Source organism: Hevea brasiliensis, chromosome 10, assembly GCF_030052815.1.
Source record: "Hevea brasiliensis isolate MT/VB/25A 57/8 chromosome 10, ASM3005281v1, whole genome shotgun sequence".
NCBI classification, from domain to species: Eukaryota; Viridiplantae; Streptophyta; class Magnoliopsida; order Malpighiales; family Euphorbiaceae; genus Hevea; species Hevea brasiliensis.
This window is the reverse complement of record NC_079502.1, coordinates 39817515-39961693: the sequence shown is the minus strand read 5'-3', so window position 1 is coordinate 39961693 and position 144179 is coordinate 39817515. Positions and strand designations below refer to the sequence as shown.

At 34.9% G+C, this 144179-nt stretch overlaps 1 protein-coding gene across 2 annotated transcripts; it reads left to right on the top strand.

Moving 5' to 3' along the window:
• The first annotated feature begins 60384 nt into the window (after positions 1-60384).
• LOC110665988 (uncharacterized protein At5g08430) lies at positions 60385-123802 on the top strand. 2 transcript variants are annotated; one of them, XR_009140797.1, is made up of 10 exons: positions 60385-60647; positions 68491-68570; positions 70821-71008; positions 72129-72981; positions 73240-73352; positions 95928-95987; positions 97203-97253; positions 119732-119821; positions 123066-123191; positions 123387-123802. XR_009140797.1 is itself a non-coding variant. In XM_058129259.1 (9 exons), the coding sequence occupies exons 1-9, from the start codon at positions 60538-60540 to the stop codon at positions 122104-122106; spliced, it is 1695 nt and encodes a 564-aa protein (XP_057985242.1). In that variant the 5' UTR covers positions 60385-60537; the 3' UTR covers positions 122107-122259. The 2 variants fall into 2 exon arrangements, 1 of the variants encoding a protein (XP_057985242.1); XM_058129259.1 differs by lacking the exons at positions 123066-123191; positions 123387-123802 and adding an exon at positions 121940-122259 and having other exon boundaries at positions 119732-119804.
• Positions 123803-144179: the final 20377 nt, after the last annotated feature.

Here is a 144179-nt window from a genome sequence, read left to right as displayed (position 1 = left end):
TGCAGTATGGATTATAGTTGACAGACTAACTAAGTCTGCTCACTTTTTGCCTATCCGGATGGACTATAGCCTGGAAATATTGGCCAAGTTGTACATAGATGAGATTGTGAGGCTGCATAGAGTGCCAGTATCAATTGTATCAGACAGAGACCCTAGGTTCACTTCTAGATTCTAGGGTAGCCTTCAGAGAGCTCTAGGAACTAGATTGAACTTCAGTATGACATTCCACCCACGCAGACGGATGGCGATCCGAGAGAGTATCTGAGATATTGGAGGACATGCTATTGGCTTGTGAGATTTAGTTTGATGGCAGATGTGACACACACTTGACTTTGATTTAGTTTGATTATAACAACAGCTACAATTCAAGCATTGGGATGCCTCCATATGAAGCTTTGTATGTCAGAAAGTGTAAAACTCCTCTATGTTGGGATGAAGTGGGTGAAAGAAAGATGATTGGGCCCGAAATTGTTCGTGATGAGGAGAAATTAGATTGATCGAGATCGACTCAAAGCTACATCGGTATCAGAAGTCCTATATTGTTACAAGAGAAGGGATATTGAATATCTGATAGGTGAGAAAGTATTCCTCAAGGTTTCCCCTTGAAAGAAAATTATGAGATTTGGCAGAAAGGGGAAACTGAGTCCTCGTTTTATCGGACCATATGAGGTTCTGGAAAGAGTGGGTCCTTTGGCATACCGTTTGGCACTACCTCCAGAGTTGGAAAAGATACATAATGTCTTCCATGTGTCTAAGTTGAGGAGGTACAGATCTGACCCATCTCATGTACTACCAGTAGAAGAGATTGAGGTGAATCGGACCTCACATATGAAGAAGAACCCATAGAGATTACGGCTTATGAGGTGACGCAGCTACAAAACAAGCAAATATTGTTGGTTAAAGTGCTGTGGAACCATCATTCAGGCTAGGAAACTACTTGGGAGAGTGAAGAGGACATGAGGAGATAGCACCCACAGCTGTTCAGAGACTAATACCAGGTAAAATTTCAAGACAAAATTTATTTTAAGGGGGGAAGAATTATAACACCCCTATATGCCTAGCCTGGTATATTTCACTGTTCCAGTGACCGATGTCGGTCTAGACAATTAAGGAGATTAGAACCACATCTAAGACACCTAGATAAGCCTTGAATGCAAATAATTAGTGGTTGTCAGCTAGTTAAGTATAAATAAGAAAAACAGAACATAAAAGGTTAAATGGTAGAGTCACGATGGGTGACAACTTCAGGAAGTGACTGAGTCGGTCTTAACCCAAATTTTGAACTGGAAAATGTGATGCCGCTGTCCGAACGACTATTACGAACACAGTGGAAAAGAGAAAATCACGAAAAAGAGTTGTTAAGCAGGTCATATAATTAGGTCAGGGATCGGGAAGAAATATCTAATAACTTGCAAACCAGATTGAACCAGCGAGGGGCAATTTGGTCAATTCACCCCTAGAGCTAACTCTTGACCTAACTGTCCAATAAAATCGAAGAAACAAAAATTTTAGAATCGGAAATTAAATTAAAGAAACAAGAAAAAATAAAGAAAAAGAAAAAGTAAGGAAAACTACTTTATTACATCACCTTACCTCATATATGTGACATCATAAATGAAATTTTAATTTCTCTACATTTTTTACCAAGTCAAAAACATTTAATAAGATATAAAATACAAACAAGTTAAAAGAAATTTCACTCTTTCTTCCCCACTCACTTCGGCCGGCCCATCTCCCATAGCTCCTCCATGTGCAAACCTCCATTAAAGCTTGTTTCAAGCTTGAAATCCCTCACTTAACCCTAATTTTTCCCCTAATTACTTCATAAAAGCTTGTTATCTCAACTTAAGAAGGAGATTGAAGAAGAAACCAAGAAGGAAAAGTGAAGAAAATTTGATGAGAATCAAGCTACATCCACGCCAAAGGAATTCATCCAAGGTCCAATTACTAGAGCTAGAGCTAAATCACTTCAGAATTTAATTTGTGAAATCTTAAGGAGTAAGGATTATAAGCTGGAATGGCATGAAGAAAATTATAAAGGATTAAATTTGATGAAAATTATAAAGGATTAAACCAGGTGTCATGTGGAGCATTAGGTTATATGGAATAACCTGTGGACATGCATGCACCAGATCCAACCCATGTACATGCAACTGCTGGCACCTTTTTGAAAGAATATTCCTTGCTGTTATAACCACCACTCTTTTGGACTTAAATGCCCTTATTTGCTACTGTATTAAATTTGCTTTTTGTTAGGAGTTTTAGTCTTTTGATAGATTAATTTTTTGTTTGGACTTAAAGCTCCTTGCAACTGTTACTAAAGTAGGGATATTTTTGTCTTTAGCTATGCAGCCAAGAGACTATAAATACAAGTGTAATGAGAGAGTGGAGGACACACTTTGAATATTAATGAAAGATTGTTTCTGCTCCTTTAGTAAGTAAATTAGCTGTTGCCTTTGTTCTTGTGAAGCTCATTAACTTGCTGAGATTTCTATCTTGCAAGGTTTAATGTGCATAATATTCTTGGTTTATTCATTCTCCATATGAATTAGGTCAAAAATCCCATTTATGATATTTTCTTTGAATTACAGAGCAATCTGATAGTGCTGGTTCAAAGAATCAAATTCATACATCTTGATTTGGTGCTTTCCATATTGTTCCTTTAATTCTTGAATGTGGGTTTTCAAGTTACCAATTACTTGAAGGTTCACATCAGTTTTGGTATCAGAGCAAAAGGACGTCCAAACAAGGTAGATTCACTGTTTTCTTCTTATTCTTTGTGCTTACTTTGTGTTTGTTACCTTTTTCATATTTACTGTTTGACTCTAGTTCCATATTTACTTCTACTTCTTCATCTTGCACCTAGTTCTTTCTTGCTAAACCTTGTTTTGCTTCTTATTGTGTTTCTGTTATTCACATTTTTGTTCACTGTATGCTTAACCGAAATTGGCTCTTGGGGTTTAGTATGATCTATTTGTTTAAAAATTTGTTTTGTTGAGTTTGTCTTAGGGTTTTGGGTTAATCAAGCCAAACCCATTATTCTAGCTATCTATTTTGCTTCCTTCATTTTGATATCAAGCATGAGAGCTTATTTGAGTCATTGAGTCCGGCTTACCTATTTGGCCTGAAACTGTACCAGCATTATTTGGGTGTGTTTAAGACATTGGGTATAAATTTTTGGGGTTGTTTGATATTGTTTGCCTGCTGAACCAAAATTTTGCGGCAAACCCGATCAAATTATATTCACATAGCAAATAGATTCAGAAATTTTTGAAAATTTACAGGGTGTTTATACCCCACTTCAATAGTTCCCAAATTAAATTTCAACGTAAAATTCAACCGTTTGTGTGGGGAACCAAAATTTTACGGCAGAATCGATCAAATTAAGTTCACATAGCAAATATACCTAAAAATTTCTGAAAATTTACCAGGTGTTTACATCCCATTTCAGTAGTTCCTGAATTAAATTTCAGCTTAAAATTCTACCGTTTGTGTGGGGAAGCAAAATTTTGCGGCAAACACGATCAAATTAAGTTCGCATTGCAAATTAGCCCAGAAATTCCTGAAAATTTATAGGTTGTTTGTGCCACATTTGAGCTATTCTCAAATTAAATCTCAGCTCAAAATTTAACCGTTTGCGTGGGGAACTAAAATTTTGCGGCAGACACAATTAAATTTAGTTTACATAGTAAACCTGTCAAGAAAAGCCTGAAATTCTAGCAGCAATTAGTCAGTATTGGATTGCACTTTCCTACTCAATTTCAGATCAAATTACACTCATTTGCTTAGTGATCCTAAATTTATGCAATTCTTGGTGTATTGTGTGAACTGCTGGTAATTGTGATAAGTTGGTGGCAAACTTGGATATTTAAGCTTGATATCACTTCTTAAGGTTGTCTCTTTTCTAGCTTACTACTCTTTTATTTTGGTGTCTTCTTTCTTGATTCCTTATTGCATTACATTTCCATGCTTGAGCTTTTCTTTTCTTGACCTCATGAGTCACATTTTTGCTTTCTTGATTACTCATTTTGATTCGTCACGTTCAAGAATTTTATTGTGTTAAATTTTTGTGAGTACAGTCTTGGTTTGAGTTACTTGAGTTTGATAAGAACTTATGGACATAGCCAAGAGAGGTAAAAGGCACAGAGTGGTGAGTTCATAAGAGGGGAAAAGCCTTGTTGAGTTAAACACGAGTGGAGTGTCCCCTGTTGAGTGTAAACATGTAAGGGAGTGAGTGAGTGAGGTGTTTTCTTTACACTAACCATTTTCTTGTAGGTCTTAAAACATATCTAGAAGGGGTGATGGTAGTGAGGGGGAAAGTGAAAATCCATTCTACATGCAGGCTATCAGACAACAATTTGAAAGTATGAATGTTGTGTGCAATGGAATCATAGATAGGTTGGAAAGATTGGAGCAAAGAGATTGGCAAAATGAGAGAAGGCCAAATAGTAGGGATCTTGTACCTCCAGTAGTTGAATCTGATGAAGATGAGGTTGATAACTATGATTTTGAGGTTGCAAGACCTAGGAGGGGTAGGTATGAGAGAAGAGCTGAAGATAGGAGGAATGGGGATAGGAGGATAAGAAGAGAGGAAAGAGAGAGGAACAGGGTATATGACAATATCAAAAGTATTAAAATGAGCATCCCTTCTTTCCAAGGGAAAAATGATCTGGATGTGTATCTAGAATGGGAAAGGAAGGTAGAATCTGTCTTTGATTGTCATTACTATTTAAAGGAGAAGAAAGTAAAGTTAGCAGCAGTAGAATTTACTGATTATGCTTTGGTATGGTGGGATCAAGTGTTGATTAGTAGAAGGAGAAATTATGAGCAATCAATTGCAACCTGGGATGAGATGAAAACTATAATGAGAAGGAGATTTGTTCCTAGTCATTACTATAGAGAGCTACATCAGAGGTTACAAATATTGACTCAAGGTTCTAAAAGTGTTGAAGATTATCATAAAGAAATGGAAATTGCTATGATTAAAGCAAATGTAGAGGAGGATAAAGAAGCTACCATGGCTAGATTCTTGAATGGGCTAAACAAGGAGATTGCTCATATTATTGAGTTACATCACTATGTTGAGTTGGAGGATATGGTCCACATGGCTATGAAGGTAGAAAGGCAACTTAAAAGCAAGTCAAAATTTGGAGAAAATGTAGGTACTTCATCTTGGAAGTCTAACTAGAAGAAGGAGGATAGGGAAAAGGCTGTTAGCAAATATAAGAAAAATGAGGAAAAGGAAAAGAAGGTGGAGAAGAAATTTATAAAAAGTAAAGGAAAGGAGGTTGTAACTACTACCCGAAATAGAGATGTGAAGTGTTTTAGGTGTTTGGGCAGTGGAAACATAGCTTCTCAATGCCCTAACAAGAGAGTCATGGTCATGAGAGAAAATGGTGAGATAGAAGCGGAGGAGGAAATTGTGAGTGATTCCACATCTTGGGGAGGAGGATGCAGAGGTAGAATATGCTTCAAGGAAGTGCTCTAGTGATTATGGGAGCATTAAATACTCAAGTAAAGGAGGATGTTGGTGATGAATTGCAAAGAGAAACAACTTTCCATGCAAGGTGTCTTATCCAAGACAAAGCTTGTAGTGTCATCATTGATAGGGGAAGTTGTGCCAATATTGCTAGTACTATTTTGGTGCAGAGATTAGGGTTGAGGACGTTGAAACACCCTAGACCATATAAATTGCAGTGGTTGAATGAAAGCGGTGAGGTGAAAGTAACAAAACAAGTGCTGATTTTCTTTGCAATAGGAAAGTATCAAGTTGAGGTTATGTGTGACGTGGTTCCACTGCAAGCTAGCCATTTATTACTTGGCCGACCATGGCAATTTGATAGAAAGGTGATCCACGATGGGTATAAAAATAGGTATTCTTTTGAAATGAATGGAAGGAAAATCATTTTGGCACCTATGACACTAAGATAGATTTATGACGACCAAACAAGGCTTAAGCAAGCAATGGGTGAGGTAAAATCAAGAGTGGCCGAAAAGAGAACAGAGAAGAAAAGAAGGAGTGAAAAGAAATTGAGTTAAAATGTTGTGAGTGAGTAAGACAAGGGTGGTTGTGAGGAAAGAAAAGAGAGTAAAGAAAACATTCCAAGAGTGCTTGAAAAAGGTGAATCTTCGGCGCAAAAGGAGAGTTGTGCAGAAAGAGGGGAGAGAAAATTAAACTTGTATGCTAAAGGAAGAGATGTGAGGAATGCCATGTTTGCCAACAAGCAAATGTTATTAATTGTGTTTAAGGACTCTTGTTTATCCACATCTGACCTTGACCCCAATTTGCCTATTGTTGTTGTCACCTTTTTGCAGGAATATAAGGATGTGCTACCCGAGGAGATGCCGGCTGGACTACCACCTATTCGAGAGATTGAGCACCAGATTGATTTTGTACCAGGCGGTTATTCCCAACCATCCAGCCTATAGAACTAACCCTGAAAAAACCAAAGAATTACAAAGGCAAGTTGAGGAATTGCTAGCTAAGGGTTATGTGAGAGAAAGTATGAGCCCTTGTGCTGTGCCCATCCTTTTGGTACCAAAGAAAGATGGCACATGGCGCATGTGTGTAGATTGTAGGGCAGTCAACAAAATCACTGTAAAATATCGCCACCTTATACCTTGATTGGATGATATGTTGGATGAACTTTGTAGTGCTTGTATTTTTACCAAAATTGACTTGAAAAGTGGATATCATCAAATTTGCATGAAGGTAGGTGATGAATGGAAGACTGCATTTAAAACAAAGCATGGATTATATGAGTGGTTAGTGATGCCTTTTGGGCTAACTAATACTCCTAGCACTTTTATGAGATTGATGAATCATGTGTTGCGTGCTTTTATTAGAAAATTTGTTGTTGTTTATTTTGATGATAAATTGGTTTATAGTAGAGACATGAATGAATATATGCATCATTTAAGAGTTGTATTCGATGTGTTAAAAAAGGAAAAATTATATGCCAACTTTAAGAAATGTTCATTTTGTATGGAAAAGGTTGTCTTTTTAGGATTTGTCATTAGTGCTAATGGTGTTGAAGTCGATGATGAAAAAATTAGAGCTATTAAAGAATGGCCCATTCCAAAGTCCACATCTGAAATACGTAGTTTCCATGGACTAACTAGTTTCTATAGAAGATTTATTAAGAATTTCAGTACCATTGTAGCCCCATTGAATGATCTTGTCAAAAAGAATATTAATTTTGTTTGGGAATAGAAACAAGATGATGCTTTTCACAAAATTAAAGACATGTTATGTTCTGCTTCTGTGTTGACTTTACCTGATTTTTCTAAGACTTTTGAGATTGAGTGTGACGCATCAGGTATAAGTATTGGAGTCGTTTTAATGCAGGATAAGAGACCAATAACATACTTTAGTGAAAAGCTTAATGGAGCAGTTTTGAACTATTCTACATATGACAAGGAGTTGTATGCATTGGTACGTGCCTTGGAAACATGGCAACATTACCTTTGGCCAAAGCAATTTGTCATCCACACAGATCATGAGTTATTGAAGCATATCAAGGGGCAAAATAAGTTGAGTAGGCGTAATGCAAAATGGGTTGAGTTCCTTGAAACCTTCATATATGTGATTCAATATAAACTCAACTCAACTCAACTAAGCCTTTATCCCAAAAATTTGGGATCGGCTATATGGATTCACTTTCTCCACTCTGAATGATTTTGGGTTAAATCTTCAGAAATGTGTAATGCTTTTAGGTCATATTGTACTACTCTCCTGCAAGTCAATTTAGGTCTACTCCTTTTTTTCTTTCTATCCTCTAACCTAATGTGCTCTACTTGTCTAACTTGAGCCTCCGTATGTCTACGCTTCACATGACCAAACCACCTCAATCTCCCTTCTCTCAACTTATCTTCAATTGGCACCACTCCTGCCTTTTCTCTAATACTCTCATTTCGGACTTTATCTAGTCTAGTATGGCCACTCATCCACCTTAACATTCTCATCTCTGCAACTCTTATCTTAGATGCATACGACTCTTTCAGTGCCCAACACTCACTACCATATAACATAGCTGGTCGTATGGCTGTACGGTAAAATTTTCCTTTCAATTTATTGGGAATCTTACGATCACATAAAACTCCCGTAGCACATCTCCACTTCAACCATCCGGCTTTAATCCTATGACTAACATCCTCCTCACATCCTCCATCTACTTGAAGGACTGAGCTTAGATATTTAAAATGATTACTTTAGGACAATACCACTCCATTCAAACTAACTCCTTCCCTATCACCAGTTTGGCTTTCACTGAACTTGCAATGCATGTATTATGTCTTCGTTCTACTTAACTTAAAACCCTTTGACTTTAGAGTACTTCTCCAAAGTTCTAGCTTTCTATTGACTCCTTCTCGTGTCTCATCTATCAGAGCAATATCATCAGCAAACATCATGCACCAAGGAATACTCTCTTGTATATGTTTCGTTAGTTCATCTAAAACTAATGTAAAAAGGTAAGGGCTTATGGCTGATCCTTGGTGTAATCCAATTAAGATCGGAAAATCTCTGTGTCCCCTCCCACTGTGCGCACAATAGTAGTTGCTCCTTCGTACATATCTTTTAATACTTGTATGTACCTAATAGATACCCTCTTTTGTTCTAACACATACCATAAGACCTCTCTTGGAACACATACCATGTATTAGGAACACATGGGAAAGAAAATGTGGTGGCTGATGCCTTATCTCGAAGGTATAACCTTCTTGCCCTTCTTGATGCAAAGTTATTGGGATTCGAATATGTTAAAGAATTATATGCTGAAGATGATGACTTTGCTAAAGTGTATGCAGCTTGTGAAAAGAATGCTTTTGAGAAGTTTTATAGGCATGATGGATATTTGTTTAGAGAAAATAGATTGTGTGTGCCTAAGAGTTCCATGCGTGAATTACTTGTGAATGAGTCTCATGCTGGTGGATTGATGGGTCATTTTGGTGTTACCAAAACTTTAGATGTGTTAAAGGAACATTTTTATTGGCCGAATATGAAAAGAGATGTTGAAAGAGTATGTGTTAGGTGCGTTGTGTGTGCTAAGGCTAAATCTAGAGTTTTGCCACAAGGTTTGTATACACCTTTACCTACCCCCAGTGATCCTTAGGTTCATTTGTCTATGGATTTTGTGTTAGGATTACCTAAGTCTAAACAAGGCCATGATTCAATTTTTGTTGTTGTTGATAGGTTTTCAAAAATGGCACATTTTATTCCATGCCATAAAACTGATGATGCTACAAATGTTGCAAATTTATTCTTTAGAGATATTGTAAGGTTGCATAGCATACCTAAGAGTTTAGTTAGTGATAGGGATATTAAATTCCTTAGTCACTTTTAGAAGGTTTTGTGGGGAAAATTGGGCACCAAGTTGTTATTTTCCACCACTTGTCACCCACAAATCGATGGTCAAACAAGTAGTAAATGGGACACTAACTACTCTTTTGCGTGCTGTGGTTAAGCAAAATTTGAAGTCATGGGAAGATTGCATTCCACTTGTTGAATTTGCATACAATAGAAATGTGCATTCTTCTACTGGCTATTCTCCATTTGAAATTGTGTATGGTTTCAATCCTTCAACTCCTTTGAATCTTTTACCTTTGCCTGTGAACGAGCTTGCTAGTTTAGATGGAAAAAAAAAAGCAGAATTGGTTAAGAAAATCCATGAACAAGCCAAGCTTCAAATTGAAAAGAAAATAAAAATATGCTAGTCAAGCTAACAAAGGAAGGAAGAAAGTTACATTTCAACCTGGAGATTGGGTATGGGTTCACTTGCGCAAAGAAAGGTTTCCCTCTCGAAGGAAATCAAAATTACAACCAAGATGTGATGGACTTTTCCAAGTGCTGATCAAAATAAATGATAATGCCTACAAAATAAACCTGCCCGGTGAGTATAATGTCAGTGCCACCTTTAATGTTGCTGATTTATCTCCTTGTGTTGATGCAGGAACAGATTCGAGGACGAATCCTTTTGAAGCGGAGGGGAATGATGAGAATCAAGCTACATCCACACCAAAGGAATTCATCCAATGTCCAATTACTAGAGCTAGAGCTAAATCACTTCATAATTTAATTTGTGAAATCTTAAGGAGCAAGGATTATAAGCTGGAATGGCATGAAAAAATTATAAAGGATTAAATTTGGTGAAAATTATAAAGGATTAAACCAGGTGTCATGTGGAGCGTTAGGTTACATGGAATAACCTATGGACATGCATACACCAAATCTAACCCATGTACATGCATCTGCTGGCACCTTTTTGAAAGAATATTCCTTGCTGTTATAACCACCACTCTTTTGGACTTAAATGCCCTTATTTGCTGTTGTATTAAATTTACTTTTTGTTAGGAGTTTTTAGTCTTTTGATAGATTAATTTTTTGTTTGGACTTAAAGCTCCTTACAGCTGTTACTAAAGTAGGGATATTTTTGTCTTTATCTTTGAAGCCAAGAGACTATAAATACAAGTGTAATGAGAGAGTGGAGGACACTTTGGATATTAATGAAAGATTGTTTCTACTCCTTTAGTGAGTAAATTAGCTATTGCCTTTGTTCTTGTGAAGCTCATTAACTTGTTGAGATTTCTATCTTGCAAGGTTTAATGTGCATAATATTCTTGGTTTATTCATTCTCCATATGAATTAGGTCAAGAATCCCATTTCTGATATTTTCTTTGAATTACACAGCAATCTGATTGTGCTGGTTCAAAGAATCAAATTCATATATCTTGATTTGGTGCTTTCCATATTGTTCCTTTAATTCTTGAATGTGGGTTTTCAAGTTACCAATTACTTGAAGGTTCACATCAAAATTGGTGATTGGAAAATCAAAGTTGAAGTTAGCAGTTTAATTTGAAATTCTAGTTTAATACTTGTGCTTTTAGTTCATTTAACCTAGAAATTAACTTAAAATTAAAAGAAAACAATTATGGGGGACTAGATGGAAAATTTGGCCAGCATTAAGGGGTATTGAAATTTCATGATTTTGATGGAATTGAAGTATTAGTTAAGTTCAATTGAGTGTATAGAGGTTAATTATAAACTTTAATTGCATTAGATTGCATAATTGTGTAATTAGGGTTTTTAAGCCTCTTAAAAATTGAGGGAAATAGTCAATTGGTGCAATTAACTCTAATTGAGTTGAGAAATGGTCATTTGGGACCATTTCTAGTATGTTTGAATTGATAGAACCAAGGTGCAATTCGGGTTAGTTAGGATTCTTATTCTGGCAGCTTGACCTAGGTCTCTCTTTCAGAGACTAAAACTGAAAATTTACCAACCCAATTAGTATGAAGCCAATTGGGAATGAGAATAGACACATAATGACACACTTTTCACTTAGGAATCATGCCCATAAAATGACATTAACATAGTAAACAATTAGGTCAAACCCGGGTGTAGTGCACTGCCACTGTACCAAAATGATATGTTCATTTGGCCATAACTTGGGCTAGACAAGTCCAAATGACCTGATTTTTATGGCATTGGAAAAGTATGACATAGCACTACAACTTTCTTGAAGAACACCGACCCAAATTCTACCCATAACCCAGTCATTTTGCCACCTACAGTTAGTGGTCCAAAACTGTCAGAACCAAATTAGGTGCCCAAAAATCTAGGTTAAACCAATCCGGCTAGCTATGTACAAATGGCTATATCTTGGGCTACAAAACTTCGAATGGAGTGATTCAAAAATGGAATTAAAGCTAAGACAATAAAGAACAACTTCTATGAAGAACACTTAGCCAAATTCCTACAGCAACATGACCAATGGAACAGTTCAAAACAGGACATCAAAACTGAAAATTTGAAATTGTGCCTAGGAGACCTAAAAATTGAAAGGGCAACCAAAATCAACAAATTGAGTAACCAAAATGTGGTATGTGGGTGAACTTAAAATTTTCACACCTAATAAGCATAAGAAAGTCAACAAATTGACTTGAATAGTATCGTGAATAGTAACCCCAAAATGCAAAATTCAAAGAACGTTAAATTAAGCATATTAGAGCTAGACATAAGTAATTGTGAATTTATGATTGAATTTATTATACGTTATGATACTGAAATACTGTAAAATTGTGTGTTTTAGTTAAAAATAATACTGAAAAAGAACTTGAGACATCGAGTCAAGACCTAGAGGCGACTCGCACAAGGTTTGTGCACAACATAAAATTTTTCTATAAATTCTCTTGACAATTTGTTTTGCTAAATAAATTGTGATTTATTTTTATTGCAAATTTGTGAATGAAATAAATATTATGCTTTTGACTTAAATTATTTGAAATTTAATTGTATGTGTTTGAATTATCAATAAATGTTTAGTAAAATGTTAAGATAGTTTTGAAATAACAGTGTCATGACCATATATCTGAATGCCTCACTAGCATGCCTAGAAGGAGGAATTAGTTTTGAATTTTGAATTCCCTCTCTGGCTGAAGTATTGAGGTGTGTGCCAGTAGAGGAAGAAATTGAATGGGTACCCATAGTTTGAGCTAGCTAGCTGATGTGAACCTTCAAGTAATTAGTAACTTGAAAACCCACATTCAAGAATTAAATGAACAATATGGAAAGCACCAAATCAAGATGTATGAATTTGAATCTTTGAACCAGCACAATCAGATTGTTGTGTAATTCAAAGAAAATATCAGAAATGGGATTCTTGACCTAATTCATATGGAGAATGAATAAACCAAGAATATTATGCACATTAAACCTTGTAAGATAGAATCTCAGCAAGTTAATGAGCTTCACAAGAACAAAGGCAACAGCCAATTTACTCACTAAAGGAGCAGAAACAATCTCTCATTAATATTCAAAGTGTGTCCTCCACTCTCTCATTACACTTGTATTTATAGCCTCTTGGCTTCAAAGCTAAAGACAAAAATATCCCTACTTTAGTAACAGCTGTAAGGAGCTTTAAGTCCAAACAAAAATTAATCTATCAAAAGACTAAAAACTCCTTACAAAAAGTAAATTTAATACAGCAGCAAGTAAGGGCATTTAAGTCCAAAAGAGAGGTGGTTATAACAGCAAGGAATATTCCATGAAAAAGGTGCCAGCAGATACATGTACATGGGTTGGAATGCATGCATGTCCACAGGTTATTCCATGTAACCTAATGCTCCACATGACACCTAGTCACTTTCAAGCTTAATTTTCACCAAATTTAATCCTTTATAATTTTCTTCATGCCATTCCAGCTTATAATCCTTGCCCCTTATGATTTCACAAATTAAATTCTGAAGTGATTTAGCTTTAGCTCTAGTAATTGGACCTTGGATGAAATCCTTTAGCGTGGATGTAGCTTGATTCTCATCATTCCCCTCCGCTTCAAAAGGATTCGTCCTCGAACCTGTTCCTGCATCAACACAAGGAGATAAATCAGCAACATTGAAGGTGGCACTGACATTATACTCACCGGGCAAGTTTATTTTGTAGGCATTATCATTAATTTTGGTCAGCACTTGGAAAGGTCCATCACATCTTGGTTGTAATTTTGATTTCCTTCGAGAGGGAAACCTTTCTTTACGCAAGTGAACCCATACCCAATCTCCAGGTTGAAATGTGACTTTCTTCCTTCCTTTGTTGGCTTGACTAGCATATTTTTCATTTTTCTTTTCAATTTGAAGCTTGGCTTGTTCATGGATTTTTTTCACCAATTCTGCTTTTCTTTTTCCATCTAAACTAGCAAGCTCGTTCACAGGCAAAGGTAAAAGATCCAAAGGAGTTGAAGGATTGAAACCATACACAATTTCAAAAGGAGAATAGCTAATAGAAGAATGCACATTTCTATTGTATGCAAATTCAACAAGTGGAATGCAATCTTCCCATGACTTCAAATTTTGCTTAACCACAGCACGCAAAAGAGTAGTTAGTGTCCTATTTACTACTTCAGTTTGACCATCGGTTTATGGGTGACAAGTGGTGGAAAATAACAACTTGGTGCCCAGTTTTCCCCACAAAACCTTCCAAAAGTGACTAAGGAATTTAACATCCCTATCACTAACTAAACTCTTAGGTATGCCATGCAACCTAACAATATCTCTAAAGAATAAATTTGCAACATTTGTAGCATCATCTGTTTTATGGCATGGAATAAAATGTGGCATTTTTGAAAACCTGTCAACAACAACAAAAATTGAATCATTGCCTTGTTTAGACCTAGGTAATCCCAACATAAAATCCATAGACAAATGAAGGATCACTGGGGGTAGGTAAAGGTGTATACAAACCTTGTGGCAAAACTCTAGATTTAGCCTTAGCACACACAACGCACCTAACACATACTCTTTCAACATCTCTTTTCATATTCGGCCAATAAAAATGTTCCTTCAACACATCTAAAGTTTTGGCAACACCAAAATGACCCATTAATCCACCAGCATGAGACTCATTCACAAGTAATTTACGCATGGAACTCTTAGGCACACACAATCTATTTTCTCTAAACAAATATCCATCATGCCTATAAAACTTCTCAAAAGCATTCTTTTCACAAGCTGCATACACTCTAGCAAAGTCATTATCTTCAGCATATAATTCTTTCACATATTCGAATCCCAATAACTTTGCATCAAGAAGGGCAAGAAGGTTGTACCTTCGAGATAAGGCATCAGCAACCACATTTTCTTTCCCATGTTTGTATTGAATCACATATGGGAAGGTCTCAAGGAACTCAACCCATTTTCCATGATGCCTACTCAACTTATTTTGCCCCTTGATATGCTTCAATGACTCATGATCTGTGTGGATGACAAATTGCTTTGGCCAAAGGTAATGTTGCCATGTTTCCAAGGCACGTACCAATGCATAAAACTCTTTGTCATATGTAGAATAGTTCAAAGCTGCTCCATTAAGCTTCTCACTAAAGTATGCTATTGGTCTCTTATCCTGCATTAAAACGGCTCCAATACCTATTCCTGATGCGTCACACTCAATCTCAAAAGTCTTAGAAAAATTAGGTAAAGCCAACACAGGAGCGGAACATAACATCTCTTTAATTTTGTGAAAAGCATCATCTTGTTTCTGTTCCCAAACAAAACTAACATTCTTTTTGACAAGATCATTCAATGGTGCTGCAATGGTACTAAAATTCTTAATAAATCTTCTATAGAAACTAGCTAGTCCATGAAAACTATGTACTTCAGATGTAGACTTTGGAATGGGCCAGTCTTTAATAGCTCTAATTTTTTCATCATCAACTTCAACACCATTAGCACTAATGACAAATCCTAAAAAGACAACCTTTTCCATGCAAAATGAACATTTCTTCAAGTTAGCATATAATTTTTCCTTTCTTAACACATCGAATACAGCTCTTAAATGATGCATATGTTCATTCATGTCTCTACTGTAAACCAATATATCATCAAAATAAACAATAACAAATTTTCCAATAAAAGCACGCAATACATGATTCATCAATCTCATAAAAGTGCTAGGAGCATTAGTTAGCCCAAAAGGCATCACTAACCACTCATATAGTCCATGCTTTGTTTTAAATGCAGTCTTCTATTCATCACCTACTTTCATGCGAATTTGATGATATCCGATTTTCAAGTCAATTTTGGTAAAAACACAAGCACCACAAAGTTCATCCAACATATCATCTAATCTAGGTATAGGATGGCGATACTTTACAGTGATTTTGTTGACCGTCCTACAATCCACACACATGCACTATGTGCCATCTTTCTTTGGTACCAAAAGGACAGGTACAGCACAAGGGCTCATACTTTCTCTCACATAACCCTTAGCTAGCAATTCCTCAACTTGCCTTTGTAATTCTTTGGTTTCTTCAGGGTTACTTCAATAGGCTGGACGGTTGGGAATAACTGCTCCAGGTACAAAATCAATCTGGTGCTCAATCCCTCGAATAGGTGGTAGTCCAGCTGGCATCTCCTCAGGTAGTACATGCTCATATTCCTGCAAAAGGGAGACAATAACACTAGGCAAATTGGGGTCAAGGTCAGATGTGGATAAACAAGAGTCCTTAAACACAATTAATAACATTTGCTTGTTGGAAAACATGGCATTTCTCACATCTCTTCCTTTAGCATACAAGCTTAATTTTCTCTCTCCTCTTTCTGCACAGCTCTCCTTTTGCGCCGAAGATTCACCTTTTTCAAGCACTCTTGGAATGTTTTCTTTACTCTCTTTTCTTTCCTCACAACCACCCTTGTCTTACTCATTCGCAGCATTTTCAGTCAATTTCTTTTCACTCCTTCTTTTCTTCTCTGCTCTCTTTTCGGCCACTCTTGATTTTACCTCACCCATTGCTTGCTTAAGCCTTGTTTGGTCTTCATAAATCTGTTTTGGTGTCATATGTGCCAAAATGATTTTCCTTCCATTCATTTCAAAAGAATACTTATTTTTATACCCATCGTGGATCACCTTTCTATCAAATTGCCATGGTCGGCCAAGTAATAAATGGCCAGCTTGCATTGGAACCATGTCACACATAACCTCATCTTGATACTTTCCTATTACAAAGGAAATCAGCACTCATTTTGTTACTTTCACCTCACCGCATTCATTCAACCACTGCAATTTACAGGGTCTAGGGTGTTTCAAAGTCCTCAACCCTAATCTCTGCACTAAAATAGTACTAGCAACATTGGTACAACTTCCCCCATCAATGATGACACTATAAGCTTTGTCTTGGATAAGACACCTTGTATGAAAAATTGTTTCTCTTTGCAATTCATCACCAACATCCTCCTTTACTTGAGTGTTTAATGCTCTCATAATCACTAGAGCACTTCCTTCAGCAGCATATTCTACCTCTGCATCCTCCTGTCCTGAAGATGTGAAATCACTCACAATTTTCTCCTCCGTTTCTATCTCACCATTTTCTCTCATGACCATGACTCTCTTGTTAGGGCATTGAGAAGCTATGTGTCCACTGCCCAAACACCTAAAACACTTCACATCTCTATTTCGGGTAGTAGTTGCAACCTCCTTTCCTTTACTTTCTACAAATTTCTTCTCCACCTTTTTTTTCTTTTCCTCATTTCTCTTATATTTGCTAATAGCATTTTCCCTATCCTCCTTCTTCCAGTTAGACTTCCACGATGTAGAAGTACCTTGTAACACCCTCCCGGTAACCACTCCGTACATCCTACTGTTCCGGTGACCAGTGTCGGTCCGGACAGCTAGAATGTCCGAAAAAATATTTAAACTAAAGTCAGGAACCATAATTAACTCAAATATTAATAAGAAAAATTTAGTAAAAATTTTTGAAATAAAATACAACTAAGATAAACGAGCCGGTGCCCTAGCGATGGGTAACCAGAGGGAAGTTGCGGTTCTCGCAACGAGGAGCCCTAGACCCTGGGAAAAAATTATAAAATAATTTTTGGTACTCCAGAGAAGGGTTATTGAGGTTCCCATGGAATTAGAATGCCAAGAAAATATTTAGAAAAAATTTTCAATCGGTACAGACAATTTTGGCCCGTTGAGCCAAACGGAGGGCATTTTGGTTATTTCGCCTTCAGAGGTGATTTTTGGCCGACTTGTCCAGCTAAGTAAATAATTAATATGACATAAAATATGAAGAAACATTACTAAAAATTTAATTGAAATTGAGTAGTGATGAAAAGAAAAGAAAAATCAAAATAAAGCAATTTGTGACATCATAATGATGTCATTTATAAATTACCAACCAATCACAAGCTAATAAGCTTTCTTAAATACTTAAAAGAGACAAAACAAAGACCAAAATAATTAAAAATCCAACAGCCATCATCCTCCCCAATTGCAGCCGAAATCAAGCCTTGCCCTAAACCTCCATTTTCTTCATTTTCAAGCTTGAAAAACCTCTCAAACCTCACCCCAAAACCCTAAGTCATCTTCACTAAAATTTATCTACACACCCTAATGAAGCTTTAGGCAGCCAAAAGAGGAAGAAAGAAAGGAGTTTGGGTGGCTGAAAATTCTGCCACTTAAAGGTTAGTGCTATACTTTCACTCTCACTCCTTTAATCCTTGTTAGAGCATCATTTTAAGATAAGAAATTGTAAGAATTTGAAGTAAATCATATATGTTAGGGTATCTTCAATTTTCGGCAGCCCTAAGGAAGGATGAGTTTGATTGTTTTAATGAATTTAGAGTGGCTAGAAATGATGTTTAAGGTATGAATATGCATGGATGTTGAACTAGTGTGCTAATTGAGGTTTATGGGTAAATTGAATTGGACATTAGGGTTTTGAGAAGTAAAAATTGACTTGGCTTATGAAACTGTTAAAGAACACTCTAATGGTCAATTAGTGACCATTTGAGGTATGTTGACCATAAATTGGACTGAAAAATGGCATGGCAAAGTGGAATGGTAGGCTGCCTAAAGACAGCAGAATGGTGACTGAGATTTCAGTCCAATTACACAGCCATAACTTTGGCTGTGTTGGTCCAATTGGTGTTTGGCCAATTGGATATGAAACTAGGCTTATAATGGCACATTTTTGCTGAAGAAACCATGCCCAAAAGACCAAAGCAAGAGGACCAAAAGTTGGCCCCAATCCGGATACCCTGCAACAGCACCTGCAGAAATGACCAAATGAACAGTAACTGTTCATTTGGCCATAACTCACTGTAGATTTGGTCAATTGACCTGAAATTTTTACAGCAATAAGTTAAGACATAGACAAACAACTTTCATGAAGAAACCTACCCCAAATTATGGCCAGAACCTATTCAAACATGCACTCACAGTCACTGTTCATGTTACTGTAGATGTGGTAATTTCTGCAGAATGGAAATCCGGCCAGCTGTGGTCTTTGGGCCATTTCTGGAGCTACAAAACTCCAAATAGAGTGATTCAAAAAAATAAATTCAACTAGACAAAATAAGGAACAACTTTCATGTTTGTCATTTCTTCAAATTCTCACTGCAACAGTGCTTAATGGAACAGTAAACATATGCTTCAAAAACTGAAATTTTCTGCCCTCTTGGTTTTAAGTTAGAAATGGTAATGGTGACCAATTCCAACAAGTTTTAAAAGCAAAATGTGGTATGTTGGGAGTGCCAAAACCAATGTACCTAATTTCTACCTAAAAGTCAACATTTTAGTTGACCATAGAGGTAAATAGTAACACCGAAACTTGAAATTCAAAGATTAAAGAATTTTAAAGTATCGAATGCCCTAGTATACCTAACAAGATTGGTTTGGATAGTTTGGCATGCCAATAGGGTTCAGTTAGCAGTACTGCACATGGCAATATGCCATTCCGTGATTTCATGGCTTTTAGCCATTCTGACTTTGTATTGAGACTTGGCCTTGTGCCTGATGTTATTACAGCTTATTAGCTGTTCTGTTGCACATCGAGAGATGCATATGTGACCGATGGTGTGACGGCCCGAGGTACTAGGTACCCAGCGCCAGTTTACCCGTTATCCAGTCCAGTCGTCTAGTGTAGGTTACTTGGGCAACCAAATGAATGAAAGTGAACAAAGTTAATGAATTAATGTATATACCCATACTAAACAAATGAATCATACACATTCACTACATATTTGTTTTCTTGCTATTTTCTTTTATTTTATTATTGCACCACTAAGCATTATTGCTTAGCGCGTTGCTTTTGCCACGCATAGGTACTGGAGATACAGATCGTGAGCCCAGTAGACCGCAGACTGGGTGAGTCTATCCTGCAGTTCTGCTCAGTGTCCGTGTCACCTCAACTTCTGCAGTGCATTGGTAGGACACTATGTGTCATTTTGACATTTTGTAACTAAATTTTGATTTTCTCATATGAAATTAAATTTGTGTAATGTATATTGATGTTTATATAAATTATGAAAATTGTATTTGTGAATGGAAAAGTAAATGTTTATTTATGATTTATATGTGATCATCACATGTGATGGATGAATGAGAATTGAAATTGAAATGTTGAGATCTTGATATTGAGTTTTGTGATGATATTGGAGTTGAGAATGAATGAATTTGTTTATTGGAATTGTTTTTCACAGGTTCCGAAGAACTGTTTTCTCCATTTTTAGCCGGTACTCTGCCGGATTTTCTTTAAAATTTTCGGAACCTCAAATAAATTATGATTTCAATAAATGACTTAAATGAGTTATATTTTACAAGTTATATTCAGAGTTATGATGAAAATTAATTAAGGTATATTAGAGTGTGCCGGTACACCGTGTGGCATTACTTACTCGGGTATACTGTACACGGGTTCGGGGTGTCACATACCTGCATTTCCTCTAAATTTTGACTTGCTTTTAAGTTGCCTTTCTACCTTCATAGCCATGTGGACCAAATCCTCCAACTCAACATAGTGATGTAACTCAACAATATGAGCAATCTCCTTGTTTAGCCCATTCAAGAATCTGGCCATGGTGGCTTCTCTATCCTCCTCTACATTTGCTCTAATCATAGCAATTTCCATTTCTTTATGATAATCTTCAACACTTTTAGAACCTTGAGTCAATCTTTGTAACCTCTGATGTAGCTCTCTATAGTAATGACTAGGAACAAATCTCCTTCTCATTATAGATTTCATCTCACCCCAGGTTGAAATTGATTGCTCATAATTTCTCCTTCTACTAATCAACACTTGATCCCACCATACCAAAGCATAATCAGTAAATTCTACTGCTGCTAACTTTACTTTCTTCTTCTCTGAATAGTGATGATAATCAAACACAGCTTCTACCTTCCTTTCCCATTCTAGATACACATTCATTTTTCCCTTGGAAAGAAGGGATGTTCATTTTAATACTTTTGATATTGTCATCTACCCTATTCCTCTCTCTTTCCTCTCTTCTTATCCTCCTATCCCCATTCCTATCTTCAGCTCTTCTCTCATACCTACCCCTCCTAGGTCTTTCAACCTCAAAATCATAGTTATCAACCTCATCTTCATCAGATTCAACTACGGGAGGTACAAGATCCCTCCTATTTGGCCTTCTCTCATTTTGCCTATCTCTTTGCTCCAATCTTTCCAACCTATCTATGATTCCATTGCACACAACATTCATTCTTTCAAATTGTTGTCTGACAGCCTGCATGTAGAATGGATTTTCACCTTCCCCCTCACTACCATCACCCCTTCTAGACATGTTTTCAGACCTGCAAGAAAATGGTTAGTGTAAAGAAAACACCTCACTCACTCCCTTACTTGTTTACACTCAACAGGGGACACTCCACTCGTGTTTAACTCAACAAGGCTTTTCCCCTTTTATGAACTCACCACTCTGTGCCTTTTACCTCTCTTGGCTATGTCCACAAGTTCTTATCAAACTCAAGTAACTCAAACCAAGACTTTACTCATAAAAATTTAACACACAATAAAATTCTTGAACGAGACAGATCAAAACGAGTAATCAAGAAAGCAATAATGTGACACAAGAAGTCAAGAAAAGAAAAGCTCAAGCATGGAAATGTAATGCAATAAGCAATCAAGAAAGAAGACACCAAAATAAAAGAGTAATAAGCTGGAAAAGTGACAACCTAAATAAGTGATATCAAGCTTAAATATCCAAGTTTGCCACCAACTTATCACAATTACCAGCAGTTCACACAATACACCAAGAATTGCATAAATTTAGGATCACCAAGCAAACGAGTGTATTTTGATCTGAAATTGAGTAGGCAAATGCAACCCAATACTGACTAAATGCAGCTAGAATTTCAGGCTTTTCTTGACAGACTTACTATGTAAATCAAATGTAATCGTGTCTGCCGCAAAATTTTGGTTCCCCACACAAACTATTAAATTTTGAGCTGAAATTTAATTTGAGAATAGCTCAAATGTGGCACAAACAACCCGTAAATTTTCAGGAATTTCTGGGCTGATTTGCTATGTGAACTTAATTTGATCGGGTCTGCCGCAAAATTTTAGTTCCCCACACAAACGGATGAAATTTAAGCTGAAATTTAATTTGGGAACTACTGATATGGGGTATAAACACCCGATAAATTTTTAGAAATTTCTGGGTCTATTTGCTATGTGAACTTAATTTGATCGGATCTGCCGCAAAATTTTAGTTCAGTAGGCAAACAATATCAAACCCCCAAAATTTACACCGAACGTCTTAAACACACCCAAATAATGCTGGTAAAGTTTCAGGCCTAATAGGTAAGTCGAATTCAATGACCCAAATAATCTCTCATGCTTGATATCGAAATGAAGGAAGCAAGATGGATAGCTGGAATAATGGCTTTGGCTTGATTAACCCAAAACCCTAAGACAAACTCAACAAAACAAATTTTTAAACAAACAAGTCATACTAAACCCCAAGAGCCAATTTCGGTCAAGCATACAGTGAACAAAAATGTGAATAACAGAAACACAATAAGAAGCAAAATAAGGTTTAGCAAGAAAGAACCAGATGCAAGATGAAGAAGAAGAAACAAATATGGAACTAGAGCCAAACAGCAAATATGAAAAAGGTAACAAACAAAAAGAATAAGAAGCAAATAGAGAATCTACCTTGTTTGGACGTCCCTTTGCTCTGATGCCAAAAACTGATGTGAAACTAATTGGTAACTTGAAAACCCACATTCAAGAATTAAATGAACAATATGGAAAGCACCAAATCAAGATGTATGAATTTGAATCTTTGAACCAACACAATCAGATTGTTGTGTAATTCAAAGAAAATATCAGAAATGGGATTCTTGACCTAATTCATATGGAGAATGAATAAACCAAGAATATTATGCACATTAAACCTTGCAAGATAGAATCTCAGCAAGTTAATGAGCTTCACAAGAACAAAGGCAATAGCTAATTTACTAACTAAAGGAGCAGAAACAATCTCTCATTAATATTCAAAGTGTGTCCTCCACTCTCTCATTACACTTGTATTTATAGCCTCTTGACTTCAAAGCTAAAGACAAAAATATCCCTACTTTAGTAACAGCTATAAGGAGCTTTAAGTCCAAACAAAAATTAATCTATCAAAAGACTAAAAACTCCTTACAAAAAGTAAATTTAATACAGGAGCAAGTAAGGGCATTTAAGTCCAAAAGAGAGGTGGTTATAACAGCAAGGAATATTCCATGAAAAAGGTGCCAGCAAATACATGTACATGGGTTGGAGTGCATGCATGTCCACAGGTTATTCCATGTAACCTAATGCTCCACATGACACCTGGTCACTTTCAAGCTTAATTTTCACCAAATTTAATCCTTTATAATTTTCTTCATACCATTCCAGCTTATAATCCTTGCTCCTTATGATTTCACAAATTAAATTCTGAAGTGATTTAGCTTTAGCTCTAGTAATTGGACCTTGGATGAAATCCTTTGGCATGGATGTAGCTTGATTCTCATCACTAGCCTTGAAATTCCTCATAAGCCTCCCGCTATTCAGATGAACATTGTACTGATGGCGTGATATAACTGTGTGTTTTTATGAAATCTGTTTTGGGACTTTCAAAATGAGACTGTTTTGACTAAAATTATAAATTGTGTTTTGTATTTGTTTTTCAATTTCAGTACCATATTTGAATAAATGTGATTTGATTTATGCATAAAATTTTATTTTAGTATATTGTGCACCACTGAGTCATAGTACTCAGCGATGACTGTTTATTGCTGTCGCAGATAGAGAGACTAGTAGAGCAGCGAAGTAAGCTGTTGAGGATTTCAGAGCTACTTCTGGACCTTTTGTCGGGTATAATTTTATGTCCTGATTGTCCATTTTTATTTTGATGTATGTAACTATATGTATATTTGTAAATTGGTCATGAGCAGTTGTACAGATTTTGTAATAATATTATTTTGGATTTTTTGATGTAAATTTTGGACTGATAAATGTAAATTAATTTTTCTTTAATGCAATGTATATGAAATTAATTATTACTATTTTTGGAAATAGTTGAATTGAAATTTTGAGTTGTGAAATATTGATTGAATTGCGGAGTTTAGAGGAAATTGTGCTGATTTGAGTTATAATGGTGGGTGTGAATTGATGAAGTGTTATACTGGAAGTGTTTTCTACAGGTAAAATTTTCAGTTTTCTCAAATACAGCTAGCACTTTGTCGAAATTTTTCCAAAATTTGTGAAAAAATCAAAATAGATAAAAATTTTATCAAATCTTTAAACTTCAAGTAAATGTTTTTAATACCTGCTAGAAAAGCTCACCACTTTCAAAAAGTAAGAAAATTGTTTTAAAACCCTTGTAGTGCATTTAATGGGTTATCGATAGACGAAGTCGGTAATTCATTAGGTATACTACAGGATCATGTTATGCCTTACAGAGGGGTAAGATGTGACAATTTTGGACAATTACCTATCCGAACAGTTTTACCAAAATTGTCATAACTTGGGCTACAAAAATGCAAATTAGGTAATTCCAAAGATAAAATTCTCATAAGACATAGAACTAAAAGTTTCATATTTTGGCCCGAACCCAGTTCTTAGGGCAAGATAGAGGAATTGTTAGGATAAATTAGGAATCCTGAATCTGGAATTCCTGCACCTTAGCTAATTGGCCTTTTGACCTCTGAATGGTTATCAGGCCATAACTTCCTCTACAAAGCTCCAATTGAAGTCATTAAAAATGATTTGGAAACTTAAGACAAAGGCCTAAAACATTATTTTAGGAACTAGGGCCAAATTATGAGCTTAAGGTGCTTGGATTTGGATTGCAAAGTTAAGGTACAAATCTGGAAACCTAGAATCTCAGGATATGATGCTTGAAAAAAAGTTTAGTAAATTGGCCATAACTTGAGATCTAGAACTCCAAATTGAGTGATTCAAATTGAAAAATAAGACTAAGACAAAGAGGAATAAGTTTCATGAAGAGCACTACACTAAATTAAGACCAGAAGTAAGTTAAAATAGAGTTGCAATGTCAAGGTTCAGAAGTACCCTGGATCCAGAATACATTAAAAATTTCAATGTCTACTTAGGGATGCATTAGGCATTAAGTTAATTAGCTATTGAAGATAATTGAAATAAGTATTGAAGCTTAGTAATTGTGTAATTTCAGAGGACAAAGAAACTTCCAAGAAAGGGAAGGATTAAGCCAAGAAAAGAAAAGTCAAAGAAGGTTTGTGCACAACTAACATTTTTATTTGTTTTTCACTTTGAAATTGATTTGAATAAGCCTATATGAATGAATTATGATTTTATTATATTGAGAACTTTAAATTGTTGAATGAAATTGTATGAATCAAATATGATTTTTTCTATGCATCTACAGAATTCTTTACATTATTTTGAAGATTGTGAATTTGTGAAATGAATTTATATTATGGAAAGGCTGATGTTGGCCCTTAATTTCAATGTAGCAAGGGGGTGGGCTGGTATTTGAATGTATTTTAAAGTGCTTTTGTGAACTTGATATGTTGCCAACCATGTGCATGAATTTACAATAATTAAATATGTTTGTTGATTTATAAATGTATTTTGTGAATGGAATTTCTTTAAATATGTTTTCAAACCTCAGTTAACATGACAATGTGATTGTATTCCTTATTAGCTTGTCTAGTGAGATGATATTGATTATAATCTCTTCCACTTGTTGGGGTTGAGTTCCTCCCTCTCTGGCTTGCCAGTTGAGGTAGAGTTCGAATGAGTACTCATATATACACTAGCTTGTCTTTGGTGCCTCCCTTTAGCCTCAGTTATTAGGGAGAGTTTGCTTTGTCATGGTGTGCAACACGGCAAATGTGACACCCCTTACCCGTCTACAGTGTAGCCGAGCAAGATATACCACACATTATACCGAAACACCATATTTTATTTCAATCATTTTTATTCTTCCTTAATTTATTTCTTAATGGATATGAAGTGCAATTTATGAAATTTAACTCATTTAATTCATTTATTGAAATTATAAATTCATTTGGGGTTCCAAAAATTTTATAGAAAATCCGGTAGAGTACCGGCTAAAAATAGAGAAAACAATTCTTTGGAACCTGTGAAAAACACTTCTAATATGTTTTCAATCATTCCCAAACTCCATTTCATCACATCAACTTACAACAATTTCTTAACAATTCCTTCATTTGTCATTCATTCATTTCACATCATCATCAGGCTCAAATCATAAACAAATTCTCATATATTATTTATAAACACAAAGTTATAAATATTAACATTTATACAAAATTATATTACATAGGTTTCAAATATACATGATAAAATAAGAGTTTAATTACAAAACTTACAAAAATCATAAAATACAAATGGGACCTAGTGTCCTACTAATGCACTATAGTCCAGGTGACACGGATACTATACAGAACTGTGAACGGCCTTGCCCAATCTGTGGTCTACTGGGCCTTCTGTCTAAATTTCCAGTACCTACGCATTGCAAAAGCGACACACTAAGCATAAAGCTTAGTGGTGCCAATAATACAAGAAAATATAATATGCAAATAAAAAAAATAATTTCCTAGTTATTATGTTCATAAAAAAAAAAAGAATAATTACTAACTTATTGTTTAGTCGAGGCTAACTGCATTTTATGATGTTAACTTCTTCATGCATTTTGTTAATTGTTTTGATGATTTTGAGCTTCTTTATTTTATTGTAATCATTCTTGATGTTTAATTTTCGTATTTTCTTTAATAATCAGTTCAATTACAATTATACTTTTCCATGCCCAAGTAACCTATACAAATTGACCTGACTGGATAAATGGGTAAACTAGCACTGGGTACCAGGTACCTCAGGCTATCACACCATCGGTCACAATGTGTCTCCCAGTGTGCAAACAGAATGGCTAATAAGCCATAAAAGTAATAAGGCATAAAGCCAAGTAAAACATCATAATCAGTATAGCCATAGGCTATCACATCACAGAATGGCAATAAAGCCATACATCATACGCAGTACTGCTATCAGAACCCTATTGGCATACCAACCTATCCAAACCAATCACATTAGGCCTACTAGGGCATATTACAAAGTCATTTCTTAAATATTTGTACTTTATTTGTAAGGTTATTATTCATTTCATTAGTCAACTAAAATGTGAACTTTTTCATAGATAATAGGTACATTGGTTCCAATATCATCAACATACTACATTTTGCATTCTAAAGTTGTTGGCATTCATTGCCAATTCCATTTCAAAGCTTAGTGTTGATTATTTACAATTTTCAAATTTCAAGCACTAATTTTACTGTTCCATTGGTCATTTGTACAGTAGGAATTTGGCAAAATTGTCTTCATGAAAGTTGTTTCTTATTGTGTCTAGTTACATTTCTTTTTTTAAATCACTCAATTTGGAGTTTTGTAACTCAAGTTATGGCCTAAATACCATAACTGGCCGGATTGCAATTTTCCAGATTTTTCTGGGCAGAACCAATTCTGTAAGTTTTGTACACTGATTTCAGGTCAGTTTTTGAACATTTTATGATCAAAATTTGGGTTTAGTTTCTTCATGAAAGTTGTAGGTTTATGTCTCAGCTATCTACTGATAAAATTTCAGGTCAATTAGACCTTTTTACACTGAGTTATGACCAAATGAATAAACACTATTTATTTGGTCATTTTGCCCAAGCAAAATGCAAGTCACCCGGATTAGACAATTTTTAGGTCAACTTAATTTAGTTTTTTGGGCAAGGTTTCTTCAGCAAAGTTGTGCCATTATGTGTCTAGTTTCATGTCCAATTGGCCTTGCACCAATTGAACCTCTACAACTCCATTTATAGCCACCCAAACCTGCTGGACTCACACCCAATCCTACAGGTCACCAAGGGCAGCATGCCTAAGTTCCACTCCAACATCATTACTCACTTCAATTTCTCCTCACACACATTCAAATGGTCATTAATTGACCATTACAAGGTTAACATATCATTACATGAGCAAACCCTAATGTTATTCAAATGTCTAAGTTCTCAAGTTCATTCATGCACTATACTTGCATTTCACTTACATAATCATGTTCAAGCACTCATCTCATGCTATGAGCAGCTCATAAACACTTTACTTCAAATAAATTCATCAAACCCTAACCACCCCTAGGCTGTTGAAATTTATAGGGATGGATACACATAATTTTTATTTTGTTTTTCTTACATTTTTCTACTTATCTCATGGCATTAAGCATGAATCAAGTAAAAGTGCTAAGAGATTGGACACTAACCTTGTTGGAGCTGAATTTCAAGCTAACCAAACTTGCTTTTTCCTTCCTCTTTTGGCTGCCTAGAGGATGTTCAAGTTGCAAGATAAATTTTTTGTGAAACTATGTAGTGGTTTTAAGGTGAGATGAGGTGAGGTTGGGAGCTTTGGTGAGCTTTCATAGTGGAATGGGTATGGAGGAGAGGGAAATGTCTGATTTGGGGTGAGGAAGAGCAGATTGTGTTTTGTGAATTTTTACCTCATTTTACCTCTTTTAAATTGGTTTTTAATAGCTTGTTCAAATGTGATTGGTGGGAGCATTTTTAATGACCTCATGTGATGTCATAATTCCCTATTTCTTTCATTTTTCTTTCCTTTTCTTTTCTACTCATTTTCAATTAAATTTTTAGCAATATTTAATCATATTTTAGAACATAATAATTATTTACTTAACCGAACAAGTCGGCCAAAAATCACCTCTGAAGGCGAAATGATCAAAATGCCCTCCGTTTGGCTTAACAAACTAAAACTGTCTGTACCGATTGAAAAATTTTTCTAAGCATTTTCTTGGCATTATAATGCCATAGAAACCTTAATGACTCTTCACTGGAGTCCCAAAAATTATTTTATGAATTTTTTTCTGGGTCTAGGGCTCCTAGTTTCGAGGACTACAACTTCCCACTGGGTTACCCATCGCTAGGGTACCGGCTCACTTAACTTGGTTGTATTTTATTTCTAAAATTTTTTTCTAAATTTTTCTTATTAATATTTGAGTTAATTATGGTTACTCACTTTAGTTTCGATATTTTCCAAGACGTTCTAGCTGTTCGGACCGACACCGATCATTGAAACAGTAGAATGTACGGAATGGATACAGTGAGGGTGTTACAGCAAACATCATCAAATTTTGTGTCATGGGTTTAACTGTGTGAATTGTTGGCAACACCCTTAAATTATGCATAATTTGATAAAAATAAGATTGAAACAAATATTTGTTAGTGGTTAAAAAATGTTATATTGTTTTTATGGTTCAAGAAAAATATGAATATTTCAAATGCTTTATTATGATTTAGTAAATTGTGATTACTTGATCAAATGTCATCCAAAGAAATAATTTGCATGATTGAAAATATTAATTTTAGTTTTATGAACTATGAAGAATTTAAATAGTCCAAGGTCTTTGCTATGAATTGTCAAAGCGTGTTTTGTATTAAGTTTTAAATTATTAGTTGTGCACCACTGAGTTCACTGCTCAGCGATAACTTTTATATGCTATTGCGGGTGAAAGAAAGGATAGAGCAGGTGAGTGAAACTACTTGAAGTCGTGACTTGAAGTCGGGTTAGGACTATCTTCGGGTATATCATAGGTATACCATTGTACATTAGGTTTTGATGTAATCATGTAACTATTTGTATGTAATTACATTCAAGCAGTTGTACAGAACTTTGTAATATTATTTTTGGGACTGTAATCAAATGTAGATTTTTGTAATATTATTTCTTCTGAGTTTGATCATTTGAAAAGTTTTGTAATACTAATTTTATTACTTCAATGAATGCAAATATTTAAAATTTCTTTTTGAACTATATAATTGATGGATAAATTTCGTTATGATGAAATTGTTGAGCATTAATTATAGAAATTGTTACAAATGATTTTTGACAGGTTTGAATAACTATTTTTACATAATTTTAGCCATAATCACATAGATTTTTTGCAAAATTTTAAAATAGCCTAATTATTTCTAAATAAGTTTTATGACACATACTTGAATTGAAAACACTTAGATTAAATTTTTATTACCATGCCAAACTTAAAAATGAATTTATTTTGTCAAAATCCCTTGTAGTATATTTAATAGATTATCAGTAGGTAAAGTACAGTAATTTATTAGGTATACTTCAAGATCATGTCATATCTTATAGAGGGATAAAGTGTGACACTATATATGATTTGTAATGATTTGAAATGTTGTGATTTGAATGGAAATTGCTTTAAATTGTTTTGAAACCATAGTTGGCATGGCAAACTTTGATTGTTCCCTCATTATTAACGGTTAATGGGGTTAAGATTGATTATGTTACCTTCCCTTATTGGCTTACTAATTGAGGTTGAGATTAGATGAATGCATTCATATTTGCTAGCTAGCCTTACTTCCCCCATTAGTAATAGCTATTAGGGTTGAGATAGCTTTGTCATGATGTAAAACACGGCATTGATCGTGAAATTTTGCGTCATGGCTTAAACTGTGTGTAGTTGACAACATAATGATTTTAATTATTTTAATAAATGTGTTGAGCAAATAAATGATTTGTAAATGATAAATTGTTGATGTTTGAGAACATTATTATTGTTTTCATATTCATGAAAGTTTGAGCATCTTAAATATTCATTTATGATTTGATAAACTATGTTTTATGATGGATTTAAAAATTTGATAGTTGTGCACCACTGAATTTATATACTCAATGATAGCTATTTTTATGCTGTCACAGTAGAGGAAAAGATAAGATAACTAAGTGACAGCAATAGAAGCTGTACTCCTTCAGCAGTAGGGTATACTTCTAGGATACCTTTTTGAAATTATTTTGATATAAATATGAAATATATGTACATGTAAGAATCATTTGAGCAGTTGTACAAAATTAATGTAATATTATTTTGTTCACTTCAAGTGAATATAAAATTGTAAAGACTTATTTCTTTTGATTGTGAATGAAGAAAAGCCTTGATGAAATGTGGACTTGATGAATTATTGGTTTGATAAGTATTTGTGATCAATGTATATGTTGCTACAGGTTTTATTAAATAGGTTTAAATTTTTGGTACTAGTATTTTTAGCTGTCACCATGCCAATTTTTTGCCAAATTCCTTAAAATTTTAAAAATATATCTTTCTTCTCTTAAATAAATTTCATGGTATTTTCTAAATCTTAAAACCATTGATAACTCTTTTATTGAAAATTTTAAATTAGAAAATGAATTCATATTGTTTAAAATTCCTTGTAGTATGTTTAATGGATTGTCGGTAGCCAGAGTTCGGTAATTCATTAGGCATATTATGGGATCATGTCATATATTATGAAAGGATAAGGTGTGACATAGCCATTTGCCTCATAACATTTTTGATGCATTTTGCAATGCATAAAAGCCTCTTTATAGGTTGGCCTTGAGAAGATCCATTAGCCCTCGACTGTTCTAGGTAGTTATTATTAAAAGGTCAAGATATAAATTATTTTCTTTTCTTTTAATTAACAAAAAAGCTTGCAACCCAGTGAAAGGTAGAATTTAGAAAAAAAAATAGTGCAGATATTCTAATTTCATAAGCCATTATCAACAAAGCCTACATATGGAGGTTTCATAATTTTAAGGCTAACTTCTCGCAACACTTCCACAAGGGAACCTTACATTTAAAATTTGATTATTCATTCTCTAACTGTGTATTTTATAAAGCCATACCCAATAAAGTACAAGAAATCTTCTATTACTACATTATAATAACCACAGGAACTTAAACATTAAACATACCAATTTATTTATTGTTTGTTGGTGAGATTCCACCAAAAGAAATAAAAATTATTTTAATGCTACATTATAATACTAAGCATCCGAAAGCGACGTGCCATGCCGGTGCCCGAGTGTGGTGTTAAATGACTAAGGGTTCCCACATCATGGACGGGTGTGGGTAAAGACGTCCATAGGACAGATAGTAAAATAGAACACCAGATAGGCATGGAGAAAAATATAAGATATCATAGAAGGAGATCAATTAGGAAGGAACATGATAAGAGGAGAATCAGGGTTGGTACTTGGAATATTGGATCACGTACAGGAAAATTAATGGAGCTTATGGATACCTTGAAAAAGAGAAGGGTGAATATTTATTGCATTTAGGAGACTAAATGGGTAGGAGAGAAAAGTAAGGAAGTGGGTAATTTAGGGTTCAAACTGTGGTTTACTGGAAAGGAGAAAAATAAGAACGGTATGGGCATAATCATAGACAGGACGTTGAAAGATGCTGTAATAGCCGTGAAAAGAGTAGAAGATAAAATTATACTAGTAAAGCTAGTATTAGAAGGAGAAACAATAATTATAGTTAGTGCTTATGCCCTACAAATAGGACTAGATAGTGAGAGTAAATAAAGGTTTTGGAAAGATATGGATGATCTAATGCAAAGCGTACCGAATGAAGAGAATGTTTTCATCAATGGAGATTTGAATGGACATGTAGAAAGTGATAGGCAAGGCTATGAGAATGTTCATAGAGGTTTTAGATTTGGCAACCGAAATGAGTGAAAAAGCATTCTAGATTTTGCTATGACATATGACCTAATACTAGCAAATACCTACTTTATAAAAAAAGAGTCACATTTAGTGACTTTCAAAAGTGGGCAACATAGAAGTCAAATTGACTTCCTCTTAATCAGGAAGACAAATAGAGCTCTATGCAAGGATTGTAAGGCCATTCCAGGAGAGACTTTGACAAGTCAACATCGGTTAGTGGTCTTGGATGTCAAGTTTAGGAACAATTCAAGTAAGGTTAGAAGAAACAGTGTAATTCGAACAAAGTGGTGGGAGTTCAAAGGAGTAAAGCAAGTGAAGCTCAAAAATGAGCTTCTTGAGTCCGAAGCATGGAAGCTGGATATGGAGTGTCACACCCTACCCCTCTGTAAGGCATAACATGATCCCGTAGTATATCTAATGAATTACCAACTTCGCTTACTGATAACCCATTAAATACACTACAAGGGATTTTCAAAAACTTTTCTTACTTCTTTTACAGTGGTGAGCACTATTTACAGGTGTTAAAAACCTTTTTGAACTAAGGTGAATTAACTAACACATTTAGACTATTAGTAATTTCTGTAAAAAAATTTTGGCAGAGTGCCCTCTGTAATTTGGATAAAACAGTTCTTCAAAAACCTGTAAAAAGCACTTCAATATTTTTCTCAATATCAAACTCTAGCATAATTCAACACAAATCCACAATAATTTTTCAAAGACTGAGATACAAGAAATATAATACAATTTTTACAAGTCCAAATAACTCATAATTTATTTTACAACTGCTCAAAACCAAGAACACTATATACATACAGTGAACATACATTACAATATAAAATGTAAAATATGGTATACTCAATATACCCGATGATTTCTCGCTGAATGTACTAGCAGCCTAGTTCATCGCCTGTCACTGTCTGTCACTGCGATAAAGAATGAAAAGCTATCGCTGAGTAAAATTTACTCAGTGGTGCACAATAACATTTTGAAATGCGATATATAAATCTTTTATTGACAATTCACAAATCAAATGATTCACAATTCCATTTCACAATTTACAAAATTCATCTAACACAAATTTAATCAAGTAATTGAATAATACCGTTTTGCAAATCAATAACACAATTCGATCAAATAACTGAATAATACCGTTTTGCAAATCAATAACACAATTCGATCAAATAACTGAATAATACAATGTTGCCAATCGATAACATAATTTAGGCCATGACACAAGTTTTACACACATGCCGTGTTGTACACCACGACAAGACACACTCACCCCAATAATCGAAATCAATGAGGGAGGAAGCTAGCTGAATAATGAGTACTCATCCACACTCACCTCAGATTGGGAAGTCAAAGAGGGAGGAACATAATCACACTCACCCCAGACTGATAAGTCAAAGAGGGAGGAATATATCAACAGTGTCATGCCAAATGTGAATCAAAACAATTTCAAATCACAATATTTCATACAAACCATAAATCACATTTTATCTCAAAATTTCCATTTGCAAAGTTGGCAATACAATAAGTTCCAAATAATATTCCCAAAACCAAAGCAATTAAAACTTATTTATAACTCATTTCTCTACATAAATTTACTAGTAAAAGCAGTGAATATAAAAATATTGTGCACGGACACAATTTAAAACTATAATGTTGAATTAAATTTTTAAGTAGAAAATGAGAAGTCAAACTTATTGTGCACAAACACAATTTAAAATAATAACATATAAATAATCATAATTTATTTCAATTGAAAAATTCAGAAGAAATACTTATTATTCACAAACCTCTGATAACTGTCTCTTGGCTCTGACTCAGTGTTTCCTTCCCCTCCCTGAGTCTTTGCTAACTGAGAAACACAATTTGAAGTGTTTCAGTACTCATTTAAACTGTCTCTAACGATAATGCTTGATAATTAATTCATTGAATTCATTTATTCGCTTAGTCAACCTACTATGTCGACCCTTGGTACATTCTAGGTAATTTAGGTTTTAATGTCATTAATATGTCACATTCGATAGTCTTTTAGGGTTGGTACATGTTACCAAATTCATTTCCGTGTATACTGTATTTTCTTGCGATTTGCTGGATTCCGGGATACTAGTTTGACCTAGCTGGACGACCTAGTTCCCTCGGTTTTCGGATTTCGATCAAAACTACAAACTTGTAGATCTATGTCTTATGGAACGCGGGGCAAAATTTCAGGTAATTCTGAGTTATGTAGGCCAAGTTATAGTCATTTTACTATTGCTGGTCAAATTGCACCAAAATTGGTCATTTTAGGTCACTTTAGGTCATTTTAGGTTCGGCCAGTTTTTGGACCCGAACTTGTGCAAGCTGTTTGACTTACTTATGGTCATTTCTGGGCTTTGGTGTCTTCAGAAGACTTGTAGATATGGGTCTTAAATATTCATGGTTAAAATTTCAGGTCAATTGGACCTGTTTGAGTGAGTTAAGGCCTAAACACTAACTGCTGCCCAAATGGTCAATTTTCAGGCCTCATTTGCACTTAATCCGGATTTGGTCATTTTTCAAGCTACCTTACAAGCAGAATTTTGGCAAGCTTCCTTCATGAAAGTTGGCACATTTTGTGCCTAGTTTCACCTCCAATTGGTCTCATACCAATTGGAGCCACACACTTAAAGTTATAGGCCTAAAATACAAACTGCCTTATTGCAATTCTTGCATACATATCAAAAATCACTTTTAACACTCACCAAACTTAACATTCAAACTAATTCTGGTTGTACCATGACCTAAACATAATTCACAACACATTATAGGTCATTTTGGCAGCTTACAATTACATTCAATGTGCACCAACAAGTGCAGAATTTGCCCAACTCAATTTACAATAATTTAACTCCATAACCAAGCTCATTCACATGTCCAACCTTCACACCACTATACCTACATTCAAACTGCCATAACTACTAATACATTTTAACATCATTATTCCATAAACCAAGCATGAATTCCAACATTCTTCAAGAGTTAACAAACTGCCACAATGGTACACTTACATTCCATTACTTTCCAAGCTTTAAATCTCATTTTACATTTACATATACTAAGTATACATTACCCAAACAATTTCCTACACAATATACATTTAATCAATCATTTAATTCACCATTTACAAGCACAATTAAACTGCCTTCAAGGTGTTTCCATGGCTGCCAAAAGTGCACATTCCCATTCAACATCAAAACTCAAAAATTTCTCCATAAATCAAACACCCATAACACCCTTACAAACTTTAACAAAGCAACAATCAAAAACTCAAACTTACCTATGGATGAGACTTCTTAAATCTTCACCAAAACTTGGTCTTCTTGCTGCCAATCTACTGCCCAAGTGGTGTAGACTAACTTTGATGAAGGAAGGTAGAAGGAAAGAAGCTTGAATCTCATATGCATGGAGCTTCAACCATGTGTCAATGGAGTTTTTTGGGAGCAAATTTTCTGCTGGTTCTAAGGTTGAAGATGAAGATGTATATTCTGCCCAAATGAAGCTTTAGTGGTCCACTTAAATGAGTTAGTGGACCACTATGTAAGAATTAAATCATTGTTTATTCTAAGGTTCTATTTTTCCACAATTTTTGCTATTTACATTAGGTACCACCAATTTAATTTTTCATGACATTTTCCAAGTGTAATATTATTTATTTTTAATGGACATTTAGGTCAAAAGACAACTCGGGGTGTCAAATGATCACAATGCCCCTGTTCGGGTTGCATTCCCGATTTTTCGGTAACACCGGGTTTTGTCCGTTTTTCGATTTCTCGCTTTTCTTTGTACTAATTATTTATTTTTTCTTTGATATTTCTAATGATATTTCTACTTCAATTGATGTCTCTTTAACTCCTAAAAATATTTTTTAGGGTTCCTCGCGGTCCAGGGCTAGTCAACGGTCCACGCCGTGACTTCCCGATGCGGTCACCCATCGCTAACTTAGTTGCATTTCTTTACTATTATTTTTCCTTTATTTTTATTGTATTTTCTTTTCTTGTATTTCATTATTTAATGTCTCCTCACTCATATCGAAGTGTAGTTCTAGGCATTCTAGTCAGGACAACATCGGTCACCTAACGAAGAGAATGCACTACCGAACTTAGGGGTGTTACAATTCTCCCCCCCTTAAAATAAATTTTGTCCACGAAATTTTTCCCAATAGCCATCTTACAATAGTCATATGTTTATTTTCTCCTTTCTATATGATCGTATAATCTTCTTTCTCTCGAATTTGTATAAGACTTTTAACAATCTAATACAACATTTAATTTGTTTGTATAACACCAATCTTCTCTTACTATTGTCCTGTCTAATATTTCGATTCATGTTCCTTCTTGAATGACCCTTGAGGTCATGTTAGAATCATTTATCTAGTCATTAGTCCTCTGACCATTCTAGTCCATAGTCTTCCTCACATTCGTAACATTTCTTTGTTATATTTGAACCAACTGTTCGAATTTTTACTTGCATAACTCTTTTTATCTGTCATTATTCTATAACTTACTTTCTTTTGTACTGAACTATAACCTTTCGATATTCTAACCTTTGAGTTTTAGATCCCTAAGTAGGATTTTCAAACTTATTTCTAACAATTAAATTCTGTCATGGCATAACTATACCAAAACAGATGTCGTTGGCAACTATTCTTATCTAGGTGTACTATCGGATAGTACGTAGCTCTACATAATAATCTCAAGTCAGTACTGTAATCTACAGCTTACAGTATAAACATCAAGAACATTGCATAGTTACTACGATACATCCCAATAGATCAAATTTTCCTATCTTTTATCCTTTTCGAATTCACTAATATCCCGAACTTATTATGATTACAATATCCATTAACAATTACTAACAGTGACATCCTTGCCCTCATCTAGAGCAATTCCATTACTGCATCTTACTTTTATGTCCTCTTGCCTTACATTAAATAGGCTCGCCAATTAGCTTTATAATTTATGGTGTGTTAGAAAATACTTTTCGCCAATAAACTCTTTCAAAACTAATTTCACTTATTATCACAATCCTTATTTTAAAGGGCTAATCACTAATGCATCAAAATTTATTCCCCTGTAAAGGAATAACAATAGAACATATAGTTCTAACACTAACATAAAAGTATGCAGACCCCAAGTCAAATAATACATATATATATCTTAGTTACTATTTGAGAAAGTACCAGCAATAATATCAAAAGTCTAAGTCTCTTCTCTCTGCCGTATAGTGTATACTCCAGCTGGAGCATCACCCTGTTCTGGCTGATTCACAGTACTCTTACTTCTAGGTGTACTACCCCTACCTCTACCTTTGCCTCTACTAACTGATGGTGAACTCTTTGGGGTAGAAACTTGGGTTGATCCCTTTGGTGTAGTAAATGATCCAGAACGACCTGGATTTACACAATCCTTAGCAAAATGGCCAGTCTCTCCACAGTTAAAACATGCTCCTACGGCTCTATAACATACCCCACTATGTGGTTTACCACAAGTTTCACAAAGTCGATCTGACAGTGCATTCCTGGGTTTCTGTTGAGTTTGCTGATCGGATCAAGGTGGTTTCTGTCCAGAAGATCTATCTTTACCGGACTTCTTACTATCTCTGTTGTATCCCCTAAAGTTTTTCCTCTTTCAAGTAAGACCACTAGAACTCTGTTCTACTGACTTTCCCTCTTTTTCTGCCTTTCTCCGATTTCTTTTTCTGTCGCTTTAGATTCAATTCTTTCTAATTCTAGTGCTTGAGAAATAAGTTCAGAGAAGTTGTTATGTTTGAATCCGACCACTTGTAACTGATACTAGGCTTCAAGCGGTTTCAAACCTCTTACATCTCTCCCTACCGGTAGAAAGTAGACTTACTACATAATGGCTCAAAGTGAAAAATTCCCTTTCATATTCAGCCACCGATCTACTCCTGTTTTGGACTTAGGAACTCTTGCGCTTCGATCTACATAAGCATCGGGGACATATTTTTGTCGAATTCTCGAGAAAGTCACTCCAAGTTAGCACCGCAGTTCTACCAAAGCGTGGGGAATGGTTTTCCACTACCATAAGCATCCCCTCAGTAGCAAAGATAATCGAGTATTCAAATCCGAGCTCCTGCAAAGGCGCTTTCTTGAATACCCTATCCATCCTTTCTAACCACTGCTCGCCTCCAGAGGATCTACATGTTCCCTTGAACTCAGAGCCCCATATTTCATCAATTTGTCATATTGTCTAGCGTAAGATCGTGGTTGTACCATCGGGTGTCAGATTGGGGCTTGAGTAGGCACATTACTACCATTTGTTGGAACATTGCGACCATCTGCTGAGTGAATCGAGCAGGAATCGCGCAGATGCTGGTCGGTGCCGCTTTGGACCATCGACATTATGTAGGGCTGGGGCATCCCCTTGCATCTCAGCCTCTATAGATTGATCAACTGAACGATCACCCTCTTCCATAGTCAATGCGAGGATCTTAGACCTCCTAAACAAATAACACAAGGAGATTTCCTCCCGTTAGTGCATATTTATAATGTAATGTACTGTATGTATCGATAAATGATATTGAGCAGTTGTACTATGAAGAAAGAATATTCAAGTAACATGTGAAAACAGAATTTAAAAAAAACTAGCTCTGATACCACTAAAACATATCACACCCTACCCCTCTGTAAGGCATAACATGATCCCGTAGTATACCTAATGAATTACCAACTTCGCCTACTGATAACCCATTAAATACACTACAAGGGATTTTCAAAAACTTTTCTTACTTCTTTTACAGTGGTGAGCACTATTTACAGGTGTTAAAAACCTTTTTGAACTGAGGTGAATTAACTAACACATTTAGACTATTAGTAATTTCTGTAAAAAAATTTTGGCAGAGTGCCCTCCGTAATTTGGATAAAACAGTTCTTCAAAAACCTGTAAAAAGCACTTCAATATTTTTCTCAATCTCAAACTCTAGCATAATTCAACACAAATCCACAATAATTTTTCAAAGACTGAGATACAAGAAATATAATACAATTTTTACAAGTCCAAATAACTCATAATTTATTTTACAACTTTAATGTACAATTTTAATTTACAACTGCTCAAAACCAAGAACACTATATACATACAGTGAACATACATTACAATATAAAATGCAGAATATGGTATACTCAATATACCCGATGATTTCTCGCTGAATGTACTAGCAGCCTAGTCTGCTGCCCTGTCAGTTTGTCTACCTGCGACAGCAATGAAAAGCTATCGCTGAGTAAAATTTACTCAGTGGTGCACAATAACAATTTGAAATGCGATATATAAATCTTTTATTGACAGTTCACAAATCAAATGATTCACAATTCCATTTCACAATTTACAAAATTCATCTAACACAAATTTGATCAAGTAATTGAATAATACCGTTTTGCAAATCAATAACACAATTCGATCAAATAACTGAATAATATAATGTTGCCAATCGATAACATAATTTAGGCCATGACACAATTTTTCCACACATGCCATGTTGTACACCACGACAAGACACACTCACCCCAATAATCGAAATCAATGAGGGAGGGAGCTAGCTGAATAATGAGTACTCGTCCACACTCACCTCAGATTGGGAAGTCAAAGAGGGAGGAACATAATCACACTCACCCCAGACTGATAAGTCAAAGAGGGAGGAATATATCAACAGTGTCATGCCAAATGTGAATCAAAACAATTTCAAATCACAATATTTCATACAAACCATAAATCACATTTTATCTCAAAATTTCCATTTGCAAAGTTGGCAATACAATAAGTTCCAAATAATATTCCCAAAACCAAAGCAATCAAAACTTATTCATAACTCATTTCTCTACATAAATTTGCTAGTAAAAGCAGTGAATATAGAAGTATTGTGCACGGACACAATTTAAAACTATAATATTGAATTAAATTTTTAAGTAGAAAATGAGAAGTCAAACTTATTGTGCACAAACACAATTTAAAATAATAACATAGAAATAATCATAATTTATTTCAATTGAAAAATTCAGAAGAAATACTTATTATGCACAAACCTCTGATAACTGTCTCTTGGCTCTAACTCAGTGTTTCCTTCCCCTCCCTGAGTCTTTGCTAACTGAGAAACATAATTTGATGTGTTTCAGTACTCATTTAAACTGTCTCTAACGATAATGCTTGATAATTAATTCATTGAATTCATTTATTCGCTTAGTCAACCCATCGTGGTAATTCCCTTGGTACATTCTAGGTAATTTAGGTTTTAATGTCATTAACATGTCACATTCGATAGTCTTTTAGGGTTGGTACATGTTACCAAATTTATTTCCGTGTATACTGCATTTTCTTGCGATTTGCTGGATTCCAGGATACTAGTTTGACCTAGCCGGACGACCTAGTTCCCTCGGTTTTTGGATTTCGGTCAAAACTACAAACTTGTAGATCTATGTCTTATGGAACGCGGGGCAAAATTTCATGTCATTCTGAGTTATGTAGGCCAAGTTATAATCATTTTACTATTGCTGGTCAAATTGCACCAAAATTGGTCATTTAGGTCACTTTAGGTCATTTTAGGTTCGGCCAGTTTTTAGACCCGAAATTGTGTAAGCTGTTTGACTTACTTATGGTCATTTCTGGGCTTTGGTGTCTTCATAAGACTTGTAGATATGGGTCTTAACTATTCATGGTTAAAATTTCAGGTCAATTGGACCTGTTTTGAGTGAGTTAAGGCCTAAACACTAACTGCTGCCCAAATGGTCAATTTTCAGGCCTCATTTGCACTTAATCCGGATTTGGTCATTTTTCAAGTTACCTTGCAAGCAGAATTTTGGCAAGCTTCCTTCATGAAAGTTGGCACATTTTGTGCCTAGTTTCACCTCCAATTGGTCTCATACCAATTGGAGCCACACACTTAAAGTTATAGGCCTAAAATACAAACTGCCTTATTGCAATTCTTGCATACATATCAAACATCACTTTTAACACTCACCAAAATTAACATTCAAACTAATTCTGGTTGTACCATGACCTAAACATAATTCACAACACATTATAGGTCATTTTGGTAGCTTACAATTACATTCAATGTGATACGGTTTTTACCCTTAGTAACTGATTCCACTAAGAAGAAAGACCAAAGGACCGTCTTCAAAACAAGCCAAGAAACTCCCTTGAACCTTCAACCCTTCACCTTGAAGATGGAGAACTGAAAATATAATTCCCAAGAAAGACAGCCAAGAACAAGACCAATTCACCTATGCTGATGAACAACCTTGAACATATAATAAAACTTAACAAATCAAGCCAAGAATTTGCTAAGAAAAATAGAGAGAGTTCTAAGAAGAACTTTGAAGCAAAGCTCCAACAATTTTGCTCAAAAAATTACCATATGAATTCTGATACCAAAATGAAACAAAAGAAGGCAGAAATATGGGTTGGTGTTGTCAAGACATTTCAACAACCATGGGACATGTGCAAGTCTTGGTTAATAGACCAATCACACCTAAAAAAAGATACAAAGATCAAACATTAATAGCAACGACAGATATGGAATCTTCAAATGAAAGACACTCATAAAAGAGATGTTTTGTCTTGAAGCTGAAAGTAGTAACTTTGCTTTTCCTATAAAAGGTTGAAGCATGGCTGGAGCTCTTGGACAAAGTTATGGCTTCCAATCTTTGCAAAATGGACAAAAGCATCCTCAAAAGGTAGGTGGAGATGGGCTGCCAATTGTGCTGCCACCCAGGCACTCCACTTGGACGCCACATTGGATGCCAACTAGGATGGACTTGCTGACGTGGCTGCCACATGTATGCCAACTTGGACGGATGCCACTTGGTCTCTTGGCTCCTCAAATATGCAAAGAAATGTACAGCAAGGTTGGCTTCTCTCTTCCATGTCCCAACCGAATACTTGCAAGAGGCAAAGAAATGTACAGCAAGGTTGGCTTCTCTCTTCCATGTCCCAACCGAATACTTGCAAGAGGTTGGACTTGGTGATGTGCTTATGCACCAAGCCTTGAAGCTTCTTAGCCATTGCTCTAGTTATTGGCCCTTGATGTGCAATTGGTGCAACCGGTTCCTCATCATCCTCTCCCTCTTCGAAAGAATTCGTCTTCGAATTGTCATCATCTGCATAGAAAGGAGCAAGATCAGTCACATTAAATGTAGCACTTACACCATACTCACCTGGAAGGTTTATCTTGTATGCATTGTCATTAATTCTCTCTAGCACTTCAAAAGGTCCATCACTCCTAGGCTGAAGTTTTGATTTCTTTTGTGTAGGAAACCTCTCCTTTCTCAAATGAACCCATACAAGATCACCAGGTTGGAACACCATCTTCTTTCTTCCCTTGTTAGCTTGGGCTGCCCTCCTCTCATTCACTTTCTCCATTTGTTGCTTTGCTTTTTGATGCATTTGTTTCACCATTTCAGCTTTCCTTTTGCCATCTAAACTAGCAAGCTCATTAGTAGGCAAAGGCAACAAATCTAAAGGAGTTAGTGGATTAAAACCATATACAAGTTCAAAGGGTGAATAACCAGTAGATGAATGCATAGACCTGTTGTATGCAAATTCTATGAATGGTATGCACTCCTCCCAAGCTTTCAAGTTTTGTTTAATCATTGCACGTAGAAGAGTGCCCACGGTCCTATTGACAACTTCTGTTTGCCCATCCGTTTGTGGATGGCAAGTGGTGGAGAAACAAAGTTTTGTTCCTAATTTTCCCCACAAGACTTTCCAAAAATGGCTTAGAAATTTCACATCCATTTCACTAACAATTGTTCTAGGAATGCCATGCAATCTAACTATCTCCCTAAAGAACAAAGAAGCAATGTAAGATGCATCGTCAGTCTTGTGACATGGTATGAAATGAGCCATCTTGGAAAAACGATCAACAACAACAAAAATACTATCATGGCCTTTCTTTGTCCTAGGTAAACCCAAAATGAAATCCATGGATAAATTTACCCAAGGTTCACTAGGAACACTCAATGGCATGTATAGACCATGCGGCTTTACTTTCGACTTTGCCTTCATGCAAGCCACACATCTAGCACACACTCTCTCTACATCCCTCTTCATGTGTGGCCAATAAAAATGTTCCTTTAAAATTTCTAAGGTCTTTGCAACCCCAAAATGTCCCATTAAACCACCAGCATATGATTCTTTAACAAGCAACTCTCTAATGGAGCATTTAGGCACACATAATTTATTTTCCCTAAACAAGAAACCATTATGCCTATAGAATTTATCATATGCAGCATGTTCACAAAAGGCAAACACTTTCCCAAAGTCATCATCATTAGCATACATTTCTTTCACATGTTCGAAGCCTAAAAGTCTAGCATCAAGCATGGAAAGTAAAGTGTACCTCCTTGAAAGTGCATCAGCCACCACATTCTCTTTGCCTTGCTTGTATTGAATCACATATGGGAAACCTTCAATGAATTCACTCCACTTGGCATGGCGCTTGTTGAGCTTGTTCGCCCTTTAAGTACTTGAGTGACTCATGGTCACTATGAATGACAAACTCCTTCGCCACAAGTAGTGTTGCCAAGTCTCAAGTGCACGCACCAGAGCATACAACTCTTTGTCATAAGTGGAGTAGTTCAATGTAGCCCCACTTAGCTTCTCACTGAAGTAGGCAATCGGTCTCCTTTCCTGCTTCAAAACAGCTCCAATACCCACTCCAGAGGCATCACATTCAATCTCAAAAGTTTTAGAAAAATCAGGTAAAGCAAGTAAAGGTGCAGAACACAATTTCTCCTTAAGTGAATTAAATGCATGCTCTTGTTCTTCCCCTCACTTGAATCCCACATTTTTTTTTACAACTTCATTCAAGGGTGAGGCTATGGTGCTGAAGTCCTTTACAAATCTCCTATAAAAACTAGCCAACCCATGGAAGCTTCTCACATCACTCACAGACTTAGGTGTAGGCCACTCTCTAATGGCTCTTACCTTGTCCTCATCAACCTCAATTCCCTTGCCACTCACCACAAATCCTAAGAAAATAACTTTGTCCATACAGAAAGTGCATTTCTTAAGATTGGCATACAAGTGCTCTTTTCTCAACACCTCAAAGACTTGTCTCAAGTGCAGCAAATGATCATGCATATTTTGGCTATATACTAGGATATCATCAAAATACACTACAACAAATTTTCCTAGGAAAGCACGCAACACATGGTTCATAAGCCTCATATATGTAGTAGGTGCATTGGTCAAGCCAAATGGCATGACTAACCATTCATATAGTCCATATTGAATCTTAAAGGCAGTTTTCCATTCATCTCCTAATTTCATGCGAATTTGGTGATAACCACTCTTTAAGTCAATTTTAGAAAATATGCATGCACCATGCAACTCATCAAGCATATCATCAAGTCTAGGTATGGGATGTCTATACTTTACAGTGATTTTGTTGATTGCTCTACAATCCACACACATGCGCATGCTCCCATCTTTCTTAGGCACCAAAAGAACAGGTACGACACATGGGCTCATGCTCTCCCTAACATGGCCTTTTGCTAGAAGCTTCTCCACTTGTCTTTGAAGTTCCTTAGCCTCTTCCGGATTGGTTCTATAGGCTGGCCTATTTGGGATTACAGCTCCAGGCACAAAATCTATTTGGTGCTCTATGCCTCTAATTGGTGGTAGCCCATTAGGTATTTCTTCAGGGAAGACATCCTCAAACTCCTGCAATAAGGGCAAAGCACAACTAGGAATGGATTGGTCAAGGTTAGAAACATTGGTGTAAGCTCCCTTACAAATTAGCAAAGCCATTGGCATACTAGAAAAATATGCAGTCCTCACATCCTTGGCTTTTGCTAGCAAACTGACTTTATTCTCTCCACTCTTCTCACAACTCTCCTTTTGCCCCGAGCCCTTTCCTTTTGGTTTCACTCTTTTGGAATTTTCTCTCTTCTCTTTCTCTTCCTCTTCCTCATTTTTCCCTCTTACTTTTTCCTCTCTTTCTTTTCTTTCTTTCTCTTTTTGCACTCTTAGCTCGGCCTCTCTTTGTTGTTGCTCATTAATGGTCTGTTTTATCCTTAATTGATCTTCAAAAGCTTGTGCGGGTGATAATGCTGCTAAAGTAACCCTTCGTCCATCATGATCAAAGGAGTACCTATTCCTAAATCCATCATGCACTACCTTCCTATCATATTGCCATGGTCTCCCTAGCAAAATATGTCCAGCATGCATTGGCACCACATCACACAACACCTCATCCTTATACTTTCCAATAGAAAAAGCCAACATCACTTGCTTGTTCACCTTAATTTCCCCACAGTCATTCAGCCATTGCAACTTGTATGGTCTAGGATGCTTGATGGTGCGCAAGCCAAGCTTCGCAACCATGAGTGTGCTGGCAACATTCACACAACTACCACTATCTACAATCATGCTACAAGTTTTACCATTCACCAAGCATCTAGTGTGGAAAATATTTTCCCTTTGCAGTGCATCTCCCTCTTCTTCCTTTGCTTGTGCACTTAGTGCACGCCTAACCACCAGAATATTTCCTCCCACGGCATGCTCTACATCACTAGCTTCCTCCAAAGGAGGCATACTCTCACTAGCATCATCATCATCAACATCATCATCTTCTGATTCGATCTCCCCATTCGGCCTCGTCACCATCACCCTCTTGTTAGGACATTGAGATGCATAATGTCCCTTCCCTAGGCACCTAAAACATTTGATATCCCTAGTTCTCCCACTAGAGGTATTCTGTCCCTTGCCTTTCTCAGTCACACTAGGCTTTTCTCCACCCCTAGTCTCCTCTTTCTTTTCCTTAGAAACAACCTTGGAATCACTAATTTCACCCTTCTTCCAATTCGGTTTCCATGGAGCATTGTTGCCCAAATTCATACCTACACCCATTTTGAATGCTTTCTTCTTCTTTAGTTGTTTTTCTATCTTGATTGCCATATTTAACATGTCATCAAGCTCTACATAGTGTTGTAGCTCCACTATGTTGGCAATATCAAGATTCAGCCCCTTTAGGAACCTAGCCATAGTGGCTTCCCTATCCTCCTCTACATTGGCTCTTATCATAGCCATCTCCATCTCCTTGAAATATTCTTCCACACTTTTGTTTCCTGCAAGACCCTTGCAACCTTTGGTGCAACTCCCTATAGTAATGTTGAGGTACAAATCTGTCCCTCATGATTTGCTTCATCTCATCCCAAGTTTCAACACCCCTCATCCCATTTCTCCTTCTTTTAGTGAGCAATTGATCCCACCAAACTATGGCATAATCTGTAAACTCAACTACTGCAAGCTTCACCTTCTTTTCCTCACTATAATTGTGACAATCAAATATGAGATCCACCTTCCTCTCCTACTCTAAATATGCATCCGGATTGGCTTTGCCTTGGAATGGCGGAATTTTCATTTTGATCCCACTAATGTTACCATCCACTCTCCCTCTCCCTCTTGCTTCCTCCATATTGCCTCTTCTCAAGTTTCTGCCTCCACCTCTTCCACCCCTATTACCTCTCATCCCTCTCGGTCTATGGTGGTCATCATGTGCAGCAGAGTCTTTGGTCATCCCCTTCATCGAATCATCATCATTTTCATCCCCAATCATCTGTAGGTGGTGCATTGTTCACTCTAGATCCCCTAGCCCTATTCTGCCCCTCATTTGTGTTTTGTCTACCATTCCCACTATTCTGCTCAATTCTTTCAATTCGGTAAGCTAGGTTGCTCAATTGTCTACCAATTCTTTCCAAATGTTGAACAAGTGCTTGTTGGTAAAAAGGATTATCCATATTAAGTCCACTAGTTTGTTCTTGTGACATTTTTAATACCTGCACAAAAAGTTAGTAAAACAGAAAACAACCTCACAAATTCACTCAATTTTTGGTCACTCAAGTGTTTGTACTCAGTTTATAGGCTTTTACCCTCTTGGAGTTCTTGCCACTCAATGCCTTTTTCCACTCAAGCTTGCTTACCAAGTTCTTGTCGAACTAATGCAATTCCAAAGAAGTTTAAATCAAGTTTTAATATATGTTCAAGCACAAACTCAAGCAAAACGTGTGGAATAAGGGTTTGTTATGACACTTGAAGCAAGAAATGAAGACACCAAGCTCTAGAGCAATGAAGTGAAATAGAGTCGAAATTACCTTGCTATTTTTGCCTCTCCCAAAAAAAAAAAAAGGCAAAGTTGGAATTTTGTAAAACTGCTTTTAAGGACAAAGAACAAGACATAATTTTTGTAGGGAAAATCAAGTCTAGAGGTTCCAGAAATCACCTTGAAGTTTTGGACTCCAAATTGGCCTAATAGGTGCTAAATTTGGTTCACCAAGTAAACGGTAGAATTTTTACACCAAATTTGATTTCTAGGCTTAATTTCGCCTACAAAGCACCCCTATGAAGTTTCAGAATTTTCTGGGTTGGTTTGGCTTTACCTCCCCAAAATGACCACCAAATAGAAATATTGAACTTAAATATTCCAGCACTCAAATATACACTTTAGCACCTTTTTTTTTTCTTCTTTCTTTTTGTTCTTTTTTTTTTTATATCATGTAACCACACAATAGATACATCCAACACTAAACACTTCAACAACACACTTCACAAGACACAAAGATGCAAATAACCAGGTTGTGAGGAAAAGGCTTAAGGTAGGAAACAACACCAATGTGACAAAATTAGGGAAACAAGGACAGATGCAAGAAAGCCTCTAATATACCCTAAGATTAGTAGTATTGAGTGTAAACTCACTACTAAGCCCTGAATATGTTCAGATTTTCTTACAAACACCAGAAAACACTTGAAGAACCTTCAAGGCTGAAACACAAGGAAGAAAAAAAGGAGAAAGGAAAAACAAGAACACAACAAAATGGATGACCAACCTGTTTTGAAGAGAGCCTAAGCTCTGATACCAAATGATACGGTTTTTACCCTTAGTAACTGATTCCACTAAGAAGAAAGACCAAAGGACCGTCTTCAAAACAAGCCAAGAAACTCCCTTGAACCTTCAACCCTTCACCTTGAAGATGGAGAACTGAAAATATAATTCCCAAGAAAGACAGCCAAGAACAAGACCAATTCACCTATGCTGATGAACAACCTTGAACATATAATAAAACTTAACAAATCAAGCCAAGAATTTGCTAAGAAAAATAGAGAGAGTTCTAAGAAGAACTTTGAAGCAAAGCTCCAACAATTTTGCTCAAAAATTTACCATATGAATTCTGATACCAAAATGAAACAAAAGAAGGCAGAAATATGGGTTGGTGTTGTCAAGACATTTCAACAACCATGGGACATGTGCAAGTCTTGGTTAATAGACCAATCTCTCCTAAAAATAGATACAAAGTTCAAACATTAATAGGAAGGTCAGATTTGGCAGCTTCAATTGAAAGACAATCTGAAAAGAGATGTTTTGTCTTGAAGCTGAAAGTAGTAACTTTGCTTTTCCTATAAAAGGTTGAAGCATGGCTGGAGCTCTTGGACAAAGTTATGGCTTCCAATCTTTGCAAAATGGACAAAAGCATCCTCAAAAGGTAGGTGGAGATGGGCTGCCAATTGTGCTGCCACCCAGGCACTCCACTTGGACGCCACATTGGATGCCAACTAGGATGGACTTGCTGACGTGGCTGCCACATGTATGCCAACTTGGACGGATGCCACTTGGTCTCTTGGCTCCTCAAATATGCAAAGAAATGTACAGCAAGGTTGGCTTCTCTCTTCCATGTCCCAACCGAATACTTGCAAGAGGTTGGACTTGGTGATGTGCTTATGCACCAAGCCTTGAAGCTTCTTAGCCATTGCTCTAGTTATTGGCCCTTGATGTGCAATTGGTGCAACCGGTTCCTCATTACAATGTGCACCAATAAGTGCAGAATTTGCCCAACTCAATTTACAACAATTTAACTCCATAACCAAGCTCATTCACATGTCCAACCTTCACACCACTATACCTCCATTCAAACTGCCATAACAACCAACACATTTTAACATCATTATTCCATAAACTAAGCATGAATTCCAGCATTCTTCAAGAGTTAACAAACTGCCACAATGGTACACTTACATTCCATTACTTTCCAAGCTTTAAATCTCATTTTACATTTATATATACTAAGTATACATTACCCAAACAATTTCCTACACAATATACATTTAATCAATCATTTAATTCACCATTTACAAGCACAATTAAACTGCCTTCAAGGTGTTTCCATGGCTGCCAAAAGTGCACATTCCCATTCAACATCAAAACTCAAAAATTTCTCCATAAATCAAACACCCATAACACCCTTACAAACTTTAATAAAGCAACAATCAAAAACTCAAACTTACCTATGGATGAGACTTCTTAAATCTTCACCAAAACTTGGTCTTCTTGCTGCCAATCTACTGCCCAAGTGGTGTAGACTAACTTTGATGAAGGAAGGTAGAAGGAAAGAAGCTTGAATCTCATATGCATGGAGCTTCAACCATGCGTCAATGGAGTTTTTTTGGAGCAAATTTTCTGCTGGTTCTAAGGTTGAAGATGAAGATGTATATTCTGCCCAAATGAAGCTTTAATGGTCCACTTAAATGAGTTAGTGGACCACTATGTAAGAATTAAATCATTGTTTATTCTAAGGTTCCATTTTTCCACATTTAACTCCCAATTTTTGCTATTTACATTAGGTACCACCAATTTAATTTTTCATGACATTTTTCAAGTGTAATATTATTTATTTTTAATGGACATTTAGGTCAAAAGACAACTCGGGGTGTCAAATGATCACAATGCCCCTGTTCGGGTTGCATTCCCGATTTTTCGGTAACACCAGGTTTTGTCCGTTTTTCGATTTCTCGCTTTTCTTTGTACTAATTATTTAATTTTTCTTTGATATTTCTACTTCAATTGGTGTCTCTTTAACTCCTAAAAATATTTTTCAGGGTTCCCCGGGTCCAGGGCTAGTCAACGGTCCACGCCGTGACTTCCCGGTGCGGTCACCCATCGCTAGGGTTCTCGGCTCGCTTAACTTAGTTGCATTTCTTTACTATTATTTTTCCTTTATTTTTCTTGTATTTTCTTTTCTTGTATTTCATTATTTAATGTCTCTTCACTCATATCGAAGTGTAGTTCTAGGCATTCTAGCTGTCCGGACAACACTGGTCACCGAAACAGTAGAACGCACTACCGAACTTAGGGGTGTTACATGGAGGCCAATGATATGTGGATACAGATGGCATCAAATATTAGAGAAGTAGCTAGAAAAGTACTTATAGAGTTTAGAGGACATGGACTACCCTCAAAAGAGAGATGGTGGTGGAATGAGGAAGTACAAAAGGCAGTGAAGAGAAAGAGAGAATGGTATAAGAAATTACCCAAGTGTGATAATAATGAGGCATATGAACAGTACAAGATAGTAAAGAAAGAAGTAAAAAAGGCAGTTAATCAAGCAAGAGCGCAGGCCTTTGAGGAGCTATATGAGAAACTTGGAACTAAAGAAGGGGAGAAAGATATTTATAGATTAGCAAGGAGGAGAGAAAAGAAATATCAAGATCTCAATTAAGTTAGGTGCATCAAGGATAAAGAAGAAAAAGTATTGCTGAAAGATAATGACATTAAAGAAAAATGGAGAAATTATTTTGATGATCTCTTTAATAATAGTCAAAATGGTAATAGCATGAATATAGACTATAGAGCAATAGAAAAGAATGTGAATTATACTAGAAGGATTAGATCTTTAGAAGTAAAGGAAGCACTTAAGAGAATGAAAGTGGGTAAAGCCTGTGGACTCGATGGAATACCAATTGAAGTGTGGAACTGTTTGGAAGATATGGGAGTAGCATGGTTAACTAAATTATTTAATAAGATTCTAAATTTAAAGAAAATGCCTTATGAATAGAAGAGGAGTATTTTACTACCTATTTTTAAAAATAAAGGAGACATACAGAGTTACTCAAACTATAGGGGAATTAAACTGATGAGCCATACTATAAAGTTGTGGGAGAGAGTTGTGGAACATTGACTACGTCATGATACTTTTATCTCTCCCAATCAATTTGGCTTCATGCCTAGTCATTCAACTATGGAAGCGATCTTTCTCATTAGAAGCTTGATGGAGAAATATAGAGATGCGAGAAAAGATTTACATATGGTTTTTATCAATTTGGAGAAGGCTTATGATAGTGTTCCAAGAGATATCTTATAAAGAGTGTTAGAACAAAAGGGAGTATCTATTAGGTACATACAAGTGTTGAAAGATATGTATGAAAGAGCAACTACTATTGTGCGCACAGTGGGAGGGACATAAGAGATTTTCCTATCTCAGTTGGATTACACCAAGGTTCAGCTATAAGCCCTTACCTTTTTACATTAGTTTTAGATGAATTAATAAAACATATACAAGAGAGTATCCCTTGGTGATGTGAACCTTCAAGTAATTGGTAACTTGAAAACCCACATTCAAGAATTAAATGAACAATATGGAAAGCACCAAATCAAGATGTATGAATTTGAATCTTTGAACCAGCACAATCAGATTGTTGTGTAATTCAAAGAAAATATCAAAAATGGGATTCTTGACCTAATTCATATGGAGAATGAATAAACCAAGAATATTATGCACATTAAACCTTGCAAGATAGAATCTCAGCAAGTTAATGAGCTTCACAAGAACAAAGGCAACAGCCAATTTACTCACTAAAGGAGCAGAAACTATCTCTCATTATATTTAAAGTGTGTCCTCCACCCTCTCATTACACTTGTATTTATAGCCTCTTGGCTTCAGAGCTAAAGACAAAAATATCCCTACTTTAGTAACAGCTGTAAGGGGCTTTAAGTCCAAACAAAAATTAATCTATCAAAAGACTAAAAACTCCTAACAAAAAGTGAATTTAATACAGCAGCAATTAAGGGCATTTAAGTCCAAAAGAGAGGTGGTTATAACAGCAAGGAATATTCCTTGAAAAAGGTGCCAGCAGATGCATGTACATGGGTTGGATCTGGTGCATGCATGTCCACAGGTTATTCCATGTAATCTAATGCTTCACATGACACCTGGTCACTTCCAAGCTCAATTTTCACCAAATTTAATCCTTTATAATTTTCTTCATGCCATTCCAGCTTATAATCCTTGCTTCTTATGATTTCATAAATTAAATTCTGAAGTGATTTAGCTCTAGCTCTAGTAATTGGACCTTGGATGAAATCCTTTAGCGTGGATGTAGCTTGATTCTCATCATTCCCCTCCGCTTCAAAAGGATTCATCCTCGAATCTGTTCCTTCGAGATAAGGCATCAGCAACCACATTTTCTTTCCCATGTTTGTATTGAATCACATATGGGAAGGTCTCAAGGAACTCAACCCATTTTGCATGATGCCTATTCAACTTATTTTCCCCTTGATATGCTTCAATGACTCATGATCTGTGTGGATGATAAATTGCTTTGGCCAAAGGTAATGTTGCCACGTTTCCAAGGCACGTACCAATGCATACAACTCTTTGTCATATGTAGAATAGTTCAAAGCTGCTCCATTAAGCTTCTCACTAAAGTATGCTATTGGTATCTTATCCTGCATTAAAACGGCTCCAATACCTATTCCTGATGCGTCACACTCAATCTCAAAAGTCTTAGAAAAATCAGGTAAAGTCAACACAGGAGCGGAACATAACATCTCTTTAATTTTGTGAAAAGCATCATCTTGTTTTTGTTTCCAAACAAAATTAACATTCTTTCTGACAAGATCATTCAATGGTGCTGCAATGGTACTGAAATTCTTAATAAATCTTCTATAGAAACTACCTAGTCCATGAAAACTACGTACTTTAGATGCAGTCTTTGGAATGGGCCAGTCTTTAATAGCTCTAATTTTTTCATCATCAACTTCAACACCATTAGCACTAATGACAAATCCTAAAAAGACAACCTTTTCCATGCAAAATGAACATTTCTTCAAGTTAGCATATAATTTTTCCTTTCTTAACACATCGAATACAGCTCTTAAATGATGCATATGTTCATTCATGTCTCTACTGTAAACCAATATATCATCAAAATAAACAACAACAAATTTTCCAATAAAAGAACGCAACACATGATTCATCAATCTCATAAAAGTGCTAGGAGCATTAGTTAGCCCAAAAGGCATCACTAACCACTCATATAGTCCATGCTTTATTTTAAATGCAGTCTTCCATTCATCACCTACTTTCATGCGAATTTGATGATATCCGCTTTTCAAGTCAATTTTGGTAAAAACACAAGCACCACAAAGTTCATCCAACATATCATCCAATTTAGGTATAGGATGGCGATACTTTATAGTGATTTTGTTGACCGCCCTACAATCCACACACATGCGCCATGTGCCATCTTTCTTTGGTACCAAAAGGACAGGTACAGCACAAGGGTCATACTTTCTCTCACATAACCCTTAGCTAGCAATTCCTCAACTTGCCTTTGTAATTCTTTGGTTTCTTCAGGGTTACTTCTATAGGCTGGACGGTTGGGAATAACGGCTCCAGGTACAAAATCAATCTGGTGCTCAATCCCTCGAATAGGTGGTAGTCCAACTGGCATCTCCTCAGATAGTACATCCTCATATTCCTGCAAAAGGGAGACAACAACACTAGGCAAATTCGGGTCAAGGTCAGATGTGGATAAACAAGAGTCCTTAAACACAATTAATAACATTTGCTTGTTAGCAAACATGGCATTGCCCACATCTCTTCCTTTAGCATACAAGCTTAATTTTCTCTCCCCTCTTTCCGCACAGCTCTCCTTTTGTGCCGAAGTTTCACCTTTTTCAAGCACTCTTCGAATGTTTTCTTTACTCTCTTTTCTTTTCTCACAACCACCCTTGTCTTGCTCACTCACAACATTTTCAGTCAATTTCTTTTCACTCCTTTTCTTCTCTGCTCTCTTTTGATATTGTCATCTACCCTATTCCTCTCTCTTTCCTCTCTTCTTATCCTCCTATCCCCATTCCTCCTATCTTCAGCTCTTCTCTCATATCTACCCCTCCTAGGTCTTTCAACCTCAAAATCATAGTTATCAACCTCAACTTCATCAGATTCAACTACTGGAGGTACAAGATCCCTCCTATTTGGCCTTCTCTCATTTTGCCTATCTCTTTGCTCCAATCTTTCCAACCTATCTATGATTCCATTGCACACAACATTCATTCTTTCAAATTGTTGTCCTGACTGCATGTAGAATGGATTTTCACCTTCCCTCACTACCATCACCCCTTCTAGACATGTTTTGGACTGCAAGAAAATGGTTAGTGTAAAGAAAACACCTCACTCACTCCCTTATGTGTTTACACTCAACAGGGGACACTCCACTCGTGTTTAACTCAACAAGGCTTTTTCCCTCTTATGAACTCACTACTCTGTGCCTTTTACCTCTCTTGGCTATGTCCATAAGTTCTTATCAAACTCAAGTAACTCAAACCAAGACTGTACCCACAAAAATTTAACACACAATAAAATTCTTGAACGTGACGGATCAAAACGAGTAATCAAGAAAACAATAATGTGATTCAAGAAGTCAAGAAAAGAAAAGCTCAATTATGGAAATGTAATGTAATAAGGAATCAAGAAAGAAGACACCAAAATAAAAGAGTAGTAAGCTGGAAAAGAGACAACCTAAAGTAGAGATATCAAGCTTAAATATCCAAGTTTGCTACCAACTTATCACAATTACCAGCAGTTCACACAATACACTAAGAATTGCATAAATTTAGGATCACCAAGCAAACGAGTGTATTTTGATCTGAAATTGAGTAGGAAAATGCAACCCAATACTGACTAATTGCTGCAAGAATTTCAGGCTTTTCTTGACAGACTTACTATGTAAATCAAATGTAATCGTGTCTGCCACAAAATTTTGGTTCCCCACACAAATGATTAAATTTTGAGCTGAAATTTAAATTGAGAATAGCTCAAATGTGGCACAAATAGCCTGTAAATATTTAGGAATTTCTGGGCTGATTTGCTATGTGAACTTAATTTGATTAGGTCTGCCGCAAATTTTGGTTCCCCACACAAACGGATGAATTTTAAGCTGAAATTTAATTTGAGAACTACTGATATGGGGTATAAACACTCGGTAAATTTTCAGAAATTTCTGGGTATATTTGCTATGTGAACTTATTTTAATCGATTCTGCCGCAAAATTTTGGTTCCCCACACAAATGGTTGAATTTTAAGCTAAAATTTAATTTGGAAACTACCGAAGTGGGGTATAAACACTCTGTAAATTTTCAGGCATTTCTGGGTATATTTGCTATGTGAACTTAATTTGATCGAATCTGCCGCAAAATTTTAGTTCAGTAGGCAAACAATATCAAACAACCCCCAAAATTTACACCCAACGTCTTAAACACACCCAAATAATGCTGGTAAAGTTTTAGGCCTAATAGGTAAGTCGAACTCAATGACCCAAATAATCTCTCATGCTTGATATCAAAATGAAGGAAGCAAGATGGATAGCTAGAATAATGGCTTTGGCTTGATTAACCCAAAACCCCAAGAAAAACTCAACAAAACAAATTTTTAAACAAACAAGTCATACTAAACCCCAAGAGCCAATTTCGGTCAAGCATACAATGAACAAAAATATGAATAACAGAAACACAATAAGAAGCAAAATAAGGTTTAGCAAGAAAGAACAAGATGCAAGATGAAGAAGAAGAAACAAATATGGAACTAGAGCCAAACAACAAATATGAAAAAGGTAAGAAACAAAAAGAATAATAAGCAAATAGAGAATCTACCTTGTTTGGACGTCCCTTTGCTCTGATACCAAAAACTGATGTGAACCTTCAAGTAATTGGTAACTTGAAAACCCACATTCAAGAATTAAATGAACAATATGAAAAGCACCAAATCAAGATGTATGAATTTGAATCTTTGAACCAGCACAATCAGATTGTTGTGTAATTCAAAGAAAATATCAGAAGTGGGATTCTTGACCTAATTCATATGGAGAATGAATAAACCAAGAATATTATGCACATTAAACCTTGCAAGATAGAATCTCAGCAAGTTAATGAGCTTCACAAGAACAAAGGTAACAGCCAATTTACTCACTAAAGGAGCAGAAACAATCTCTCATTAATATTCAAAGTGTGTCCTCCACCCTCTCATTACACTTGTATTTATAGCCTCTTGGCTTCAGAGCTAAAGACAAAAATATCCCTACTTTAGTAATAGCTGTAAGGGGCTTCAAGTCCAAACAAAAATTAATCTATCAAAAGACTAAAAACTCCTAACAAAAAGTGAATTTAATACAGCAGCAATTAAGGGCATTTAAGTCCAAAAGAGAGGTGGTTATAACAGCAAGGAATATTCCTTAAAAAAGGTGCCAGCAGATGCATGTACATGGGTTGGATCTGGTGCATGCATGTCCACAGGCTATTCCATGTAACCTAATGCTTCACATGACACCTAGTCCCTTCCAAGCTTAATTTTCACCAAATTTAATCCTTTATAATTTTCTTCATGCCATTCCAGCTTATAATCCTTGCTTCTTATGATTTCACAAATTAAATTCTGAAGTGATTTAGTTCTAGCTCTAGTAGTTGGACCTTGGATGAAATCCTTTGGCGTGGATGTAGCTTGATTCTCATCACTTGGTGCATGATATTTGTGGATGATATAATTCTGATAGATGAGATGCAAGAAGGAGTTAATAGAAAGTTAGAGCTTTGGAGAAATACTCTAGAGTCAAAGGGTTTTAAGTTAAGTAGAACAAAGACAGAATACATGCATTGCAAGTTCAATGAAGGCCGAACTAATGATAGGGAATGAGTTAGTTTGGATAAAGTGATACTGTCCCAAAGTGATCACTTTAAATATCTCGACTCAGTCCTTCAAGTAGATGGGGGATGTGAGGAGAATGTTATTCATAGGATTAAAGCCGAATGGTTGAAGTGGAGATGTGCCACGGGAGTTTTATGTGATCGCAAGATTCTCAATAAGTTAAAAGGAAAATTTTACCGCACAGATATATGACCGGCCATGTTATATGGTAGTGAGTGTTAGGCACTGAAGTAGTCGTATATGTCTAAGATAAGAGTTGCGGAGATGAGAATGTTAAGGTGGATGAGTGGACTAAATAAAGTTTGTAATGAGAGTATTAGAGAAAATGTATGAGTAGTACCAATTGAGGATAAGTTGAGAGAAGGGAGATTAAGGTGGTTTTGTCATGTAAAGCGTAGACATACGGAGGATCCAGCTAGACAAGTAGAGCGCATTAGGGTAAAGGATAGAAAGAAAAGAAGGGGTAGACCTAAACTGACTTGGAGAAGAGTAGTACAACATACCTAGAAGCATTACACATTTCTGAGGATTTAACCCAAAATCGTTTAGAGTGGAAAAAGAGAATCCATATAGCCGACCTCAAATTTTTGGGATAAAGGTTTAGTTGAGTCTGTATTATAATGCTAAGCATAGGAATGCACTTGTAGGTCCTATCGAAGAAGGAAAGTTAGATCTTTAAGTATAGAAACTTGAAGATACATTTTCACCTATTTAAGAAGGAATAGGACCTACAAGTGCATTCCTACTTGGATGAAGAGTCTACAAATGCAACTTTTTTAATGATGTAAGGATGCTTCCATGCAAATTGTGATTCTCAAAATGTAAAGACAAAAGTCACTCAAATTTTTAGATACCATTGCCTCATAACAATAAATTTCTTAATTACATTTTGGAATTTGTATAGGGAAGTTTAAGTGAGGACAAGAGCGTATAAAAATTTTAGTATATAGTTTGCCTTCTCATGTTCTCCCCTAGGTATTCCATATTAGTAACACAATGTTTTCGGTCCTAAAAATTCTTAGCATTTGAAAAATTTTCACAATAAAGTACTTAAAGAATCACAATTGAGGGACATGGGATTTATTGACCTGAATTATCAAGTTTGCATTTAGCTATGTTGGTGATTCTAGAATGACTGATTGAATTTATGTTCCATTTTTGAGTTTTTTTTTTGGTATATAATATGAACATCTGTGTATCTTAAGTGTGAAATGATTCAGGCAAAATATTCTAGAGTGGAAAGAAAATGAAGACACTGACACTAACATATCCAAATAATTTCAGTAGTTCTCTTTCTAATTCTATTTTAAGAGCATTGATCATCTAATAACAACAATGAAAATTTAACTGCAAAAGTTAATAGCAAAGAATTAAAATCCCATTAACAAGCATCAAGACACTAAGCTACCCAAAAAAATCCCATAAATGAATTCAAGATTAATAAAATGTAAATTTATAATGAGAATTTAAAAGCAAAATGAAATAAAGATAACAAATAAATCAAACATTTACCTGAGATAGTTTTCTTAGATTAGTAATAGAAGAAGTACAAATGAGGATTTTAAGCAGCAATATAATTTCTAGTGTCCCTGAAGTAGCCCCAATCATGACTTTATGCAAATTGGCACGAAGCAAGTTCTACCCATAGCGGAGACTCAGTCAGAGTTAGGAAGCTAGCTTCTTGTTATCTTCCTACTCTCTTGCTTTAGTCACTCCAAATGGAGAGACAAACAACTCTCTATGATGCTATATTAGGTGAAAGAAGTAAGATACTTCAAAGAGATGATAAAAAATTTATTGGCTCATTGGAATGAAAACCAAATTAAGCAAAAACATGAACTAACCCAGATCGTAATCACATAAATTACCTACTTTTGAAATACCCAACTTCTAAGCAGTAACTTGACACTCCAAAATCGTACAAAGAATAATGCCCCCAGAATAAAAGCAAATGAATTCAAATTGAAATTACAAATCCAAATCAATCGATTAATGAATAAAAAGTTCTCATTTCCTTTGATGCCAAGCAAAGTAAAACCCAAATCAAGATGGAAAGAGAGGGGAAGAAGAATAAGAAGTAATTGGAATGAAAAAAAATGAAGGGTATAATTTCACAAATGAAGCAATTGAACAAAATCAGTTATTTGACTAACCCATTTGCTGTGGGGAAAATGACTAAAGAATATTTGGATGACAATTTTTCCTCTTTTCCATGATTTTTTCTTAGCAAAAAATACACTAGCAAAGATGAAGACCCTTTTCGGTCTCGCATAAATTTACACTCTGTTTTACATTTAAATAGTGTTAAATGTAAACGGCCTATTGGATTTTAATTATTTTATTTAAACTAAAATATTTGACTCATTATGTATACTTATGTGTTGAGTTTCTATTAGTTAAGTGTATCAAGTCATATTGATGACATGGCATCCAGCACTATAAAATAATTTCTCATTATTATGTTATAGATAATTTTTACTATTTTAATTTTAATTAATTTTTATTATATAAAATATATGTGATAAATAAAAATTAAAGCCACATTCATAGATCGTGTAAATTATTAAAATTTAGGGTAATTGCATTTGTATATATTTTATAGTTTCTAGGATTAATAGTATATATATATATATATATATTATTTTTTATATAATATGCTAATACTTAAGAAAATGAAAAGCAAATTATCATAATATTTTAAGGTTATAATTAATTAATATGTAAATTTTTCTATAATTACATATAAAAAAATTATGAGTAAAATATAGTTAAAAAAATAAATTTAATTGATTATTTAAAATTAAAATACTCTCATAATAATGTATCATATAAAAGATTTAATATAAATTTATATATAAAAATAAAAATATGAGATCACAAAACAAAGAAAAACATCCCGCGTCCGCATAAAAACTTGTTGAGTAAAAATATTTAACGATTATAAAATTGAGGGTGGCGTTGTAGTGGACCCTTATATTATCATGTGCAAGTGAAATTTTAAAATTTAAATTATAAAATAAGTAAATATTACATCATAAATTATATATAATTAGGGTTAGTTATTTTTTTAATAATTGAAATTTCATTTTTTAGAAGTGACCCGTATGGGAGGGACCTTCCGAGTTCTGACGGTAGTAAAGGAAAAAAAAATTATAAAAATATTTTTTTATTGGAAAGTAAAGTTCTCGAAAAGTGTCTTTCTAAAAAAAAGTCACTAATTTACCCAATTCCCCCTATTGGGATCACTAAAGAGTAATTAACGGCTGTGCTGAACAGGGGTAGTATTGGAATCCGAAGTTCCCGAAACTGAAGCATTCATTGCTTCCGTGGAATGTTCAGAACGTTTCTCTCTCCCAAATTAGTCGCATCGTAATTTCATCTGACAAAGGAGAGGATTTTGTGGAAGTTGCGTTTTCCGACGAGATGAAGAGCCGAAGAAAGCTTAAAAAATGCCAGATTGTTAAAGAAAAAGATTGCGAAGATTGGTGTTTCGTCTGCAAAGATGGTGGAGACCTAATTCTCTGCGATTTCAAGTTAGTTTTCTCCCTCTTCCTCTTCTTCTTCTTCTTCAAAGCCATTGTTTTTCGTCTGCTACATTGTCTTTTTCTAGCCAATTTCTGGTTGATTTGCGGCGTTTGCTGATTCTTATTCTTACTTTACTCGACAGTGGACCTTCAAGGATTTTTTTTTTTCACTTTATTTTGTTGGCTTTGTGTAAGGGTGTTTTTGTCTTTTTAAATTGTGGCAATGTGGTAAACCGAGCTTATATATTGCATACAAATTAGTGAACTCTGTTCCCTTTTGCGCTAAAATCATGCTGATTAGAATTTTGCATAGACAATAGACATTTCCTATGATTGGATTCTGATAAAGACGATGTGTATCAAGTCTTTACCCTAGTGGTGCAATTGGTTCAATTGATTGGACAATAGAGGACATGACAATTCCATTTTTTTTTTAGACAAATGGGTTCTAGCTCTGTCTTTGTGTTGTTTCTTCCTGTTCTCTCATCTTTTATTCTACAATTTAATTTTATGGATACTCAGCAAAACTTCTTCATTAACGTAAAAGTAAAATTTACCACCATGATTTGTAGAGATATCCATGTAAAAGAGTGCAAGGAGCACTATATTCTTATATATTGAATATACTTAACAATCTCCTTAGTGAAAACCCCCCTTATTAAAAAAAATTACATTCTTTTTTATTGAATATACCTAATAATCTCCCACTGAAAATTCCTTGGTTAAAAAATAATTATTTTATTCTTTCATTAAATACTACAAATTAGAAGACACTATTATTATTATTATTATTATTATTATTATTTTTTTTTTTTATAAAAAGACTTTCTAGTATAGTTTCTATCAATATAATATCTATAAAAGCTTAAAATCTATTTATATAATATATCTAAATCTAAAGACTTAACATTAATCCAGATGATATGCTGATAGGAATATGGAGTATTCTAGAAGAGATAGTTAACATAATGGGTAAGGTTGTTGGAAAGAATTGTCGTGGAAGAATGTAAACGGACAGCTGGCAAAAACAGAACAGAAATTAGTATAAAGAGAGGACTAAGGGGTGAAGGGGAAGAGGTTTTTCTCTGCACGGGAATTCTTTCCAGTGGGCTCTTGGCGGCTTGTTCGTTTGTCTTCTTTAATTTTCTTTGTTATGCGAACTCTGTATTGGAAAGGTTTTAAGATAGAGATACGCTTGTAGTTGAGAGAACCTGATTGTAAGGGCTGTCTACCATTTTCATTTCGATAGAAATTTTCAATCCTTCATTCACAAAATCTGAATTTACATTTCAATATGCTCTTAACTCATCTGTTGGTCTGACCTTCTGGATTCGAACCAGCGTATGTCTAACTACAGCCATTTGTCTAAAATAATTATTTGAAAAATATAATGTTATAAATGTAACAACCTGATTTTTTAAAGAAATTATTATTATTATTATTATTATTCTTATTTCATTTTGTTGATGTTATTATAATTTAAGACCTCATTAAAAATATTATTTTTTAAATTAAATTAAATTAAATTTTAAATCTTGGTTTAATTATTGGATAGAACTAATTGTATTAAATAATTGTATTTTACTATTAGATTTTATACTGTCTTAATTGTTTATTTTATTATTATTATTATTACTTAAGAAAGAACAAAATTTTCTATATTTATTATTATTGTTTTAAAGTATTTTATTTTATTTTAATTTAATACCTTTACCTTTTTTGACAATAAAATTGTTGATGTGGCGTTAATAAATAAAAATTAAATAAAACCTCTGTTAGTTTTTTAACAAAATTAAGTGAATAATTATTATAAAGAATTTGTGAGGATATAAAACTTTATTTGATTCGTCATAAAAATAAATTGAAATAATTATTATAATAAATTGATAGACATAAAAAATTTACATCAAAAAATTTATTGCACTTTTGATAGCGAATGACATGAATCTTTATATATATTATGGGAATTTATAAAGCGGAGATTAATGCCCTGTTTGGATTCATCATGGAGGATAAAGGAAAATAATTAAAGGAAAAAAAAATATATATTTATTTATTTATTTTTCACCATTTATTTTTCCTCTCTTTGTTTGGATAGATAAGTAGAAAATATATGGAGGAAATGTATCAATTACTGTGCACTTCTCTTGCTTTCTTGTTTTCTCTCCAAAATTGAGAGAAAATATCCCGAAGAAAATAATGAATATTTTCCTCCCCACTCCTGTTTTCCCTCTTTTATCCAAAGAAGAAAAAGTGGGTATTTCACTTTATTTTTCCTCTGTTATTTTTTTTCTACACCTTTTTCCATCTATCCAAACAAGGCGTAAATATCAAGTTTTATTTTTGTTGAAATTGATGAGATTCCATTTTAAGAGGGAGTGTTATGGAAAGTTAATTTGGATTTTATATATTCCTATTTAGTTGGTACATTTTATATATTCTTAATTAGTAGATTTTATGTATTTCTAATTAGTGTAGAATTTATATTCCTAATTAAGTCGAGTAATTGTAGGAATCCCTTGATTTTAATAATATAGATTATTAGGTATTAATTGTATTTTCCTATTATAATTAGCTTCCTTTTTTTTATTTTCCTATGTAGGTTTGATTCTTTGTATATAAATAGGAGCCTTGTATATCATTTTTTACCATTACAAAAAATTTCCTCAAATTTCAATTTCTTTCATCATGGTATGAGAGGTTATATTGCTTCAATGTTGGGCCATTTGCAGATGTATTTGTCTGCAAACTTCACACTCCTAATGCTCATGTTTAGGCATGGGGAGCATGTATTGTCCCACATTAATTTGGGACAAGGATCTTGTGTAAATATAAGATTTAGACAAACCTCCTCTCTTTGAGCTAACTTTTAAGATGAAGTTAGCTTCGGTCCATTTTTTCTACTTGGTATTAGAACATTCGATTTATTAAGGTAGGCTTTAGTACTATTCATCAGTACTGTTCACTTGTTTATCAGTACTGTTCATGCACATTGTTTACGGGTACTATTCATAGTACATGGATCTTTTATTTTTTTTGATTTTTTCAACTACTCCTCGTGTGTCGCGCCTCTACCTAGCCCTTATCCTTGACCTGACCACAAGTGAATATGTCTAAAATAATGGATTATTCTAAAGGAATAAATGATATTAAAGAAGTTCAATCCCTAAGATATTTGCTGTCTTAGCTTGAATCTCAATTTTACACAGTTGTCTTTTCCAATTTTGTCAAATCAAATAATGTTTTTCTTGTCAATCTTGATAAATCTTGTTGGTTTATAGATTTTAAAGCAAACAAACATATGACAAGCTCTTTAAATAAATTTTCTACTTATTCCCCATGCTTAAGAAAAAAGAAAGTCTGTATGGTGGAGGCTCCTTTATCGCAATTTCTGGTACAGGTTCTGTTACATGCACTCCCAATATAATTCTTCATGTTTTTAGTTTTCTTTAATCTTTTGTCTATCAGTTCCATTACCCAAGCCCTTAATTGCAAAATTAAATTTTTTTTCTACTCTTGCTTTTTTTAGGATTTGAGAACAGAAAAGTGATTTGCAGCGGTAGGTTGTGAGATGGTCTATGTCTATTAGGTGACAGATGTGATCCCTCAAATCCTGGAGCAAACCAGGCTTTGTTAGGAAAGTCTATGAGTGCTAATGAAGAGATTATCCCATGGCATAGAAGATTAGGATATCCATATTTTTCTGCCCTAGAAAGGTTGTATCATAATTTATTTAAGAATTGCAACCATAGTAATTAAATGTGCACCTTAGGCTCAAGGCTTATCAGGCTCCAATCCTAGCGCCTTATGTGCCTAGGCGTGCGCTTTTATTTCAGGCACAAAGCTCTAGAAAGGCATGCCTTTTTTACTTTCATCTTTAGTGAGCGCTTTCATGGGCAAAAAGCACTACCATTTAAACTTAATATTTTTTTATATATAAGAATCCTATATTGATGCACTAGAAAGTTTTTGAAAATAGTTTCGCTGGTGATAACTAATCATCAAAATCTTATCAAACCAGTACACTCAAGATCGCAAACCTCCTATATTTCCATTTTAACATTATTACTCTATTATTATTATTTTTTTTAAAGAAAATGTTATATCTACACCTATTTCAAGATATATGCTAAAGAAAAAAGGAAAAGCATCATATTTATTTGACTTTTATGGATTTTTTTTTAACTTCCTTTTTTTTTTTAATACTTTTGCGCCTCACTTCACTCAGGCACACGTCTGCGCCTTGTGCTTAGGCTCCAGGACCCCTTATCGCTTTAGCTCCCCTTGAGCCTTTAATAACTATGATTGCAACTTACCTTTACTACTTTGTGATTCTTGTCAATTTGCTGAACACACAAGATAGTCTTACCCTTCCATAAATAATAAAAGTTTGGTTCTTTTTATGACAATTCATTCTGATGTGTGGGGACCTACTCAAATAGTTTCTTTGTTTAATTATAGATGGTTCGTCATTTTTGTTAATTGTGGCACTAGGTTGGCATGGAGAATTTGATAAAAGCAAAAAGTGAAATATTTTATTACTTTCAGCAGTTTCACAAAATGATTTGTACATAGTTTGATGTTAAAATTAAAATTTTAGGAACTGATAATGACACAAAATATGTTAATAGTATTTATCGTGCTTACTTTGATTCAAATGGTGTAGTGCATCAAATTATTTATGTCAATAGTAGTGAATAAAATGAAGTGTCTGAAAGAAAAAATAGACGTGTTATTGGAAGTGGCTCGATCTCTTATATTTACTATGAATCTTCTTGCACCTTATTAAGGGGATACAGTTCTTGCTGCAATATATCTTATTAATAGAGTGCCTTTGAGAACACTAAACTTTAAGAGCCCTTTGGTGTTTTTACAATGTCATAATTCTTATATTGTTCCTTCAAAGATTTTTGAATATGTTTGTTTTGTTCACAAAACAAATGTTGAGAAGTTAGAACCTAGAGCTCTTAAATGTGTGTTTATAGGATACTTTGATACTCAAAAGGGTTATAAGTATTATCATTCTCCTACCAGAAAATATTTTATAAGTATGGATGTTACCTTTAGAGAATATGAGTCTTATTTTCCTGTCAAGCCACCTCTTCTTGGGGGGAGCACAGGGAGAAAGAGGAAGAGGTCATTTTTCATAATTAGGCTATTAGGCTTTAGGGGTAGACTATTAGGCTTGGGTCACACCTTAGTAATGAGCCATCTAACCAGGACCAACTACTTCCTCAAACTGTAGGGAGATTGAATAAATTGTATTTGAGAACTTACATGTGTCAGAATAAGATAGATACAACCATTGAGCTTGATACACCTGATCAACTAGCATCCTTGGAATTAATTTCTGAAGAATATGGTGAGTCTTCTTTAATTCCTGACAATCCTAATTATGTTTTTGATTTTAATTCTAGTTCTACTATTGGTATCAGAGCTCTTGATTTATTAGGGTTTCGGTATTGTTCATGGGATACTCAACTCAACTAAGCCTTTATCCCAAAAATTTATTGGGGTTGGCTATATGGATTCTCTTTCTACACTCTAAACGATTTTGGGTTAAATCCTCGAAAATGTGTAAGGCATTTAGGCCATGTTGTACTACTCTCCTCCAAGTCAGTTTAGGTCTACCCCTTCTTTTCTTTCTATCCTCTAACCCAATTTGCTCTACTTGTCTTACTGGAGCCTCCGTATGTCTACGCTTCACATGACCAAACCATTTCAATCTCCATTTTCTCAACTTATCCTTAATTGGTACTACTCCTATCTTTTCTCTAATACTCTCATTACGGACTTTATCTAGTCTAGTATGATCACTCATCCATCTTAATATTCTGATCTCCGCAACTCTTATCTTAGACACATACGGCTCATTCATTGCCCAATATGAGTACCATATAACGTGGCTGGTCGTATGGCTGTACAGTAAAATTTTTCTTTTAACTTATTGGGAATCTTGCGATCACATAGAACTCCCGTAGCACGTCTCCACTTTAACTATCCGGCTTTAATCCTATGACTAACATTCTCCCTACATCCCCCATCTACTTGAAGGATTGAGCCGAGATGTTTAAAGTGATTACTTTGGGGCAATACCACTCTATCCAAAGTAACTCATTCCCTATCACCAATTCGGCCTTCACTGAACTTGCAATGCTTGTATTCTGTCTTCGTTCTGCTTAACTTAAAACCCTTTGACTCTAGAGTACTTTTCCAAAGCTCTAGTTTTCTATTGACACATTCTCGCGTCTCATCTATCAGATCTATATCATCTGCAAATATCATGCACCAAGGGATACTCTCTTGTATATGTTTCATCAATTCATATAGAACTACTATGAAAAGGTAAGGGCTCACAGCTGAACCTTTGTGTAATCTAACTCAACTCAACTCAACTAAGCCTTTATCCCAAAAATTTAGGGTCGGCTATATGGATTCGCTTTCTCCACTCTAAACGATTTTGGGTTAAATCCTCAGAAATGTGTTTGGTGTAATCTAACTGAGATAGAAAAATCTCGTCTCCCCTCCCATTGTGCGCACAATAGTAGTTCATGGGGTACTATTCATAGGAATAGTTTTGTGGAGATTTTTGGGTTGTCCTGCCACTTTTATGTAGAAAATTTGGTTATTTTGTACTGATTGTAGTTCCTATTTCAAGTATCTTTTAGTTTATGTATTGATTACCATGTCCTTCAGCTATTCCTAGCTGTTGCCCCATTAGAAATTCCCTTGAAGGTTTGTTGAAGTTTGGACAGTCATTGTGTTGCAGCCATATGAGCTCTTTCTTTAAAAAATTAACTGCTATTTTGTTGGTTTCCCTCGTCGGCATTGCCTTCAGAGAGGGAAATTCAACCCTGTGAGTTTCGTTGTGTTGATGTTTCCTTGCTAGCATCGCCTTTGGAGAGGGTTTGTCTTTTTTGTTGGTGCCTTTATGTAGGTGTTTCTGAATTTGCTTGTGAGGGAGTTATTGGCTTCAATAAGAATCTCATCAAGGGAGAGTGTTGGAATCGATGAGATTACATTTTAAGGGGGAGTGTTATGGAAAGTTGATGTGGATTTTTTTAGTTGATATATTTTATATATTCCTAATTAGTAGATTTTATATAATCCTAATTAGTGTAGAATTTATATTCTTAATTAAGTAGATTAATTATAGGAGATTTGAATATAAATATGTAATCTTCTATTTTGTAGAAATAATGAGAATAAAGATGTAACCCTTTAAGATATTTTCCTTCCTATCCCTCTCTTTCTTCCTTCTACTTCTAATTTAATTTGTAAATCGTAACAATTTTGTTATATTTACTTTCTATTCTTACTAAATTTTAAAATTATTGATCTTTTTTTTTTTCTATTTTATATTTTATGCCTCTTCTTTATAATTACCCTATTTATTTTTCTAGATGCAATTGATTATTTTTAATTTTTAATTTTTTTTAAAGTTTTATTCCAACCATGCATATAAAATTTAATGTGTGTGTGTGTGTGTATTCTGTAGAACAAAAAACTATTATTGTCAATTATAATTTTTTTTCTTTTACACTGAACTCTATGATATTAACGTAATATTATTTTTTAGAAAATAGACATTATCATTGATGCATCATGCTAGCACCTGACTATTTTGTTATATAAAAAGCTAAAATACATGCATGTTGCTGGGAAATAATAATAAATTACGTTGATGCTGCTAAAATTTAATGTTAACCAATGATCTAGAATGTAGCATTAATACACCAATTATGTTCATTTGTTTGCATTATTCGCATGTGCATATGTGTGGATTTACCATTATGCATCACAGCATATAATGCTGTCTATATTACCATTATAACTTTTCTCCTTTCTTCAGTGATTGTTTGAAGGTTTATCATCCAGGGTGTGTGGGAAAAGACGATTCCTTTGTAAAGACTGGAGAACACTGGACTTGTGGTAAGTAGCGCAGAATTACATATGATCATAATATGGAATGACATTTAAATCACTTTTATTCAAATCTTTGTTAAGCTTTGTTGTGAAAATATTTTCTCATATTTCTCAAAGAAGGATTACAACATATTTATACAATTGTGATCCTAACTAAGAAGGAAAGTAATCCTATAAATAAGCAAATACATATCTGCAATGCTATAAGTTAGGGATACAAATAAATATACAAAGTTGACATTCCATAACAAGCTTATACAGTTATTGCTTAAGTTTTAGGTGTGCAGCATGCATGTAGGTAATGGCATAGCCACTACCTTATACTTTGTTTCTTTTGTAGAAAATGTTTTCCCATATAAAGTTTTTTTCATGTATTGAAGTGTGGGTTGGATTAGGACGATAAAATTAAGGCCTTGTTTGGTTGTGAAAACATTTTCTGTTTTTATTTTCCAGATTTCTTCTCTATTTCCTAGTTTTCTAATTTTTCTTTTTCCAAATTGAAGATTGCAAAAATGAAGAACATGTTCAATTTTCCATTTCCATTTTCATTGAATAAGAATATATTTTTTTAACAAAGTATTAGTTACGTACAAACATATAAACAATTTCATGTTATAGTCACACACACACACACACCCACACACCCACACATATATATATATTTGTAATTTAAACATATATTTTAATTTGAAAACTGCCATAAATAATAATTATAGTAAAACTATTTAGAGTAATATTTTAGGATAAATTTTGACAACTGTCCCTGAACTTATCTAATATAACATTATAGTCATTCAACTTAAAAATGTAACATAAAACCCCTTCAACTTTTAAATTTTGCACAGTAAAATCACTCTAACCTCTAATTATCGATTTTTCAGTTAGACGCTGACCTGAATAGTTTTAGCATAGAGTTTAATCAATATTTTTCTTTTCTCTCTCAAGTTATGTGTAAATTGAATCATTTTTCTCACTGCAAACAGAATGATTTTTCAGGTGTAGAGAGAATAATTTTACAATTTGAATAAGAGAGGAGAGAGAAATGTTGACTAAGAGCTATGTGATAGCTGTTCACATAGTTCTCTGATTTTACTGTGCAAAATTTGAAAATTTAGGGGGTTTTATGTTACGTTTTAAAGTGTAAGGACTGCAATGTTACAATCATATAAGTTCAAGGATAGTTATTGAAATTTACCCTAATATTTTAAACAATAAAAAATATATATTAATTTGCTAGTTGTTGGGAAAAAATGAAGAATAGCATTAGTTAAGCTTGATATTTTAATTTGAAAACTTATTTGGCTTACTTTTTTTTGTTTTAAAATTTTATTGAACTCCATGTTTCATTATAAAAAAAATAAAATAAAATAAAAAGGGCTGCTGGGATGCAGTGAGGTGTAATTGAAATGATTACTAACCAATGAGATGGCATTGCTAGTTGAAAATAAATATGAACATTATATATATATATATAATAAAAATGAGCCTGATATAAAGTTGAAAAAAGACCTTTTTTTTTTTGCTGCGGCTCACAATGCCGAGAAAATGGAAATTCTTTGTTTTCCACTTTAATTTGTAATTCTTTATTGTAAAGGAAAATATAGAAAACAACATAAAGTAGTTTTTCAAAGACTAGAGGAAATTTTGGAAAACTTGAAAAGTTGAATTATAATTCTCTATTTATAAACTTTTAACAACTAAACATCAAACACCATTTTCTAGGCTTTTTGGAATAATTGCTTGAAAGCAGACCTTGTTTTCCACAACTAAACAAGGCCTAAACTATTTTTATCAAAAATGGCTATATTTTGGAAAATTGGAAATAATTTTTAGACTTTTATAAATCCACAACAAAGATAGAACAACTATATGATAATTGTGTAGGCACATAATCACTTGTCCACTGACCACTGCAATACTGGGCAGTGATTGCCAAAATTAAGCCTTTAAATTTTTTCCTTATTAAAATAAGAAGAAAAAATATGCTGTCCTTGTAGGTTCAAACCGTTCTCATATTCTTGTTCATTGAAGGAGAACTATTTTTTCCCTAATATATTCCAAATGCCAGAATTTTTGGTGTTACTGTTACCACCAAACAATGGAAAGTACTTTATTTTCTCAAATGGAAAACATATTTTGCATGGGCAAGTCATTTTCAGTGAAAAAATGGCGCCTTAATTTCTTATTTGTTTTCTGGATTCCTTTCACAGTAGAATGTGCCATTGTACTTGAAGTTGATATATTTAAATATTTCAGATCGGCATTCTTGTTTAATATGCCATAAATCTCCAAAATTCTATTGCTACTGCTGTCCTAATGCCATATGTGGGCAATGCGTCATTGCTGCTGAGTTTGCTCCTGTTAGAGGGAAGAAAGGACTATGCAGTGAGTGTTTGGAGCTTGTATTGCTTGTTGAAGATAAGGAGGATTTGGAAATTGATGGGGTATGTATATTGTTCTGTAAGTGCTGTAGACATATTTGAATTCTCTGTTGCTTCATTTTTCTAATTAATAGGATGCAGTTGTTACAAAGTGTAACTTTTTCTAATGCCTTGTGCTGGCTTTTAAAAGAGTCCAATACATGAACATAACTAGTGGCAGCTCTTGACTTATCCCATGATACTCTGTATAGAATATGATTTTTTGAATTGGTAATAATGAGAAGGGAAAAAAGTATATTAGGACAGTGTATGATTTTGTCAATTGGTGACAATGAAAAGGGGAAAAAATATATTATCTTAGCTGCTTGTTCTATCAGTGGATCATTTAATTGTTCAGTTTTGGAAAGACAAGAATACACAACTACACGAGTTGTTTCACTATAGCATTACTTTGAAGGTAGGATTATGAGAAAGAAGGAAATGGACTGGAGTTATTTATCTTATTGCATAAAGTGCATGCACCTGAGTTTAACATAACCATTGTCATTGGCACTATCATTGGCCTGCATAATTATTTGTTTATAGTTTTCTCTTTAGAAGAAAAGTAGTAGGGATGTGATGCATTCTTGTTTTCCTGTGTGGCAACATCTACATTTCTCCCCTTTATTCTTATACCATTTATTATATTTAAAGTAATTAGTCAGACAAGTGCTCTAAAAGTTGATTGAAAAAATATTTAATTTAGATGCTGAAGAGATTTTATAAAAATTGGCTTGATAAGCCTTAGCTATCCTTGGAAATAATTTGGCAAACCTTGACCAAATTTTCTCACTAGGGAATTCAGAAATTTGAATAAATTGAAGCTTCTTTGTTTATTGCCAACATAAAGTCTTAATCTATTGTCTCCAAATTAAATTTGTGTTGTGCAGACCAGCGAATGAAAAGGAAAGAGAAATTTATGATAAATGTAGCCTAAAATCAAATTTAAATCAAATAGGGACTTTAGGTTCCATTAAGAATGCTAAAATATTAATAGCATCTCTTCTTTGTTTTTACTTGATAAAGTTTCTTTTATTATTATTATTATTATTATTATTATTATTATTTTTTTTTTTTTTTGGTTGGAGTGGATGCAGACATAGGATGATTCTTTCTTTTTCACTGTATCATTGTTAATTTGCAGGGCAAGATAGACTTAGGAGATCGAGACACATATGAATGCCTGTTCTTGGAATATTGGGATATCATAAAAGAAGATGAGGGCTTGAGTTTGGATGATGTCTATACAGCAGATGCCAGGTTGAAGAAGGGTCAGCATTCTAATTATAGCTTCAAGTCAAAAACGATTGGCAAAGGCAAAAAAGATAATATATTGATATTGTCTGATAGTGATCTGGATGATACTCAAGAGTTTGAAAGAACCGTAAAAGGCAAGAGGTCCAAGGCACTGGAATTTATGGGATGGGGATCGAAGCCTCTTATTGAGTTTCTTAGCTCTCTTGGTAAAGATACAACAAAAGAGTTATCACAATATGATGTTCATTCAATTATTTGTGAATATATTCAAGGAAAAAGACTTTTTGATCCCAGAAAGAGGAAGAGGATCCTTTGTGATGAAAGGCTTTATTCGGTTTTTAGGAGGAGATCTATGAATAAGAATAAACTGTATAATCTTCTAGAAGCTCATTTTGTTGTGAACTTAGACCTATCAGATGAAGATGAAAAATTGGATGAAGCTGAAGGCTTTTCCCATAAAAAAACTGAAAAGAACCTGGTAATTCACAAGAAGCAGAGAACTGTGAGTTCTAATGGAAACTTGCAAGAGTTGGAAGTAGATCCTAGCGTCCGAGAAAGCTGTTTTGCATCTATTGTTCCGGACAATATAAGACTTGTCTACTTAAGAAAAAGTTTAGTGGAGGAGCTGTTAAAAGATCCTGAAAGTTTTGAACGTAAGGTAGTCGGAAGTTTTGTGAGAGTCAAAAATGACCCAAGAGACTGTGTGCTGAGAAATTCTCACCAGCTTTTGCAAGTAACAGGTAGGAAATTCAACTAGGCCTTTCGACCTACTAGAGCATTTAATTATTATGGTAAAAGTGGGTAGTGGCTTATATTTTGGTTTTAATTGTTTATTTATTTTTTCCCAATTGCATAAAGCTGAAACATGATCTTTAGTAGTGGCAATTTGCTTTCAATTGATTGCCATTCTTTTGGTTCTCTTAATATTTCTTATTCTTGCATTTTTTTTTGACGACAATGCTTTCTCTTCCCTTTCTTTTGTTATTTTATCCTCTCAGGGATAAAGAAAATCTCAACAACTGGTGAAAATAATGGCGACATTGTTCTAAGGGTTTCCAATTTTCCAACAGATGTTTGCATTTACATGTTGTCGGATTCTGACTTCTGTGAGGTAGCCAAAATCTTCCCATCATAAGGATGCTAAACTCATTGATTTATAAATGCTAAACACGCTATAAGAATGCTAAACTGTTTTGCAGCTTTTCCATTTTAGGAATATTAATAGTTAAATGTGATTTGATGCACCATGACAAATAAAAATTATTAGACTTGTCCTTCTCAAAAAGAAAAAGAAAAAGATTATTTATTAGTCTCCCTTATACTAGTTTGGATGATGTGTAAATCTTGTTTGTAGTCTTTGTTGAGTACAATGTAGTACCTCTCTTAGGTAGCTCATATTGCACTTGAGGTTCAAGACGCAGTGCCTCAACCCACCAAAGGAGGGTGACATCACTCAGGCGTGTGCCTGGACAATTTTCCTTTTGTATTTATTTTTTTTAAATGTCTTTAATCCTATCTTTGCCGTTGATTCAACCTCATATGTGAGCTTATCATGTTCTCATCCACACCAACTTAAAATAAAAGAACATAAAGAAAGAGATAGATCCAATATCACTAATCCCTAACCAACATGCAACTGCACAAACCACCCAAGACTCAGGTGGGTAACTTTCTCTCGTGTTCTTTTTTCCCCCGCACTTTTCTTCTTACTGGGTTTCCTTCTGTTCTCGAGTAGCTCCCCCACCCTTCTTGATCCTTTTTGTTTTGGCCTAATCATCTTTTATTTCCTCAGCTTTGCAACTTTGTTTTAATTGTATCCTATACTTTTAATTTTATCAATTTAGTTCCTAGTTACTTCTTGTGTTTCAATTGTATCCAATAGGGCTAGGTTGTGTACAAATACTGATGTGGTACTCGTGCACTTTGGATATGAATAAAAATTATTGACTTAAATTATAGAGGCCCTTCTAAGTGCTTAGAGCCACAAAAAGTTGGTTTGGAGGCCTTTTTTGTAATTTCATGAGAAAGGAGAATTTGGCAGTACACCACTGTTTGATAGCTCTTAGGGCTCAAGTGGCACTTATTTCAAGTCAACTAGTTATTTTGATTTCTTTCATAGTCCCACATAAGCAATTGTGCTTTAGATCCACCTGATGCAATTGGAATAAAATCTGCAATTTATAAACTAAATTGATAAGATTAATCGCGTGGTATAGAATAAAGAAAAAAAAAACTCAAATTTCATGGTATTTTAGATCTTACCCATTTTTTTGTCTCCTTCCTTTCTTCTTTGTTATAGACAGCTCAGTGCCCCTTTCTATCCCTTTTTCTTTTTTTATTTTTTATTTTGTTTCAGCCCCTGCTTCTCTCAATCCCCTTTTCTTCACTCTCAGATGCCTATTTTCAGTCTCCTTTTCTTTGTTTTTGAATATTTTTACCTCTTTTTGAAAATGCTTTTGTTTTTTTCTCCTTTGTCTTTACTCCATGCTTTTGCCTTTTGTTATTAGATGTTTTCATTGTTGCTTAATATTTTAGCTTGCATGTTTCTTAGTTTGACAGCATGAATTGCAAATAGGGAGAAAAAGGTTCTTTTAAGTCTACAATTAGGCAGTAAACTTATTTTAATTATACAATTGGGGAAAAATGAAAGGAAAAAGAACTAGGATGTATGTGTATGAATAGTATTATGATCTGTATTTTTATTAATTTCTTTTTCTACATTTGTTTCTGTTGTGAATTATGTGAACTGTTGTGCTGGATTTCAAAAGCATCAGTGCTAGAACTCTAAATGTTTTATGTTATTAATGAAGGATAGAATTTTCTTATTTTATTTGTTTTACACTTCATGGTGCCCTTTGGCGCCTTGCTTCTAGGCTCTAGGATCCCTTTGCTCCTCAATGTTTAATCTTTTGAAGCACTTGGCTATTCCACATTAAGCAGTAAGTCTCAATGTCTCATGTTTTACATACTAGATCCTGGCAGTACTGATTCATTGTGTTGAGCTCACTATGATCTATGAAGCAATATATAATGTTGCCCATTCAAGGTTTAAAATCAGTCATGGTAACAGTAAAAGTTGTAGTTGCAGTTGCAGTATTGAGATGTCACAGTCAGAAAGTGTAATGATCATGGTGATGTTATTTTAATTTAAGGATAATTTACAATCAAGTGGGAGACATACAGAGTTGCTCAAACTATAGGGGAATTAAACTCATGAGCCATACTATGAAGTTGTGGGAGAGAGTTGTGGAGCATCGACTACGTCATGATACTTCTATCTCTCTCAATCAATTTGGTTTCATGCCCGGTCGTTCAACTATGGAAGCGATCTTTCTCATTAGAAGCTTGATGGAGAAATATAGAGATGTGAAGAAAGATCTACACATGGTTTTTATTGATTTGGAGAAGGCTTATGATAGTGTTCCAAGAGAGGTCTTATGGAATGTGTTAGAACAAAAGAGGGTATCTATTAGGTACATACAAGTATTGAAAGATATGTATGAAGGAGCAACTACTATTGTGCGCATAGTGGGAGGGGACACAAGAGATTTTCCGATCTCAATTGGATTACACCAAGGATCAGCCATAAGCCCTTACCTTTTTACATTAGTTTTAGATGAACTGACGAAACATATACAAGAGAGTATTCCTTGGTGCATGATGTTTGCGGATGATATTGTTCTGATAGATGAGACACGAAAAGGAGTCAATAGGAAGCTAGAACTTTGGAGAAGTACTCTAGAGTCAAAGGGTTTTAAGTTAAGTAGAACGAAGACAGAATACATGCATTGCAAGTTCAGTGAAGGTCAAACTGGTGATAGGGAAGGAGTTAGTTTGAATGGAGTGGTACTGTTACAAAGTAATTACTTTAAATATCTAGGCTCAGTCCTTCAAGTAGATGGGGGATGTGAGGAGGATGTTAGTCATAGGATTAAAGCCGGATGGTTGAAGTGGAGATGTGCCACGGGAGTTTTATGTGATCGTAAGATTCCCAATAAATTAAGAGGAAAATTTTACCGTACAGCCATACGACCGGCTATGTTATATGGTAGTGAGTGTTGGGCACTGAAAAAGTCGTATGCATCTAAGTTAAGAGTTGCAGAGATGAGAATGTTAAGGTGGATGAGTGGCCATACTAGACTAGATAAAGTCCGTAATAAAAGTATTAGAGAAAAGGTAGGAGTGGTGCCAATTGAAGATAAGTTGAGAGAAGGGAGATTAAGGTGGTTTGGTCATGTGAAGCGTAGACATACGGAGGCTCCAGTTAGACAAGTAGAGCACATTAGGTTAGAGGATAGAAAGAAAAAAAGAGGTAGACCTAAATTGACTTGGAGGAGAGTAGTACAACATGATTTAGAAGTATTACACATTTCTGAATATTTAACCCAAAATCGTTCAGAGTGGAAAAAGCGAATCCATATAGCCGACCCCATATGGCTCATGAGTTTAATTCCTCTATAGTTTGAGCAACTCTGTATGTCTCCCTTATTTTTAAAAATAGGTACTAAAATACTCATCCTCTATTCATCAGGCATTTTCTTTGAGTTTAGAATATGCTATGCTCTTTATGAATATGTAAATTTTAGTTGTCTACTGTTAAGGTTTCTATATCTCACTAATTCCTAATTTTTTGGAAATATGCAGATAGGAATTTTCATGAGTCCAATTTCCATTATGTTGTTCCATTAGTTTTTATTTTTTCTAATTTGCCTTTATTTTTAATTTATTTATGGTCTTAGTTTGGGTTTTCCTTGTTAAAAGTAGTAAATTTTTATTTGCATTTTTTGCTGTTTACTGGTTTATTGCCAATGACGATTAGAACTATTAAGTCTCCTAATTTTAAGAATTTCAGAAGTTCATGAGCTTGATGGAAGTTGTGAAGAATATAACAGTACAAATCATATATATATATATATATATATATATATATATATATATATATATATATATATATATCATTATTAGTGCTTTATAACATATATTCTTTTTCCCCTATATTTGTATTTTGTTCCCTTAACATGTGTTACGTGCTATCAGAGGGGTGAGCATTTCTTTTCCAATTGAATCAAAAATCAAAATCCTAGATCATTGTTGAATAGAGTCAAAAAGAAAGTAATTGGGAATTGTTGATGCTATGCTGGAACAGTGTTGACTTCATGCTGACGTGAAACTAATGTCAACAACTAACTAAAAAAATCTACATGGTTAGACTTGGGATTAAGGTTTTCTAAAATTCATTGTTTTGAGAGAAGGATGGGATTGATTTAATGTTGTCATGAATTATACTTGAAAGAAATAAAGAAGAAGATGATTTGTGGAATAGCTAGATTAATTTTGTCAAGCTGTGTGATATATTTATATATAATTATTGATAAGATATACATGATTATAGGGATTGATTCAATGGTATATACATGATTAATGATATCTGTATTCTAACTCTGCCCCTTAGTTGGAGCGTAGATATTGCATGCTTCTGGCTTGTTACAAATATACCCAATCCTAATCCTTCAGAAAGATTTAGTAAGAACGTCTGGTTGTTCGAACTGATAAAATAAGTAGTAATACATCTAAACTCGATCTTTTGTCTAATAAATTGAAAGTCAATCTCTATGTGCTTTGTCCTTTCTTGAAACATAGGATTAGAAGCGATATGTTGTGCAACTTAGTTGTCACAAATCAGCTTCATCGGTTCATCACCTAGACATTTTAACTCCTGGAGAAGCTGTTTTTAACCATATAAGCTCTCACATGTAGCCAAATTCATAGCTTGATACTTTGCTTTTGCACTTGATCTAGCCACAACATCCTTCTTTTTACTTTTTTGGGATATGAAATTCTCTCCAATTAAAATACAATGCCCTGAAGTAGACCGTCTATCTGAAGGAGATCCTGCCCAGTCTGCATTAGAATATCCTGCAATCTATGTATCCCTTGTTTTTATACATAGGCCTTGCCTCGGGGCTCCTTTGATATATTTAAGAATCCAAATTACTGCATTCTAGTGGCTATCACAAGGAGCTGGCTAACCACACTTACTGCAAAAAAAATATCTGGTTGAGTTATTGTAATGTAATTCAACTTACCAACAAGTCTTCGATATATCCAGGAATAAGCTTAACATTCGGGTCCATGGGAGTATCAACAGGTTTGTAGTCTAGCAAGCCAGTTTCTTTTAATATATCCAATGCATATTTCCTTTGTGAAATAACAATACCACTGTTAGACTCGGCCATCTCAATGCATAGGAAATATTTCAGCTTTCCCAAATCTTTGGTTTGGAAATGACTGGATTGATGTTGTTTGAATTGGGCAATGCCTTCATGATCGTCACCTGTTATGACAATATCATCAACATAAACTATTAAATAATATGCTTACCATGAGAAGAATGTGTTATGTGCCCTTGAATAAGATCTCGTCACTTCTTGTTGTACTTGGAAATCTTATGAGGAAACTGATTTGCCCTTATTCACGTTCCTGCTTTTTCTTGAAGAACGTGTTGTGAACACTAGTCGAGGGCTCGTTAGAGAGAACCCTTTAATCTCATAAGACAAGTTTGAATAAAATGTTGCTATTCATATTCAATCCTCTTTTATAGAGAGGTTATATTCCAAAAAAACAAAACTTTTAAAAATTACATCATAACTACAAATTAAAATTTAAAATTCTGAAAACTTGAATTAAGGCTTGAAATGCAGATTCTGGAGTAGGTCCCTTGATAGTAGCTCCCTTAATATCAGCTTCCCTTGATCAAGGGTCCTTTGATAGCAGCTCCCTTGATGACAACAATCAAATTTAATCCTCAAGCTGATCTGCTAACTCATTTTCCCTCCTTGTGGCTGCATTCTTGTTGCTCTGGCGTCGACCATAAAATCTGCCCACAAAGGCATCCATAACATTACTCCCTTGCTGTGGAAAAAGCTTGTCCTTAAGCTTAAAGTCTGGATAGACTTCTCGAAAGTCATATAACGATTCCCAAGTGGCATCGTTTGGAGATAAACCAGACCAATGCACTAAAACTTCCCAAATACCTTTGTTTAATTGAGATCGCAACACTTTTTTAGGAGATGGAATGACTTCACCATCGACCATAGGAGGTAAAATTGGAATAACAAGTGGAGTGCCCTTAAGTTCCCGCAATAAAAAAAAGGTGAAAAACATCTTGAATTTTACTATTAGAAGGTAATTCCATTGGTAGGCAACAGAACCCACCGCTCGTAATATTTTAAATGGACCATGGAACGGAGGGGCAAGTTTAGAGGGGCATTTACCAATAACTGAATGTTGTTGATAAGGTTGGAGACATAACCAAACAAATGAACCAGGAGAAAAAGATAAATCACAATGTCCCCAATCATAAAACTCCTTCGTACAATGAAGGCGTATATCTACTAAAATAGAGTCTCGGTCCATTAAGGCTTGGTCGACAACATCTACATGGGAAGAACCTAATAAGATAAAAGGCTTGGAGGCTCTCTACCATAAACCATATGGGAAGGAGAAGTGCTGAGAGAGGAATGAAACGATGTGTTATAGCAATATTCTGCCCATGGCAGCCAATCCACCGATTTTCGTGGACGATCCCTAACAAAGCAACGAAGATACATCTCAATAGTGCGGTTAACGCCTTTCATTTGTCCATATGATTAGGGGATGATAGGCTGATGAAAAGGTGAGCTTTGTTTCGTATAAGCGGAAGAGCTCTCTCAAAAAATGACTAGTAAAAACTGAATATCGATCGCAAACTGTTATGGAAAGTCAATCACTATGTTATGGAAAGTCAATCACTATATTATTTCTCTGTATATTCTGTATTCTGTATTCCTATTTAGGATTTCTTCCTAATTAGTAGAATACAATTATAGGAATCAATTGTATATATATAATTGTATATATATACCCATGTACAGGTTAATTGAAATCAATGAGAATCATCTCTTTCTACGTGGTATCAGAGCGGGTCATCAATCTAGGGTGGCTATTTGTTCTCACTACTTAGATCAGGACAGACCTTGGCCGCCGACTGGCCGTTTCAACCCTGATCAACATCGCCGGCGTCGCCTCAACCCCCTCATTCCACCACTGTGTGCTGTTGCCTGATCCAGTATACCATTAAAAGACTTCTGAGGTTTGGCTCTCAGATCCTATTTCGGTATTTGCTTGATTTGTGATTTTGGGTTATTTTGCTGCTATAAGCACTTTGGATTAGCGTTTCGGTTAGTTTTCTTTCTCTCAACAAATGGCAGACAATAAGAATGTTATTTCTGATGTGATTCCGGTGATGACTAAGATCACGGAACACAAACTTAATAGTTCGAATTACCTGAAGTGGAGTAAGACTGTTAGGGTCTATTTGCGTAGCATTAATAAGGATGATCACCTTACTAAAGATTCACCCACTGATGATACACGACAAACTTGGCTAAGGGAGGATGCTCGGTTGTTTTTGCAGCTTCGGAACTCGATTCATAGTGAGGTAATTAGTTTAATTAATCACTGTGAATTTGTTAAGGAATTGATAGATTACTTAGATTTTCTGTATTCTGGTAAAGGGAATATCTCCCATATTTATGATGTTTGTAAGGCATTCTACCGTGCTGAGAAAGAGGATAAGTCTCTCACGGCTTATTTTATGAATTTTAAACGGGTATATGAGGAACTTAATGTATTGTTGCCTTTTAGTCCTGATGTGAAAGTCTAGCAGGCCCAACGGGAGCAACTGGCTGTTATGAGTTTTCTTGTAGGCCTTCTTTCAGAGTATGAGACTGCTAAATCTCAGATTCTCTCCAGTTCTGAGATTTCCTCTTTGCATGAAACGTTCACACGGGTCCTTCGTACAGAGAGTATTCAATCTTCACAGCCTGCCAATAGTGCTCTTATTAGCCGTAATCCAAATGGACAACAGGGTAATAGAAGAGGAAGTAGAGGAGGAATTACAGGCAACAGAAGTAATCAGCGTAATGGAGAAGCTAGTTATAATCAGGACTCAAGAGGAGTCATTTGTTATTATTGCCATGAGCCTGGCCATACAAAATATAATTGTCCGCAACTTCAGAGGAAAAATCAGCGATCATAGATGGCAAATATGACAGCAGAGAATTCTACAGTATCTTCCTCTGAGAAAACTTTTTTGGTATCTGCAGAGGATTTTGCATAATTTTCTCAGTATCAGGCATCTCTAAAGCCTATCAGTTTCTCTGTCACTGTGATCGCTGAGTCAGGTAAATTCACTACATGCCTTGTGTCTTCTTCATCCAAATGGGTTATTGATTCTGGTGCGACAGATCACATGACAGGTAATTCTAGTATTCTATCTGCTTTTCAGTCTAATCTCACTTCCTCTACTGTTACTTTAGCTGATGGTTCTACTTCTTGTGTCATGGGTTCTGGAATTGCGAACCCGACTTCGTCAATTTCTTTGTCTTCTGTTTTGTGTCTACCAAAATTCTCTTTTAATCTACTTTCTGTTAGTAAACTTACTGCATCAGTAAATTGTTCTGCTTTCCTTTTTCCCGACTGTTTGTTTCGTGATCTTACGACGGCGCATTATTGGTAGAGGACGCTAGTCAGGTGGTCTCTACATTCTGGAAAATCATGTACCGCAGTCGTTTGTTTGCTCCAGTACCTTAACACCTCTTGAAGCTCATTGTAGATTGGGTCATCCTTCTTTGTCTACCATGAAGAAGCTGTGTCCTCAATTTCAGTCTTTATCAGTACTAGAATGTGAGTCGTGTCAGTTTGCAAAACATCATCATTTGCCTTCTATGTCTAGAGTCAATAAACGGGCTTCATCCCCTTTTGAGTTAGTTCATTCTGATGTTTGGGGTCCGTTCTGTTACATCTAAAACTGGATTTCGTTATTTTGTTACTTTTATTGATGATTACTCTCGTGTTACCTGGTTATATTTAATGAAGAATCGTTCTGAGTTTTTTTCTATCTTTTGTGCCTTTTGTAATGAAATCAGAACTCAATTTAATATTTCTGTGCGCATATTAAGAAGTGACAATGCCAAAGAATACTTTTCAGCACAATTTCAGTCTTATATGACACAAAATGGCATTCTTCATCAGTCTTCCTATGTGGATATCCCATCCCAAAATGGCGTGGCCGAAAGAAAAAATCGTCATCTTCTTGAGGTAACTCGTGCTCTTCTTTTTCAGATGAAAGTACCTAAACACTTTTGGGCGGATGCAGTTTCTACGGCATGTTTTTTTGATCAATCGTATGCCGTCTTCTGTCCTTAATGGGGATATTCCTTATACTACTTTGTTTCCTACAAAATCTTTGTTCCCTATTGAACCCCGTATTTTTTTTTGTACTTGTTTTGTGCGTGATGTTCGTCCACAGGTTATTAAATTGGATCCAAAATCTCTGAAATGTGTCTTCCTTGGGTACTCCCGGCTCCAAGGGTACCGTTGTTTCTCTCATACTCTTAATCGTTATCTTGTTTCTGCAGATGTCATATTTTTTGAGTCCACTCTATTTTTTCCTCCATCATCTGTGTATGAGAGTCAGGGGGAGGAGGATGATCTCTTAATATATACTGTCCAACCAATGTCTAGTCCTCTCCCACAGCCTGTTCCTTCTGTCTCTAGACCTACTCGACCTCTCGTTGTTCATGTTTATTCCAGGAGATTGGAGATTCCTGACTCAGATCCTCCACCAGCTACTTCGTTGGGAGATCCTGTAATTCATACTGACCATGATTCTGATCTAGACTTACCCATTGCTCTTCATAAAGATAAACGTTCATGTACTTACCCTATCTCTTCTTTTGTTTCTTATAATCAATTGTCTTCTTGTTTTCGGTGTTTTGTTACTTCTTTAGACTCTGTTCCTATCCCTAATACTATTGATGAGGCACTGTCTCATCCTGGCTGGTGTGATGCTATGAAAGAGGAAATGGAGGCTTTAGATGCTAATGGTACATGGAAACTATTGCCTTTGCCCACTGGTAAGAAAGTTATTGGTTGCAAATGGGTATTTACAGTAAAGGTAAATCCTGATGGTTCTGTAGCTAGGTTAAAAGCACGCTTTGTAGCAAAAGGATATGCTCAGACATATGGGGTTGATTACTCTGATATTTTTTCTCCTGTAACTAAACTTACTTCTATTCGCTTGTTTATCTCTTTAGCAGCTACATATGATTGGCCCCTGCATCAATTGGATATCAAGAATGCTTTCCTTCATGGTGATCTTCAGGAGGAGGTGTATATGGAGCAACCACCTGGGTTTGTTGCTCAGGGGGAGTTGGGTAAAGTTTGTAGGCTTCGGAAGTCTCTTTATGGCTTGAAACAAAGTCTTAGGGCATGGTTTGGGAGATTCAGTGAAGCAGTACAGGAATTTGGTATGCAAAAGAGTAAGTGTGATCACTCAGTATTTTATAGGCAATCTGAGGCTGGTCTAATTCTCTTGGTAGTCTATGTGGATGACATTGTCATCACTGGAAGTGACTCTGCAGGTATTTCATCTCTTAAAACCTTCCTCCAAACTCGCCTGGACCAAAGACTTGGGATTGTTAATGTATTTCTTGGGTATCGAAGTTATGAGAAGTAAGAAGGGTATTTTCTTGTCTCAAAGAAAATATGTCCTCGATCTATTGACAGAGACAGGAAAATTAGGTGCTAAGCCTTGTAGCGCACCAATGACTCCAACTTTACAAATCAAGTAGGTGGGATAGTGAGTTGTTTGAAGATCCAGAGAGATATAGGAGATTGGTAGGAAAATTGAACTACTTTACAGTCACTCGTCCTGACATTGCTTATGCCGTTAGTATGGTAAGTCAGTTTATGTCTTCCCCAACTGTTGCTCATTGGGAAGCCTTGGAACAAATCTTGTGTTATCTGAAGGGTGTTCCAGGAAGAGGTTTGCTATATGGTAATCATGGGCATTTGAATGTTGAATGTTTTTTAGATGCCGACTGGGCTGGATCTAAGGTTGACAGGAGGTCAACTACTGGATATTGTGTTTTTATGGGAGGAAATTTGGTGTCTTGGAGAAGCAAGAAGCAGAGTGTAGTTTCTCGATCTAGTGCTGAATCCGAATACAGAGCCATGGCACAATCAGTATGTGAGGTAATGTGGATACTTCAATTACTAGATGAGACAGGTTTTAAGACCTCCTCGCTGCGAAATTGTGGTGTGATAATCAAGCTGCTCTTCATATTGCTTCTAATCCGGTGTTTCATGAGCGGACCAAACATATTGAGATTGATTGTCACTTTATTCGTGAAAAGATTCAACAACAGATCATCTCAACAGGACACATCAAAACTGGAGAGCAGTTAGGAGATATTTTCACAAAAGTTCTGAATGGAGCTAGGATTGACTACATTTGTAATAAGTTGGGCATGATTAACATCTATGCTCCAACTTGAGGGGGAGTGTTATGGAAAGTCGATCACTATGTCATGGAAAGTCAATCACTATATTATTATTCCTATTTAGGATTTCTTATTTAGGATTTCTTCCTAATTAGTAGAACACAATTATAGGAATAAATTGTATATATATACCCATATACAGATTAATTGAAATCAATGAGAATCATTTCTTTCTACACAAACCATAGACTCAGGACATCCATGCAAATGAATAATATGTTGAAAGAAGACGTGCCACACTAATAGTTGAATAAGGATGAGCCATAGGAATGAAATGAGCCATTTTTGAAAATTGATCAACAACAACAAACAAAATAGATTTCCCATATGATTTCGGTAATCCATTGATAAAATCCATAGAAATATTTGCCCATATTTGATGCGAAATTATCAAAGGTTGAAGGAGACTTGTAGGATGCAAATTGTCGGCCTTGTTTTTTTGACAATCTGTGCATGCTTCAACCATAGTTATTAAAGGCGCACCTTAGGTAAGCCTCTGGCTCAAGGCTGACCAGACTCGAATCTTAGCGCCTTATGCGCCTAGGTGTGCGCCTTTGTTCCAGGCACAAGGTTCTAGAAAGGCATGCTTTCTTTATTTTCATTTTTAGCGAGCACTCTTTTTGGCAGAAAAGACTACTAAACTAGCAAACTCAATTCAAGATATATGCCAAAAAAAAAAAAAAGGAGAAAAGCATCACATTTATTTGAGTTTTATGGATTATTTAAATTTTTTACTTTTGTGACTCACCTTGCTCAGGCGCCCGCCTGCGCTTTGCGCCTGTGACTTTTATGGATTATTTAAATTTTTTACTTTTGCGCCTCACCTTGCTTAGGCGCTCACCTGCGCTTTGTGCCTTGCGCCTAGGCTCTAAGATTTCTTGGCGCCTTAGTGCGCCTTGAGCCTTTAATAATTATGGCTTCTACAAAATCCTGAATATAATACTTCAATTCGTTCCAAAAGAAATCTCTTTTAATTCGTTGGCAGGTCTTTTCAATCCCTTAATGAGTGCTATTGTGCACTACTGATAGAATAGAAGGAATTAAAGGAGAAGTTGGCATTAAATAAATGCATCTTTTATAAAGAATCAGCCCTTCCTGGACTGTCCAAACTGACCCTAACTCCTCTCGTTCAACTTGAGTTTGAAGCTCTTTTAAAGAATTTTTAGCGTTAATTTCAGTTCGAATAGCATCAAACAGAAGCACTAGCAGCTGTGAAATAGCACATAAGACACTATTCTCACTGTCTTGCTGGGACAAAGCATCTGCTACTTTGTTTACATATCTGGATTTGTATTCAACGAGAAAATCAAAACCTAATAATCTACTGATCCAATGTTGCTGAGGAGAAGTAGTGAGTTATTGTTCTAACAAATATTTGAGACTATAATGATCGGTGCGAATTAAGAAAACCCGATTGTCTCTAATGTTGCACTGCTTTAGCTAACCCGATCAACTCTCTTTCATATGCAGGCAATTTAAAATGTCGTTAGCTAACTTCCAATTGAAAAAAGTAATGGGATCCCCATTTTGATGCAGAATTACGCCAATGCCTACATCCAATGCATCACATTCTGTCACGAACTCCTCTTCGAAATTTGATTATTGTAGAATAGGAGATCTAGAGAGCATGGTTTTAAATAACGGCCGTTATGTAACATAAAGGCTGTTATTTACAAATTTTGAAGGGTGCTGTTATCCATGAGGCTGTTATTTACAAGCAAACAAGGAGTTGTAGCTGTAACGGCCGTTACGCCGTTACATAACGATAACGGTAATGGCCGTTACTTTGAAGATTTTTCTACCACTCTTTCACAAATAAGCTCATCAATGGGGCTGTAATTTGGCCATAATTTGGATTTCTTAAGAAATAAATAGTGAGATCACAATGGTTCAAAAACTACCCGAATGTGCTGTAAATGCTCTACTCATGACTTGCTATATAGCAATGTATCATCGAAGAAAACTAAAACAAACTTATGTAAGTAAGGCTGAAACACTTCATTCATCAACGCTTGAAAAGTTGAAGGTGCATTGGTGAGGCCAAATGGCATGACAAGGAACTCGAAGTGTCCATGATGAGTTTGAAATGCAGTTTCCTCAATGTCAGTCTAGTCCATTGTTTGCTGGTTTATAACTCACAAGTGCACGGATCACGAACAAGTAATACAGTAGTGAGTAAAGTATAATTTCCATAAGAAATTTATAGGCATAAGTACCAACCTAAACAACAACTTTGACTGTTTAGACTATTGAATATGTTGAGGATTTAAATCTAAACTAACATAGATCTTGAGAATTAAAGGGAAACAAAGTAATAAATTTAAATTTAGAAATCAATTAGCTAAAACAATTCTAGAATTAAGATTTCACATATCAACCTTATTATGGACTTAACCTTACCTATTTAATAGATTGAGAATTGTTACTTTGATGGAAACTAATCCTAAGATATCTTAAATCCTCTCTCAAGGCACTTAAGGTATATTTTAATTAGCCTGAACCCTACTTTCATGGCGATCAATCTTAATGAAAACATGTTAAACTCTTTGATTAATTATGAGATTCCACAAACAATTTTATCCTATCTCTAAGTCAGATTTCTTAGGTTCAAAATTCTGATTTCCAATACTAACTTTTACCTTTCAATTCTTCAATTAGTATCTTATATCATTACTAAGTGGTGCCAACATATAACATGCATTAAGAGTACAGAATATTGAATCAAAGAACAAAACTCAAATCTATTAAATAACCTTAGTATATATCTATAATAGAAATTGAAAGTGCTACTTTCCTAATCATAGAATTAAACAAACTACTCACACATAGTGAGTTTAACAAGCATACTGAAATAAAAGTAAAATAACATAAGACAATCTGAAGAAATATAACAAAAGAATCTAGGACAAAGATCTGCAGCCATGAACTTTTGGAACTTCAGTTGAGAGTCTTTCTCCTTGAGCTTGATGCAGATTCTCTCCAAATTGCTTAGATAACTAGGGTTTGTATGTAAGGTGAACTCTTCAAACTAAAAACTAACTCATTGGCATGTTTCGGTCTTCTACTACTTATATTAGGTGCATCAGAGTAATGTTTCAGAGGGATAAATTTCAATAACTGTCCCTGAACTTGTATAGTTGTAATACTACAGTCCTTTAACTTTAAAATGTGACATAAAACTCCTTAAACTCTCAAATTTTGCACAGTAAAATCCCTCTGACTTTCAATTACTGATTTTTCAGTTAGAAATTGATGTAAATAGTTCACGCATGGCACTTAGTCAACATTTCTCTCTCCTCTCTTATGCAAAGTGTAAAATTATTCTTTTTATGCATGAAAAATTATTCTATTTATAAAGAGAAAAATGATTCAATTTACACATGGCTTGAGTGAGAAAAGAGAAATACTGACTAAGTTCTATCTCAAACTGGCCTGTGCCGTCGTCTAATCAAAACTGGTAATTGGAGGTTAGAGAGATTTTACTGTGCAAAATTTGAAAGTTGATGGGGTTTTATCTTACATTTTTAAGTTGAGGGACTGTAATTTTACAACTAGATAAGTACAGGGACAGTTATCAAAATTTATCCTGTTTCAGAGTCTCAAAAGCTGTAGAAGTCTGTTTAGAATGAGTGAAAGGGAATTTAGATCAAAAAAGAAGTCTTTATGTGGTAAAGTACATGGCTCGTGTGGCACTACATGGCCCTAGGCAGTGCAAGTCTCTGGACTACTTCATGTTTTGTATTTGAGGGAGACAACAGGTTACGCGGGGGTAGGAAGGTTGCACGAGGCAATTAACACGGTCCGTGCACTGTGATCTCTCCACGGTTCTTTAGGTTTTGACTACTAGAAAGTTACACGGGTCTATTGCATGACTCGTGTACTGTGATTTCTCCATGCCTTCTTCAATTTCTCTTGGCCAGGGAGTTACACGGGTCAAGCTTAATGCTTACATGACCCATGTAATGTTATGCAGCAACCCTTCTTGCTTTTCCTGTTTTCCAAACTTGTCCAATCGACTTCCATGACTTGGATCTTCTTTAAAACACCTAAAAAGATATGAAAAAAAATTAAATTAAGCAGATATTTACAAAATTAACAAAAACTAATAAAATTAAGTAAAATGTATGCAATTCACTACCTAAATGCTATGAAATGCAATACAATAGTGTTTTAAAATACCTATATGATACAAGTATATCATCCATTCGGATTTGATGATAGCCTGATTTGAAATCCAATTTGGTTAAGTATTTAGAGCCATGTAACTCGTCTAGCAACTCGTCCACCATTGGAATCGGGAACTTGTCTTCCACAATACGGGTGTTTAATTCTCTATAGTCCACATAAAATCTCTATATGCAATCTTGCTTACGAACCAATAGTATTGGAGATGAGAATGGTGAAGGATTGGGGCGGATGATTTCCTATTGTAACATGGCTTCACATTGTCTCTTTATCTCATTCTTTTGCAAATGAGGATAATGATAAGGCCGCACCACCGTAAGTCTTGATCCTGGAAGAAGACAGATACAGTGATCAAAATTTTTAATAGGAGGTAATCCCGTGGGATCTTGAAATAGATTTGGAAATTCGGCCAATAATTTCTCCAACATCACTTTAAAAGAGGTATTGCCATTCAACAAATGCAGATGCGGGTCTTGATTGGGTCATAGGCCTTAGAGAACAACCTGTTGATCCTTCAACTAAAACTCATGGTAAGAGAATCAAAGTCCCAAAGAATTGGTCCTAGGGTTTTTAGCTACTTGACACCCAACACAACATCAAAACCACCCAAAGGAATTACATAAAAATTAGCAGTAAAAAGTTCTTGATCAACCTGTAAGGTGACTACGATGCAAATGTGGCACATTTTCTCCATTAACCACCGAAATCTTTAGCCTCGCTCGCTGGAGACCTGGAATTTCCAACTAAGTGACAGCCGTTGCGGCACTAATGAAATTGTGAGTGCTTTTATAATCCACCAGGACTCAATTCAACTCAACTTAACTCAACTAAGCCTTTATTCCAACAATTTGGGATCAGCTATATGGATTTGTTTTCTCCACTCTAAACGATTTTGGGTTAAATCCTCAGAAATGTATAATGCTTCTAGGTCATGTTGTACTACTCTCCTCCAAGTCAATTTAGGTCTACCCCTTTTTTTCTTTCTATCCTCTAACTTAATGTGCTCTACTTGTCTTATTGGAGCCTCCGTATGTCTACGCTTCACATGACCAAACCACCTTAATCTCCCTTCTCTCAACTTATCTTCAATTGGCACCACTACCTTTTCTCTAATACTCACATTACGGACTTTATCTAGTCTGGTGTGGCCACTTATCTACCTTAACATTCTCATCTCTGCAACTCTTATCTTAGACGCATACGACTCTTTCAGTGCCCAACACTCACTACCATATAACATAGCCGGTCGTATAGCTGTACGGTAAAATTTTCCTTTCAACTTATTGGGAATCTTACGATCACATAAAACTCCCGTGGCACTGTCTCCACTTCAACCATCCGGCTTTAATCCTATGATTAACATCCTCCTCACATCCCTCATCTACTTGAAGGAGTGAGCCTAGATATTTAAAGTGATTGCTTTGGGACAGTACCACTCCATTCATACTAACTCCTTCCCTATCACCAGTTTGGCCTTCACTGAACTTGCAATGCATGTATTCTGTCTTCGTTCTACTTAACTTAAAACCATTTGACTCTAGAGTACTTCTCTAAAGCTCTAGCTTTCTATTGACTCTTTCTCGTGTCTCATCTATCAGAACAATATCATCCGCAAACATCATGCACCAAGGAATACTCTCTTGTATATGTTTCGTCAATTCATCTAAAACTAATGTAAAAAGGTAAGGGCTTTTGGCTGATCCTTGGTGTAATCCAATTGAAATCGGAAAATCTCTTGTGTCCCCTCCCACTGTGCGCATAATAGTAGTTGCTCCTTCATACATATCTTTTAACACTTGTATGTACCTAATAGATACTCTCGTTTGTTCTAACACATTCCATAAGATATCTCTTGGAACACTATCATAAGCCTTCTCCAAATCAATAAAAACCATGTGTAGATCTTTCTTCACATCTCTATATTTCTCCATCAAGCTTATAATGGGAAAGATCGCTTCCATAGTTGAACGACCGGGCATGAAACCAAATTTATTGAGAGAGATAGAAGTATCATGATGTAGTCGATGCTCCACAACTCTCTTCCACAACTTTATAGTATGGCTCATGAGTTTAATTCCCCTATAGTTTGAGCAACTCTGTATGTCTCCCTCATTTTTAAAAATAGGTACTAAAATACTCCTCCTCCATTCATCCGGCATTTTCTTTGAGTTTAGAATTTTATTAAATAATTTAGTTAACCATGCCACTCTCATATCTCCCAAACACTTTCACACTACAAATGGTATTTCATCGGGTCCATAGGCTTTACCCACTTTATTCTCTTAAGTACTTCCTTTACTTCTAAAGATCTAATCATTCTAGTATAATTCACATTCTTTTCTATTGTTCTATAGTCTATATTCATGCTATTACCATTTTGACTATCATGAAAGAGATCATTAAAATAATTTCTCCATCTTTTTTTAATGTCCTCATCTTTCACCAACACTTTTCCTTCTTTATCCTTAATGCAACTTGCTTGATTGAGATCTTGATGTTTCCTTTCTCTCCTCCTTGCTAATCTATAAATATCTTTCTCCCCTTCTTTAGTTTCAAGTTTCTCATATAACTTTTCAAAGGCCTGTGCTCTTGCTTGACTAACTGTCTTTTTTGCCTCTTTCTTTGCTATCTTGTACTGTTCACATGCCTCATTATTATCACATTTAGGTAATTTCTTATACCATTCCCTTTTTCTCTTTACTGCCTTTTATACTTCCTCATTCCACCACCATCTCTCTTTTGAGGGTGGTCCATGTCCTTTAGACTCTCCAAGTACTTTTCTAGCTACTTCTCTAATATTTGATGCCATCTGTATCCACATATCATTGGCCTCCATATCCAGCAACCATACTTCGGACTTGAGAAGCTCATTTTTGAACTTCACCTGCTTTACTCCTTTGAACTCCCACCACTTTGTTCGAGTTACACTATTTCTTCTGACCTTACTTGAATTGTTCCTAAACTTGACATCCAAGACCAACCGATGTTGACTTGATGTTAACATCCAGGACAGTTGAAGAATAATTTCCAATCATGGTTTGAGAATGTTGCATAGTTTGAGAATGTTGCATACCGGTGATAGCATGCAATGAAATTTCAGGTTCTCTAACTTCCAAGTCATCAGATGCTTCATCTGGTGGTCTTGGATCCTCCAATTCTATCAAGAATAGTTTCTTGCATCAATGGTTGAAGGAATACAGCTCATCATAGTTGTAACAAAGTCCATTTGTACAATGTTCAACCATTTTTGCCCGACTCAGATGTTTGTCAAATGGAGTTGAAGTTCTTCCTGCATTTGAAGCCACTCTGCTTATACTTCCCTTAGATTCGCGGTTTTAGTTCCCAACAGATATTGTTGTAGAATGTTGAAGAGATCCTATTGTAATTACTCGTCACATGTCTGATCGAGTCAACTATTGTTTCTTCTCAAATGCCAAAGCAAAATTCATTGCAGAAACCAAATTTGGTGGGTTCTACATTTCAACCTCAAGGTGAATGGCTGGGTAGAAGTGTAACACACGAACAGTTGCAAAAGTCAGAGGTCCATGTGCTGTGAATAGTGCTGATGAACAGTACCGATTGACAATACTAAAGCCTACCCTAATGAATCAAAAGCTCTGATACCACAATAAAATTAATGTATTTGAGAGAAATTTTTGTATTTTTCATATGTTTCAATGACTTTGTGCATATGCCTATTTATATACAAGATTCTTACCATTACAAGGAAATTTAATTTAATGGAAACTTATACAAATAAGAAACAAGATATACATTGGGAGAAAGAAATAATAATCCCTTGAATGTAAGGATTGAGATTCCAATACTTTTTTACTTAGGGTATCCCGTCGCCTTAGTATTGCCTCCCGCCTTAATAACACTGACCATAGCTTGGTGCCAACCAAGATGAGTCATTGCTTTTGCTAGTAGTTAAATTTGAAATAAAAGCATGGTACAAAGGTGACAAACAATGATAACTCAGAAATTATAAATAGGATGAGGGCTTTTCAGGTGGAACGAGTACTGTTTCAGAGAGCAATTGAAAGAGTAACATCGTTTGTTAAAGGCTTAATTGGTGGAAGAGATGATATCAAAGTAGGCATTGAGTCATTGTGATTAGTCTGTGGACCTATATCATGAGAAGGAACATTAATTGGGATAGTAGGTAAAAGGTTTAAGTGAGGATGTCTAGTGTAAACTTGAAGAGGAGGAACAATCTTTGGAGGGAGAAGAATGGGAGTGGGAAGAGCTATGGAGAAGGCATTGTTGTTTAGTGTAAGAAATATGGAGAGGTCTCGAAAAGGTTACACTTGTCGGAAGAAAGTATCTTTTTGTAGTTGCATCATAGCATTTATAACCTTTCTAGGGACCTGGGTACCCTAGGAAAACACATTTAGCATATTTTGATTGAAGTTTATCTTTCCCAGGTATTAGATTGTGAACAAAAGCTAGTACACCCAAACACTCATGAAGTGGAAAAGGATTTTGATTTAGATAAAGGATTGAATGAGGGCTATTATTCTGCAATATAGAAATAGGCATTTGACTAATTATATAACATGCAATAAGAATAGAATTCCCTTAAAAAATGGAGAGGAATATTGTGATGGAGTAATGTGCGAGTTGTTTCAATTAGGTGCTTAATTTTACTTTAAGCTATTCCATTTTGTTGAGGAGTGTGAGCACAATAAGATTGATGAAGAATTCCCTCGAAAGACCTAAATGTGGAGAAAGAAGTTGTAAAATAATATTTGGCATTATCACTAATTAATTTCTTGATTGAGACACCAAACTGATTACGGATTTCAGCACAAAAGGTTTGAAAGATAGAAAATAAGTCAAATTTAATTTTCATGAGAAATAACCAAGTGCAACGAGAGTAATTATCAATAAAAGTTACAAAATAATGGAAATCTATATTAGAGCTGACACGATTTGGACCCCATACATATGAATGAACAACTTCAAACATAGTGTGGCCCTATTATTGACCCATTTTGGGAAAGAAGTACGAGTTTGTTTCCCAAGCTAACACAATTGACATTGTAAATTGAGACACCAAACTGATTACGGATTTCAACACAAAAGGTTTGAAAGATGGAAAATAACTCGGATCTATTTTTTCATGAGAAATAACCAATTGCAATGAGAGTAATCATTAATATAGGTAAGAAAGTAATAGAAATTTAGATTAGAGCTAACACGACGTGGGCCTCATACATATGAATGAACAACTTCAAACATAGATGTGGCCCTATTATTGATTGGTTTTGGGAAAGAAATATGAGTTTGTTTCCAAAGTTACATGACTCACACTCTAAATGAGATAGTTTGGAAAGGTTTGGAATCATATTTTATAATGTGGAGACTCGAGTGTCCTAGGTTACTGTGAAGGAGATCAGGAGAGGCAGCAAAAGTGGAAGCAAAAGGTGATAGTTTTATATTTGGACTGGATAGCTAGTACAAGCCCTGTGACTCGTATCCTATTCCAATCAAGCTTTGTGACTCTTGTCCTATTCCAATCAAGCCCTGTGTCTTATTCCAATCATCTTTCTTGTTCTTTGATCCTGTACAAGGATAGAGTTAGCCAAGAAAGTACTAGAACAATTTAGATGTTTATTAACTTACTAATGGATACCAAATTATAAAGACATTTGGGTGCAAATAAAACTGAGGTTAAAGATAATAAAGGAAGAGCGCAAGCCTTACCTGTTCCTTTAACTATAGTTTTTGATCCATTAGCTAGGGTAACTTTAGAAAGGGTTGAAGAAGAATTAAGACAAGAGAAAAGATTTTTGTTACTAAAGATGTGATCGGAGGCACCAGAGTGAAAAATCCATGGCTCAATAGATGAGGACTGTGTCAATAAATCGAATGAATTACCATGTTGTGTTGCGTAGGCAACAAAAGTGGATGATGACCATAATTTCATTGCTTGGTACTATAGATAATTTTCATAATCATATCCTGTCAGGGTGATGGAATGTGTGGATGAAAAATGGATGTTAATTGCCCCTTTTAAGGACATTCTTTTTTTTTTTTTTTTCCTTTTTCATTTTTTTTCGAAATACCTAGATTAGCTACTACAAGGAATGAGAACTTATCCTTGAAGAGTTCTAGTAAAGGTCACTAGCCGTGAAGGGTTGTCGGACTCGAGCAAAATGGTCAGCAAGAATGGGTGGACAGAAGTTGGTCTAAACAACTAGACGGGTGCGTGTACTTCACATGCATAGCTTTTGAAGGCCAGCTTTTGGCAAGGTACTTACCAGCAAGTGGGTTTCCTCCTAGGTTGGGAGGTGGGACTTAGCTTTTAACATAAAAGGTGGGAAATGCTTGAAGGGTAGGGGAGAGCATTTGGTTGGTTCGGTTCCGAACCGAATCGAATACCAAAAATCGAAAAACCGAATCGCTTAAAAATGTAAACCGAATCGAACCGAACCAAACCGAAAAATATCGATTCTGTTTGGTTCCATTGCATTAAACCGAAAATATTAAAATTTTTATTCTTTTGTGGGTTATGCATCTTGGGCCGGGTTATACATCTTGAGTCTTGAGGCTTATGCATCTTGGGTTGGAAAATTATTTGTGCCATTTTACAATTTGGTTTTATCGGTTTTAACCGATGAAAAACCGAACCGAACTGAAAACCGAATATATTAAAATTTTCGAACCGAACCGAACCGATAAAACTAAAAAATCAAACCGATTGAACCGAAATGGTTCGGTTTGATTTTTCGGTTCACACCGAAAACTGCACAGGGATTGAAGGGTACCGAGTGTTTGTGTTTTCAAACTGAAACAAAGGAGATGGCATGGACTGAGAAATTTAGGCTCTGATACCATGAAAGAAATAAAGATTAAGGGGATTTGTGGAATAGCTTAATTAATTTTACCAAGTTGTGTGATATATTTTTATGCAATTATAGATAAGATAAACATTATCAATGATATCTCTATTCTAACAATACTTATAGTTAAACATGGGGAATGGTTATGTAATTTGTTATTTGCCTTTGAGTTTCTATTAAGCTAAATTTCAAGCCAAAATGTAGGTTGTTGCTGTTGATATTTGCTTTAAATTATTTAAATTTTAAATTGTGTATTACTGGTTGCAGGAAGAGATTGATGATTTGAAACAAAAAGTGGAGAAGGAATTCCTTCCAAAGCCAACTGTTGTAAGTTTTAGGCAACTTGTAATAAAAATTTGTGCCTTGATCATTCGTTTATAAAAGGGTCCATGCATAGTTACATGCTAGATGCATACACAACTTTGTATATAAAAAATAACAGATGAATTTTTGGTCTAGATTATGTAACCAACTTTTGCTGTACTAAACCAATACATAGCACTATAATTGAGCTAAGTCAATGCAGTATATTTCTCAAACTCTAACTCCATTTGAAAATTCAAAGCTCAAAACTTAATTTGAATGAAATAAAGGGCATATTTGTTTCATCAATTGTGGTTAGCTGTTGGTGGTTAATGATCAAATATTGGTGGTTAGCAATCAGCGGTTGAAGGTTCAAAAGTTGACAGCTGAAAATTATGGCTTCAGCTGTACAATTGTAATCTTGAACCATTGATCATTGACAATAGTCAATGGTTGGAAGCTTAAAATCTAAAAGTTGACTTCCAGCTTTTCAGCCAAATGGGCACTAAAGTTTTATTTTTTCATACTTGAACTTGGCATGATAATATACTTGAGATTCTTGCACTCTAGTGGCTTGACTTGGTCACTTTAAAACCTTAAATTTTTTTATTAAATTAAGTTTCAAACTTGAATATATTTGAGTGGGCTCAAGTCCAACTTGACTTAGACCTTCCATAAATCAGAAAAATAAAAAATTAACTAGGTCATTAGGTTTGTGAGCTACTTTAGTTGAGTGTGATACTGAAAGTTGATTTGGCTGGCTATTTGAGCTATTCATTAATTGAGCTCAGGTAATTCAAGAGTTGCTTGACTCTTCTGCCCAATGTCTTCAAAATATAACCAGGCCAAAGAAATAGATAAAAGAAATAGAATTGTAGTTGACTTTGATAGTATCTGTTTTTCCTCTTCCTTTTTGTTTATTGGCGAAGAAATTTAAGGTTGTTCTTCATGGAGTAAGTATTGCATTGCATTGCAGGATCTCTTTTAACCCAAATAGAAAAGGAATATAGTTTATCCAAACAAAATATCTTTTAAGACAAAAATCAATATGGTGCCTATTACTTAATAAAGGAGAAACTTTATATATATAGAATTGGATGTATGTGCTTTGCTCCTTTTATTGTGCGAATTAATTACTTTTTACTATGTTAACCAACTTTTTGTTATGTTTTCTTTTCCAATATGATGAATAAAAATTTGGATTACTCAAAAAATCAACAAGATTTTATTGCTTGATAGGCGGAGCTTGAAGAAAAGGCTAAATATCTGCGTGAGGATATAATGAAAGATGTAAGTGTCATTGACTTGATGATGTAGCGTTTGAAAACTTTTTTTTTTTCTTTTGAGCCTTTTCACACGTTGTCAATAAAATTGGTAAGTTTAGTCATGCAAAATATGTAGAACACAGTTATTAAAACTAGCCTAGGCATCAACTTGGTCAAAGACTACACTTGTCTAACTCGAGGATGATATAGTGAAGGAAAAACAAATGTAGGAATTATTTTGATTTAATTCTTATGAAAATTAAGATTTTTCTTGTAATTTTCTACTCTTTTCGTCCAAAAATTTGTTTATTTTATTCCTTTTTAGGATGTCCCAAATATGTGCCCACTTTCACAAAGTTGAAAAAAAAAAGTTGATTTCCTATTTTTCCTCATTAACTTCTTTAATTTGAATTGTGAAGTCCATAGTAAATTGTGAGATTAATTGCAACTTTGTATATCATAACCTTCACTTTGCATTTCACGAAATTTGTATTTATTATGGCATCAAAAATGATGAGGGGTGTAAAAGGAAGAATGCAATGAAAAATGTGGGTTGTCATGATATTAATTATGTTTTCTTAAATTTGTGCAAAATGAAAAATGAGAACTTTACAAGGATAGATGGAATATTTAAGAGTATCACATAACTTCTATGTCTGATCTTATTTAGAAATTTATGGTTCTACATTTTTTAAGATCTTTATCTGTATTAGAATTTTTCTTAAGAATGATGGCAAAATTGCATTCAACTATTGGCCAAGCTCTACAACAAGCCTTAAAGGGTGTATTTAGCCAAATTGAACTAATACTTCTATTTTTCATCGAAATTAACCCTCCATTTTACCAATTTAATAAAATATTATATACTTTTTATTTGTTTTTAATATTTTTCTTTTGTAAAAAAGAGAAAAATTTTAGAAAAAAGAATGGCAATTTGGTTACTTGTCTTTGTATGTGTCTCTCTTAAAAATGATCAACCTATTCTTCCTATTCCAACTCTTTCTTATGGCCAAATCCCAATTGTCATACTTATTTTTTTTACCTTTGTTATGGAAAGTCAACTGTGTATTGTGTATATTTGTATTCCTAATTAGTTAAGATAGTGTTCCCATTTTAGTGCATAATCATAGGAATTTAGGATAAATTTCAATAACTGTCCCTGAACTTATATAGTTGTAACACTACAGTTTTTTAACTTTAAAATGTACATAAAACCCCCTAAACTTTTAAATTTTACACAGTAAAATTCCTCTGACTTTCAATTACTGATTTTTCAGTTAGAAACTGATATGAATAGCTCCCTCATGGCACTCAGTTAATATTTCTCTCTCATCTCTTATGCAAAGTGAAAAATTATTCTCTTTACGCATGAAAATTTATTCTGTCTATAGAGAGAAAAAGGATTCAATTTACACATAGCTTGAGAAAGAAAAGAGAAATACTGACTAAGCTTCATGCTGGATCTGTCCAGGTTAGTGTCAAACTGAAAAACTGGTAATTAGATATTAGAGTGATTTTACTGTGCAAACTTTGAAAGTTGATAGGGTTTTATGTTACATTTTTAAATTGAGGGACTGTAACATTACAACTAGATAATTTCAGGGACAGTTATCAAAATTTATCTTAGGAATTTATATAGGATGACTTTGATATAATGGTAAAGTTACTCTGCAGATTAAACTTACAAGTGAGGGTTCAAAGAATAGTTAATGGGTTTGAGCCATGAAAACAACCTCTTTGGAAAGCAAGGGTAAAATTGCGGACATCAGTCGTTCTCAATGCCCACAAGTGTGGGATGTTTCATGTACTGAGTCACTCTTTTAATCATAGAAATTTATATTTGGATAAAAGCTTAATTTTGCCCCTCAGCTTTTTGTTCATGTCCAATTTACTTATTTTTAAGTTTTTGGCCTTGTAGTGAATATTTTTCTATGTATTGTATTGAATAAGATGCAAAGGATCCTATAATTAAGTATTCTAATTAGAAAGATATCCTAATAATGAAGCTAACTAATTGAGAAAAAATATTATTTACATAATTATAGGATTGACTTCTTATAACACTCCCCCTCAAGTTGGAGCATAGATATTAATCATGCCCAACTTATTATAAATGTAGTCAACCTGAGCCTTATTTAGAGCCTTTGTGATGATATCTCTTAATTGCTCTCTAGTTTTGACATGCACTGTTAAGATGATCTTCTGTTGAATCTTTTCTCGAAGGAAGTGACAATCAATTTCAATATGCTTAGTATGCTCATGAAACACTGGATTAGAGGTGATATGGAGAGCAGCTTGATTGTCACACCATGGCTTGGCAAGAGATGAGATGTCAAGGCCAACTTCATCCAATAACTGACGTGTCCACATTACTTCACACACAGTTTGGGTCATAGCTTGATATTTTGATTCAGCACTCGAACGAGAAACTATAATTTGTTTCTTACTTCTTCAAGATACTAAGTTTCCTCCAACAAAGATATAATATCCTGTGATTGACCTCCTATCAATCTTTGAACCTACCCAATCTGCATCTGAAAAGCACTCAATATTTAACTGCCCATGATTGCTATATAAGAGACCCCGACCTGGAGCACCCTTCAAGTAACATAAAATTTGTCTCAAAACTTTCCAATGGGTAATAGTAGGAGAAGACATAAATTGACTTACAACACTAACTGAATATGTAATATTTGGACGAGTCACTGTGAGATAATTAAGTTTGCCAGCCAATCTCCTATACATCTCTGGGTCCTCAAATAGTTCACCATCTCCTGCTATAAGCTGAAGATTAGGAGTCATTGGTGCACTACATGGTTGGGCATCTAATTTCTCTGTTTTCGCTAGTAAATCAAGGAAATACTTCCTCTGAGATAAATCAAGGACATACTTCCTCTGAGACAAGAAGATGTCTTTCTTACAACTTGAAACTTCAATGCCTAAAAAATATTTTAACAAACCCAAATCTTTTGTTTGAAACTGAGTCTGAACGAATGACTTAAGTGATGAAATGCTTGCAGAGTCATTTCCAATAATGACAATATCATCAACATATATTATAAGCAAGATTAGTCTAGCTTTAGACTGTCTATAAAACACCGAATGATCAAACTTGCTCTTCTACATACCAAACTGCTGAACTAACTCACTGAATCTATCAAACCAAGCTCGAAGACTCTGTTTCAAGGCATAAAGGGATTTTCGAAGCCTGCAAACTTTGCCTAACTCCCCCTAAGCAACAAAACCTGGTGGTTGCTCTATATAAACTTCCTCCTGGAGATCGCCATGAAAGAAAGCATTTTTGATATCCAACTAATGTAAAGGCCAATCATATCTAGCTTTCAAGGAAACAAACAAGTGAACAGAAGCTAGTTTAGCAACAGAGGAGAAGATGTCAGAGTAATCAGCCCCATAAGTCTGAGCATATCCTTTAGCAACAAGGCGAGCCTTGAGATGAGCCACAGTGCTATTAGGATTTACTTTCACTATAAAAACCTATTTACATCCTATAGCTTTCTTATCCGGAGGCAGATGCACCAATTCCCAATTACCATTAGTATCTAAAGCCACCATATCCTCTTCCATTGCAGCACGCCAACTAGGATAGGATAACGCCTCAACATTAGTTTTATGAGTAGAAATAGTGTTTAGAGAACTAACAAAATAAAGAGATGAAGGAGATAATTGATCATAACATACAAAAGAAGAAATAGGATAAGTACATTGACACTTACCTTTGCGAAGAGCAATAGGAAGATCTAAGTCAAATGGAGGAGCAGTGGATGGAACTAGATCTTCTGACAAAGAGGCAAGTGGAGGATCTGAGTCAAGAGCCTCCAATCTCCTAGAATAAACATGAACAACAGGTGGTCGAGGGGGTCGAGCATGTGCTGGTGCAGGAGAATTCTGAGGACTTGACACTAGATGGACAGAATAGACTAAGAGATCATCTTTCTTTCCCTGACTCTCATAAATAGGTGAGGGAGGAAAGAATAGAGTGAATTCAAAAAAGGTAACATTAGCAGACATAGTATAACGATTAAGGGTTGGAAAAAAACATTTATACCTTTTTTGAAGTTGAGAATATTTGAGGAAGAGACATCTAAGAAACTTGGGATCCAGTTTAGTAACCTGTGGACGAACATCTCGCACAAAACAAGTACTATCAAAGATATGAGATTCAATAAGAAACAAGGATTTAGAAGAAAAGAAAATGGTATAAGGAATGTCGTCGTTACGGACAGATGATTGCATACGATTAATTAGGAAACAAGCTGTAGAAACTGCATCAACCCAAAACTGTTTTGAGACCTTCATTTGGAAAAGGAGTGCTCGTGCTACCTTAAAAAGATGTTGATTTTTCCTTTCAGAAATCCCATTTTGAGATGGAGTATCAATACAAGATGTCTGAGGACGAATACTATTTTGTGACATATAGGTTTGGAAATTGCTAGAAAGATGTTCCTTAGCATTATCACTTCTCAATATACGCACGCGCAAAGGTATTAAATTGAGTTTGAATCTCAGCACAAAAGGCACGGAAAATAAAAAATAATTCTGAATGATTCTTTATTAAAAATAACCAAGTAACACGGGAATAATTATCAACAAATGTAACAAAATACTTGAATCCAGAGTTTGAAATAATAGGATATATACCTCAAACATCATAATGAACTAACTCAAAAGGAGAAGAAGTCCGTTTATTGACACGATATTTTAGGCAAACGATGATATTTGACAAACTGACATGACTCACGATCTAAAACTGATAAAGATTGAAACTGTGAATATAATTTTTTCAAGACAAATAAAGAAGGATGTCCCAATCGACAATAGACTTCAATAGGAGTTAAATTACTGGAACACACAAGAGATCTTGGCACCTGTTTGTCAAGGACGTAAAGGCCTCCGGACTCATATCTCCTACCAATAATCTGCTTCGTCGTAAGATCCTGGAACAAACAATGATCAGGAAAGAATGAGAAACTACAATTTAAGAATCGAATAAGTTTACTAACAGAGAGTAAATTAAAGGCGAATTTGGGTAGACACAAAACATATGACACACAAAACATATGATCCTAGAACCAATGACACAAGACTTAGACCCATCGGCCAAAATAACAGAGGATGAAGGATGATGAGTTTGAAAGTTAGACAAAAAGGCTAGAATTACCTGTCATGTGGTCTGTAGCATCAGAATCAAATCAATGACCCACTTGGAGGAGACAAAGCATGCAGTAGATTTACCTGACTCAGCTTTTGTAGTGATTGGGGAACTAGGACACTTTAGAGATGCCTGATACTGGGAGAACTGTGCATATTCTTTAGCTAACACTAAAATTGCTTTCTTAGAAGGAGCTACTGAAAAGTCATCAACTGCCACATTAGCCATATGAGATCGTTGGTTCTTATTCTGAAGCTTTGGACAATATCTTTTTGTATGACCTGGCTCATAGCAATAATAACATTCAATTCCTCTTGAGTCACGATTAGGGGCAGCCTCCCCTCCATGCTGGTTTTCCTTATTGCCACTATACCCTCCTTTCCTGCCTCCTCTATTACTTTGTCTTCCACTGTTAGTACGACTAACAAGAGCACTATTATTAGATTGAGATAATTGGGGAGCTTTAGTACGGAGTACTCTTGAGAAAGTATCATGCAGAGATGAAATTTTAGAACTAGAAAGAATTTGAGATTTAGCAATCTCAAACTCTGGGGGAAGACCTGCCAAAAAACTCATGACAACCATTTATTCTCGTTGAGCTTGCTGAACTTTCACATAAGGATTAAACGGTATTAAGACATTGAGTTCCTCATAGATTCTTTTAAAATCCATAAAATAGGCTGTGAGCTACTTATCTTGTTTCTCTGCACGATAAAATGTCTTACATAATAAATACGAGAGATATTTTGCTTTATCCGAATATAAGAATTCTAAATAATCTATCAACTTTTTAACAAACTCACAATGATTAATTAGGCTAATTACCTCACTGTTAATGAAATTTTGAATTTGCAAGAATAAACACGAGCATCTTTCCTTATCTAAGTTTGCTTTGTATCATCAATAGGAGGATCTTGGGTGAGATGATCATCCTTATCGATACTCCACAAATAAATCCGAACAGTCTTATTCCAATCCAAATAATTAGAACCATTAAGTTTGTGTTCTGTGATTTTAATCATCACAGGAATCACATCTGCTACTACACTTTTGCTTTCAGCCATTAAAAAAATTTCACAGCAGCAACTCACAGAAATCTCCTTACCCAAACCAATAAACACATAGTAAACACACCTCAAAACACAATTTTAAAGCAGTTCGGTGTAACAAAAGCCAAAGACGTACCCAACAGTAGGTGGACCAAGACAAATTATCTCCACAAGAGCACCCTATGACAAAATAGCTAATAGGGATGCAGTGTACACCCCAACGCAACACTGGCGAGAGGAATCGGACCGGCAGATGACGGCGGACGCGTCTCCACTCTCCGGCTAGTTGGACGGCGGTAGAAACTTGTAACGGCCCGTGAGACTCTCTCACCAACCTTCTGATGGCCGGATTTTTGGGTGAGGTCACTAGCAGATGGTCTTCCTTCCTGGGTGGGCGGCGAGACCCAAATGTCACCAGGATCCTATAATTAGGTATTCTAATTGGGAAGATATCCCAATAATTAAGCTAACTAATTAAAAAATATATATATTATTTACATAATTATAGGATTGCTTCCTATAATAGGCCTAATTTGCCTAAACTTTTTGATTTAAACTCAAATTAGCCCTTCCCAATTGAGTGAGCTATACACGCCCCAAAAAATATATATATTTAATTAATTTTTTTAGTATTAAAAATATTATTTTAATATATTTTTTAATTTTATTAAAATTAATTTAAATATTTAATTTAATTAAATATCATTTTAATTTTTGTTGAAAAAGAAAGAATATTTTTTGTGGGCAAATTACAATTTAGTTCTTGAGATTTGGTAAAATCTACAGATTAGTCCCTACATTTTTAGAACTCACCTGTTTAGTTCTTGACAATTTAATAAATCTACAAAATAGTCCTTGATGGAGGAAAATTAAAAATTTTAATTGTTTAAATTTTTAATTTTACAAATTAAAAATTTGTAAACTATATATTAAAATTTTTAACATAATTAATGACGTTGTCTGGGATCCTTGAGTTACTAAATAAGTGTACTTGGAGGATTTAACCCAAAATCGTTTAGAGTGGAGAAAGCGAATCCATATAACCGACCCCAAATTTTTGGGATAAAGGCTTAGTTGAGTTGAGTTGTACAAAATAGTCCCTGATGGAGGAAAATTAAAAATTTTAATTGTTTAAATTTTTAATTTTACAAATTAAAAATTTGTAAACGATATATTAAAATTTTTAACATAATTAATGACGTTGTCTGGGATCCTTGAGTCACTAAATAAGTGTACTTGGATCTTAGTTGCCTAAAACCAAAGAAGTGAGGCTGACGGCTAAGAATAGCCACTTCGAGCTCAAGTTACAGGAGATTTCTGAAGAATATAGAGAAAACAATGAAGGTGATTTGGTCATGTGAAGCGTAGACATACGGAGACTCCAGTTAGACAAGTAGAGCGCATTAGGTTAGAGGATAAAAAGAAAAAAAAGAATATACCTAAATTGACTTGGAGGAGAGTAGTACAACATGACCTAGAAGCATTACACATTTCTGAGGATTTAACCCAAAATCGTTTAGAGTGGAGAAAGCGAATCCATATGGCCAACCCTAAATTTTTGGAATAAAAGTTTAGTTGAGTATAGAGAATACAATGAATGTCGAGAAAAGCATATCTGGCTAGGTGTTTGGAGCCTATTTCTAAGGTGATAAGAGATTCCTCTACAGTATATTTGGGATTTAGTTGATAAAATCCTGCCATCTCCTATGGAAATGTGCCTTGTCAACGTGATTCTTGGCGAAGATCTCACGTTTTGATCATTTTTTTCATTTTATACCGAACTTGCTTTGAATGATCCAAGCTCTTTTTGATCTCTTTCCAAGCTAGTTTAGTTGACCGCATTATCCGATCTCCCTAAGTTCAATCATAATGTGCTTTAGCTGACATCCGAACTCTATCTTAGAATGTTTCTCAATTGGATTTGATCTTCTAGCCTATCAGATAAGATTTTTTGGAATTCAATCTGCTAGAGATTGGTTCGGATTTTATAGCATACTATATCAATTAAAAAATTAACTATTTATATTTACAAATTAAAATTTTTAACATAATTGATATAGTTAATTTTACAAAATAATTATTAAATACAAAATTAACTATTTATTAAATCTGAAGGACTAAATAGGTGGGAGTACGACCCAGCGTGGAAGGCACTCGATCCTCTAGGTTTTTATGAGCCACCGGGGGCACACCGGACCTCGCACAACGTGCGATGCTCTTTTAGTCGCCGGACCCTACCTCCAACTAGGTCATTTTCAGGGTGGGCAAGCTGTTAAATAGAAAATGTAACTCTTCTTGAGGCCCTGTCAACATCTCCAGACTCCCTAAAGTCTCCGTCAGGCCCTAGCCGCCATATCTCGTTTTGAGTTTTAAAAATATAGAGACTAATATGTAAGTTTTGTCAAGCCTTACGGACTAAATTATAATTTATCTTATTTTTAATTAGAGGCTTATTTATAATTAACAAAAAATTTTAAGAATCTTAAAGTAGTTATCATTTTAATTTTTGCTAAAAAAAGAAAGAATATTTTTAACTAGGGGCTTATTTGTACAACTAAACTAAACTCAACTCAACTCAACTAAGCCTTTATCTCAAAAAATTTGGGGTCGGCTATATGGATTCGCTTTCTCCACTCTGAACAATTTTGGGTTAAATCCTCAGAAATGTGTAATGCTTCTAGGTCATGTTGTACTACTCTACTCCAAGTCAATTTAGGTCTACCCCTTTTTTTCTTTCTATCCTCTAACCTAATGTGCTCTACTTGTCTAACTGGAGCCTCCGTATGTCTACGCTTTACATAACCAAACCACCTTAATTTCCCTTCTCTCAACTTATCTTCAATTGGCACCAGTCCTACCTTTTCTCTAATACTCTCATTACGGACTTTATCTAGTCTAGTATGGCCACTCATCCACCATAATATTTTCATCTCTGCAACTCTTATTTTAGATGCATACGACTCTTTCAGTGCCCAACACTCACTACCATATAACATAGCCGGTCGTATGGCTGTACGGTAAAATTTTCCTTTCAATTTATTGGGAATCTTACGATCACATAAAACTCCCGTGGCACTTCTCCACTTCAACCATCCGGCTTTAATCCTATGACTAATATCCTTCTCACATCCCCCATCTACTTGAAGGACTGAGTCTAGATATTTAAAGTGATTACTTTGGGGCAATATCACTCCATTCAAACTAACTCCTTCCCTATCACCAGTTTGGCCTTCACTGAACTTGCAATGCATGTATTCTGTCTTCGTTCTACTTAATTTAAAACCCTTTGACTCTAGAGTACTTCTTCAAAGTTCTAGCTTTCTATTGACTCCTTCTCGTGTCTCATCTATCAGAACAATATCATCCGCAAACATCATGCACCAAGGAATACTCTCTTGTATATGTTTCGTCAGGTCATCTAAAACTAATGTAAAAAGGTAAGGGCTTATGGCTGATCCTTGGTGTAATCCAATTGAGATCGGAAAATCTCTTGTGTCCCCTCCCACTGTGCGCACAATAGTAGTTGCTCCTTGATAAATATCTTTCAATACTTGTATGTACCTAATAGATACCCTCTTTTGTTCTAACACATTCCATAAGACCTCTCTTGGAACACTATCATAAGCCTTCTCCAAATCAATAAAAACCATGTGTAAATCTTTCTTCACATCTCTATATTTCTCCATCAAGCTTATAATGAGAAAGATCGCTTCCATAGTTGAACGACCGCGCATGAAACCAAATTGATTGAGAGAGATAGAAGTATCATGACATAGTAGATGCTCCACAACTCTCTCCCACAACTTCATAGTATGGCTCATGAGTTTAATTCCCCTATAGTTTGAGCAACTCTGTATGTCTCCCTTATTTTTAAAAATAGGTATTAAAATACTCTTCCTCCATTCATCAGGAATTTTCTTTGAGTTTAGAATCTTATTAAATAATTTAGTTAACCATGCCACTCCTATATCTCCCAAATACTTCCACACTTCAATTGGTATTTCATCGGGTCCACAGGCTTTACCCACTTTCATTCTCTTAAGTGTTTCCTTTACTTCTAAAGATCTAATCCTTCTAGTATAATTCACATTCTTTTCTATTGTTCTATAATCTATATTCACGCTATGACCATTTTGACTATTATTAAAGAGATCATTAAAATAATTTCTCCATCTTTCTTTAATGTCCTCATCTTTCACCAACACTTTTCCTTCTTTATCCTTAATGCACCTAACTTGATTGAGATCTTAACATTTCCTTTCTCTCCTCCTTGCTAATCTATAAATATCTTTCTCCCCTTCTTTAGTTCTAAGTTTCTCATATAACTTTTCAAAGGCCTGTGCTCTTGCTTGACTAACTGCCTTTTTTGCCTCTTTCTTTGCTATCTTGTACTGTTCATGTGCCTCATTATTATCACATTTAGGTAATTTCTTATACCATTCCCTTTTTCTCTTCACTGCCTTTTGTACTTCCTCATTCCATCACCATCTCTCTTTTGAGGGTGGTCCCTGTCCTTTAGACTCTCCAAGTACTTTTCTAGCTACTTGTCTAATCTTTGATGCCATCTGTATCCACATATCATTAGCCTACATATCCAGCTTCCATACTTCGGACTCGAGAAGCTCATTTTTTAACTTCCCTTGCTTTACTCCTTTGAACTCCCACCACTTTGTTCGAGCTACACTATTTCTTATGACCTTACTTGAATTGTTCCTAAACTTGACATCCAAGACCACCAACCGATGTTGACTTGTTAAAGCCTCTCCTGTAATGACCTTGCAATCCTTACATAGAGCTCTATTTGTCTTCCTAGTTAAGAGGAAGTTGATTTGGCTTCTATGTTGGCCACTTTTGAAAGTCACTAAATGTGACTCTCTTTTTATAAAGTAGGTATTTGCTAGTATTAGGTCGTATGCTATAGCAAAATCCAGGATGCTTTTTCCCTCCTCATTTCGACTGCCAAAACCAAAACATCAATGAACATTCTCATAACCTTGTCTATCACTTCCTACATGCCCATTCAAATCTCCACCAATGAAAACATTCTCTTCATTCGGTATGCTTTGCATTAAATCATCCATATCTTCCCAAAACCTTTGTTTACTCTCACTGTCTAGTCCTATTTGTGAGGCATAAGCACTAACTATATTTATTGTTTCTCCTTCTAGTACTAGCTTTACTAGTATAATTCTATCTCTTACTCTTTTCACAGCTATTACTGTGTCTTTCAATGTCCTGTCTATGATTATACCCACTCCGTTCTTATTTCTCTCCTTTCCGGTAAACCATAGTTTGTACCCTGAATTATCCACTTCCTTACTTTTCTCTCCTACCTATTTAGTCTCCTGAATGCAAGCAATATTCACTCTTCTCCTTTCCAAGGTATCCACAAGCTCTATTAATTTTCCTGTAAGTGATCCAACATTCCAAGTACCAACCCTGATCCTCCTCCTATCCTGCTCTTCCTTCCTAATTGGTCTCCTTCTATGATATCTTCTATTGTTTTCTATGTCTATCTTGTGTTCTGTTCCACTATTTGTTCTACTATCTGTCCTATGGACTAACTTCTTTACCCACACCCGTCCATGATGTGGGAACCCTTGCTCACTTAACACCACTCCCAGGTGCCGGCATGGTGCATCGCTTTCGGTGAACGCCCTACACCCTTGCACATTTCTCACTACACCCGGGCTCTGATGTAGCGCGTCGTTAGTAGAGAACGCCCCAACATTTATATTATTTGAATCTATATCATAGGATGTGACGAAAAATTTTACGCTGGTTGTCACCTACCGCAACCCTCCTCTTTTATCCGGTCTTGGGACCGGCTAAGCACAAACTACTTAGGCGGAGTTGGCTTATTTGTAATTAACCAAAATTTAAAATGATTTTAAAGTAATTAACCTATATTTTAATTATATGCTATTAAAAATGAAAAAAAATCTAACTCACGCACTGCTTCAATGCGTAATTTTCACTTCCGTAGGAGGAAGAGGCTAATTTGAGCTTCAATAAAAGGGTTTGGATTAATTGGGCCAAAAACTTAAAAATTGGTAAAATTGGGCATGGACAAAATATTCAAAGGCAAAATGAGCATTCTTCCATTTATATTTCTATTTAGGACACGATTGTAGCAAGTATAAGTATCAAAATCATTATGAGATACAAGAAGAATTTCTTCATTGCATGGTAAAGCTTGGCTGGGGAAAGGAAAATTTCTCGTAGCCTTTGTTCCAAGTCAAGACCCTAAGAGTATGTAAACCCCACTGTGAACATGGGCCACCTACATAGGGTGACATTTCATCCTCATCACCTACCTAGAGAGGTTTTCTGACTGCTGACGAGCTTGCTTGCAAAGTATCACTTAAAGACTGATGAGTGACTATCATGCACTGATCTAAGCTTTGCCATCATCACACTCGATGGCATGTGAAGATGCGGAAGACATCGCTTGACTCTCTGTTCACCTCAAGGTGTACAGTGCACCTCATTGAACTGTTTTATGGTTTGGTGCCTTCTAGAAGATGTTCTGTTATTGGCAAGTCATTGTGCTTTCTAATGCTCTGTGCTTTTTGAAACTCTGTGTTTTTGGTGGTTTGGGGAAGAATTGAGTGAGGACCTAGTTTTGTGGTATTTTGTATTTTGTGTTATTAAGCATGACCTACCATTGTGATTGTTTTTGAGAAACTTGTTACTGTGAAGGGGGTTGTTTAAGTATCAATATTGCAAATTGGCCTTAAGATAGTCTTATAAAATGAAAGAAATCAAAGCTATTGTAGTAGATGTGATACCAATAATGATGAAAATCATGAAATACAAACTTAGTGGATCAAAATTTTCGGAATTGACTAAAACAATTTGTGTATCTAAGTTCAAATTGGTAAAAAGTTTCTCCAGTAACATTAGAAACCCTAAATCGTATTTATAAAATTAGGAATTCCAATCACATTAAGATTTTAGAACCATAATTAAATCTTAATTAGGAATACTAAATTAAACCAAAATAAATTAGGAAATAATAAAATTCCTAAATAATAGACCTAATAAGATAAAAATTTCTAAATAATTTTACAATGAGAATAATTCTTAAATTCTATCTTCCCATACTGCATTATTCTCCTCTGGGTAGAAAAAAACTCGTCCTTGAGTTCTGAATTGTTGAAGGATCAAGAACTAAGTAAGGAGAATGCACAGTACGATCTTTTTGGATGGAAGCAATAAGAACAACTTGAATAAGTTTGCACTCTCTTTTGTATTCTGGAAATATCTAGGCAAATAAAATCAATAGAGAATAACAGTTAAAATTTGATTGACTTTTTGCTCTAAAATAGACTCTTCAATGAGTAAAGGCTCAAGAACCACAATTTTGGATTCTTCAATTTCCATTATTGGCTTTGTAGCTTGACCATCTTCAATTTCAAGTTGCTCTTCTTCAATGTCATCTTCAACTTGCTCTTTTTGTTCTTCAATTTCAAGTTGCTTTTCTTGCTCTTCTTGTAGTTTCCTTGCATTTTCAAGACTTCTTGCTTTTATATTGTCAATACTTTTTCTTGCATCTAATTGCTCTCTCAATTGAAATGTATGTGTTTCTTTTCATGCTTCAAAAACTCTTCATGTTCTTTATCTTTGACTTATTGATGAGTTTGTTGAAAATGGTGTTCATTCTTACATTCTTCAAGTGCTTTCTCCCTTTATTGTAAGATTATTTTTATATATTGATAATCATTAAATAAACCATAAGAAGCATAATTAGGATCACCATGTAAGAATATCAAACAAGATATTTCATTATGCTGTTCATAATATCCATCAATGTCAGTTTGTATTCCTTGAATCGTATCCCATAACTCATCTAGTTGTACCAATGAATTATTAAAGTCAATCTGTTGTTCATTATCAAACCACATTATTATTTCAATTTAAAGAAGCATTACCTCATTGAAGAATGCTGAAATTTCAGCAATTTAGGAGTCATTTTCATGGAAAAAAATCCAGCAGATTCCTTAACATGACCTAATAGATTTTAGCAACTAGGAAGTTGGACAATAGAGATGGGCAGATTGGTGATTGGAGAAGGGATGGGGAGAGTCACATGCTAAAGAAATCTGGAAAACTTACAGGTATAGGTTTAATCTTCTTTTCCATGAAGTTGCAAGTGATCGGAAAGGCGCCAGAAGGGTCTCCTCGATGTCGCCGGTGAATTGGCGATGGCGGTGCTTGGATTTGATGGTCGGATTGTGGTATATGGTGAGGGGTGGGAGTGCATAGCTGGGATGCATTGTTTCTCAAAGCTTTATAAACAAGGTAGAAAACTTTGGACAAAGAGCGGAGGGAAATTTTGAGGACATTGGAAGGATTGAAAGCTTGCGAAAACTTGTGAAAATTTGGATTGAATTTAGGTTTTGATACCAAAATTGATATAGAACAAAGAGAAAGAACCAAGAATTATAAAGAATCAAGGACCAATCCTTGAAAGTGAGAACTATTTCTCATTATATTATTAATCTCATAAAATTTATAACAAAGCTTATCTCTAATAGCAATAAAAATCATAGATCTTATTTATAAAATTAGAAATCTCAATCGTATTAGAATTTTAGAACCCTAATTCAATCCTAATTAGGAATACTAAATTAAGCCAAAATAAACTAGAAAATAATAAAATTCCTAAATAATATACTTAATAAGATAAAAATTTCTACATAATAAAACTCTTAAATTTCCTAATTTTACAATGAAAATAATTCCTAAATCTATTTTAGTTACTGCATTAAAAGGCTTGTGATCTAGCTCATTAAACAGGCTCGTGAACTAATTTGTGTGTTTATGAACTGGCTTGTTTACAAAAACATTTATATTAGTAATTGTAATTTATAATGTTGCAAATATATTTATTTTATTTATGGTCATTTTAAAAAGTATATATTATTTAAAATTATAATATAATCAATATATAAAATATAGTTATTTGTAATTTAAAAAAAAATTAATTTGCATATTTAAAATAATATTAGTATATTAAATATATACTCTCAATATAGCAAAATAATACATTATTAAATATTATATTATTGTATAAAATTATGATATAATCAAAATAAAAAGTGTATTTATAAAATATGTATTTGTAAATTAAATATAATTTTTATGAAATATAAAAATTTTTGTATGAGAAATAAATTGAGAATATTATATAGTAAATGCATAATATTATTTTGAACTATTTTATCCGTATTAAAGTACTAAATAAATTAAAACTTAACTATATAGTTTTGGTGATGGCAGCCACATGACTTAAAACATGAACCCATCTCTCTTCCTCTTTCTTTCTATATTTTGAACTTTTAAAAGATTAATTTTCAAGTTTAACATTAATTTATCAATCATTATTATTACTTTTTCTCTCGTTCTAGTTTCTTCCCCCCTTTTTTTTTATTAACACCAATTAATCTATCTATATATTATTATTACTTTCTATAATATCCTTCTCTTAATCTGCCTCTCTCTCTCTCTCTCTCTCTTTGAACTATAATCCTTTAAAAGGTTAAAGTTCTAGTTTAGCACTTGACTTTCTACCTCTGTATATACTTTTAAACTTAGATATGTGCTTCTATTTATTCCATGCAAATTAAATTCTTCATATCTTAAATAGAGTATTAGTAAAACACATATAACACTAAATATAATTTGATAAATTAAATAATATAATACATTTAATCCTTTTAAACTTATTTAAATAAATTAAATATAAAAATAGTAAAAACACTCAAATTTTAATATATTTATATTAAAATTAATAAATTAATTTATTAACGGCATAAATTAATTAACAATATAAAAGTTAATATATTTTATTAGAATAACATTAGAAAAATAAAATGATAAATTTTATTATAATTAAATAAAATTTATAGTGAACTACATATTTTTTTTATTGAAAACTATGTAGTTTTGAATTAAAAAAAATAAAGAATAATTAATTTTATTTGAATTATAGTGGTGTTGTAATTTGTGTTATTTTAAAATTAGTTTTAATGTATTGTAAATTTGTTATTATTTTTCTATTATTATTAACTATGGACTCATGTAATTAGGTATTATAAAAATAATTATTAGTTAAAATAGGTACAATAAAAGTCAACCTTGAGCTTATTGAACTCGAGCTCAAGTTTATTAAACTCAAGTTTGAGCTTATCAAACTTGCATTTGAGTTCATTTTGAGTCTATCAAGCTTGATACAGACCAAATTTAAGCTTGGCTTGTTAATATAATAAATGAACTTAAAACTAGTCAAGCTTAAGTCTTAATATTAAAGCTCGAATCGAGCTTGAACCTGAACCAATATTAATATGCCAAGCTTAAACAAGCCAAAGCTCGGCTCACCTTAACTCGTTTACACCCTTACGTAGCATCGATAAAGATGACCACATCACTTTACCTAAAGATCACATGAGGTAGAGATGGTTGTGAGAAGAATCTAAATTATTCTTGCACATTCGGAATTCTATTGATAGTGAGGTAATTAGCTTGGTCAACCATTGTGAATTTGTTGAAGAGTTGATACCTTGATTTCTTGTATTTTGGTAAAGGGAATGTTTACCATATCTATGATGTATGCAAGGCTTCTTATCATTCAGAAAAATGGGATATGTTATGAATATTATCTTGATAGAGTCCTGTGTAGTGAGGTTACGTCATAAGGATTCCTATTAATATAGGTTTCCTAATTAGTGTAGAACAATTTTGTATATAAATACCTGTGTATATACTCAATTAAAATTAATGAAAAAGATACCTTCAGTTCATGGTATCAGAGCAGTAGGCTATCAATTCCAGATTAGAGAAAAGTCTTCTGTCCCCTGTTCTTCGAAGCCTCTGTGGTGTGAGGTTACCTAGCTAAGGTAACATTGGATCTCACGGCCCACCCAAGAAGGACGATAGACCATCAGTGACCCTACCGACAAAGTCCGGCAACCGGATCTGAAGCGCGTGACCCGCACGTGCCAATTTTGTCTTTCTCCGTTATCTCACGCACTAGCTCGTGGTAGTGTGTTTGCGGGCTTTTACCTCTCCGGCCTCTTCTCCCAGCGTCGCCCTGACATCCTCAGTTCAGCCAAGGCATTTGTTGTTTGATTTGGGGTACTCTTCAAGGTGTTCTAGAGTTTTGAATCACTGCTTCTTCGGACAGTGATCAATTTCAGGTTCTGTTTCAGTAATTCTCAAGGTAAATGTACATGCACCTACCCTATTTCCTCTTTGGTTTCTTATGATCATTTATCTTCTTCTTCTCTGTGCTTTATTAGCCTTTTAGTATCTCTTCCAAAAACTGTTGTTGAGACTAATCATCCTGGCTAGTGTGCTGTTATGAAAGAGGAAATAGAGGCTTTAGATACTAACGGTACATGAGAACTAGTGCCTTTGCCCATTGGGAAGAAAGCTATTGGTTGCAAATGGGTGTTTATAGTGAAAGTGAATCCTGATAGTTCTGTGGCTAGATTAAAAGCCCGCCTTGTTGCCAAAGGTTATGCTCAGACATATGAACTTGATTATTCTGACACTTTTTTTCCTGTAGCTAAATTGACTTCTATTTAGTTGTTTATCTCTTTAGCAGCTACATATGATTGGCCTTTGTATCAGTTAGATATCAAGAATGTTTTTCTTTATAGTGACCTTCAGGAGAAGGTGTATGTGGAGCAACTACTTGGGTTTGTTACTTAGGGGGAGTTGGGTAAAGTCTGCAAACTTCAAAAGTCGCTTTATGGCCTAAAACAAAGTCCTCGGGCTTGGTTTGGGAGATTTAGTGAAGCAATACGGGAGTTTGGTATGCAAAAGAGTAAGTGCGATCATTCTATATTCTATAGACAATCTAAAACTGGCCTAATCTTGCTAGTAGTATATGTAGATGATATTGTTATCACGTAATCTTGCTGGTAATATATGTAAATGATATTGTTATCACTGGAAGTGACTCTGCAGGTATTTCATCCCTTAAAAACTTTCTTCAAACCCGGTTTCAAACAAAAGACTTGGGTCTACTAAAGTATTTCTTGGATATTGAAGTTATGAGAAGTAAAAAAGGCATATATTCCTGTCTCAACGAAAATATATCCTTGATCTTTTGGCAGAAACTGAGAAATTAGGTGTTAAGCCTTGCAATGCACCAATAGCCTCAAATTTGCAACTGTTAGCAGATGATGATAAGTTGTTTAAAGATCCAGAAAAGTATAGGAGGCTAGTAGGTAAATTAAACTACCTTGCAATAACTCATCCTAACATTGTATATTCAGTTAGAGTGGTGAGTCAATTTATGTCTTCCCCAACTGTTACTCATTGGAAAGTTTTGAGACAAATCTTGTGTTATTTGAAGGGAGCTCCAGGGTGAGGATTATTATATAGTTATCATGTGCATTTGAATGTAGAGTGGTTTTCGGACGCAGACTGGGTAGGGTTTAAGGCTGATAGAAGGTCAACTACCAGATATTGTCTTTATTGGAGGAAATTTGGTATCATGGAGAAGTAAAAAGCAGAGTGTAGTTTCTCGATCTAGTGCTGAATTAGAGTATAGTTCTCGATCTAGTGCTGAATTAGAGTATAGAGCTATGGCTCAATCAGTGTGTGAGATAATGTGGATACTTCAGTTATTAGATGAGATTAGCCTCAAAATCTCTCTACTTGCACGACTATGGTGTGATAATCAAGCTGCACTCCATAGTGCATCTAATTTTGTGTTTCATGAACGGACTAAACATATTGAAATTGATTGCCATTTTCTTCGTGAAAAAATTCAACAAAAGATCATCTTAACAGGACATGTAAAAAATAGAGAGCAGGAACTCGAGTTGACTACATTTGTAACAAGTTGGGCATGATTAACATCTATGCTATAACTTGAGGGGGAGTGTTATGAATATTATCTTCATCGAGTCCTGTATAGTGAGGTTACCTCATACTATTAATATAGGTTTCCTAATTAGTGTAGAATTCCTAATATGTAGAATTCCTAATTAGTGTAGAACAATTTTGTATAGAAATACCTAGGTATATACTCAATTAAAATCAATGGAAAAGATACCTTCAGTTACAGGATAGACCTCTTACTACCTAGTCAATGGATTTTAAATGAGTTTTATGAAGAACTTAAATGTCCTACCTTCCTTTAGTGCATATGTTAAAGTTCAACAATCACAGTATGAACAAATGGTAGTTGTGAGTTTTCTTGTTGGCTTACCTTTAAAGTTTCACACTATTAGTTTGCAGATCCTTTCCAGTTCTGAGCTTCCTTCCCTGCATGAGACTTTCACCTGAGTTATCTGCACTAAAACATCACAATCTTTGTGACCTCAAGCTGTCGTGGTAATTGGAATAAGACTAGCTGTTAGGGTAATAGAGGTGGTAACAAAACTAGCAATTGTGACAAAGGTGTTGATAGTCGCAATTAGGAGTCAAGAGTTGTGTACTGTTATTGTCATGAGCTAGGCCATAGAAAGCGCACATGTAGGAAACTTCAAAAGAAGTCTCAAGGAGTTCAATCAGCTAATGTTGCATCTTTTAACATTGCTGACCCCTCATCTTTTAAGTAGAATATTCTAGTTTCTGCAAATGAGTCATATTAGTTTGCTAAGCTTCATTGTCTTGCTTTAGTGTGTGGAGAATAAACGAGCAATGTTCATTTTTGAGTTAGTTCATTATGATGTTTGGAGTCCTTGTCCTATTATCTCTAAGACTAGTTTTAAATATTTATTACTTTTATTGATGATTATTATCAAGTCCCTAGTCTATTATATTATGAGTAGTGAACTCCCATTTCAATACTGGATGTGCACCTGGGGAAGCTGTGTACAGTACATGGTAAAGCGCTTCCCTCTCATATCTTTGAGGAACCTCTAATCTAGACAACTAAAACCTAGCCTTCTTAATTAACTTCCATGGCCTTCCGCATCTCCCCACTTCCCTTTTCCCCCAATCCCAGCCCCATCTTCATCTCTCTCAAATTTGATGCAATTACTATATGACTAGTTTTCGAGTTCAATCGACCATGCTAGTCTGATTTGTGTAAACTAGGTGGCAGAAGTCTAGCAGTAATGTATGTAAAATTCATTGGTGTGCCAGACAGTCCTAAAGAAGGAAGGATAATTTACAAAGTACCTGTGGTATAGCTTACCCACGGATTAGTTCCTGGTATATTTTTGAGTAACAATTTGGTCCTCAAAATTTAATTCTGTTAACAAATTAGTTCCTTCCATCTAAATTGATCATTAACTGCTTTTTAATTTAAAATAATTTAATATCTAAAGTTTTGTTTGATTAACAAAATAATCCTAACGTTTTGTTTTATTAGCAAAATAGTCCCTACATCTAAATTTTATATTTAAGTAATTATTTATTTTATATTTAAATAATTATATAAAATTATTTAAAATAATTTTATAAAATTATTATGTAGGAATTATTTTGCTAACAAAATAAAATTTCAGGGACTAATTGTTTCAAATTGAAAAGCAATTAACGGCAAAGACTAATTTGTTAACAAAATTTAAATTCAAGGACCAACTTGTTGCTAAAAAACAAACCAGAGACTAACTATAACTCGGACTTAGTTGTAAATTACCCAAGAAGGAATTTGTGATTTATGGTCAAAGATTTGTATATTGGGAGTGAGGGCACTGCCATCTCAGAGATATGAGAAAGTTTCTCCTATTGCTTTCAAATGTGAATGGTGTAAAAGAATGTGACTGAATAACCAAATATTTTTGTTTTTGTTTGGGGAGGAAAAATTTATTAATGTTTCCTTGCGTAAGAAAGGGTGTCCCAATTCTCACTTCCCATGTTGCAGCATTTGTTGTTTCCCAACATAGAGGTATTTTGCAATTTGTTTTTTGCACATGGCTTTTGAAATGTTTCTACATTAGCATTTGGATTGGTCTGCTATTAGTATTGTTGTTACTATTGTTACCATATAAAAGTGCCTACTCTCTCTTTCTCTCTACTGTTTTTGGGGTGATTTACGATTTAGTCGCTATATATTATTTACAAGTTAGTCCCCATAGTTTCAAAAATTCATTAAAATGTCTCTTTTTTTAACTCCGTTAGGATAGAGGTCCTTCCATTCACTTTTTTTCCTGGTTAGTGCCCTTGTAGTCACAGAAATGAAAGCAAAACCCTTTTCCCAATTTCAAAATCCCTAAACTCTCTCTTTTCTTTGGGATTTCTTTCCCATTCCCATTCCATCAAAATCCCTAACACTCTCATTCTCTAAAAGAATCCCTTTCTTTAGTTTCCTTCCCTCAATTTTCAAACATCTTTCTTTATCTGTTCTTTTATACAATTTTGTTCCACAAATCTATGGAAGCATCAAAGACAATGTTCCAAATGCCTAAAGCTTAAATTTAAGCAATTGCCACTCTCTTTGCTACAGCTACAATAAATCCTCCATGCAGTCCATTGAAAATAGTCTGCAATCAGAAAAGCATGATTTGAAAATAATTTCTGTTTTATGTTAATGGGTACTTTGGAATTTTTATTTTTGTTGATGGAATCTTGAGTTCTTTTGTTTGGATTTAAAAACAATTGAAATCTTAGTTTTTGTTTGGATATGAATGTGAAAATGAAAAATGAGATTTGAAGTTGTACTTCTTCCTTCTCTTTTTTTTCTCGACAACCAAGCACACAGTCAGGCGTTTTTTGCTTCTTTATACACATATTCCTTTTTTGCGAATCCATGTTGCTGAAAATTGAATGGATCTGTGTTAGTGGAGCATTATGTCAAAGCATTTTTTTTATTATGTTTGTTTAGTTTTGAAATTATTGCTCTATATATATATATATATATATATATTGTAAATAATTTGATGACTATTTTATAATTGTCATTAGAATTGCTGTGCCACTAACTTCTTGTTCCAAAACATGATGAGATTATGATTTTATGATAGTAATTGATATAATGGGTCAGCATAAAATGTTGAGAAAATTGTTGTTGGAATTGTGCGGAGGATGGGGAGTGGAAACGTAGAATATAGAGTGAGAGAATCATGAAAGAGGGTAATTTTGGATTTAAATATTTTCTCCTTTGACTAATTTTTAACGGAAAAATAGGTTGAAAATGGATGGAAAGACTATTGAGTTAATAAATGACAATACTTAAGGACTAAATCATAAGTCACTATTTTTTTTTTCTCTCCAACCTTGAGAATATTCTTTTGATTGTTACATTTGTTAAACCATTTGCAATATTGCTTTTGTCCTTTTGTTTCTCTTTTCAATATTTGGAAAAATTTGTTGCAGTGGATTGAGAAAGAGCTGGTCAGATTACAAAAGCGCATTGACTTTGCTAATGAGAAGGGATGGAGGAGAGAATATCCTTTCATGGTGTAGGTAGTGTTTAATTATAGCAATATATGCATATTATACTCCAAATTCTCTTTAATCTTTGCTAAAGGGAAAGAAAGAAAAAAATTTTTTTTAAAAAGTTCCTCTTTAACTCTCTTATTTCAGAAGGGGTACACCTACTGGAACCCATTAGTCAGCAATTAAATCATTAATTGTAAAACGTGACATTTTAAAGCATATCCAATGACATTAATGGCCTTCAAGTAATCACCATATAAAAAAAATTAAAAATTATTATTTTTTACAGTAAAACAATCAAAGAGTTAAAATGGCGGATAAATAACTTTCTTGGAACCTAACCATAAATTTGGGGGTTGATGAGATTGCTTGAATTTTCAACTACAACTTGATAATAGGCTACTACTACATTTATTTCTTTATTTATATATTTGTTATTGCCTTTTTAGTCCTTTAGTATATCCTTCAATTCCCACTTTGGCATATCATCAAACGTAGACTCTTTTTGCTAAGATAATATTGTTGGTGCTAAGGCTGTGCACAGTTGTTAGAAGCTCGAAACCAAACCGAGGAACCGTATTGATATTTTAGTTCGATTCTGGTTCTTCACTAAGAACTAAACCGAAACTGAATTAGAACTATATTGAACCGAAACCGAGTCAATAATCAAATTTATATATATATTTTTCTATGATTTTTTAAATGTATTATATACTTCTAAGATAATTATATTTATTTATTTATGTATATATGATTATGAACTAAATACAACATAGTATTATATTTTATTTCTTTTTATTTTCTTAATTTTAGTTATAAATGTATTAAATTACCTTATAATTTTTTATTATAAATGTACAATTATATATATATATATATGTTAATTCATAATTAAAATATATATTATATGATGTTATTATATTATATAATATGGTTAATCCTAAATTATATATGCACTTTTAGCTAAAGATTATATAATTTAAAAATAGTTAAAAGATATATTATATGATATATTATGTATTAATAATCTAATTTAAAACTTAAATACTAATTCAGATATGAGTTTTTATGGAAATAATTAAATAAAATTGTTTCAAAAACCGAGAACCAAACAAAAACCATACCAAATCAAATCCCATACCAAATCAAATCGGAATCGAAGAACTAAAAACCATATCAAACTAGAATCGAAATAACAAAGAATTGAACCAGAACCGTAGCGAAATTTTGATTCGGTTCTTGTTACTAGATAGACCCTGAACCAAACAGAGGTGCATACCCTTAGTTGGTGCAACAGATGTGTATCTCCTCTTGTCATCTAAATTTGGTGGACCCACTTTAGCTTGAAGGTTTCTATTCTTGTCATTCCGCTGCATCAAATGGCTAGAAGAAATTATTATTCTATTGCTACTCCAAAAAAAAATGTCCTTATCCATTCTGTATCATCAAACAACTATGAAGAAATTACTAATGTTGTGAATTTCTAACCTAATTATATGATCAGTACATTTGTTAAAATTTATTTCTTTTATAACATGAGAGGTTGAATATGGGTTCCAAAGTGAGAGTTAGGGTGATCTTCCCTGGAAGGAAAAAAAAAAAAAAAAAGGGAGAGTTCTAGGGAGCCGAAAGGAAACCCACAGTTGAGCTTCAATAATTAAATTAAGATTGATGACAGTTGAGCTTCAATAATTAAATTAAGATTGATGACAGCGAGCCAATGGATGTTGGAGTAGGGCAAACCGAAGCAGTTTTCTTTTTTTTTTTTTTTTTGCCCAGTCCTTAGGCTCAAACATCGGGCTGTACCCTTGTATCCCAACTTGTATACCATGCTCTCTAAGTAAATCTCCCTTCAGCCAAAATTTTGTTTGACATAAGATTCCAAAATTTTGTTTGACATAAGATTCTGAGTTTCTGAATAGTCCTTAACAATTCACGCACTTCTCAATCTGATCTGTCATGATTAATTGTTCATATGGGAAGCCATACATAAAGCATTCAAAGAAATCATTTAGATTTTCGGATTTTATAAATTTCCTTACATACTTTAATAAACTCATTCATTTATTCATTCCACTGATATAATGATGTGTCTTTATATTGAGTTATTTATGATAAACCTTAACCTGTGTTTGCATTAAACATTGGATGAATATTTACAACAACTGGAACTTCTCAAGAAACCATCTGAGCAGGAACGAATAATAAAACAGTCGCCAAAGGTTACTGCAGCGCTTGTCCAGCGCAAAACTGGTTCAGTAGAATTTGTGGAAAGTTCTCCAGAACACGATCGATCACCAATCAATCCTTGAGGAGAGTTGGATATCTGAGGGATGGAGCTTTTTGCAGTATGTGAGAGAAGAAACTGCTTAAGAAATTGCTGCATTTTTGTTCATCTCTAGAATGATTGTATTTGCAGAAAAGTTTACTTCTCACATCAAAAACTTGAATTTCTTTTGGTGCTAGAGACTGGTGTTTTTTTGTTCTCACATTATATATATATATATATATATATATATATATATATATATTAAACGAAATCCTTAAATACTGGCTTTTTTTTATTATTATTATAATTTTTTTAGGCATTTTTTTAGGCTTACTCGCAGGCCGTAGAAAAAACCACCTTTCCATGGGCCTTTTTTCGTCTTTTACTTCAATTTTTATTTATTTTTTATTGTTAACTTAATCCCTCATACCAATTAATGATTTATCAACTAATCAGTTTCAATAATTTGATTAATTATTATTTAATAATGAATCATATTTAATATTTTTGTATAAAAAAATAAGCTAATAAAATATTTCAGTAAACAAATCAATAAAATTATTAAACTAAATATTATTAATAAATTTATCGTAAGTTTGCTATGAAAGCAAAATGGTAAATTTCACTCGTGGTATATGAACTTTAAGGTTGGTGACACTATGATATATAAATTTTAAAATTTAATTTAAAACCTCATAAACTATCATAAATATCACTTCAAACTCTATACAACATGCAACAATCGATTTAAAAGTTAAAGGATGATGTGGCAGTCCAGACAAAATTAAAAATCATCTTTCCCTCTTTTCTCTCTCCTTCATGTAATATCTAACTCTTACTTTCTCAACTTTATTTATGTTGATTATCTTGCCCTTCGCATCTTTCTCTTTTTGATAAAAGTTGAAATCGAATTTCCTTTTGCTCTCTCTTTTTTCTTGAGGTTTGTAGTTGAAGGATATTTTTGTGCTTTTTTTTTTCTTTCTTTCATTGATGATGTCTCAGTTTAATGAGAGAAGGTTATCACTCAATAGCATTCCTCTTTGCCGATGTGAAGAAGAAGCGAAATTAACAACATTATGGACCAATGCACACCCTGGAAGAAGATTCTATAGATGCACAAACTATGACGTAAGTAGAAATGAAATTTTCATCTAGATCTATAGTTGGGTAAAATTTTTTCTATGGATATGGGCAGTCATGATTTGGGTAAATTTTTTTAATATGGGTTTTAAAGTAAGAGAAGATATTTATAATGATATGGATTATGAGTTTTTTTTTTATGAGTCATGCTATGATATGTATTTTTTTTTCAATTTTTTACAGAGAAGCAATTGTTGTTATTATTTTGAGTGGGTTGATCCAAAATTTCCAAGGCAAGCAAATGTTATCATAGTTGGGCTGCTGAATCGAATCAAAAGGATGGAGCTTGAGAGAGATGTGGAAAAGAAAGAGATTGAAAAAAATTGTAGGAGATGGAAAATGGTTGTAGCATATTTCTTGTTGTGTGTGATTGGAAGAATTTTCTTTTGTGCTTAGCATAAAAGCTGATTAGTAATGTTGGGTTCTGGCCCAAAATTTTGTTAATATTTTATAGTTGTTTCTGGGCCAAAATTTTGTTAATATTTTATAATTGGCTCTTTTGTGTATTTTGATAGAACTTTATGTGTAATGTAATTTGAGTTAAGATATTACTGCTTTGTATTGCTTAATATATTTAATCAATTATGTAATTTTAATCATTTGGAATGCTATAATCATTATGATATTTGATAATTCTTATTTGGGTTGACATTGCATAATTTTTTTTGTACTATATTATTTTTTATAGTAATTTCAATCTATTATGTAATTTCAATATATTTGGACTGAAATATTTAGAAAATAACTCAAAAGTCATCAAATTTCAATTTTACTCTATAAATGAGAGGGATATCAACAAAATCTAAAGTAAACAATAACAAAAATTAATATGAAATAAATTATATTTATATATTCATATGAACAATCAATGTTCAATAACAATCCACATATCCAAGATATGCTTCAACATTGAATCAATAATATATTCATTTGATTCAATATTTGAAGCATAAAAATTGTTGCTTTACAAAAATCAAGACATGTCAATATACCAACTCTACCAAAATATATATTCAAATATGATATATACTAATGGTATTACTAAAACCACAGTAAAAAGCAATAAACTAAGATATCTCACTAATAGATCATTGAAAAACTCCTGCTAAATATTAAAAAAAATGTCTAAATTATCCAAAATAAGCTAAAACAAATCATTCTCAAACACATGAAAAAAAGACTCAAAATAGAACATCAATCCTCAATTGGCTTTGTCTTTTTTTGCATATATGCTCCATTTGCCTTTGCCTCCTCTCACCTTAAGTTTCCTTGCTGCATTCGACCTTCCTTTTACTTTAGATGTGAGAGATGCCCCTTCGCTATTAGATGCATTTGCTTGACCCTGCAAAATATAAAAAATAAATAATAAATAAATTTTAACAATTCCTTCAACTTAGTAAATACATGAGTTTGTGTGCATTTTTAAGATGCAGTTGTATACCAAATGTTTGCCCAGTTCCATCATCCTCAACATTAGGAATTTGGCTCTCATTAGCATCATCAATTTTATAGCATGGAATAAAAATGTGCCATTTTTGAAAACCTGTCAACAACAACAAAAATTGAATCATGGCCTTGTTTAGACCTAAGTAATCCTAACACAAAATCCTTAGACAAATGAACCCAAGGATCACTAGGGGTAGGTAAAGGTGTATACAAACCTTGTGGCAAAACTCTAGATTTATTCTTAGCACACATAATGTGAACCTTCAAGTAATTGGTAACTTGGAAACCCACATTCAAGAATTAAAGGAACAATATGGAAAACACCAAATCAAGATGTATGAATTTGATTCTTTGAACCAGCACAATCAGATTGCTATGTAATTCAAAGAAAATATCAGAAATGGGATTCTTGACCTAATTCATATGAAGAATGAATAAACCAAGAATATTATGCACATTAAACCTTGCAAGATAGAAATCTCAGCAAGTTAATGAGCTTCACAAGAACAAAGGCAACAACCAATTTACTCACTAAAGAAGCAGAAACAATCTTTCATTAATATTCAAAGTGTGTTCTCCACTCTCTCATTACACTTGTATTTATAGTCTCTTGGCTCCAAAGCTAAAGACAAAAATATCCCTACTTTAATAACAGCTGCAAGGAGCTTTAAGTCCAAACAAAAATTAATCAATCAAAAGACTAAAAACTTTTAACAAAAAGTAAATTTAATACAGTAGCAAATAAAGGCATTTAAGTCCAAAAGAGATGATGTGAACCTTCAAGTAATTGGTAACTTGAAAACCCACATTCAAGAATTAAATGAACAATATGGAAAGCACCAAATCAAGATGCATGAATTTGAATCTTTGAACCAGCACAATCAGATTGTTGTGTAATTCAAAGAAAATATCAGAAATGGAATTCTTGACCTAATTCATATGGATAATGAATAAACCAAGAATATTATGCACATTAAATCTTGCAAGATAGAATCTCAGCAAGTTAATGAGCTTCACAAGAACAAAGGCAACAGCCAATTACTCACTAGAGGAGCAGAAACAATCTCTCATTAATATTCAAGTGTGTCCTCCACTCTCTCATTACACTTGTATTTATAGCCTCTTGGCTTCAAAGCTAAAGACAAAAATATCCCTACTTTTGTAACAGCTGTAGGGAGCTTTAAGTCCAATCAAAAATTAATCTATCAAAAGACTAAAAACTCCTTACAAAAAGTAAATTTAATGCAGCAGCAAATAAGGGCATTTAAGTCCAAAAGAGAAATGGTTATAACAGATGGAATATTCCTTGAAAAAGGTGCCAGCAGATACATGTACATGGGTTGGATCTGGTGCATGCATGTCCACGGGTTATTCCATGTAATCTAATACTCCATATGACACATGGTCACTTCTAAGCATAATTTTCACCAAATTTAATCCTTTACATTTTTCTTCATGCCATTCCAGCTTATAATCCTTGCTCCTTATGATTTCACAAATTAAATTCTGAAGTGATTTAGCTCTAGCCCTAGTAATTGGACCTTGGATGAAATCCTTTGTTGTGGATGTAGCTTGATTCTCATCAAGAGAGGTGGTTATAACAGCAAGGAATATTCTTTTAAAAAGGTGCCAACAAATGTATGTACAAGGGTTGGATCTGATGCATGCATGTCCACAGGTTATTCCATGTAACCTAATGCTCCACATGACACCTGGTCACTTCCAAGCTTAATTTTCACCAAATTTAATCCTTTATAATTTTTTTTATGCCATTCCAGCTTATAATCCTTGCTTCTTAAGATTTCACAAATTAAGTTCTGAAGTGATTTAGCTCTAGCTCTAGTAATTGGACCTTGGATGAATTCCTTTGGCATGGATGTAGCTTGATTCTCATCATTACCCTCCGCTTCAAAAGGATTCGTCCTCGAATCTGTTCCTGCATCAACACAAGGAGATAAATCAGCAACATTAAAGGTGGCACTGACATTATACTTACCGGGCATGTTTATTTTGTAGGTATTATCATTAATTTTGGTCAGCACTTGGAAAGGTCCATCACATCTTACTTGTAATTTTGATTTCCTTCGAGAGGGAAACCTTTCTTTGTGCAAGTGAACCCATACCCAATCTCCAGGTTGAAATGTAACTTTCTTCCTTCCTTTGTTGGCTTGACTAGCATATTTTTCATTTTTCTTTTTAATTTGCAGCTTGGCTTGTTCATGGATTTTCTTCACCAATTCTGCTTTTCTTTTTTCATCTAAACTAGCAAGCTCGTTCACAGGCAAAGGTAAAAGATCCAAAGGAGTTGAAGGATTGAAACCATACACAATTTCAAATGGAGAATAGCCAGTAGAAGAATGCACATTTCTATTGTATGCAAATTCAACAAGTGGAATGCAATCTTCCCATGACTTCAAATTTTGCTTAACCACAGCACGCAAAAGAGTAGTTAGTGTCCTATTTACTACTTCAGTTTAACCATCGGTTTGTAGGTGACAAGTGGTGGAAAATAACAACTTGGTGCTAATTTTTCCCACAAAACCTTCCAAAAGTGACTAAGAAATTTAACATCCCTATCACTAACTAAACTCTTAGGTATGCCATGCAACCTAACAATATCTATAAAGAATAAATTTGCAACATTTGTAGCATCATCAGTTTTATGGCATGGAATAAAATGTGCCATTTTTGAAAACTTGTCAACAACAACAAAAATTGAATCATGGCCTTGTTTAGACCTAGGTAATCCCAACATAAAATCCATAGACAAATGAACCCAAGGATCACTAGGGGTAGGTAAAGGTGTATACAAACCTTGTGGCAAAACTCTAGATTTAGCCTTAGCGCACACAACGCACCTAACACATACTCTTTTAACATCTCTTTTCATATTCGGCCAATACAAATGTTCCTTTAACACATCTAAAATTTTGGCAACACCAAAATGACCCATTAATCCACCAGCATGAGACTCATTCACAAGTAATTCACGCATGGAACTCTTAGGTACAAACAATCTATTTTCTCTAAACAAATATCCATCATGCCTATAAAACTTCTCAAAAGCATTCTTTTCACAAGCTGCATACACTCTAGCAAAGTCATCATCTTCAACATATTCTTTCACATATTCGAATCCCAATAACTTTGCATCAAGAAGGGCAAGAAGGTTATACCTTCGAGATAAGGCATCAGCCACCCCATTTTCTTTCCCATGTTTGTATTGAACCACTTATGGGAAGGTCTTAAGGAACTCAACCCATTTTGCATGACGCCTACTCAACTTATTTTGCCCCTTGATATGCTTCAATGACTCATGATCTGTGTGGACGACAAATTGCTTTGGCCAAAGGTAATGTTTCCATGTTTCCAAGGCACGTACATTATACAACTCCTTGTCATATGTAGAATAGTTCAAAGCTGCTCCATTAAGCTTCTCACTAAAGTATGCTATTGGTCTCTTATCCTGCATTAAAACGGCTTCAATACCTATTCCTGATGCGTCACACTCAATCTCAAAAGTCTTAAAAAAATCAAGTAAAGCCAACACAGGAGCGGAACATAACGTGTCTTTAATTTTGTGAGAAGCATCATCTTGTTTCTGTTCCCAAACAAAATTAACATTCTTTTTGACAAGATCATTCAATGGTGCTGCAATGGTACTGAAATTCTTAATAAATCTTCTATAGAAACTAGCTAGTCCATGGAAACTACGTACTTCAGATGCAGACTTTGGAATGGGCCAGTCTTTAATAGCTCTAATTTTTTCATCATCTACTTAAACACCATTAGCACTAATGACAAATCCTAAAAAGACAATATTTTCCATGCAAAATGAACATTTCTTCAAGTTAGCATATAATTTTTCCTTTCTTAACACATCGAATATAGCTGTTAAATGATGCATATGTTCATTCATGCCTCTACTGTAAACCAATATATCATCGAAATAAACAACAACAAATTTTCCAATAAAAGCACGCAACACATGATTCATCAATCTCATAAAAGTGCTAGGAGCATTAGTTAGACCAAAAGGCATCACTAACCACTCATATAGTCCATGCTTTGTTTTAAATACAGTCTTCCATTCATCACCTACTTTCATGCGAATTTGATGATATCCGCTTTTCAAGTCAATTTTGGTAAACACACAAGCACCACAAAGTTCATCCAACATATCATCCAATCTAGGTATAGGGTGGCGATACTTTACAGTGATTTTGTTGACTGCCCTACAATCTACACATATGCGCCATGTGCCATCTTTCTTTGGTACCAAAAGGATGGGTACAGCACAAGGGCTCATACTTTCTCTCACATAACCCTCAGCTAGCAATTCCTCAACTTGCCTTTGTAATTCTTTGGTTTCTTCAGGGTCCTTAGCTAGCAATTCCTCAACTTGCCTTTGTAATTCTTTGGTTTCTTCAGGTTTAGTTCTATAGGCTGGATGGTTGGGAATAACTGCTCCAGGTACAAAATCAATTTGGTGCTCAATCCCTCGAATAGGTGGTAGTCCAGCTGGCATCTCCTCAGGTAATACATCCTCGTATTCCTGCAAAAGAGAGACAACGACACTAGGCAAATTGGGGTCAAGGTCAGATGTGGATAAACAAGAGTCCTTAAACACAATTAATAACATTTGCTTGTTGGCAAACATGGCATTCCTCACATCTCTCCTTTAGCATACAAGCTTAATTTTCTCTCCCCTCTTTCCGCACAGCTCTCCTTTTGCGCCGAAGATTTACCTTTTTCAAGCACTCTTGGAATGTTTTCTTTTTACTCTCTTTTCTTTCCTCACAACCACCCTTGTCTTGCTCACTCACAACATTTTCAGTCAATTTCTTTTCACTCCTTTTCTTCTCTGCTATTTTTTCGGCCACTCTTGATTTTACCTCACCCATTGCTTGCTTAAGCCTTGTTTGGTTTTCATAAATCTGTTTTGGTGTCATAGGTGCCAAAATGATTTTCCTTCCATTCATTTCAAAAGAATACCTATTTTTATACCCATCCTGGATCACCTTTCTATCAAAATTGCCATGGTCGGCCAAGTAATAAATGGCCGGCTTGCATTGGAACCACGTCACACATAACCTCATCTTGATACTTTCCTATTGCAAAGGAAATCAGCACTTGTTTTGTTACTTTCACCTCACCGCATTCATTCAACCACTGCAATTTATAGGGTCTAGGGTGTTTCAAAGTCCACAACTCTAATCTCTACACCAAAATAATACTAGCAAAATTGGCACAACTTCCCCCATCAATGATGACACTACAAGCTTTGTCTTGGATAAGACACCTTGTATGGAAATTTGTTTCTGTTTGCAATTCATCACCAACATCCTCCTTTGCTTGAGTATTTAATGCTCTCATAATCACTAGAGCACTTCCTTCAGCAGCATATTCTACCTTTGCATCCTCCTCCCCTGAAGATGTGGAATCACTCACAATTTCCTCCTCCGTTTCTATCTCACCGTTTTCTCTCATGACCATGACTCTCTTGTTAGGGCATTAAGAAGCTATGTGTCCACTACTCAAACACCTAAAACACTTCACATCTCTATTTCGGGTAGTAGTTGCAACCTCCTTTCCTTTACTTTCTACAAATTTCTTCTCCACCTTCTTTTCCTTATCCTCATTTTTCTTATAGTTGCTAACAACCTTTTCCCTATCTTCCTTCTTCCAGTTAGACTTCCAAGATGAAGAAGTACCTGCATTTCCTCCAAATTTTGACTTGCTTTTAAGTTGCCTTTCTACCTTCATAGCCATGTGGACCATATCCTCCAACTCAACATAGTGATGTAACTCAACAATATGAGCAATCTCCTTATTTAGCCCATTTAAGAATCTAGCCATGGTGGCTTCTCTATCCTCCTCCACATTTGCTCTAATCATAGCAATTTCCATTTCTTTATTATAATCTTCAACACTTTTAGAACCTTTAGTCAATCTTTGTAACCTCTGATGTAGCTCTCTATAGTAATGACTAGGAACAAATCTCCTTCTCATTATAGTTTTCATCTCTCCCCAGGTTGCGATTGATTGCTCATAATTTCTCCTTCTACTAATCAACAATTGATCCCACCATACCAAAGCATAATCAGTAAATTCTACGGCTGCTAACTTTGCTTTCTTCTCCTTTAAATAGTGATAACAATCAAAGACAGCTTCTACCTTCCTTTCCCATTCTAGATACACATCCGGATCATTTTTCCCTTGGAAAGAAGGGATGCTCATTTTAATACTTTTGATATTGTCATCTACCCTATTCCTCTCTCTTTCCTCTCTTCTTATCCTCCTATCCCCATTCCTCCTATCTTCAGCTCTTCTCTCATACCTACCCCTCCTAGGTCTTTCAACCTCAAAATCATAGTTATCAACCTCATCTTCATCAGATTCAACTACTGGAGGTACAAGATCCCTCCTATTTGGCCTTCTCTCATTTTGCCTATCTCTTTGCTCCAATCTTTCCAACCTATCTATGATTCCATTGCACACAACATTCATTCTTTCAAATTGTTGTCTGACAGCCTGCATGTAGAATGGATTTTCACCTTCCCCCTCACTACCATCACCCCTTCTAGACATGTTTTCAGACCTGCAAGAAAATGGTTAGTGTAAAGAAAACACCTCACTCACTCCCTTACGTGTTTACACTCAACAGGGGACACTCCACTCGTGTTTAACTCAACAAGGCTTTTCCCCTCTTATGAACTCACCACTCTGTGCCTTTTACCTCTCTTGGCTATGTCCACAAGTTCTTATCAAACTCAAGTAACTCAAACCAAGACTGTACTCACAAAAATTTAATACACAATAAAATTCTTGAACGTGACAGATCAAAACGATTAATCAAGAAAGCAATAATGTGACTCAAGAAGTCAAGAAAAGAAAAGCTCAAGCATGGAAATGTAATGCAATAAGGAATCAAGAAAGAAGATACCAAAATAAAAGAGTAGTAAGCTGGAAAAGAGACAACCTAAAGAAGTGATATCAAGCTTAAATATCCAAGTTTGCCACCAACTTATCACAATTACCAATAGTTCACACAATACACCAAGAATTGCATAAATTTAGGATCACCAAGCAAACGAGTGTATTTTGATCTGAAATGGAGTAGGCAAATGCAACCCAATACAGACTAATTTCTGCTAGAATTTCAGGCTTTTCTTGACAGGTTTACTATGTAAATCAAATGTAATCGTGTCTGCCGCAAAATTTTGGTTCCCCACACAAACGATTAAATTTTCAGCTGAGATTTAATTTGAGAATAGCTCAAATGTGGCACAAACAACCTGTAAATTTTCAGGAATTTTTAAGCTGATTTACAATGTGAACTTAATTTGATCGTGTCTGTCGCAAAATTTTGGTTCCCCACACAAACGGTAGAATTTTAAGCTGAAATTTAATTTACAAACTGCTGAAATGGGGTATAATCACCCAGTAAATTTTCAGAAATTTCTGGGTATATTTGCTATGTGAACTTAATTTGATCGATTCTGCTGCAAAATTTTGGTTCAGCAGGCAAACAATATCAAACAACCCCAAAATTTATATCCAATGTCTTAAACACACCCAAATAATGCTGGTACAGTTTCAGGTGAAATAGGTCAGCCGAACTCAATGACCCAAATAAGCTCTCATGCTTGATATCAAAATGAAGGAAGCAAAATAAATAGCTTGAACAATGGCTTTGGCTTGATTAACCCAAAACCCTAAGACAAACTCAACAAAATAAATTTTTAAACAAACAGATCATACTAAACCCCAAGAGCCAATTTCGGTCAAGCATACAATGAATAAAAATGTGAATAATAGAAATACAATAAGAAACAAAATAAGGTTTAGCAAGAAAGAACCAGGTGCAAGATGAAGAAGTAGAAGCAAATATGAAACTAGAGCCAAACAGCAAATATGAAAAAGGTAACAAACACAAAGTAAGCACAAAGAATAAGAAGGAAACAGAGAATCTACCTTGTTTGGACGTCCCATTGCTTTGATACCAAAACTGATGCGAACTTTCAAGTAATTGGTAACTTGAAAACCTACATTCAAGAATTAAAGGAACAATATGGAAAGCACCAAATCAAGATGTATGAATTTGATTCTTTGAACCAGCACAATCAGATTGCTGTGTAATTCAAAGAAAATATCAGAAATGGGATTCTTGACCTAATTCATATGGAGAATGAATAAACCAAGAATATTATGCACATTAAACCTTACAAGATAGAAATCTCAGCAAGTTAATGAGCTTCACAAGAACAAAGGCAATGCCCAATTTACTTACTAAAAGAGCAGAAATAATCTTTCATTAATATTCAAAGTATTTCCTCCACTCTCTCATTACACTTGTACACAAGTTCTTATCAAACTCAAGTAACTCAAACCGAGACTGTACTCACAAAAAATTTAACACACAATAAAATTCTTGAACGAGACGGATCAAAACGAGTAATCAAGAAAGCGATAATGTGACTCAAGAAGTCAAGAAAAGAAAAGCTCAAGCATGGAAATGTAATGCAATAAGGAATCAAGAAAGAAGACACCAAAATAAAAGAGTTGTAAGCTGGAAAAGTGACAACCTAAAGAAGTGATATCAAGTTAAAATATCCATGTTTGCCACCAACTTATCATAATTACCAGCAGTTCACACAATACACCAAGAATTGCATAAATTTAGGATCACCAAGCAAACGAGTGTATTTTGATCTGAAATTGAGTAGCACATGCAACCCAATGCTAACTAATTGCTGCTATAATTTTATGCTTTTTTTGACAGGATTACAATGCAAACCAAATTTAATCTTGTCTGTCGCAAAATTTTGGTTCCCTACACAAACTGTTAAATTTTGAGCTGAGATTTAATTTGAGAATAGGTCAAATGTGGCACAAACAACCTGTAAATTTTTAAGAATTTCTGGGCTGATTTGCAATGTGAACCTAATTTGATCTGGTCTGCCGCAAAATTTTGATTCCCCATACAAATGGAAGAATTTTAAGCTGAAATTTAAATTGGGAACTACTGAAAAGGGGGTATAAACACCCTGTAAATTTTCAGGAATTTTTGGGTCTATTTGCTATGTGAACCTAATTTGATCGGGTTTGCCGCAAAATTTTGGTTCAGTAGGCAAACAATGTCAAACAACCCCCAAAATTTACACCTAACGTGTTAAACACACCCAAATAATTTTGGTAAAGTTTCAGGCCTAATAGGTAAGTCGAACTCAATGACCCAAATAAACTCTCATGCTTGATATCAAAATGAAGGAAGCAAGATGGATAGCTAGAATAATGGCTTTGACTTGATTAACCCAAAATCCTTAGACAAACTCAACAAAACAAATTTTTAAACAAACAAGTCATACTAAACCCCAAGAGCCAATTTCGGTCAAGCATACAATGAACAAAAATGTGAATATCAGAAACACAATAAGAAGCAAAACAAGGTTTAGCAAGAAAGAACCAGATGCAAGATGAAGAAGAAGAAACAAATATGGAACTAGAGCCAAACAGAAAATATGAAAAATATAAGTAACACACAAAGAATAAGAAGCAAATAGAGAATCTACCTTGTTTGGACGTCCCTTTGTTCTGATACCAAAACTGATGTGAACCTTCAAGTAATTGGTAACTTGAAAACCCACAAGGATTAAAGGAACTATATGGAAAGCACCAAATCAAGATGTATGAATTTGATTCTTTGAACCAACACAATCAGATTGCTGTGTAATTCAAAAAAAAAAATCAAAAATGGGATTCTTGACCTAATTCATATGGAGAATGAATAAACCAAGAATATTATGCACATTAAACCTTGCAAGATAGAAATCTCAGCAAGTTAATGAGCTTCACAAGAACAAAGACAACAGCCAATTTACTCACTAAAGGAGCAAAAACAATCTTTCATTAATATTCAAAGTGTGTCCTCCACTCTCTCATTGCACTTGTATTTATAGTCTCTTGGCTCCAAAGCTAAAGACAAAAATATCCCTACTTTAATAACAGCTGCAAGGAGCTTTAAGTCCAAATAAAAATTAATCAACCAAAAGACTAAAAACTCTTAACAAAAAGTAAATTTAATACAGCAGCAAATAAGGGCATTTAAGTCCAAAAGAGAGGTGGTTATAACAGCAAGGAATATTCTTTTAAAAAGGTGCCAACAGATGCATGTACATGGGTTGGATCTGGTGTATGCATGTCCACAGGTTATTCCATGTAACCTAATGCTCCACATGACACCTGGTCACTTCCAAGCTTAATTTTCACCAAATTTAATCCTTTATAATTTTTTTCATGCCATTCCAGCTTATAATTCTTGCTTCTTAAGATTTCACAAATTAAGTTCTGAAGTGATTTAGCTCTAGCTCTAGTAATTGGACCTTGGATGAATTTCTTTGGTATGCATGTCCACAGCTTGATTCTCATCAACACACAACGCACCTAACACATACTCTTTCAACATCTCTTTTCATATTCGGCCAATAAAAATGTTCCTTTAACATCTAAAGTTTTGGCAACACCAAAATGACCCATTAATTCACCAGCATGAGACTCATTCACAAGTAATTCACGCATGGAACTCTTAGGCACCCACAATCTATTTTCTCTAAACAAAGCTAAAGACAAAAATATCCCTACTTTAATAACAGCTGCAAGGAGCTTTAAGTCCAAACAAAAATAAATCTATCAAAAGTCCAAAAACTCCTTACAAAAAGTAAATTTAATACAACATCAAATAAGGGCATTATAGTCCAAAAGAGAGGTGGTTATAACAGCAAGGAATATACTTTCGAAAAGGTGCCAGCAGATGCATGTACATTGGTTGCATGTCCACAGTTTATTCCATGTAACCTAATGCTCCACATGACACCTGGTCACTTCCAAGCTTAATTTTCACCAAATTTAATCCTTTATAATTTCTTCATTCCATTCCAGCTTACAATCCTTGCTCCTTAAGATTTCACAAATTAAATTCTGAAGTGATTTAGCCCTAGCTCTAGCAATTGGACCTTGGATGAAATCCTTTGGTGCGGATGTAGTTTGATTCTCATCATTTTACATATTCGACTCCCAATAACTTTGAATCACATATGGGAAGGTCTCAAGGAACTCAACCCATTTTGCATGATGCCTACTTAACTTATTTTGCCCCTCGATATACTTCAATGACTCATGATCTGTTTGGATGATGTTGGCTTTTTCTATTGGAAGGTATAAGGATGAGGTGTTGTGTGATGTGGTGCCAATGCATGCTAGACATATTTTGCTAGGGAGACCATGGCAATATGATAGGAAGGTAGTGCATGATGGATTTAGGAATAGGTACTCCTTTGATCATTATGGACGAAGGGTTACATTAGCAGCATTATCACCCGCACAAGCTTTTGAAGATCAATTAAGGATAAAATAGACCATGAATGAGCAACAACAAACGGAGGCCGAGCTAAGAGTGCAAAAAGAGAAAGAAAGAAAAGAAAGAGAGGAAAAAGTAAGAGAGAAAAATGAGGAAGAGAAAGGGAAGAGAGAAAATTCAAAAAGAGTGAAACCAAAAGAAAAGGGCTCGGGGCAAAAGGAGAGTTGTGAGAAGAGTGGAGAGAATAAAGTCAGTTTGCTCGCAAAAGCCAAGGATGTGAGGACTGCATATTTTTCTAGCATGCCAATGGCTTTGCTAATTTGTAAGGGAGCTTACACCAATGTTTCTAACCTTGACCCATCCATTCCTAGTTGTGCTTTGCCCTTGTTGCAGGAGTTTGAGGTTGTCTTCCCTGAAGAAATACCTAATGGGCTACCACCCATTAGAGGCATAGAGCACCAAATAGATTTTATGCCAGGAGCTGTAATCCCAAATAGGCCAGCCTGTAGAACCAATCCGGAATAGGCTAAGGAACTTCAAAGACAAGTGGGGGAGCTTTTAGCCAAAGGCCATGTTAGGGAGAGCATGAGCCCATGTGCTGTACCTGTTCTTTTGGTGCCAAAAAAAGATGGGAGCATGCGCATGTGTGTGGATTGTAGAGCAATCAACAAAATCACTGTAAAGTATAGACATCCCATACCTAGACTTGATGATATGCTTGAGGAGTTGCATGGTGCATGCATATTTTCTAAAATTGACTTAAAGAGTGGTTATCACCAAATTCGCATGAAATTAGGAGATGAATGGAAAACTGCCTTTAAGACTCAATATGGACTATATGAATGGTTAGTCATGCCGTTTGGCTTGACCAATGCACCTAGTACATTTATGAGGCTTATGAAACATGTGTTGTGTGCTTTCTCAGGAAAATTTGTTGTAGTGTATTTTGATGATATCCTAGTATATAGCCAAAATATGCATGATCATTTGCTGCACTTGAGACAAGTCTTTGAGGTGTTGAGAAAAGAGCACTTGTATGCCAATCTCAAGAAATGCACTTTCTGTATGGACAAAGTTATTTTCTTAGGATTTGTGGTGAGTGGCAAGGGAATTGAGGTTGATGAGGTCAAGGTTAGAGCCACTAGAGAGTGGCCTACACCTAAGTCCGTGAGTTGTGAGAAGCTTCCATGGGTTGGCTAGTTTTTATAGGAGATTTGTAAAGGACTTCAGTACCATAGCCTCACCCTTGAATGAAGTTGTAAAAAAGAATGTGGGATTCAAGTGGGGGGAAGAACAAGAGCATGCATTTAATTCACTCAAGGAGAAATTGTGTTCTGCACCTTTACTTGCTTTACCTGATTTTTCTAAAACTTTTGAGATTGAATGTGATGCCTTTGGAGTGGGTATTGAAGCTGTTTTGAAGCAGGAAAAGAGAATGATTGCCTACTTCAGTGAGAAGCTAAGTGGGGCTACATTGAACTACTCGACTTATGACAAAGAGATGTATGCACTGGTGCGTGCACTTGAGACTTGGCAACACTACTTGTGTCCGAAGGAGTTTGTCATTCATAGTGACCATGAGTCACTCAAGTACTTAAAGGGGCAGAACAAGCTCAACAAGCGCCATGCCAAGTGGAGTGAATTCATTGAAGGTTTCCCATATGTGATTCAATACAAGCAAGGCAAAGAGAATGTGGTGGCTGATGCACTTTCAAGGAGGTACACTTTACTTTACATGCTTGACACTAGACTTTTAGGCTTCGAACATGTGAAAGAAATGTATGCTAATGATGATGACTTTGGAAAAGTGTTTGCCTCTTGTGAACATGCTTCATATGATAAATTCTATAGGCATAATGGTTTCTTGTTTAGGGAAAATAAATTATGTGTGCCTAAATGCTCAATTAGAGAGTTGCTTGTTAAAGAATCACATGCTGGTGGTTTAATGGGACATTTTGGGGTTGCAAAGACCTTAGAAATTTTAAAGGAACATTTTTATTGGCCACACATGAAGAGGGATGTGGAGAGAGTGTGTGCTAGATGTGTGACTTGCATGAAGGCAAAGTCCAAAGTAAGGCCGCATGGTCTATACATGCCATTGAGTGTTCCTAGTGTTCCTTGGGTAGATTTATCCATGGATTTCATTTTGGGTTTACCTAGGAAAAAGAAAGGCCATGATAGTATTTTTGTTGTTGTTGATCGTTTTTCCAAGATGGTTCATTTCATACCATGTCACAAGACTGACAATGCATTTTACATTGCTTCTTTGTTCTTTAGGGAGATAGTTAGATTGCATGGCATTCCTAGAACAATTGTTAGCGATAGGGATGTGAAATTTCTAAGCCATTTTTGGAAAGTCTTTTGGGTAAAATTAGGAACCAAACTTTGTTTCTCCACCACTTGCCATCCACAAACGGATGGGCAAACCGAAGTTGTCAATAGGACCGTGGGCACTCTTCTACGTGCAATGATTAAACAAAACTTGAAAGCTTGGGAGGAGTGCATACCATTCATAGTATTTGCATACAACAGGTCTATGCATTCATCTATTGGTTATTCACCCTTTGAACTTGTATATGGTTTTAACCCACTAACTCCTTTAGATTTGTTGCCTTTGCCTACTAATGAGCTTGCTAGTTTAGATGGCAAAAGGAAAGCTGAAATGGTGAAACAAATGCATCAAAAAGCAAAGCAACAAATGGAGAAAGTGAATGAGAGGAGGGCAGCCCAAGCTAGTTTAGATGGCAAAAGGGGAGAAAGAAGATGGTGTTCCAACTTGGTGATCTTGTATGGGTTCACTTGAGAAAGGAGAGGTTTCCTACACAAAGGAAATCAAAACTTCAGCCTAGGAGTGATGGACCTTTTGAAGTGCTAGAGAGAATTAATGACAATGCATACAAGATAAACCTTCCAGGTGAGTATGGTGTAAGTGCTACATTTAATGTGACTGATCTTGCTCCTTTCTATGCAGATGATGACAATTCGAGGACGAATTCTTTTGAAGAGGGAGAGGAAATGATACGGTTTCTATCCTTAGTAGCTGATTCCACTAAGAAGAAAGACCAAAGGACCGTCTTCAAAACAAGCCAAGAAACTCCCTTGAACCTTCAACCCTTCACCTTGAAGATGGAGAATTAAAAATATAATTCCCAAGAAAGACAATCAAGAACAAGACTAATTCACCTATGCTGATGAACAACCTTGAACATATAATAAAACCTAACAAATCAAGGCAAGAATTTGATAAGAAAAATAGAGAGAGTTCTAAGAAGAACTTTGAAGCAAAGCTCCAGCAATATTGCTCAAAAAATTACCATATGAATTCTGTTCCCAAAATGAATCAAAAGAAGGCTAATATGGGTTGGTGTATTCTACCAAGACATTTCAACAACCATGGGACATGTGCAATTTTTGGTTAATACACCAATCTCTCCTAAGAATAGATACAAAGTTCAAACATTAACAGAAAGGTCAGATTTGGCAGGCTACAAATGAGAGACAATCTGAAAAGAGATGCTTTGTCTTGAAGCTGAAAGTAGTAACTTTGCTTTTCCTATAAATAGTTGAAGCATGGCTGGAGCTCTTGGACAAAGTTATGGCTTCCAATCTTTGCAAAATGGACAAAAGCATCATCAAAAAGTTGGTGGAGATGAGCTGCCAATTGTGCTGCCACCTAGGCACTCCACCTGGAAGCCATATTGGATGCCAACTAGGATGGACTTGCTGAGGTGGCTGCCACATGTATGCCAACTTGGACGGATGCCACTTGGTCTCTTGGCTCCTCAAATATGTAAAGGAATGTACAGCAAGGCTGGCTTCCCTCTTCCAAGTCCAAACCAAATACTTGCAAGAGGTTGGACTTGGTGATGTGATTATGCACCAAGCCTTGAAGCTTCTTAGCCATTGCTCTAGTTATTGGCCCTTGGTGTGGAATTGGTGCAACCGGTTCCTCATCAATAAGTTAGCCCAAAAGGCATCACTAACCACTCATATAGTCCATGCTTTGTTTTAAATGCGACTTTCCATTCATCACCTACTTTCATTCGAATTTGATGATTTCCGCTTTTCAAGTCAATTTTGGTAAAAACACAAGCACCACAAAGTTCATCCAACATATCATCCAATCTAGGTATAGGGTGGCGATATTTTATAGTGATTTTGTTGACCGCCCTACAATCCACACACATGCGCCATGTGCCATCTTTCTTGGTACAAAAAGGATAGGTATAGCACAAGGACTCATACTTTCTCTCAAATAACCCTTAGCTAACAATTCCTCAACTTGCCTTTGTAATTCTTTGGTTTATTCAGGGTTAGTTCTATAGGCTGGATGGTTGGAATAACTGCTCCAGGTACAAAATCAATCTACTGCTCAATCCCACGAATAGGTGGTAGTCTAGCCGGCATCTCCTCGGTTGGGAATAACTATTCCATCATCTTTAGCATTAGGTATTTGGCTTTCATTGTCATGCCTAATTATATCTTCATGTGAACCCTCAAGTAATTGGTAACTTGAAAACTCACTTTCAAGTTATTTAATATCCCTACTTGTATTTATAGCCTCTTAGCCCCAAAGCTAAAGACAAAATATCCCCACTTTAGTAACAGCTGCAAGGAGCTTTAAGTCCAAACATAAATTAATCTACCAAAGACTAAAACGTCCCAACAAAAAGCAAACTTAATACAGCAGCAATTAGGGCATTTAAGTCCAAAAGAGAGGTAGTTATAACAGCAAGGAATAGTCCTTCAAAAAGGTACCAGCAACATGGGTTGGATCTGGTGCATGCATGTCCATAGGTTATTCCATGTAACCTAATGCTCCACATGACACCTTGTCACTTCCAAGCTTAATTTTCACCAAATTTAACCCTTTATAATTTTCTTTATGACATTCCAGCTTATAATCCTTGCTCCTCAAGATTTCACAAATTAAATTCTGAAGCGATTTAGCTCTAGCTCTAGTAATTGGACCTTGGATGAAATCCTTTGGCATGGATGTGGCTTGATTCTCATCATATCTTCACCAATATCATCCCGATTTGCACTTGTATGCAGATAGTCATTATCTGTTTTGGTGTCTTCATTCATGTTAAAAAAACAATCTGCAAAACCACTATAACTAGCTTGTCCAAATTCATATGTGCATGCATTATTAATTCTATTAAACCTTTCAGTATTTGAAGACCCTAAATCATCAAATGTCCCTTGCACATGAAACTCCTGACTCCCCCCCTCAAGTTGATTCTCTATATTGCTAGTAACTTCTCGGTTACCATCCTTTAAAAGCAAAGGCATTAATGAATTACCCTTGTATGAACTATCACTACTTTCCTTAACCCTACACCAATCTCATCAATCTCCTCAAGAATCAATTTAGACTTTTAGTAACTTCCTTCTACCTAAACTCCTTCCTTAGATCATCAACAGTCAAGAGTTACACATATAGATCAATAATACCTTCAATCTCAGCTTGTCTACACATTTTAAGCATGTTTATATCATTAGATAATGATCTTAAACCCTTCTGATAATCTATCCCTGGTTGCCTCCAAAAATACTTAAGCAAGGCAATCTTCAAACCTTGACACATTCGATCAATCTTCACCAAGGACATGGTATCCCATGTTAGACCATGGACTGTCCATGTCTTCCCATCATAATACCCCCATTCTCCAAGTGTACCATTATGATGAACGCATAAAGTAAATGAAATTTCATCATGCATCCCTGCAAGAAATAATATAATTTAATAATATTCAAGTTATCAAAACATAACTTTGTCGGTGCGCACATATCAATTAAAAAAAACATTACTTGTTGGAGAAATATAATATATTATAATATAACAATAAACAATACATAAGGTAACATATTTAATGCATAAGGTAACACATTACATAAGGTATATATTGTCTTTCTATAATGGGTCAATCATCAAAGCACCTGACAGAAAACAAATTGACAATAAACACTAAGAGAAAGATTTTGCAAACAATGACCCACACACATTATTCATTACAAAGCTATTCAATACAGAGAAGCTTTTCCAAGTCAAATATCACTATTCAAACATACATCGTTAAAGCAATCAGTTTATAGCTAACCTTGATTGTGAGCCATGTTTGCTTCCATAGTTGCGAAATTGATAGTAGTCCCTGTTCAAACTCAGAAAAAAAAACATGCTATCAAATGGGCCCTCAAATATTCTCCTTCGAATCAATTGATAATAAAAAACAATGTACCCAAAATGGTTGCTTTATAGCGGACCACATTAAAAATTTCCAACAAAATCTAAACAAAATAATATTGAATCAAAGATACCCATTGAAAAAAGCTATAACAAATAACGTACCTTAACTGAATTGGGAGAAAACAGTAAGGAACTTGAGAGTGAAGGGTCTAAAGTAGCACGTGGCATTTTGTCTAGAAGTTGCTCTACCTTCCACCAATGAAGGGCTCAAGCGTTTACTAGTTTCCAGCCGATATACCACTTTGTTGAGGAAGAAGATGGCAGAAAACAGAAAAGAGAAAAGATGGGAAACATTTAATACAATATTTAGAAATTATTATTTCTTAACCAGATATCTAAGAGACCTATAATGACACGGAACAGCGCTAAAGCCCTTTCAGGTTCTCGACAATCACAATTGATGGTGTGGGTTTCTAAATGTTGATTGTATAGATCAGTGCCATTACTTACTAGTTCTTCTCTAAGATTTTCTACTTCTCGTCTATCAGTTAGATTAATGCATAATAAATAAAAAATAAGACTCTCAATATAAGTAGACATACGTAAACATAATTAATAAAGAGATTTCTGATGCACAGGGTCCCTATTTAGGGCAAGTGCAGAGCATACTTATCGTAGTATAATGAACAGTGCTATGGAACAGTATTTAAATAGTAATACTTACAGAGCTACAGTCTTCGTCCCAACCAGTAGGGGTAATGGATGAGCTTGGTATGTTTGCAGATGGTGGAGAAGAATAGTAAACCCAGTAATCGTACTTACCAGATGGTTGTCTAAGAAGATCCACAATAGTCAAGGAAAATGTTTCAAGTTCTTGGTGAAGTTCTTTTGCTTGATTAATTAAAACATTTATCTCATTACTTACTCGAGAGAAAGCAGATTGGGATTGAGAAAATACCATATATTTTATTTATAAAACAGTATACTCTTAGAACACACAGAGGGCGGAATAGAAAAACTTAGAACAAGAACTTTTTACAGAGAAAAACTTAAAGACTTTTATTGCATACTACATTCTGCTTGATGTGCAGGTCGGGGGTCCTTCTTATAGGAGCTAGAGAGAATCTTCTAGCGTCATTGAGGACGTCACTTTTAGTGGCAGACAATGATGAGTGGCTAGCTGACAGCAGTGGATAGTTGTCAGTAGTGTCTTTTAGACTTGACAGTTGCCAGCACACTCATGGTTGCGAAGCTTGGCATGCGCCCCATCAAGCATCCTAGACCATACAAGTTGCAATGGCTGAATGACTGTGGGGAAATTAAGGTGAACAAGCAAGTGATGTTGGCTTTTTCTATTGGAAGGTGTAAGGATGAGGTGTTGTGTGATGTGGTGCCAATGCATGCTGGACATTTTTTGCTAGAGAGACCATGGCAATATTATAGGAAGGTAGTGCATGATGGATTTAGGAATAGGTACTCCTTTGATCATGATGGACGAAGGGTTACTTTAGCAGCATTATCACCCGCACAAGCTTTTGAAGATCAATTAAGGATAAAACAGACCATGAATGAGCAACAACAAAGAGAGGCCAAGCTAAGAGTGCAAAAAGAGAAAGAAAGAAAAGAAAGAGAGGAAAAAGTAAGAGGGAAAAATGGGGGAGAGAAAGAGAAGAGAGAAAATTCAAAAAGAGTGAAACCAAAAGGAAAGGGCTTGGGCCAAAAGGAGAGTTGTGAGAAGAGTGGAGAGAATAAAGTCAGTTTGCTAGCAAAAGCCAAGGATGTGAGGACTGCATATTTTTTTAGTATGCCAATGGCTTTGCTAATTTGTAAGGGAGCTTATACCAATGTTTCTAACCTTGACCCATCCATTCCTAATTGTGCTTTGCCCTTATTGCAGGAGTTTGAGGATGTCTTCCCTGAAGAAATACCTAATGGGCTACCACCCATTAGAGGCATGGAGCACCAAATAGATTTTGTGCCT

Coding starts and splice junctions, on each gene's coding strand:
- LOC110665988 (XM_058129259.1), top strand. CDS start 60,538: ATGAAGAGCCGAAGAAAGCTTAAAAAATGCCAGATTGTTAAAGAAAAA. Junction 72,982..73,239: donor CCAGCTTTTGCAAGTAACAG/GTAGGAAATTCA, acceptor TTATCCTCTCAG/GGATAAAGAAAATCTCAACA. Junction 95,988..97,202: donor TCCTTCCAAAGCCAACTGTT/GTAAGTTTTAGG, acceptor ATTGCTTGATAG/GCGGAGCTTGAAGAAAAGGC.